At 37.6% G+C, this 142,554-nt stretch overlaps 9 protein-coding genes, 2 long non-coding RNA genes and 1 pseudogene across 33 annotated transcripts in view; 8 read left to right on the top strand and 4 right to left on the bottom strand.

Annotated features, from left to right (window-relative positions):
- The window catches only part of LOC126589129 (60S ribosomal protein L6-3-like), an 8,543-nt pseudogene extending 2,997 nt beyond the window's left edge, over positions 1-5,546 (bottom strand).
- The window catches only part of LOC126589169 (uncharacterized), a 19,899-nt gene extending 6,371 nt beyond the window's left edge, over positions 1-13,528 (top strand). For 2 of the 3 annotated variants that reach the window (XR_007611759.1, XR_007611756.1), the window contains exons 5-6: positions 6,239-6,518; positions 6,602-7,395. This is a non-coding gene — a long non-coding RNA (uncharacterized LOC126589169). Of the gene's footprint in view, positions 1-6,238; positions 6,519-6,601; positions 7,396-12,395 lie in introns of those variants that run through there. The other variant, XR_007611760.1, reaches the window with a different exon arrangement.
- Positions 13,529-48,283: 34,755 nt separating this feature from the next.
- LOC126589045 (polyamine oxidase 1-like) lies at positions 48,284-56,554 on the top strand. 2 transcript variants are annotated; one of them, XM_050254231.1, is made up of 10 exons: positions 48,284-48,417; positions 48,507-48,756; positions 49,021-49,155; positions 49,400-49,461; positions 50,222-50,376; positions 52,556-52,699; positions 54,083-54,232; positions 55,132-55,386; positions 55,798-55,879; positions 55,980-56,554. In XM_050254231.1, the coding sequence occupies exons 1-10, from the start codon at positions 48,366-48,368 to the stop codon at positions 56,195-56,197; spliced, it is 1,503 nt and encodes a 500-aa protein (XP_050110188.1). In that variant the 5' UTR covers positions 48,284-48,365; the 3' UTR covers positions 56,198-56,554. The 2 variants fall into 2 exon arrangements, with proteins under 2 accessions (XP_050110188.1, XP_050110194.1); XM_050254237.1 differs by lacking the exon at positions 54,083-54,232.
- An 18,152-nt stretch (positions 56,555-74,706) lies between these two features.
- On the top strand, positions 74,707-79,166 carry LOC126589027 (bZIP transcription factor 17-like). Its single transcript, XM_050254209.1, has 2 exons — positions 74,707-76,625; positions 78,436-79,166. Exons 1-2 carry the CDS (start codon positions 74,816-74,818, stop codon positions 78,876-78,878), a joined length of 2,253 nt encoding a protein of 750 aa, XP_050110166.1. The 5' UTR covers positions 74,707-74,815; the 3' UTR covers positions 78,879-79,166.
- Positions 79,167-81,042: 1,876 nt separating this feature from the next.
- LOC126589123 (60S ribosomal protein L6-3-like) lies at positions 81,043-83,384 on the top strand. Its single transcript, XM_050254347.1, has 4 exons — positions 81,043-81,386; positions 82,307-82,413; positions 82,846-83,024; positions 83,136-83,384. The coding sequence occupies exons 1-4, from the start codon at positions 81,130-81,132 to the stop codon at positions 83,289-83,291; spliced, it is 699 nt and encodes a 232-aa protein (XP_050110304.1). The 5' UTR covers positions 81,043-81,129; the 3' UTR covers positions 83,292-83,384.
- A 15,933-nt stretch (positions 83,385-99,317) lies between these two features.
- On the bottom strand, positions 99,318-100,143 carry LOC126611315 (uncharacterized). The gene is made up of 2 exons (XR_007618806.1): positions 99,998-100,143; positions 99,318-99,872 (listed from the first exon to the last, which is right to left on the bottom strand). It is a non-coding gene; the product is annotated as an uncharacterized LOC126611315 (long non-coding RNA).
- A 661-nt stretch (positions 100,144-100,804) lies between these two features.
- On the top strand, positions 100,805-104,300 carry LOC126614086 (uncharacterized). Of its 6 annotated transcripts, XM_050281718.1 has the most exons (7): positions 100,805-101,093; positions 101,452-101,531; positions 101,664-101,959; positions 102,413-102,852; positions 102,959-103,289; positions 103,379-103,547; positions 103,653-104,300. In XM_050281718.1, exons 3-7 carry the CDS (start codon positions 101,833-101,835, stop codon positions 103,999-104,001), a joined length of 1,416 nt encoding a protein of 471 aa, XP_050137675.1. In that variant the 5' UTR covers positions 100,805-101,093; positions 101,452-101,531; positions 101,664-101,832; the 3' UTR covers positions 104,002-104,300. The 6 variants fall into 6 exon arrangements, with proteins under 6 accessions (XP_050137675.1, XP_050137674.1, XP_050137672.1 ...); XM_050281717.1 differs by having other exon boundaries at positions 101,452-101,959; XM_050281715.1 differs by having other exon boundaries at positions 101,212-101,959.
- Positions 104,301-106,019: 1,719 nt separating this feature from the next.
- Positions 106,020-118,138, top strand: LOC126591613 (uncharacterized). 5 transcript variants are annotated; one of them, XM_050257401.1, is made up of 3 exons: positions 106,021-106,197; positions 107,275-107,519; positions 117,762-118,138. In XM_050257401.1, the coding sequence occupies exons 1-3, from the start codon at positions 106,071-106,073 to the stop codon at positions 117,930-117,932; spliced, it is 543 nt and encodes a 180-aa protein (XP_050113358.1). In that variant the 5' UTR covers positions 106,021-106,070; the 3' UTR covers positions 117,933-118,138. The 5 variants fall into 5 exon arrangements, with proteins under 5 accessions (XP_050113366.1, XP_050113331.1, XP_050113358.1 ...); XM_050257391.1 differs by having other exon boundaries at positions 107,275-107,560; positions 117,803-118,138; XM_050257409.1 differs by lacking the exon at positions 107,275-107,519 and having other exon boundaries at positions 106,020-106,197; positions 117,517-118,138.
- Positions 109,691-123,618, bottom strand: LOC126591582 (pentatricopeptide repeat-containing protein At3g53170). 10 transcript variants are annotated; one of them, XR_007612434.1, is made up of 5 exons: positions 123,134-123,618; positions 121,858-122,519; positions 111,387-111,820; positions 110,738-110,867; positions 109,691-110,171 (listed from the first exon to the last, which is right to left on the bottom strand). XR_007612434.1 is itself a non-coding variant. In XM_050257360.1 (4 exons), exons 1-4 carry the CDS (start codon positions 123,458-123,460, stop codon positions 110,152-110,154), a joined length of 1,443 nt encoding a protein of 480 aa, XP_050113317.1. In that variant the 5' UTR covers positions 123,461-123,618; the 3' UTR covers positions 109,691-110,151. The 10 variants fall into 10 exon arrangements, 4 of the variants coding, with proteins under 4 accessions (XP_050113317.1, XP_050113322.1, XP_050113288.1 ...); XR_007612432.1 differs by having other exon boundaries at positions 111,387-112,173; positions 122,211-122,519; positions 123,134-123,616; XR_007612435.1 differs by lacking the exons at positions 110,738-110,867; positions 111,387-111,820 and adding exons at positions 119,857-120,210; positions 120,776-120,905 and having other exon boundaries at positions 109,691-109,816; positions 121,424-122,519; positions 123,134-123,615.
- Positions 123,619-124,865: 1,247 nt separating this feature from the next.
- On the top strand, positions 124,866-131,935 carry LOC126597561 (notchless protein homolog). Its single transcript, XM_050264360.1, has 13 exons — positions 124,866-125,115; positions 125,848-125,929; positions 126,044-126,133; positions 126,247-126,372; positions 126,898-127,025; positions 127,619-127,818; positions 128,109-128,172; positions 128,611-128,721; positions 129,409-129,546; positions 129,784-129,926; positions 130,003-130,057; positions 130,706-130,762; positions 131,345-131,935. The coding sequence occupies exons 1-13, from the start codon at positions 124,960-124,962 to the stop codon at positions 131,426-131,428; spliced, it is 1,434 nt and encodes a 477-aa protein (XP_050120317.1). The 5' UTR covers positions 124,866-124,959; the 3' UTR covers positions 131,429-131,935.
- A 335-nt stretch (positions 131,936-132,270) lies between these two features.
- Positions 132,271-136,950, top strand: LOC126597533 (pentatricopeptide repeat-containing protein At3g46790, chloroplastic). Its single transcript, XM_050264329.1, has 7 exons — positions 132,271-132,708; positions 133,484-133,597; positions 133,726-133,863; positions 134,128-134,232; positions 134,318-134,440; positions 134,579-134,674; positions 134,839-136,950. The coding sequence occupies exons 1-7, from the start codon at positions 132,439-132,441 to the stop codon at positions 136,714-136,716; spliced, it is 2,724 nt and encodes a 907-aa protein (XP_050120286.1). The 5' UTR covers positions 132,271-132,438; the 3' UTR covers positions 136,717-136,950.
- A 222-nt stretch (positions 136,951-137,172) lies between these two features.
- LOC126597640 (phenylacetaldehyde reductase-like) lies at positions 137,173-142,116 on the bottom strand. Of its 2 annotated transcripts, XM_050264458.1 has the most exons (7): positions 141,943-142,116; positions 139,474-139,643; positions 138,943-139,134; positions 138,667-138,867; positions 137,840-137,847; positions 137,494-137,637; positions 137,173-137,317 (listed from the first exon to the last, which is right to left on the bottom strand). In XM_050264458.1, the coding sequence occupies exons 1-7, from the start codon at positions 142,049-142,051 to the stop codon at positions 137,173-137,175; spliced, it is 969 nt and encodes a 322-aa protein (XP_050120415.1). In that variant the 5' UTR covers positions 142,052-142,116. The 2 variants fall into 2 exon arrangements, with proteins under 2 accessions (XP_050120415.1, XP_050120406.1); XM_050264449.1 differs by lacking the exon at positions 137,840-137,847 and having other exon boundaries at positions 137,494-137,674; positions 138,705-138,867.
- Between the last annotated feature and the right edge of the window lie 438 nt (positions 142,117-142,554).

Here is a 142,554-nt window from a genome sequence, read left to right as displayed (position 1 = left end):
CAAGTCGCCGAGCTAGGGGGTCTGCTGAAAGAGGTGACAGACAAGGTAAGCAATCAGAGCTCCGACTGATTGTTCACCTTCTCCCCCTCTTGCAGCAGCATGAAGGATAAAGAGAAGAAAAATGAGAAGAGATGATATGAGATACTTTTGCTTTTGAAGAAGTAACTTTCCACATGCTTATTCTTGAACTAAGCTGGAGGGTTTTCTGGTTTCCTCCAGAGTATAAGGCCGACTGAAGAATTTGAGGGTCAAAACAAGTCCATCAAATCTAGAGTACGTTCCACCCTGCTGATATGGGATACTTTTGCTTTTGACAGAGTAATGGATGTATCGGCACGTGTGCTGTTTCGCTTGTCTCCACATGCTTCCTTGTATCCTTCGCACTTGCCCTATCTGTTCCTCAAGCAGATGCGGAATCTTCCCTGGAAACATAAGATGTTGAAGATGAGTACTCGAGAGCAATGCCAGGTAAGTAATCAGGTAAGGGGTTCCAGGCAGTCAGTTCCTGGCTGGAAGCTTGATTCCAAGTGCTGACTGATTGCTCTCTTTCTCCTTGTCTTGCAGGTAAAAACAAGGCCAAAGGAAAAGACAGGGAAAAAGCATGATATGGGATACTCTTGCTTTTAACCCTGATGATATGAGATATTCTTGCTCTAGTATAGCTTGTTTGCAGAGGTATTATCGGGGGGAAAGAAAGCTGAATATTTCGAAAGGCTTCGTTGGGAGTGCCCTCTCAGATATGATGAAGGGTTGAGCATTTTTGCAGGTCTGCCTGTCCGTTGGGGATGAAGGTCGACATATATAGGAGTCTCCCTAACAACAAGTAGTAATGCTATTCCTTTACCCTGCTTGGTCATAGCACGGTAGTGGGAGCTGCCAGTTTCACATGTTTTAACTCTGTCAGAGCACTTTGTAAAAATGGTCTGTGGTATCTGGCTCTCGAGATTCGGAGAACGATGCCTCTTCGATTTTTGAGAAAGCAATCATGCTGGGGGTCTGGCTCTCGAGATTCGGAGAGCAGTGTCTCTTCGATTTTTGAGGAAGTAATCATGTTGGGAGTCTGGCTCTCGAGATTCGGAGGGCGGTGCCTCTTCGATTTTGGAGCAAGCAATCATGTTGGGAGTGTTGTCTCGAATGTGAGTAAAGGTTGGGCATGTTTGCTAGTCTACCTTGCCACGAAGCACAAAGGTTGACACACAGGGACTTTCCAATTATCCAGCAATGGTACTGTTCCTTTACCCTCTCTTCGCTTTTGAGAAAGTAGTCATGTTGGGAGTCTGGCTCTCGAGATTCGGAGGACGGTGCCTCTTCGATTTTGGAGCAAGCAATCTTGTTGGGAGTGTTTTCTCGAATGTGAGTAAATGTTAGGCATGTTTGCTAGTCTACCTTGCCACGAAGCACAGAGGTTGACACACAGGGACTTTCCAATTATCCAGCAGTGGTATTGTTCCTTTACCCTTGTGGGTAATAATATGGTAGCTAGACCTTCAAAATTTATGTGTCTACACTTTGTTAGTGTTGTTTCTTTGCTATTCTTTTACCTTTCTTGGTCAGAGCGATGTAGTAGGAGCTGCAAGCTTCACGTGCTCAACTTTGGCAGAGAACTTTGGCAAAGTTATCTGTGGTACCCATGAGCTATTGTTGCGTGTGGGAAGTGGGTGATTGAACAGTAAGATTCATGTGCTTTCTACTTCACCAGAAGTCTTCGACAAAATGCCCATAATTTCTGCAAAGCTGAGTGTGCGTGTGACAGGTGCTGACAAGGCTAGAAAAGTAGGTGCCTCTTCGATTTCTGAGATCGGCCCTCGTGGTCTCTGAGCAGCCCAGCTTTTGAGAAAGCGAGCGCCTATTCGATTGATTCGGAGAACGATGCCTCATCGATTTTTGAGAAAGCAATCATGCTGGGGGTCTGGCTCTCGAAGATTCGGGGAGCAGTGTCTCTTCGATTTTTGAGAAAGTAATCATGTTGGGAGTCTGGCTCTCGAGATTCAGAGGGCGGTGCCTCTTTGATTTTGGAGCAAGCAATCTTGTTGGGAGTGTTTTCTCGAATGTGAGTAAAGGTTGGGCATGTTTGCTAGTCTACCTTGCCACGAAGCACAGAGGTTGACACACAAGGACTTTCCAATTATCCAGCAATGGTACTGTTCCTTTACCCTCTATTCGATTTTTAAGAAAGTAGTCATGTTGGGAGTCTGGCTCTCGAGATTCGAAGGACGGTGCCTCTTCGATTTTGGAGCAAGCAATCTTATTGGGAGTGTTTTCTCGAATGTGAGTGAGTAAAGGTTGGGCATGTTTGCTAGTCTACCTCGCCACGAAGCACAGAGGTTGACACACAGGGACTTTCCAATTATCCAGCAGTGGTACTGTTCCTTTACCCTTATGGGTAATAATATGGTAGCTAGACCTTCAAAATTTATGGGTTTAAACTTTGTTAGTGCTGTTTCTTTGCTATTCTTTTACCCTTCTTGGTCAGAGCGATGTAGTGGGAGCTGCAAGCTTCACGTGCTCAACTTTGGCAAAGTTATCTGTGGTACCCATGAGCTATTGTTGCGTGTGGGAAGTGGGTGATTGAACAGTAAGATTCATGTGTTTTCTACTTCCCCAGAAGTCTTCGACAGAATGCCCATAATTTCCGCAAAGCTGAGTGTGCGTGTGACAGGTGCTGACAAGGCTGGAAAAGTAGGTGCCTCTTCGATTTCTGAGATCGGCCCTCGTGGTCTCTGGGGAGCCCAGCTTTTGAGAAAGCGAGCGCCTCTTCGATTTCTGAGATCGGCCTTCGTGGTCTTTGAGCAGCCCAACTTTTGAGAAAGCAAACGCCTCTTCGATTTCTGAGATCAACCCTCGTGATCTCTAAGCAGCCCAGCTTTTGAGAAAGCAAACGCCTCTTCGATTTCTGAGCAGGCGCCTCTTCGATTTCTGAAGCTCCGTCGAGTGCAGATTTTTATAGGGGCTGGCATTAAGTTCCAAAGCACACTTGAATCTCCACCAGTAGAAACTTCATTCTTACACTTCTAAGATCTTGATTTGTCCGACCTCTTCTCTCTTCAACACCTTTGAAAATGTCTGGCCCCTCCGACCGTCGTTTTGACTTGAACCTTCTTGAAGAGGCAACCCCGCTTTCTCCAGACAACATATGGCGCCCATCCTTCGTCTCCCCTACTGGTCCTCTTACCGTTGGGGATTCCGTGATGAAGAATGATATGACCGCTGCGGTGGTGGCTAGGAACCTTCTCACTCCCAAAGATAACAGACTACTTTCCAAACGGTCTGATGAGTTAGCTGTTAAGGATTCGCTGGCTCTCAGTCTTCAGTGTGCAGGTTCTGTGTCTAATATGGCCCAACGCCTATTTGCTCGAACCCGCCAAGTTGAATCATTGACGGCTGAAGTGATGAGTCTCAAACAGGAGATTAGAGGGCTCAAGCATGAGAATAAACAGTTGCACCGGCTCGCACATGACTATGCTACAAACATGAAGAGGAAGCTTGACCAGATGAAGGAAACTGATGGTCAGGTTTTACTTGATCATCAGAGATTTGTGGGTTTGTTCCAAAGGCATTTATTGCCTTCGTCTTCTGGGGCTGTACCGCGTAATGAAGCTCCGAATGATCAACCTCTGATGCCTCCTCCTTCTAGGGTTCTGTCCAGTACTGAGGCTCCAAATGATCCCCCTCCGGTGCCTTCTCTTTCTGGGGCTCTACCGACTGCTGAGACTTCTCCTAAGCAACCTTTGTGAAGGCTCCCTCTTGTGTGTTTATTTTGACTCATGTATATGTACATATTTGTAGCTTATCGGGGATATCAATAAATAAGCTTTCCTTCATTTCAACGTATTGTGTTAAATACACCAAAGCCTTCTTCGCTAAGTTCTTTGAATTTTCTTTTGTTGAAGCTTGTATGTTGAAGCTTTCTGAGTGGAGCATGTAGGTTGGGGTAGTGTTCCCTTAATTACCCGAGTGAGGAAAACTTCTCGGTTGGAGACTTGGAAAATCCAAGTCACTGAGTGGGATTGGCTATATGAATCTTAGAACGTCATTGTGCTCGATCCTGTGTCATGTCATTCGTTAGATCCAAGTACTCTAAGTCTTTTCTTAGAGTCTCTTCCAAAGTTTTCCTAGGTCTTCCTCTACCCCTTCGGCCCTGAACCTCTGTCCCATAGTCACATCTTCTAATCGGAGCGTCAGTAGGCCTTCTTTGCACATGTCCAAACCACCGTAACCGATTTTCTCTCATCTTTCCTTCAATTTCGGCTACTCCTACTTTACCCCGGATATCCTCATTCCTAATCTTATCCTTTCTCGTGTGCCCACACATCCAACGAAGCATCCTCATCTCCGCTACACCCATTTTGTGTACGTGTTGATGTTTCACCGCTCAACATTCTGTGCCATACAGCATCGCCGGCCTTATTGCCGTCCTATAAAATTTTCCCTTGAGCTTCAGTGGTATACGACGGTCACACAACACGCCGGATGCACTCTTCCACTTCATCCATCCAGCTTGTATTCTATGGTTGAGATCTCCATCTAATTCTCCGTTCTTTTGCAAGATAGATCCTAGGTAACGAAAACGGTCGCTCTTTGGTATTTCTTGATCTCTGATCCTCACCCCTAACTCGTTTTGGCCTCCATTTGCCTGGAACTTGCACTCCATATACTCTGTCTTTGATCGGCTTAGGCGAAGACCTTTAGATTCCAACACTTCTCTCCAAAGGTTAAGCTTTGCATTTACCCCTTCCTGAGTTTCATCTATCAACACTATATCGTCTGCGAAAAGCATACACCAAGGAATATCATCTTGAATATGTCTTGTTAACTCATCCATTACCAACGCAAAAAGGTAAGGAAATGTTTTTGTGTTTCAAAAGCACTTTTCTAAGATTCCCTGGAATTTTTGTTAACGGTTGGTCCCAAAAACACTTTCACCAAAAGTGTTTTCAGTCATCTAAAAGCATTTCTCAAACAAGCCATTAGATAGATACAACGTCACATAATTCAGACAATAACCACAGGAACAAACATTTTTCTCAGAATCCAAACACATTAAGACAACAATTCAGCACATCTTCTCGTCAATCAACAGCCAGAAAGAAATACAGACATACAGATAATCTATAGATATAAAGATGATTGAGAAAGAGGGAAAGATAGGGACCTGAGCTTTGTGGGCTTGGCCTCGCGCTTGTTGACGAGAGGCTTCTTGAAATCGTCGGCGGGGTAAAACTTGGGGGGCTTGACTGCTGGGGCGTCGGCGTCGGCCTTCATGTCGTGGCGAGGGACAACGCCGCCGTTCTTGGCCTTGATAGCCCAAAGCCCTCGCTTGTGGTACATCTTGGACCTCGAGTATTTTCCAATCCCTCTGATCAGATCTGGGTTTCTGACCACCTTTGAAATCATCGGCTCCGGCGCCATCGATATACTCTCTCTTCTATCAGGCGCTGGCCGTCTACGAAAGACTAGCCACAAAACACACGGGGAAGAAATTTGGGATACTCGCTACGGGGTTAATCACAGTAACACCCTATCACATTATTGTGTTTTACAAAATCCCTCATGAAGCATTACGCTAAACTTTCGGATAACCCCTTCTGGTAGAAAAGTCCTATTAATAAGACAAAATTACCTTTATAATTACTTACCTAACAAAATGAAAAAAAATAACTTTATAAATAAAAGAAAAAAAAATCAAATTGAAAATTACGTAAAACATTAAAACAGAGAAAATTAGATAGAATCTCACTTCTTTCCTTTCTCGGTATCTTTTTCTCCCTCAAATCCAAACATTTAAGACCAGCTTCAACTGAAGGGTTCAGGGGGCCGAAAATAGTCCGAAAATCGTCTCCAACCGAGGGTTAGGCCAGAAGACTCTAGAATTTGGAAGAGCCCCACGAAATCGGAGAGGGCTGAAGGGCTGGCCATTTTTTTTAATGTTTTGTTATTTATGTCGGTTATAACCGACGGGAGTTCTTAAAAAAAAAATTTGAATCCAACGGCTAGCTGGCGCCAGTTACCGTTGGATTCAAATTTTTTTTTTTTGGTTTTTAAGGCCCTGTTTTTTTTTAAATTCTCAACAATTCTATTTTTTTTTCTATAAATACCTAAACCATTCATTCACCATTCCTCACAAAATTTTCACCATTCCTACACCATTTCAATTCTCATATTTTCCTTCCTCTTTCAAAAATCTATCCTTCAATTTTTTCAATAATTTTCAAATGGTCTCGTCTGCAATGAAAGGTAGGGCTTGGATCCGAAAAGAAGATGAAGCTCTTTGCAAGGCTTATAGATGGGTGTCAGAAGATTGTGTGAGGGGGAATTGTCAAACAAATGACGGTGTTTGGACTCATGTGTCCAAAAAATACTTAGAGTTCTATGAAGGCACCACTCCAATGAATATTCGAAGCCACGAGAGTTGTTCTTCAAGATGGAAGAAACATCTTCAGCCAAGTTTGAACAAATGGCATCAAACATTGTTAGCAGTCGCAAGTAGACATGAAAGCGACGCTAATTACTACGATGAAGTAAGTGTTTTCACAATTTATTTTAAATATTTAATTATATTACATTTAATTTCATAAAGTAATTTCCTTTAATTTTTTTCTAGGTACGCCAAGCGGAGGAATTGTATATGGAGAGTATCTCGAAACCTTTCAGTTTCACTGTTGTTGGGAAATTTGTAAAGGGTGGGTGTTATTTGAAGATCCACCACAGAGAGCTCCTACGCCGGTGTTCGGAACTACATCCTCAACTGCAGATATGAATGAAGATGGATCTCCAACCATTCAACAAACAAGGGTATAAAATCTGTCTTCGGGTGAAGGTTCCATGCCTAGGGCTATGGGATGAAACAAGGCGTAAAGGTTGAAGGAAAAAGGCAAGGCAAATGATGATTACGCCGCTCAACATGAAGTGGCGGCCTCATTGCGATTATTGGCGGAGCAAAATGCCCTTGAGGCGGAAGAAAGGAAATGTAGGCATGAAGAATGGGCCAAACAAATACAAGAAGAGATGGATGATAAGAATATGAAAATGAACACTTCGAATTACACTCCAATGAGTAATGCCTATTTTGATAGAAAAAAAAAAAAGAAATTATGAGCCAACGACAGTTATTTACCTTTAACTATACTCCTATGATGGCGGATGATGAAGATGATGTTGATTATAGATATTAAATTTAAGTTATTGTAGTTTTTAAATTTAAGTTAATGTTGTTTTCAAATTTAATTTGTAGTTTTTAAATTTAATTTGTCGTTTTTAAATTGTAGTTGTAGTTTTTAAATATAAGTTGTAGTTTTTAAATTTAAGTTGTTGTTTTTAAATTTAAGTTGTTGTAGTTTTTAAATTTAAATAATAAATTATGTTTGGCCCTATGACCCTCAGTTGGAGACGGAGGCAAATATGGTCATGTACTGTTCATTAAAATATTAATATCTTAGAGAATCTTGGAGGGCCAGAGGTTGGAGATGGCCTAACTTCCCTTAGTTTATTCACTATGGTTACTCACACACACACACACCAGACCCACAATCCCCAAACCACCCTTTCCCCAACTCATTCCCAACAACACTCTCCCGATCTTCATCTCTGTAAAACAAGGACTCGGATTTTCTTTCTCCCTACTTTCCTCTCCTTCCCTTCCCTTCTCTTACACTTGTTTTTGGGTCTTTTTCTCTATTAAGAAGTCAACATAAGTCCGTTGAACAATCTCCAACCCAAAAACCCGAGACTATGCTAATCAAAACTTCCTCGACGATCAAATTAATACGCTATATTGAGACTCAAGTAGTAGGTAAGAGAATGAGTACGTGATAGTTGCTTTACCAAAGATAAACCCTAGAAGGGTATATTTATACCAGTCGAGGAAATGACCTTTTAAGATAGTAGAAACCTTATTAAACTGGAGAATCCCATATGATATCTAGAAAATAGATATTGTATCCTCTTAGGAGTGTGATTACTCGCAACGGATGTTGTTGATACCATATTTAGGGCCTCGTATTTAGACCTCGTATAAATACTCGGGGGACTTAAATGTAATTATGCGATAAAGGAAAGGGCACATATGTAATAAGTGAGGAGTCCTTATTCTATAAAAGGACCCCTCACCCTCACACTCACAATTAGGGAAGGCCATTTCTGGAGCCTTCTCACCCCTCTCACATCTCCTCTCATTACAGAGGTTCTCCCAGAGGTTCTCCCCCTCACCTCTCATATCAATACAATCAGTGTGGACGTAGCCCAAACCTTGGGGTGAACCACGATACATCTTGTGTTATTTACATTTCTTGCAGATTCACGGTCGGATTTATGTTGTTCCAAGACCTCCGGTTTTGTGCATCAACATTTGGCGTCGTCTGTGGGAATCGATACGAAAAGTTATGTCAGTTCTCTTTCATTTTTTCACCTCTGCCGTGATTCTGCACAACCCAATAACCAAACACCTGAGTCACTACAAAATCTATGTCTTCTGTTCCAGCTCCCGGTCACGACAGCAGCGTTAGAAACACGACAAGATACTATAGGCCCGCCAATCATGCGGACGAGATCGGCCAGTTGAATTTCAAGATCGACCCGGTTCCAGCTATAAAGTCTCATTTTGAAAGTTGCTCATCAAGTTTTACATCATCTGGAAGCGAAGCAAATACGCGAGGAAAGAAGTCCTGAAATTATAAGGTTAAATTTGTTCATGATGATGACGATTTTGTAAAGAAAACACTTCTCAAGTCTCAATCAGGCCCCGCGGTTTCCAAGAAACCTCATCGCCAGCCTATCGTAGCAGCCTATACATCACACAATGGGTAAATCATCGTCGATGCCCTTTCACGTCACCTATAAATCAGCCTAACACCTCTTTAGTTTTTAGAAAAACAAAATGACCAATTAAGCAAATCAGCAATCAAAATCCTTAGGGGTTTCATTCTAACCCAGTACCAAATCGATTTGAGATCTCAATTACCTCACTGTCTGGGTCGTCTTCCAGTTGAGGGATCTTGGCTGATCCGGGGTTACAAAGGAAAGAGGAGGGTTGCGAGCTTCAAAAGTATTTCGCATCTCACTTAGATGCTTCGCCTCTTATGCCTCCGAAGTAGACCACCGAGCCCAGTGAGATCGACCTCGAGGCGGGCCCTGGCGAACAAATCCAATGTCGAGTTTACCTTGAAATTACAACGATCTCGTCGGCGCGGAAGCCAGAGAGCTGAGTCCAGGGATGCTCGACGCAGGCGTGGGTGGAGGAGGAGATGGACGAGGTGGGGAGGATCAAGTTCCAGGCAGACGGCGAGTCGGAGATCTCGAAGGGGTTCTGCTCGTACCTGAGTTGGATGCTCGACGACGCAAAGGCGGGTGTGGTTCTGGCAGTGGATACCCAGGACTTGCAGGACGTGAATGTGGGGTGTACGGGAATGTGAATCCGAGAGTGAACACGTGGCACAACGTGCTGCTGGCGACGCAGAGGAAGGCTTAGGCTTTGGTGACAGAGCGAAAGCAGGGGATACGGGGAATAATGAGTAATGAGATTCTTGTGGTGATCTCCTCCTGCAAGTTCACTGATTTTCCTGATCATAATCGCCCGCGGCAACCATTGAAACAGCTCTGCGAAGAACTGCCTTGTGGACTTCCTCGGTGCTGGAGACCAGAAACGAAGCTCACTGTTCTGCACTCACATAGGAACACAGCTGATCTGGGTTAGATATACGAGTTGTCCAGTGAGCTGAGTCTCCACCTTCGAGTCAACTTGGTAGAGTATGATTATTCGGATTACGGACAGTCTCTGCTACCGACCTTCGTGGCCCATCATCTCAAGATGGGGGAAAGCAAAAGAAACAGAAAAAGGAAAAAGGAGGCTCTCATCGGGAGCACATGAGAAACAAAAGCAGAAAAGAGAAAGTAAAAGCCATCTGTAATCTGAAGACTTCACTGATTTTATCAGAAAAAGCAGAAGGGGAAAAGAGACACCCCACATGATTTTCTTGTCTGCAATCTGAAAAAGAGAAAGAGAAAGCAAAAGCAAGAAATAAACACCCCACCAGAGTGATGTAATTTATTTTATCTTTCGAAGACATCTGTATAAACCCCATCAGAGGGTAATATGTATAAACCCCATCATAAGGTAATAATAGTAAAAAAAAAAAAAAAAAAAAAAAAAGGGAAAAGCCCAAAATAAATAGGCTGAAATGTTGTGTGGAGGACGAAGGTCCATAAGCCCAAAATAGCACCAACCAGGTCATCAAAAGTACGCCCAGTACTCCACAAATTATTCGGCAACCAGCCTCTATTACCACCAACCAGGTGATGAGATGTACAACCCGTACTCTAATTTGGCAATTAACCATTCATGTCACTAACCAGGTGATGAAATGTACAACCTGTACTCTCATTCATGCCACCAACCAGGTGATCAAAAGTACGCCTAGTACTCCAAATTATACATGAGCATTACTCATGTCATTCATATATAAACATTCATGAGCATCACTCATGATAATCATACATAAACATTCATGATCATCATTCATGAGCATCACTCATGTTAACATTCATGAGCATCACTCATGACAACATCCATGAGCATCACTCATGACAACATCCATGAGCATCGCTCATGTCAACATCCATGAGCATCACTCATGTCAATCAAACGTTCATGAGCATCATTCATGTCAATCAGCTTCAAAAGCTTCATTTACAAAAGCTCTAGCTTCAAAAGCTTCATTTATAGAGCTACAGCTTCAAAAGCTTCATTTACAAAAGCTCTAGCTTCAAAAGCTTCATTTACAGAGCTCCAGCTTCAAAGCTTCACTTACAAAGCTTCAGTGCAGGGTATACAAATACCGCATCCGAACAACCGTCACTTCGACCCATACATGGATTCAATTTGAAGTCTCCAGCCAACAGACTCTATTAACCGAAGACTTGGGGGACTACATTATGTACCATATATTGGGCCTCAACTAGGCCTCATGAAAATACTTGGGGGACTTAGCCCATCACTTTTGTATTGAGGAGTGATCCCTTATTTTATAAAAGGGACTCCCTCACCTTCGTTAGAGAGCACTGCCGCCAGCTGAGCAACTGCCCTCGCCGAGAGCATCACTCCTAACCCATCACTTATGTATTGAGGAGCGAGCCCTTATTCTATAAAAGGGACTCCCTCACCATCATTAGAGAGCACCGCTGCCTCCTGAGCAACCGCCTCGCCGCGAGCATCACTCCTAACCCATCACTTATGTATTGAGGAACGAGCTCTTATTCTATAAAAGGGACCCCCTCACCACCATTAAAGAGCATCACCGCCTACTGAGCAACCGCCTAGCCGCGAGCATCAACTCTAGCCCATCATTTATGTATTGAGGAACGAGCCCTTATTTTATAAAAGGGACTCCCTCACCATCATTAGAGAGCATCAACTCTAGCCCATCATTTATGTATTGAGGAGCGATCCCTTATTCTATAAAAGGGACTCCCTCACTTTCAAACGCCACAAGCCAAGCCAACCAATGCAACATAAGCCACAAGACGAGCAGCCTCGCAGCGTGTGCCACTTCTAGTTAAGCATAATTTTAGATTAAGCACCACCTCATATCGAGCATCAGTTTAAGACAACATCTAGTTACTTCGGCCCACACATGGACTGAATTTCAAGTCTCCAGCCAAAAGACTTTCTTGACTGAAGACTTGGGGGACTACTGTTTATACCATATTTAGGGCCTTGTATTTAGACCTCGTATAAATACTCAGGGGATTTAAATGTAATTATTTGATAAATGAATGGGTAAATATGTAATAAGTGAGGAGTCCTTATTCTATAAAAGGACCCCTTACCCTCACAATTAAGGAAGGCCATTTCTGGAGCCTTTTCACCTCTCTCACATCTCCTCTCATTACAGAGGTTCTCCCCCTCACCTCTCAGATCAATACAATCAGTGTGGACGTAGCATAAACCTTGGGGTGAACCATGATACATCTTGTGTTATTTACATTTCTTGCAGATTCACGGTCAGATTTACGTTGTTCCAAGACCTCCGATTTTGTGCATCAACAGATGCCAATCTTTAGATTATAAGGACTCCAAGGTTATAGAAAACCTATTGCTTTCTAGCTGGATTAGGTATCTGTATGTGAAACAAGCATGGTCGATCTCAGCGAATTACCAACTGATTCCAAAACATGATGATGTTGGCATCGCTACTCGTTTATTCAACTCCCCAGTAGAGACTATCGGGTCCATGACCGAACTTCTATTGTATGTGTATTTTGATCAGTCTTACTCTTGCCTTTGAACACATTTAGAATTTGATAGGAGCATATTTATGCGACTTAGTTAGCATGCTTTCTTGCATTTACTTAGTTAGTTATTGCTTATAAGAGTGTTTTAAGCTATTTTTGTGTGTTTGTAGGTCCTAATAACAAAGTTGGAAAGAAAGTGCATTTTGGTGCAATTTGGAGCAATTTTGGGCCAAAATGGATTGCATGCATATGGAGCAAGTGGGATGGACGTTTTTGGTGTTTTAAAAAGGGTTTCAACACATGCAAAAATCTGAATAATGAAGTTGAAGTGTGGAAGTGTGCAGATACATACACCTAAGGAACAATTTGAAAGGAAAAGAAGTGAAAGATGCCATTTGTTGGATTGCTTTACAAGATGTATTCACATTTTCAGCAACTACAAACATAATTGCAAGCTGAAATGATGCATAGCATGTGTGTAGAGGTGTAAAGTGGTCAAAAGTTGATGTTTGCAAGTTGAAATGATGCAAAACATGTGTGTGAAAGTTGTCTAACAGCTAATACATGTGGAAAAGGGATGGAATACAAGGCAAATGCATCAGAAATTGATGAATGAAGGCACATGGACAGCTACAAAGGAGTTGAATTAGCAAAAAAGGAATGATTGCCTTTTGTTAAAGGCAAGACACAATGATAAAAGAGCATGTAAACTAGCTGTTTTTGCATCATTTTGGTCTTTGTTTGTATTGTTTATTGAAGCCACTTGAGTGATTCTTTGCTTTGGAGCTTCTATAAATAGGGAGTGAAGGGAAGAACACTACACATTACACTACATCAAAAACACATCAACCACCCCTTCATATTCAGAATTTTTGCCAGAAATCATTCCCTCTCTTTGCCGCAGCCTTCCACCACCATTCTCCCAAATTTCTGCCAAAATTCACCCCTTGCCGCACCCCCCCCATCAATCCTAAACCCTTCCATACCATCCCCTACCCATTCTCCCATACAAATACCACCCAAAAACCTGTCCAAAGTCTCTGTGCCTTAGCAAGGAGGAAGGAGAATTCGTGGATGCACCTGCTGTCCAAATTGGAGTATCTAGGTGTTTTCTTTCTTTGGATTTTAATGTCTAAATTTATGTATCTTTGCTTTGCGAGTATGAGGAACTAAACCCCCCCTTGGCTAGGGGGAAATTTGAAACCATGTTTATGCTTGCTATATGATTTGATTACTTCTAATTGCGTTTCATAAGTTGTGAATTCAATTTACTTATCTACATGAATTAAAACTGATTTGTGTATGTTGGTTGAGAGTGCATGCTTAATTTTCATGCATAAGTTTGATGCTAGGATATAAGGGAGTTTCACCTAATGGTTATGAACTTATATTCACAAGTAGTAAAGGTTGTTGATCACAATCGTGTTAAGTAAATTCTTGGCATAAGTTTCATGCAATTCATAGTAACGAGTGCTTCGCCAATGCTTATGATTTTCATATAACTTAATGATTCTTGCTTGTATCTCTATTATGCAATTCATGTAGGGAACTTGTGGGGAATGCTTTGGGTTGTCGTATGCAATTCATCCAATTCAATAGCTTAAGGAAAATCTGAGGGTTAATTAGTGCAATTCACGATTAATCTGGGGTGTTGGGAATTCATGGTTTATTGAGAAGCAATTGGAAATCGTTTTGTATCCAAGTGTGACATGTGTGGAGAAGAACCCCTTAGCTAGCTTTCCATCCATTCACTTTTATCAAATTCGTTTTAGAATCTGTTCAATTTACAAAGTTTGTTCTTGTTTTCAATTTTCGTCAAAACTCAATCCCCATTTATTTTGAAGTGTTAGATTAGTTAGAAATCAATTTAGTTTGTGTTTTTAAGTGTCTTGAGTCAAGTCATAACCCAATTTCGTCCAATTTAGTGTTAGGTGTTCAAAACTGCCCAGAAAGTGTTTTTAAGGCAGTTTTGAGTGTTTATTTGCTGTTTTGAGTCTTTTGGTTTGTTTTGGTGTTTTATAGTTTAGTTTTGCATTCTTTGAGTCTAGTTTAGTGTTTTAAACTTTGTTTTTACGTTTTCAGTCAGTTTCAAGTGATTTGGCAATCCCTCCTAATCCCCGGCCTAGAACAATCCCTACTTACATACTTTGCTACAATTAATAAAAAGAGGGTTTAATTTGTGTGCTTATATATTTCGCATCAGAATTCCTTCGATAATTCATATAACCATAACTTCAATAGGTTCCTCACAATAACATTTTAAGAGAAGTTGAACCATCGTTCAAAGATAGGTTCCATGATCCTACGTCACTTGCTCCGTAAGATCCAACCACTAGATTTTTTATTAGTAAGTTCCTATGGTCCTTAAATATTATGTACAATAATACTTCAAAGTTTGGTGGCGATCCAACGGTCAGATTGTCGTTTGCCAAAATATTCAAGTGGTAGACCTTAATGAAAATATACTCAAATGACGGAATTTCATTAATCGGACATCCAAAATGGAATCGGGGCATCAAATTTAGCTTAGGATGGTCAAGAGGTGCCTCGGCCCACGCGCCACCGCACGTGGTGGTCGGCCGCCCAGACTCGCCGGAAAATTTCACTTTTTCCAAAAATTCCCAAATTTTACAAGAATAAATATCTCAATGAGTAAAGTAAACTTTATACCTGTGGCCAAGTCCAATTTGGCCGGGAAAGGCTCCAAATTGACTCGCACCCGTCGGAAACCCTAAGGTGGGTGTTCTTCAATTCGACTTCCTCGATGTTCCAATGCCTCTACAATTGATTGGGTCTTGTTCCTGGGTCTAAGGGGAGTTTATCAAGGGTGGTGGTGAGTGGTGAAACTTGCAAAAACCTCCGAGCACCTAGACGGTTTATACGATTTTTGGCTTAAAATTCCTTCAAAATTGTGTGGAGATGGTAGATGGGGGGTAATGGAAGAGGTGGTAGGTATGGGATGGTTGAAGATCACCTGAAAATATGGTAGAAATGGCTGGAATTAGAACCGGTCGAAGGTGTTGTCGTGGTATACGGTCAACGAAAATGGAAGGGAAAAATCCCTATTTTCTTTTCTCCTCTTTTGATTAGCTGCTGCCTAACCGTTTCTAAAATTTGATTGGTCCCTTCCCTCTTTTAACTAATTGGTCCCTTAACCCAAATATCTGATTGGGCCTCTTACCCACAAAGTGAGAGTTTAAAAAACTTAAAACTAGTTTAGTAAAGCAACTTCAAATGTCCGTAATTATACCATTATAATCCGGACTCGCAAACGGCCTTCATCTATGCGTTCATGGTTCCGAGATCTATTTGAAAACACTAGTTGTAACTCGAAAGGTCGACGAATGCTAAAGATTGGTTATGAAACTTCAAATTCGATAACCAAATGATTTAAAATTCCTAAAATAAACGGAACTAAAATTAACTAATAAAAATAACACAATCGCGAAATACGAATTTAAACTACGAGATACGTAAAGAATATTGAAATTTCGGTGATGGGATTTCACAACAAGTCCTCACAATGACTCTTTGTTACTTACAAATAGTCGTCTTGACTCGTCAGCAATGGTTAGACAATCTGAATTTATCCTATACACTTAATATTCATTTCCCCGTCTTAGAGTCTACATGACTTGATCGTCAAAATGTCTACATTGGGAACCACCCTCCCAGTACTCCACTTCACGATCCTTTGTTTGTCTTTTTCTTTGCAAATCCTCTCATCTAATCTTGCATAGAATTGGGTCCAACAATAACTAGAAGACTTCCCAAAAAGAGAAGGATGACGAAGCAGAGAAGGCTATGAAACATCCGACCCTCTATATCAATTGCATCTACTAGGATGAAAACACATCGGCTCGACGAAAAAGGAGCAGAAGATAGCTTGCAAGAAGCCCAAAATGGTCGGCTCTATAAGCAAACCACTCTCCATCGACGACAATATCGTCATGTTCTCAAATAGAGACCTAGAAGAGGTATTGTTGGAACTAAATTTGCACACCATCGTGTATGGAAGAGATGCACACAAACTCGACTACCTACAAAACAAGAAACAAAAGTGAGCAAGTATAAGACCGAAAGGGGGTAAGTGGCCAAAAATTGTCTGACGGTCATGATAGTGAATTGTTGAGACTCAAGCAGTAGGTAAGAGAATTCAAGTATTAAGATTGCGAACCAAAGATGAACCCTCGATATGTGTATTTATACCATTAAGAGAAATGCCTTTTTAGGATAGAATCCTTATTCTAAGCTGGAAGAATCCTAGAGGATATCTAAGAATAGATATTGCACCTTCTTGGGAGTTATGATTACTTGCGACGCACGCCAATTTCTAGATTGTAGGAACTCCAAGACTTATAGGATTTGATTAAGTCCATATTTGGATTAAATCGTGTTCCTTGTGAAACAAGTATGGTCATCCAGCGAAGTTGCTCGGACTTCGCCGATTAGAACAGGGTGATGGTGCCACCGTTTGTTCCGCTGATTCAGCTCCTCTTGGAGCTATTGAGTCCATGACTGGATTTCTGAGGTAACAATTCGAATATGTCTTACTATGGCCCTGGAAAATTATGGTCCCACACCGGCCTAAGCACTGATTAGATTGGCAGATCCGCAAAAAGGATGAGAATGCCTGAAGCCCATGGAGCGCAATTCGACAGACTAGGCTTAAGGCCTATTAAAAATATTACTTGTCTCCCAAGTAAGAAAACCCAATTAAGGTCAAATTAGGATATCTTGGGAATTAAGCAATGTAATTATGATTATAGGAGGATTGGGTATCTTATCTTATATTTCCTTATAGATAGTCTCTCGGTTTGATGAAGATTACTTTCCCTACAAGGACTCTCAAGATCTCTATGCATACTTTAGGTTGGGTATTTATCAAGGGGACATTGATATCTCTCTCTCGAACTTCTACACACATATTCTCTCTATGCCTAGTAAAAGAGGCCGTTTGTTGCCGTCTACACGTTGACACGTCCATGGAGAACTCATCTCCTTAACGCTCTGTCATAAGCTATTCGTTAAGGCTAGTTTACACTATTAGTCCTCCAAACTACACATGTGGTGTGATTCCCCTTCCCGGAGATACGTAGGCAGTCCTATTTAGATTCAACAACACCCTCCAATCAATCTCATTCTCCCTTTGCAAGAAATCATGGGCATGTCCAATTAGATTTTGTCTCCATCTGCGGATGTGCGTGGATTTGGTTCCAACGTTTACAATTTTTTAAACTTTTTGTAGTATAATTGTATGAACAATTTTTTGGGGTTTTAAATGTTATTTTTCCGTTCTTGTAATCATTATTGTTTTTTTTTTTTAAATTTTAGAATTAAATACATTATTTAATTGTTTTATTTTTTTAATTAAAAAAAAAAAATTGGCTCCACGAAGGCATCGTCGTGTAAAAATTGTTTACTCAGTGGCTTTTGCTCGACGGTCGTGCCATCAGGCTAAGCTCACCGCATTATTTAATTATCTCCTAGCAAACTAGGTTGATTTTGTTGGGTAATACGACTTCCGTCGGGTCATTTGGATCAACGCACTCTCGTCCGACTACGGATTTCATCGGGTTAACGCTGGTTTACCTGACATAATAGTTTATCCGCCATTGAAGTCCTTGGGCGATGAGTTTTGCTTGACTATTCTTTGCCGATAGATCTCCGTCGGTTAAAATTTTTGACGAAAAATGTGCTTTCAGCCGACGAAGCTTTTTCGTCTTACAAAGTGTATTTTTTAGTAGTGATAGTTTATTTTCTTTGTACAAATAAAAATAATAATTTGTGACACTTATAAGGTGTCATTGACAATATTGTTGATGTTGTCAAACAAAGGGAGCTGCTATTTGTACTCCAACAAAATAATAATTTGTGACACTTATAAGGTGTCATTGACAATATTGTTGATGTTGTCAAACAAAGGGAGCTGCTATTTGTACTCCAACAAATCATCTTACACTGTTTCAATTTATTTGTTTATTGATTTTTCATTATATTGTTATCATCAAGGAATACATGATGAGTTCTTTTGAAGCGAAAATAACAATTTTGCAAAAAAGAGTTGTTCACTAATGAAAGAGGGTAATAAGTTCCACAGTTCCATTTTTTATTTATGCATTCCACTGTTTTTGTATCCTAATTCTTATATGCTTTACTGGTCTTTAGGGAGAAAAGGAGATCGGAAAACACTTGCCATTTTTCATGAAAGAACTTGGCACAGTTAGATCAACCACCCCGTGGAATTCATGTGAGGGTGGTGTTCAATTCTATAGACGAAGAGGTAACTGTATGATCATCCTCTTTGAAATCGTAGTTCTCTTCCGCCTAGAAATGTAAGTTCTTGCGAATAATGCTGTCCTTGAATTCAATGAACAATGTTTTATCATTGTCAACTGTCGAGAATTAATGATGTAGGAAAACTAAAAACATGCATGCGTGAATGGAATTATACATCAAGTTTCTATGGGAATCAATGAGTTTGAGTCAATATATGAAAATACCTACTCAGTTGTTGTATGAGTCTATAGGAAAATGATTTGCACAAATTTTTTCCGAAAAAATGTTATTAGCACTTCAAAAACTCATTCTACGTTTCTCACAAGTGTATTTTTCTTTTTAATTAGTAATTATAGAAAATTTGGAGTGCGAAATGAGATTTTTGAAGTACCAATAATAATTCATTTTTTTCCCCGCATATCCTATATTTACATATTATGATTCTCTTTAAATTTATTTAATTTAAAGACGGCAAATAAAAACTGGGCAGAAATCAGTTTTTGAGTCCAAACTCAAAACCTTCCCAATAGAGAATGCAACTAAAAATGAACGTTGACCCCCAATCCCAAAGCAAGAAAGAAGCTTCTAATGGAGGAGGTTGTGGAGCCATATCAACAAACTATTAACACTAGATGAGGAATGTGGGACTTGAACTTGTTAAAAGTACATATTCAATATTTGAAGGTTCATAAAGCACCAAGGCCAAAACATCATTGCACATAAGAAAGGCAAACCCTTTGAAGTTCTGACCAATGTAGGGTTTTCAACCCTAATTATTTGTGTGAATGTGACTATAAGTGGGAGGTCACTTTCCATTCAAAAATGGCATATGATGATATGATTACACTTTGAGAGCTCAACCTCATTTCAACCATTTCAATTGCATGTGAAGTTGAACTCATAAGATTCTCGTCTTTGCGGCCAATGATGAAAGTAGCTTTGTGTCCATGTGTGAACAATTCTTTCCTGGAACCGGGTTCTTTCCTCTCCAATTTTTCCTACCCTCCAATAACCTCCTTTCATTGCTAGTCATTCAAAACATTTCCTTGTCGATTCAATGCTAAAGATTATGTCACGTAGGCAACAACAATCCTCATACTTCATTAAACCCAAACGACGATGTTTGTGGACCCCAAAAAAGCATCTTCTCCGTGTTGCCTCCCCCTCTCTCCTCTCTCTCTTTGGAATTATCTTGGACAAAAACTCTTAAACAAGCTTCCCAAAAAAGCCAATTTTATATGCATGTTATGTACGTAATGAGTGTTGTTGAGACAAAATAATATGCAAAAGAGTGTAAAAGAAATAATTAGTCCATTCTCAACTATTAATATAGCATGGCCCTAAGGTCAAGGTGCTACTCATTACTTATGTTGTTCCAACGTTAGCAGAGAAAATGGAACAAGGTATCCTATCTATTCGTATGGAAAAAGTAACCTTGGCCAACATTGAAAAGGCACAATAATTAAATAAGATATCTCTATATATTGATTTAATAATAGGTCAATCATTGAGTCATAATTCGTAGGTACACATCATCGTAATAGATTAAAATTTTCGCTAACGTATAAGAGATTTTTTTAAAATAGAGAATCTTTATGGATTTTTTTTGTCACTTCACAGTTTACCATTAATTTTTATATTAATATTATAAAATATTGTACTAAAAACATAAAGTGGTAGAGAGTTTCACTTTTGAAATATATTGATGAATGTAACTAAATGGGTAGGATCAAAGGACAAATATTTGTTTTGTTTCAAGCCTTTAGATCAATTCACATCTAATGACCTTAAATAAGAGGTATGATGACATTAAAAATTTATTATCTAACGTGGCTATACATAAATAACTTTCAGCTAAGCAATATAATTTGAGAAAATAATATTGCAAAAATGCTATTTTTACCATATTTTCATACTACATTTGTATAATTTGAGAAAGATAGTTCAATATATTGTTATTACCTACATATGTTGGTAGGTCATACTTCTATTAGAGAGGTGGTACAAATGTGATATGAAAGTGCAGTAAGTACAACACATTACCCATAATATTACGGAGACTAATTTTCATTTCAAGAGAATTAGAAGGGGATTTGAATGAATAATTTTTCTTCTTAAGTAATCTATTTCTTAATTTCCTTCAAGTTAGTCACCAATTTTTCGTTTATTCTTTCAACATACATAAAAAAAACAGTGGCTTATTCATTCTAATTCCATGGTCTATACTAAATGAGCCCTCATTGTCAAGAGCTTCAAAATCACTTCACTGGCTAAAATGAATCGTGTATACTAAATGAGCTCATATTGTCTAGTGCTTCATATTCACTTCACTGTCTAAAATGAAAATTGATTGATGTGGAACAAGGGCATGACAAAGACTAGTTTTCTTGGAAATTAATAAGGACATTTGGTACGTAATAACAAATATAGAGCTATCTTTCTTTCTTCTTCTTTTTTTCTCATTTTAACACAGGTAATCTTATCCACACACTAATTTTTACTTTTCACACACCTTCAATTTTCAACTATGAAATCAAATGAATTGAAAAAGATCAATAGCAAAAAATTAGCACATGTGTGTAGAAGGTAAAAACTATGTATGTAAATATCACTTTCTTTTTAACACCACATGGATAATAGAAGGTAAAAACTGTGTATGTAAGTATCACTTTCCTTTTAACTGTAGGATAATATAAATGATTATGATCATAATACACATGAAAATTCAATCAATTAGATAATACCCAAATGCATCAAACACATATATCAATAAATAAAGCAGTAAAAAGGAAAAGGTAAAGAATGATTTGGCCTGTGATATCAAGAGAGGCGTGTTGTCACTGTCCTAAAACTGTAGACGCATCCCTACGTGCCGATTATAACGGCTATCTACAACTCCAAGATACAACCCTTGAATTTCACAGAGTGTCTAATCCATAAGCACGATTACAGTAGACGGGATGCCAAGTAGTGATCAATTGCCCATTGATGATCAAGATGAGTAGGAAGATAATAAGAATTATATATGAGTACTGTAGTAGAGAGAGAAGGAAGACATTTTAATCTATATTAACGTATTTGTTCTGTTTGAGGAGTTCGCTATTTATTAAACTCTACATACCCCTTAATAAAAGACATTACTTCTCTAATGAATATGACTCTTCATATTTTTTATTGAAAATAATAATAAATAAAGTTTTGAATCTTTAAGAAAATAAAATAAATAACCAACAATCCCCCACAAGATTCAAAACTCCATAGAAATGTAGAAGAAGTAAATATATAGATATGAATGGAAGAAATTTGGGCAACTTGTATACCATGCAATAGGTGTAGGTGTCTTTTGGACTTGAACCTACACTTAGTGTTAACAACTTTCATCTGAAGGAATCATAGTGAACTATGTCTTGAATTAGACTCCTTTTGACCAGAATACTAAATGTAACACACATGGTATCGATAAAAAACTTGGCGCGGGTTAGCGCTATTTATGGCCATGCGCTTAATCTTGATTCTCATGAGAGTTATTAGAGAACAACCCAATCCTCACAGTTGCGGCCTCACAACTACTCTCACTTAGGTGAGTTCTCCAAGAGTACATGTGACATGTACCCTGCGGGAGATTGCCCGCCTCAAAACTCATTCAAGGTTAATACCCTTCCTAACGTCACATAAAATTGCAATAATGTCATAGGGATGAGCAGAAAGATATCTCATGGATATCTTCATTATAATATGAGTGCTATAATGAGTCACGCAATATGGATTGTTTCTACCACATTGAACTTCCTTCATGGGATCTCCAATCACATAAGTTGGGTTTCTTCCTTAGGGGACTCCCTTACGGGCTTAAGCACATCCCCCTCGACAATTTTGCATTTAGCCTCCGCGAGGCATGCAGATAAATGACTAACAAGTCATTTTATTAATTATGATTGCCTTCACAAGGCATATATAAGTTTTCTGGTCATATATTTGCTTGTCAGCGCTCTTAAACTTACACGTTATAACTGCAAGCTAAAAAATATTTTAGTCATAATTTCACATATAAGTTGTTTAAGGTGCATAATTAATCATTCATAACTTCACTAGAATAAACATGGGTACGAGCAATGAAACATACCACCACATTATGACACTTATTAGAAAATTAATTTCATGGAAATCTCAAATCAATTTCATTATATATAAGATATCAAAAGTAAGAGTAATTATATGTACATTGAAGAAAAATTCAATATTATTTGTTTGTTCTAGTGAGCATTGACATAAAAGAATTAGGAAATATTGTTAAATAACCAAGAGAGCATCAAACAGTAATCTATATTTCCATAGTATGCTTCATCATTAAGTATAGAATAGTATACACACATAACTATTTTATAATTGACAACAGATTCAATCTCATGATAAATCTCACAGCCACATATATAAATATGAACATCAACTGTAAAGTAACTACACGTACCTGCATAGAAGTTTAACATGTTCGCCATTTTGTCTCATGCTAAAAATCTCAATAATTTCACATGTGTAATCTCTAAGATGAAAACAAAATAACCCATTTTACTTAAAAATGATATACACAGCCCTTTATTTTTTTCGCTTTTCTTCTTGTTTCTTTTCTTCTTCCTTTACTTATTTTATATATATATTGCACAGAATGCATATCAAATCAGACTAATGGAAGTCAAAAGTATGAAGTGGTGAAAATGCAATAATTCAAGAGAGATATGCAGTCCGCAAACTATTGTCAGGCATGGGACTAAAGTACTTACATGAAATAAATAATATGCAAATGCAAGTAATGTAATGTGATAGTCTAGGAATGGAACCATTTCTTTCTTGATTAAGAGAAAAGATCAAATTGAATAATCCCGCTTCTCTTCTAGAGAGAATTATCAATGAACCCAGATCTTAAATAATCAAATAACTCATTAGTTTTCCAGTAAGAAATTCTTATGCAAACACAAAGTCAATATATTATAAGTTAAATCACAAAATGCATAACAACTCATATGCCGACAATCTCATTTGAAATTTTGACAACTACTTAACAATGAAATTCGTTCCCTTTGCCTCAACAACGTTGAGACAACATGCATAAAGTAATTATGCATATACATGATGATGAACCGATATTTCAATTGCCAAATGAAAACAAAATTCAGTTTCTAGGTCAAACTTCATTTACCCTTTTATACATTTGTAAATTATACTCTGCAAGAATATGATAAGGTGCAATCAAACTAAAACAGAACTTTCGGTCAATAGCAAACAGGTCTAGTTTTATACTGCAATTTCAAGAATGAGATATTTAAGTGACATTTTTTTTCAGTTTCTATTTTTTTTTCAAAACACAATGCACATTTAATTTGTTTCAAGACAAAATTATATATGCAGACTCATGCATATTTGGTTTTTATTCGAAGAATAATGAGACTGTGTAAAGACAATGTCTGCAAACACATATAATCGTAACAAGAATTAAAATTGAAAACCTATCTTCAGAAGATCATTGAAAGAAGAAGCAATCACATCAATTGATTATTGTGTGCTATACAGATATATACATTATTTCCTCATAGAATTCAAGCCATACAAATGCAAATTGGAAAATTAAACAGGTAAGGTGTTTATAAAATGCACAGTAAACAAATCCATGCAATTAAAACGTTTTCTGCGTTTGTAGATATGCATATAGGTACCAATTAACAACGCATTCATTCAAAAAATTGTGACTGTAGTGATGAAATTTACGGAAAAAATGCAGAGATTCAAATATGCAATATATGCATATAGGTAAACCAATATGCATATATATAAAACTGCATAGAGCATAACTTTTCCCTTTTGACGATATAGAATCTGAAACCCAAATTAACATGTTTTCGTCCAGAATTTTCAGATTCTAAGTCATTGTTTAACATGATCATAACTCAATCAATTCACAACGAAATTTAGCAAATAATATATGGATTTTATAGTACTAGGAAGGATTTGCAAGACTACATAATTCTTGTTGGTATTTGATGCCTATATTTACCAGGCAAGAAAACTGATGAGTTTAGAAATATTATTATTTTTTCTTCAAATAATTCTAGAGCAAACCCCTAATCTCAATCGTTTAAACCACAATGTTAAGTGAGAGAGAAATAAGATTGCTACAACACTGTAGAAATTAAAACAAGTTTGTCACTCAAAAGTTTTAACAAATATAGGATAAACTATACTACTGTATAATAACCACATATCAATTAATAATGAAAGGTGTTGATGCACAAAATCAGCGAGGACTTTGGTACAACAGAAAATGTTTAGTTTGTAACCTTCGCTAGATTGCTCTGGTCACTAGTGTGGATAAGTAAGTAAATGGATAGGGACAGGGAAGCAAACACAAGATGTACGTGGTTCACCCAGATTGGCTACGTCCACAGAGTAGAGGAGTTCTCATTAATTGTGAAGGGTTTGCACAAGTACATAGGTTCAAGCTCTCCTTTAGTGAGTACTAGTGAATGATTTAGTACAAATGACATTCGAAAATATTGTGAGAGAATGATCTTTATTTATAGAAGAGAGTTTCTAGTTTCATTCTCACATTGACACGTGTCGTGTTGTGATTGGCTTCTGATGTTGACACATGTCGCGCTATGATTGGCTTCTGATGTCGACATGTGTCGCGCTGTGATTGGCCTCCTGGTTGGAGGGAGACTCTTCTGGGTCCTTGATGGTATAACGTTGACCGGTGCTCAGTAGTTTCGGGATTGATCAAGTATGGTACAAATAGTGCTCCCCTAAGTTCCCGAGTAAGGGAAGCTCATCGGTTGGGGACTTACAAGATCCAAACCGCTGAGTAATCATGAAACTTCTAAGTACCGAAGTGTGGTATCGTCTTCACTTGTCTTATCTGTCTCATAGGTAGATGTGGCATTTTCTCTGGAAGTACTATTCCTCCATCTAGGGGTGGTATCTTTAATCGGTGGAGATGCACAAGGTAATGTATCAATTTTACTTGAAGCTTATTTGTAGTTTCAGGCTTGATCAAGCGCGATACAAACCTTGTAGTAGGAGTCCCTCAAGTCGTCGAGCTAAGAGATTTGCCGAATGAGGTAACAAACAAGGTAAGCAATCAGACTTCCAAGCAAGCAACCTGGATTGGAGGTTCGACTTCGGCTTCCGGTTGATTGTTCTCCTTCTTCTTGTGTTGTAAACAGCAACAAGGATAAGGAGAAGCAAATGGAGAAGAGATGATATGACATACTTTTGCTTTTGAAGAAGTAACTTTCCACAAGCTTATTCTTAAACTGGGCTATAGGGTTTTCTGGTTTCCTCCAGAGTATAAGGCCGACTCAAGAATTTGAGGGTCAAAACAAGTCCATCAAATCTAGAGCACGCTCGACCCTGATGATATGGGATACTTTTGCTGTTGACAAAGTAGTGGATGTATCGGCACATGTTCTGTTACACTTGTCTCCATATGTTTCTTTGTATCCTTCTCACTTGCCCTATCTGTTCCTCAGGCAGATATGGTATATTCTCTGGAAGCATAAGATGTTGAAGATGAGTACTCGAGAGCAATGCCAAGTAAGTAATTAGGCAAGGGGTTCTAGACAGTCAGTTCCTGATTGGAAGCTTGATTCCAAGTGTTGACTGATTGTTCTCTTTCTCCTTGTCTTGCAAGTAAGAATAAGACCAAAGGAAAAAACAGGGAAAAAGCATAATATGGGATACTCTTGCTTTTAACCCTGATGATATGAGATACTTTTGCTCTGGTGTGGCTTGTTTGCAGAGGTATTATCAGGAGGAAAAGAAGCTGAGCATTTCGAGAGACTCTGCTGAGAGTGCCCTCTCGGATGTGAAGAAAAGTTGAGCATTTTTTTTATTTGCAGGTTTGCCTGGCTGTGGAGGATGGAGGTCGTCATATATAGGAGTCTCCCTAACAACAAGTAGTAGTGCTATTCATTTACCCTTCTTGGTCATAGCAATGTAGTGGGAGCTGCAAGTTCCACGTGTTTTAACTTTGTCAGAGCATTTTGAAAAAGTGGTCTGTGGTATCTGGAAAGCTGATGTTACGTGTGAAGATTGCAGACAAGCTTTATCCAAGGAAATCTGGCTCTCGAAGTTCAGAGAGCGGTGCCTCTTCGGTTTTCGAACAAGCAATCTTGTCGGGGATTTGGCTCTCGAGATTCAGAGAACGGTGCCTCTTCGATTTTTGAGAAAGCAATTCTGTTGAGAGTCTGACTCTTGAGATTCGAGTAGCAGTGTCTCTTCGATTTTTGAGAAAGTAATCCTGTTGGGAGTCTGGCTCTCGAGATTCGGAGGGCGGTGCCTCTTCGATTTTTGAGCAGGTAATCCTGTTAGTAGTTCGGCTCTCGAGATTCGGAGAGCGGTGCCTCTTGGATTTTTGAGCAAGTAATCTTGTTGGGAGTGTTTTCTCGAATGTGAGTAAAGGTTGGGCATTTTTACCATTCTGCCTTGCCACGGAGCACAGAGGTTGACACACATTGAGACTTTCTAGTTATCAAGCGATGGTGTTGTTCTTTTACCCTTGTGGGTAATAGTAAGGTAGCTAGACCTTCAAAATTTATGTGTCTAAACTTTGTCAGAGATCTTTGGCAAAGTTATATGTGGTACCCGAGGAGCTGATGTTGCATGTGGAAAGCGGTGCCTCTTCCGAATTCAGAGAATGGTGCCTCTTCGATTTTTGCACCAATGACCCTGTTGCCCTTTGTTTTATAAGGGCACTAATCGTGTGCAAGAAGTACATTCAGAGAGTTATTGCTTGTAGGAAGTTTCCCCTTACTTCAGAGATTTATTGCACCTCATTTCTCCTTCATCATTTCTGAGAATGTCTGGCCCATCCGACCGTCGTTTTGACTTGAACTTTGGTGAAGAGGTAGCCATACCTTCTTAAGACAATATATGGCGCCCATCATTCTTATCCCCTACTAATCCTCTTATCATTGGGGACTCTGTGATGAAGAATGATATGACCGCTGCGGTGGTGGTCATGAACCTTTTCACTCCCAAAGATAACAGACTACTTTCCAAACGGTCTGATGAGTTGGCTGTTAAGGATTCTTTGGCTCTTAGTGTTCAGTGTGCAGGTTCTGTGTCTAATATGGCCCAACGCTTATTTGCTCGAACCCGCCAAGTTGAATCATTGGGGGCTGAAATGATAAGTCTCAAACAGGAGATCAGAGGGCTTAAGTATGAGAATAAATAGTTGCACAGGCTCGCACATGACTATGCTACAAACATGAAGAGGAAGCTCGACCAGTTGCAGGAATCTGATGGTCAGATTTTACTTGATCATCAGAGGTTTGTGGGTTTGTTCCGAAGGCATTTATTGCCTTCGTCTTCTGAGGCTGTATAGCGTAATGAAGCTCCAAATGATGAACCTTCGGTGCCTCCTCCTTCTGAGGTTCTGCCTAATACTGAGGCTCCGAATAATCACCCTCTGGTGCCTCATCTTTCTAGGGCTCTGCCAACTGCTGAGACTTCTCCTTAGCAACCTTTGTGAAGGCTCCCTCTTGTTTGTTTATTTTGATTCAGGTATATGTACATAATTGTAACTTATCAGAGATATCAATAAATAAGTTTTGCTTCATTTCAACGTATTGTGTTAAATACACCAAGGTATTCTTCACTAAGTTCTTTGAATTTTTCCTTTTGTTAAAGCTTTGTGAGTGAAGCATGTAGGTTGAGGTAGTGCTCCCTTAATTTCCCGAGTGAGGAAAACTTCTCGTTTGGAGACTTGAAAAATCCAAGTCACTGAGTGGTCGTGAGACTTCCGAGTATCAAGGCATAGTAGCATATGGTAGGAGTCCCTCAAGTCTCCGGTCAAGGGAGTTGATGAATGAAGCATTTCCTTTCTAAGTGGTAGCCCAAAACTCCTTCTTCATATATATTTGTTATGAAAGTTGTTAGGCCCAAGGAAGAGGAGGCATAGGCAATTTTATTTATTTATTTATTTTCGAAATTTTTTTCGATTTTTTGAATTTTTGAATTTTTTAATTTTCGAATTTTCGAATTTTTGAATTTTTGAATTTTTGAAAGAAAAAAAAAAATATATATATATATATATATATTTTAAAGCTTTGTAGGTGAAACTTTGGTGTTGAAGCTTTGTAGGTGAAGCTTTGAGGTTGAAGCTTTGTTGGGCACCATGAATTGATTTTGCTTCACACTATCTTGATCAAGATAGTGTGAAGCTTTTATAGGTGAAGCTTTTGTGTTGAAGCTTTGTAGGTCAAGCTTTTGTGGGTTTGTAGGTTAAGCTTTTGTGGATGAAGCTTTTGTGGATGAAGCTTTTGTGGGTCAAGCTTTTGTGGGTTAAGCTTTTGTGGGTGAAGCTTTTGTGGGTGAAGCTTTTGTGTGTGAAGCTTTTGTAGGTCAAGCTTTTGTGGGTCAAGCTTTTGTAGGTGAAACTTTTGTGGGTGAAGCTTTTGTGGGTGAAGCTTTTGTGTTGAAGCTTTTGTGGGTGAAGCTTTTGTGTTGAAGCTTTTGTGGGTGAAGCTTTAGAGTTGAAACTTTTGTTAGGTACCATGAATTGATTTTGCTTCACACTATCTTGATCAAGATAGTGTGAAGCTTTTGAGAATTTGTAGTTGTCCTCCATTGATGAAGCTTTGTTGAATTTCCCTTTTTTTTTTTTTGGGAAACTAGAAATTTGAAAATGTGGGAAAGACAACATATATAAATTTTGCTTCCACACTGTTAAGCAAGAGATTGTGATGCAAGCCACACCTTGTAGTAGTCAAAGGTTTGGATGAACCATATAAATTGAATTTGCTTCGAATAGTCTTGAATTTGCTTTGAAGGTTTGAGAATTGTAGTTGCCCTCCATTGATGAAGCTTTTGTTGGCATCATAAATTGGTTTTGCTTCACAATGTCTTGATCAAGAGTGTGTGAAGCTTTTGAGAATTGTGGTTGCCCTCAATTGATGAAGCTCTTGTTGGCACCATAAATTGGTTTTGCTTCACACTGTCTTGATCAAGAGTGTGTGAAGCTTTTGAGAATTGTGGTTAAACTCCTTTGATGAAGCTCTTATTGGCACCATAAATTGGTTTTGTTTCACACTGTATTGATCAAGAGTGTGTGAAGCTTTAGAGAATTGTGGTTGCCCTCAATTGATGAAGCTTTTGTTGGCACCATAAATTGGTTTTGCTTCACACTGTCTTGATCAAGAGTGTGAAGCTTTTGAGAATTGTGGTTGAACTCCTTTGATGAAGCTCTTGTTGACACCATAAATTGGTTTTGCTTCACACTGTCTTGATCAAGAGTGTGTGAAGCTTTTGAGAATTGTGATTGCCTTCCATTGATGAAGCTCTTGTTGGCACCATAAATTGGTTTTGCTTCACACTGTCTTGATCAAGAGTATGTGAAGCTTTTGAGAATTATGGTTGCCCTCCATTGATGAAGCTCTTGTTGGCACCATAAATTGGTTTTGCTTTACACTGTCTTGATCAAGAGTGTGTGAAACTTTTGAGAATTGTGGTTGAACTCCTTTGATAAACCTCTTGTTGGCACCATAAATTGGTTTTACTTCACACTGTCTTATTCAAAAGGGCTGAATAGTTTGATCTTCGTATGCCATGCACTGAAGTTATTGTTGGCTTGCAATAAGACTTTGTTGGTGACTATAACTCTTGTTGGGCATAAGTGCTCCCCTAGTTGAGTTGTCAAGCTTGAGGGTTTTTGATTATTTGTGAATGCTAGGAGTTCACATGTACAAGTTGTACCACTCATCTTCTAGTAGGTGGAATGAATGGTGAGTTGCTTTCATCACTTGGTTGGTGGTACGAAGGTGATTTCCTTCATCATATTTCATCACATTTCATCACCTGGTTGGTGGCATGAATGACAAGTTTGCCAAATAATATTAGAGTACGGGTTGTACATTTCATCACCTGGTTGGTGGCATGAAGATGAGTTACTTCTTCACCTGGTTGGTGGCATAAGTGGTAAGTTGCCAAATGATATTAGAGTACGGATTGTACATTTCATCACCTAGTTGGTGGCATGAAGGAGAGTACGGGTTGTACATTTCATCACCTAGTTGATGGCATGAAGATGAGTTCCTTCTTCACCTGGTTGGTGGCATAAGTGGCAACTTGCCAAATGATATTAAAGTACAGGTTGTACATTTCATCACCTGGTTGGTGGCATGAAGGAGAGTACGGGTTGTACATTTCATCACCTAGTTGGTGGCATGAAGGAGAGTACGGGTTGTACATTTCATCACCTGGTTGGTGGCATGAAGATGAGTTCCTTCTTCACCTGGTTGGTGGCATGGGTGGCAAGTTGCCAAATGATATTAGAGTACGGGTTGTACATTTAATCACCTGGTTGGTGGCATGAAGAAGAGTATGGGTTGTACATTTCATCACCTAGTTGGTGGCATGAAGATGAGTTCCTTCTTCACCTGGTTGGTGGCATAGGTGGCAAGTTGCCAAATGATATTAGAGTACGGGTTGTACATTTCATCACCTAGTTGATGGCATGAAGGAGAGTAGGGATTGTACATTTCATCACCTGGTTGGTGGCATGAAGATAAGTTCCTTCTTCACATTTCATCACCTGGTTAGTGAGAATAAGGGCAAGGTGTCTAGGCACATTGTAGCAAGTGTCGAATGACACAAAGTATGTTGAACCCTTTCAAAGCACAGTTGGCTTATGTATGAATGTGTTGGAATGTATGATTGAACGAATATACTGTGAAGCTGTTCGTTTATTTGTATAGTCTTGTTGACATATACTTAGACTTTGTTTCATGTTGGAAGCATTCATGTTGAAGCTTTGAACCCGAGTGTTTCATTGCTAGGAATGTAAGAGGATTAGGACCGAGTTGTCTAAATCACCTCTTTATTGAATTCATGCCAAATAGTTTTCGTTACATAGGATGCCGAACAGCTGAAGCTTAACACTTGTACAATGTGAGTTTACTTGTAATAGTACTTCAAGTTATCAGCGTTCCATGGATGGCCAATGGTCTTGCTATCGGAGTTTCTAAGCTTGTAGAAGCTAGGACAACTGATGCCAACAACTTCAAACGGTCCATCCGAGTTTGGACTAAGTGTTCCTTCACTCGAGACTCTGTCACAGAGTAATCTTTTGTTCAATACCTAGTCCCCCACTTTGAAAGAACGAGATTTGACCTTGGAGTCATAGTAGTTGGAGATGTGCTGCTTGTAGGTGACATTTCTCAAGTGAGCCTGGTTTCTGTGTTCCTCGACTAGATCTAAGTTGAGGGTAAGTACTTGTCATTTTCGCTTTGCACGTAGTTCTGGAGTCGTAACGTTGCTTGCTCAAGCTCAACTGGGACAACTGCCTCTATACCAAAGGCAAGTGAGAATGGGGTTTCTCCTGTTGATGTCCGATACGAAGTGCGGTATGACCAAAGAACTTGAGGTACAAATTCTGGCCAACAACCTTTAGCCTTGTCCAAGCTGGTTTTCAAAGTTCGCTTGATTATTTTGTTGATGGCTTCAACTTGTCCATTAGACTGGGGATGAGCTGGGGAGGCAAAACATAAGTTGATGTTAAACTTAGAGCAGAACATCCTGAACTTATTATTGTCGAACTGTCGCCCGTTATCAGTAACTATCGCATCGGAAGGGGAGTGAGGAATAGTTGCGTAGCGTTGACACTTATCACATGAGCGGGATATTCTGATATCATCTTGGTGGAGCGTTGGCCAATAATATCCTTGGTGAAAAGCCTTGTGTGCTAGGGATCGAGATCCAGCATGATCTCTGTAGACTCCTTCATGTATTTCCCGAATAACAGTTTTCGCCTCTGCAGGCGTAAGGCATCTTAGGTATGGTAGGCTAAACCCCCGTTTGTAGAGTTGGTCATTAATGATCAAGTAACAGGTAACCTTGTATCGAATCTGCTTAGCTTGGACTTTGTCATTTGGAAGGGTGCCATGAGCAAGGAATCTATAAATCGGGGTAATCCAACTATCCCCCTGTTGTAAGTTGCACACTTCCGCAGCCATGGTGCTTGGTGCTGCCAACAATTCGACCTGAATTTTTCCCCCAATCTTGTCTTCCACCGCTGAGGCGAGGCGAGCCAAAGCATCTGCATGACTGTTTGCCGCTCGAGGAATTTGGGTGATCTGGTAGTGGAAGTGCTTTAGCAATAATTGTGTTTGTGCCAGATATGTTGCCATGGAGCTATCCTTAGTGTCAAAGTTGTTGGTGACCTGGTTAACCACCAATTGGGAGTCACTGAAGATATCAATTCATTTAACCGCAAGGTGTTTGGCCAAACGTAAGCCTGCTAGAAGGGCTTCATATTCAGCCTCATTGTTTGACGCCTTGAATTTGAAACGAAGAGCATACTCCATCGCCACTTTGTCAAGGGTCATAAGGACTAGTCCTGCTCCACAACCCTGTTGGTTGGACGAGCCATCAACATATAGACTCCATGCTGGGGCTGTTGGTTCTATTTTCTGAGCTTCCGAGGGTAATGAAACCACTTATTTAGGTGTAAAAACAATGTCAACAATATATGTGAAGTTGGCGATGAAGTCTGCCACTGCTTAGCCCTTCTCAGCTGGCTTTGGTTGATAGGAGATGTCAAACTCACCTAATGCTATCGCCATTTGATCATTCGCCCAGAAGTGTCAGGACTTTGGAGTATCTGTCGAAGAGGATGATTAGTAAGCACGATGATGGAGTGTGCTTGGAAGTAAGGGCGAAGTTTTCAAGCAGACATGGCCAATGCTAGAGCCAATTTCCCAATGTTAGAGTATTGTGTCTCCGCATCTTGTAAGGCCTTGCTAGCGTAGTAGATAGGTCGTTCGACATTACCATCATTTCGAATGAGAACAGAACTTACTGCTGAAGCCAATACCGACAGATAGATAATGAGAGTGTTACCAACCTCAAGTTTGGAGAGCAGATGGGCTTTACTCATGTAGTCTTTGAGATTCTTGAATGCCTCAGCACATTCATCAGTCCATGTAATGTACTTCTTACTTCCCTTAAGTGCTTTAAAAAAAGGAGCACATCTATCTGTGGCCTTAGAGATGAACCTAGTTAAGGCTACCAACTTACCAGTAAGGCTTTAGATGTCTTTTGAAGTTACCGGTTCCTTCATGTCGAGGATTGCTTTGATCTTCTTGGGATTAGCCTCAATGCCTCGTTGGCTTATCATGAAGCCTAAGAATTTACCACAGCCTACGTCGAAGGCACATTTGTTGGGGTTCAACCTCATTCGATACCTCTTCAGAATGGTGAAAGTTTCAGATAAGTTGGTGATGTGTTGGTCAACATGTTTGCTCTTGACTAGCATATCATCAACGTAAACTTCCATGCTCTTCCCAATCTGTTCGGCGAACATTGAATTGACCAGTCTCTGATAAGTTGCTCATGCATTCTTTAGGCTGAAGGGAATGACTTTATAGCAATATAGTTCCCTGTCAGTAGTGAAGGCTGTGTGTTCTTGGTCCGGAGGGTTCATAAGGATTTGGTTGTATCCTGAGTAAGCATCCATAAAGCTTAAAAGTTCACACCCTGCCGTAGAGTCTATAAGTCTGTCTATGAGAGGAAGAGGAAAGCTATCATTCGGGCATCCTTTGTTTAGGTCGGTGTAATTGACACAGATTCTCCACAAGACCTTTTGGAGCAGGAGACTTTCCTTGGTCGGATTCTTCTTAACAAGGACAACATTTGCTACCCACGTTGGATAATTGACTTCGCGGACGAAGCCTATGCCTTTGAGTTTTTCAACTTCTGCCTTTATTGCCTCGTACCGTTCAGCGCCATAAGATTTTCGCTCCTGTCTCACTAGCTTGTTCTTGGGGTCAATACTTAAGCGATGACAAATGATATCGGGAGAGATGCCTAGCATGTTCTCGTATGACCAGGCGAAGACCTCAGTGTTCTCTTGCAAAAAAGAGATCAATGCCAACCGAATGGGTGGTGACAAGGTGGTGCCAATCTTCACCATGCGATCCGAATAATCTTTTGAGATAGATGTTGGAGATATGCCCTGAAAGTTAATCTTTGGAAGAAACCTTTCAGGACAATGTCTATATGTATGGAAAAACTCTAATACATCAAAAGGCAAAGTCACTCATTAGGACTATCTCAATAAACGATATACGTCCTAAATGGTGAATCCATGGACAATGGATCGATGGAAGAAGTAATATAATGATGTTAGACTACAGAGACATTCTTCACATAATCATGATGTCCAAAAAGGTTCCTGGTCATAGGATTGTCAGAGGGACACTGACAATACATAGACCAGTACATACTATGTCCCCTTCAAATGGGAAGGATGGAAAGTCTCATGCCATTCGTGTAGTGACACTAAGACAAGTATGTAGGTGCTCATTATAGGAATGAGTTTACTGAACACAATCAAACGAGAGTACTTGCATGGAGGTCTACTCACATGTCAAGCAAGTAACTCTACTGGTTGGAATAATGTAAGTAATCCTTTGACCTGAGACATCATAGTTGTCTTGGGGATACATTGCTGATCATTTGATAATGAGACGTGACCACATCTCATCTTGGATGTGTTCTATGCATTGTTGGGGTCAGTGATTTATTCTCAGAGGCATGTGAATGATCAACAAGGGATCTCTAATCCTCGTTATGAGAGGATGAATACTCTAAGATATGATTCAGGAATCTTCAATCGAAGTATCGAGCATAATGATGGAAAGCGTTCCTATATGACTCAATAGAATCATATAACTTGATATAATTAGGGGTTTGACATTAAATATCCATACCCTAGTAATGTGATTGTGAGTATTGTATTAGAGAATGATCGAATTACATTGTAATTCCAACTGAATAGGTTCTCCCAACAAATTCTACATTAGCTTGGGTAGCCATGATATATGATTAGATGTCACTCATGGCTTGTGGGTTCTTCTAGATGATTAAATAAGTAGTCATCAAAGAAGAAGGAGAATTAAAAGTAAGTTTTAATTCACTAAGTGATTGGATAAATACTAATCATTTGGATTGGTACCAATCACCTCACTGCCTTGCTAATTAGAACCTAAAACGATTGTACACTGATACACTCTTATGGTGAGACAACTAATGCATGATGGAATTAATTAATTGGATTAATTAAGTGTTATGATTAATTAGAAAGTTTAAAGAAATCACATAAACGATAAAAGATCGTTTAGGACTTAAAGAAAAGTTAGGGTTCATTCGGGCCCATTGGGCCTAAACGAATTGGGTCCTTTTATTCATGCATAGAATGACTTGAGATGATGAAAGCCGAAAGTCCAAACCCACACTAAGGGGCCGGCCAATACAAGTGAAAAGAGAGAGAGGGAGTCAAGTGGTTGACTCACTTCTTTGACATTTAAAAAAGAAGTTTAGTAAAAAAGTTTCATTAGGGTTTTTGTGTGTTCTTTTTCACAAAAGAGAAAAACAAATCTCTCTCTCTACACACAAATAGCCGGCCACCAAAGGGATTTTTAGCTAATCATCTTCTCTCCCTTTGATCATTCCATTATCCATCTCACTACACTAGTGGGTGTGGATCTTTAGAGGTCTTCTACTTTGGAGACTAAAGGAGAAATGAGCTCTAAATCTTTCAAGGTGGAGGAAGCTAGGAGGGAGGCTAGACTCAAGGAGTTCCAAGAACAAAGAGCTTGGAGGTCGTCCATCCTTGGTCTCAAGTATAGATCAAGAGGTATAAAACTATACCTTCACTTTGTTCTTCAATATTTTCTTAGATGCATCATATATGAACCTATGCTTCTTGAAGGGGATTTGCATGACTATAGCTTTGATATTATGTGATAACATGCTTCCGTTGCAAATATATATAAATTTTGAAAAATTGTATATGCATGCTAGTCACTAGAAATCCCACATAAATCTCATTATTTCCCTTCAATAGAGACCTTATCCAACTCTTCAGCGGGTTGTGCTTGCTGGGTGAAAGAGTCATCTCGAGGATCGTCGGGTTAATTGTTACCACCGTGAAGATCCAAGTTGGCTTCGTCTGGGCTGGTCTTTATGACTTGTCATGTATAGAAAGGGTTTCCTTGGGCACAGGTAGGTGTTGTTGCTTGAACGAAGTGTTGTAACATGATCGTGCACTAAGTTGATCTCCTCTGATGTAACCATTGCCATAGGGGGTTGGAAATTTCATCAATAACATATGTGTGGATACCACGGCCTTGAGATCATTGATGCATGTGCATCTGAAGATGACATTTTATGTCGTTAGGTAATCAACCACCAGGAAGTTAGTGGTAATGGTAGATGTGTAAGGGCCTGTACCAATGGTGAAAGGTAAGTGTATGCTCCCCAAAGGTTGCACGATATCACCGGAGAAGCTTATCAGAAGGGAAATCGAGCGATCGAGCAAGTGTTCAGCTACATTAAGTGCCTTGAAAGCTTCAGCAAACATGATATTGACCGAAGCCCCCGTGTCTAATATGATTCGTCGTACTTCAAAGTTGGCTATGTGAGCTTCCACAATCAATGGGTCGTTGTGAGGGTAGATAATACCTCTTTCTTCCTCAGGGTAGAAACATATTGGATCCCTGTTAGGCTTTTGATACTTACCTCCCCTGATGTCTTCCACGTGAAACACTTGGTGGCCAGACCTTAAAGCTCGTTCACTATTTTTCATGGCCCTGTTGGAAGATTTAGATATGGGTGTGCCACCACTTATGGAATATATCATATTCATCTGGCGTTGGTTACGGTTATCCCTTAGAGGGTGAAGGAGGAATTGATCAATTTTTCCTTCACGTGCCAAAGCTTCAATATGATCAAGAAGGGTGATACACTTCTCGCCGTCATAGCCGTTATGCTCATGGTAGCAGCAAAACATGCCCGTGTTCTTCGTGGGCTAGTAATCTGGGTGCCTCGGCTTTGGCTTCGGTATCAGGTGTGCTATGCTGGGGTAAATGGCCACACATGTGGCGTTCAAAGGTGTGTATGCCTCATACCTCGGGGTAGGGGCTGTCCTGACACATGCTTGACCCACTGTGTTAACTGCCTGGGTTCGGGGATTATCATGGCAATACCCTTGGTTATCGCGGTAGTGTCCCTTACTCCTTTAACTAAAATGAGACTGGTGAGGATGTAAATCTTTCCTTTTGCCCTGAGATTGATATGTTTGTTGACTTGGCAAAGTATTAAGTAAGGCATGGGGGAGGCACCGCTGCCGTTTGGAAGGTCGAGGTCTTCTCATTTGGTTGGATCTGGCTTCCACTCCCTACTTGCTGATAAGGGGTGGTTGTGGGGGTTTTCCCTTGATATGTCTTTGCCTCGGTGGAGGCATGGTTGTAAGCTTGTGCCATCACCTCAGAGTAAGTCTTCCAAGTGTTGGCATTGATCATGTACTTGAAGAAACAATCACGTAGGCCTGCCATGAAGGCCTTAAGGGCGATCTTGTCATCTGCCTCAGCGCAGCGAGAATACTCATGGTTGAAATGACCGGCATACTTTCGTAATGACTCGTCCGGCTTCTGGCGAATAGTGTACAAGTCATCTGCAGAATGCAAGCGATCGGTTTGGAAAATGTGTTGAGAGACAAACAGTTTCCTCAGTTCCTCAAATGAATTTACCGTCTCAGGTGGAAGACGGCAATACCAGTTTAGAGCTCCGCCAGAGAGGGTGGAGGGGAAGAGAAGGCGTCGCTCTTCGTTAGTGTGCATCTGATATGCCATGGTGGACTCAAAGAGGTTAAGGTGTTCAATTGGGTCTTCCCTTCAAGTATAGAGTTGTAAACCAAGCTTTTGTTTTGTCTTTGCTTGAAGGGGGTGTCGAGGAACCTCCTTGTTAGAGGGCCAGGCCTGGGTTGGTTCCAGTCAGGTATCTCGGCCTGACGTTCGACCTTCAACTTGTTTACTTCCTCAATGAGCTGTAGGACAAGGGGGTCTTGAGTGGAGTTATGTACCACTGGGATTTTCTTTCGTAAGTCTCCATCGCTTCTTGGAAGTAGGAAAGTTTGAGAAAAGGCGTGTGATTTTTCCCTAGACTCGCCGTACTGACTTCTAAGGCGAGTCTGTCGGAATACCTCAGAGTCCCATGTACCTTCATGTTCCTCTGGGACCTGTTGTTCCTTCCCTAGATTGGCAGCTGGCCTGGGTCGTAGGAGGGGACCGAGTCTTTCAGAAACCCTTGGGTCATTGATCTTCGAGCATATGTGGAGGGGATTCTCTCGACGTTGCTTTAAGAAGTCTCAGCAGTCACGATAAACGGCTTTCGATCCTTCCAACCCTTCTGCAAGGAGGCGTCTTCCTCCACTTCTCCTGCTTCGGGTTGAAGCAGCTGGGTTGAGAGATGTCTCATGTTGATCAATGTTTTGATGATTAGCTCGCTCTTCATTAGGGATACTCATGTCGAAGAAAGGTGACCCTCCGTGTTGGAGGGCACCCAGATGATTGTTGATATCCATAAGGGCAACGAGCTCGCGTGTTTGAGTATGCCTAGTTTCGTGGAGCATCTCAAATAGCTTCTCATACTGCTCCTGAGGGACCTCATTCTTCATTGCTATCTTGTTGTTCTAAGCTTCTAGCTCATCGACTTTAGCTTGAAAAACAACCATATTTCCTTCCTTCTTTCGTTACTTCGCACTAGGTGCAAAAGGGGTGTCATTCTGTGTGCTATGGCTTCCTTCGCTCCCCATGTTGGAGAATGATGTCTGGTCAAAAGAGAGTGTACGAATGGTGGAAACCAGCTTAACAAAGCTGAAGAAAGTGAGAATAAGTGTCGTTCCCACAGACGGCGCCAAATGTTGATGCACAAAATCAGCGAGGACTTTGGTACAACATAAAGTGTTAAGTTTGTAACCTTCGCCAGATTGCTCCGGTCACTAGTGTGGATAAGTAAGTAAATGGATAGGGACAGGGAAGCAAACACAAGATGTACGTGGTTCACCCAAATTGGCTACGTCTACGGAGTAAATGAGTTCTCATTAATTGTGAAGGGTTTACACAAGTACATAGGTTCAAGCTCTCCTTTAGTGAGTACTAGTGAATGATTTAGTACAAATGACATTCGAAAATATTGTGAGAGAATGATCTCTATTTATAGAAGAGAGTTTCTAGTTTCATTCTCACATTGACACGTGTCGTGTTGTGATTGGCTTCTGATGTTGACACATGTTGCACTATGATTGGCTTCTGATGTCGACACGTGTCGCGCTGTGATTGGCCTCCTATTTTGAGGGAAACTCTTCTGGGTCCTTGACGGTATAACTTTGACCAGTGCTCAGTAGTTTCAGGATTGGTCAAGTATGGTACAAACAAAAGGTATGGTTAACCTATGCGTATATAAATGGCTTGGACGGGTCAAAATATCCGAATGGATAAAGATGGGCGCGCACACACAGTTCACGAATTGTATAAAACGTTTTAGATCACACTGGTTTTTTGTGGGTTATAAACTGGTATTTTAAATTGATCAGTCGTGTCCTTTAGAAATTGTATCCAAAAGTGTTTTGGTATTGAATAAAATAAAAATGCATAAAGTCAAAAATAATGAAAGAAGGGCACGGTCATGAACAGAAAGGAAAGGTTAGCCTTCCCAAGCTTTCAGCGACACGACCCAAATAATAAAAAATAAAAATAAAAAGCGCAGAGAGGCAAATTATTAACAGCATAAGTAAAAGGAATATATTGCAGAGAATCAAAGATGCAATCAACGAAGGGTATGGTTGGCCTTTCCCAGAAAATTCAACGGCATGAAAACTACAATTATTTCATAGTGTGATTGACATGGAAATTCAACGGCATGAAAATTTAACACCACATGGATAATTGATGTCATAATGTGATTGACATCGACAACAAAAAGAAAACTAGGGATTCAAATCTTTTTTCATAACTCGTGGGTATTTGGGGTCACTGTCAGGAAGTCGACTTTGCGTGATCTATCTATTTGTGGATTATGGCAAATAATATACATAGCAAGCGCAAAGGAGGATGAATGTATTGAAACAAATTGTAGTCCTTCATGCAATCGTAAGCAAAAGAAGGAATACGATACGGAAAGTTGTTAAACAAGTGATTTTTCCTCTGTTAGGGGAATGAGACTGTAAGAATGTAATGAGTAGGGCTGGATCGGTATGGGATCCCGATCCGAAAATAGGATCCTGAATCCCAAACCGATCCTTTTTGGGATGGAAATCCAAATCCCGATCCCAAACCAAAATTTCGGTATTCCCGAATTTCAGGATTCCCGAAATATTTTCGGGATTTCGGTATGGTTCGGGATTCCAATTCAATAGAAATTTGGCTTCTTGTTAATAGAAGAAGCTGATAAATTCATTTCAAACCTGCAGATTGAGCATGCAAAGCAGAAAAGAAATCGAACATGCAAAAGCAGAAATCGACCATGGAAATCCAGAAATCCAAATCTACCAAATCCACATAAAATTAATCCAGAAATCCCCATAAAATTAATCAAGAAATCCAAATCCAAACAATTAAAAACTCTAAATAGTAAATCCCTAATTTATAAATCCTAATTCAAACCCTAATTCAGAAAAAGCTTCAGAGAGGATAGAGAAGATGGGTCGAGCTTCGAAGATTTGAGAGAGCTTTCGGCAGTAGCTCCTTCCTCTCTCTGCTTCTCAACACGAAGAGCGCTGCTCTCTGTCTCAGGAGTCAAAACCAAACTCAAGAGCTTTCGGCAGAAGCTACTAGCTCCTTCCTCTCTCTTCCCTTCTCTGCTTCTCAACCCCAAGAGAGCTGCTCTCTGCGCCTTCTGTTAGTGGGAGCCAAAAGCCTCTGCTTTTGAGTTGGGAAGTGGGAGAACCGAAAGCCAAAAGCCAATTTTGTGCCTTTTCTTTTTTAATATTATTTTTCTGCCTTCACTTTTTTTTAATATTATTTGTGCCTTCCCTTTTTTTTAATTTTATTTGTGTGCCTGCTGTTAGTGGAAGCCAACCTGCTTTTGAGTTGGGAAGTGTGAATTGAAAGCTAAAGAAACAAAACATTTCGGGATTTCGGGAACACCGAACGTATGGGATTTGGAAACCAATCCCATACCGAATACTTCGGTATTTTTCGGGATGGGAATACCGAATTTCGGGATGATTTTGGTTTGGGATTTTTTGGTTTGGGTTCGGGATTTTTTCGGTTTGATTTGGGAATTTCGGGAATTTTTTCCAGCCCTAGTAATGAGGCCATCTCCAACCGATTCGGTCAGAGGGTCATAGGGTAAAAATAGTCCGAAATAACACGAAAACTACCTTCAACTGAGGGCTAGGCTTAAAGGGCTCGTGGGCTCCACTGGGCCAAAAACACCAAATTAGGCCAACCGTCTGGCCCAAATGAGTGAGTCAGCTAGTCTCGAGCCGACCCATTTTTTGAATCTAACAGCTACCTGGCTTCAGCATGACGCTAGCTAGCAACGCCTGGTGACTGTTGGATTTGAAGATTTTTTTTTTTCCAAACAAATTTAAAAAATAATAATAAAAGATTATCATTTTTTCTTATAAATACGTAAGTCATTCCTACACAATTTCTCACATAATTTTCACAATTCCATACTATTTTACTTTATTTTAATTCTTCACATTCCATTCTCTTACCTCTTCCAATAATATTTCCTTCAATTTTTTCAATAATTTTCAAATGGCCACATCTGCAATGAAATGTAGGGCTTGGACACGAAAAGAAGATGAAGCTCTTTGCAGAGCTTACAGATGGGTCTCGGAAGATAGTGTGAGGGGGAGTTCTCAAACAAATGAAGGTGTTTAAACTCCTACGTCCAAAAAATACTATGAGTTCTACGAAGGCACCACTAAACCGAATATCCGATACCACGAGAGCTGTTCTTTGAGATAAAAGAAACATCTTCATCCAAGTTTGAATAAATGGCATCAAACAGTGTTAAAGGCCGTAAACAGACATGAAAGCGGGGCCAATTACTACAACGAAGTAAGTGTTTTCACAATTTATTTTTAAATATTTAATTATATTACATTTAATTTCATAAATTAATTTCCTTTAATTTTTGTAATTATATTTTCTAGGTACGCCAAGTGGAGGAATTGTATATGGAGGACAACTCGAAACCCTTTAATCATCACGGTTGTTGGGAAATTTGTAAAGGGTGGGTGTTATTTGAGATCCACCTCAACAAAGAGTTGGTCCTATGCCGGTGTTTGGAAATGCATCCTCAACTGCATATGGGGATGAAGATGGATCTCCTACCATTCAAGAAACATGGGTAGAAAATCCATCTCCAGGTGAAGGTTCCATACCTAGGAATACGGGACGAAATAAGGCCCGAAAATTGAAGGAAAATGGCAAGGCAAAGGATGATTACGCCTTTCAACAGGAAATGGCGGCCTTATTTCGATTAATGGCAGAGCAAAATGCCATTGATGTGGAAGAAAGGAACTGTAGGCACGAAGAACGGGCCAAACAAATACAAGAAGAGATGGATGATAGGAATATGCAAAGGAAAAGTTCGGACTACACTCCAATGAGTAAGGCCTATTTTCATAGGAAAAAGAGGGAAATTATGATCAGGAGTTGTTTACATCCAACTATAATCCTACAATGGCGGATGATGATAATGATGATTATAAACTTTAAATTTAAGTTATTGTAGTTTTTAAATTTAAGTTGTGTTGTAGTCTCTAAATTTAAATAATAAATTATGTTTGGCCTATGATCCTTTGATCCCCTCGGTTGGAGATGGTTTTTTGTCACAGTGCTATATTTTTAAATTTAAGTTGTGTTGTAGTCTTTAAATTTAAATAATAAATTATGTTTGGCCTATGGCTCTTTGGTCCCCTTGGTTGGAGATAATTTTTTGTCACAGGGCTATGTTTGGCTATGGCCTGATACTATTCATTAAAATATTAATTTCTTGGAGGGCTATACGGCTAAAAGAAATCCTCTAGCCCTCTAGCCCTCCTTGGAGATGGCCTGAGGATCCTCTCTGGATCCTCATTGTGAGGATCCCGAAAATCCTCAAATCATGTCCGATCATCGTACATTGTGCGGCCATAAATCATTTTAAATATTTTATTTAAAATTAAATATGATAGTACTTGACGAAAACTTACCACACAATGTATGATGAAACAGACACAATTTGAGGATTCTCATTCGTAAGAATGGAGGTTCAGTATGAAAATAAAGCGTTCGTATTCATTCACAAGAGTTGAACTAACTCACTGCATTATAACTTTTTAAATCTGATACTTTCATAATTATTATTATTTTTTTTTTTTTTGCTTAAAATTCTTATAGGTTTGCTCAGATGAATAAATGAGAACAGAAGCCGACTAAATATGTAATCTTATAACTTATATGGAACAAGAAAATATCTCAAAAAAAATTATAAGCGCCAACCAGTGTAAGTGTGTACAACTGGGGGTAATAATGCACTAATTCAAGGGATTTTTTATAGTGTTTTGCAGTATCAGATACTCTAGACTTTTGTTAAATATTTGGTCGAAAGCATAAAAAAATAAATATCTAACAGTTAAAAGATCATGAGTACATACAGGATACTCCAGAACAAGATAAAATTATTGCTAATCTGGTGCTCAAGTTACCATTACAGTGTGAGCAATGTATTAATAGAACGACGTCAAAGTGAGTTCGCACTAAGTCCAGCACTGCACTGATTGAAAAACAGAAAACCTATACGAGACTATACACGAGTTCACACAATCCATCCACATTCAACTTTTTTCCTTCAACTAATTCAAATTCAATTTATTCAACATCTCCCTCAAAAATATAAAATAAAAAAATAAATTATTCAACATCAACAAAAATCTCATAATGATGTGAATGTGATGCATGCATGTTTGCTTTTTGAACCAAATCCCATTACTTCGTTTCTAGAACCCGAGCGACCGAAGACTGAGAAATTCTTAATTGTCCTCGAGACAAATTATAGCTCCTCATTCCATGGGTGGAAAACAACATTTTCTTCCCAGTATTGACTTGTCCCAAAAGGTTTAAAATAAAATTCTTTGATATTTTTAGGTTGTAATTCCACAGTTCACGTTATATAAAGTTACTAATACAAAAACAACTATATAGCTAGTCCTCCTAAGGTTAAATTCTATGCAAAGAAGAGTTCAAAATCAAGTAATTTAGAATTTAAGATTATATATAATATGTAAATGTCAGTTTTTCTGAACATAATTTATAGCCGATTTTGAATTTTTGATGTATATTGTTCACGTCGATATTGTGCTTATGTATAACCAAAGATTTAAATATCCACAAAATTGTTGACATTTTCGTCAAAATAACAGAAAAATAAAGGATCGATATAGAAAGGGGGGATGAAATGAAAATTTTAGCCTATATCACCGAGATATAGAAAAATTAGTAAACATCGACGGTATTACCAAATCCTTGCATAAATTTTATCGGAACCCATTGCAGATTTTTTTGAGAAAATTTCCTCTATTTTCGACTAAATCTGACTGAGTTGATATACCCTCCCCATTGCAAACTTTTATATATTATTTTCATCGAAGGCAACTGATATATATATACCGATATTTCCTAAATTTGTAATCAATATTTCCACCTATATGAATATTTTAAACACTGTGTAGGCTTGAAGACACGAGATGAAATACTCCTAAAAAAACAAATTAGACATTCCAATAACCCTAAAATTGTAGAATTAGAAAGGAAAATATTCCTCATAACTTCATTTTAGCTTTCACTACTACTAGTGGAGATGTACAAACAGCATATCCGGTTTGGAAAATGTCTCTAACAAAATGATATACTTCTTTTATCATGTTGCGTTCTTATCTCTCTAGCTAGGCATTTGACCAAAAATAAAAATCTCTCTCGATCTGCATTTGCTTCGCATTCTACACATAGTATCAAATTCCAAATTCTAAACCAACATTATTGTGCTGGTCCCTTCAAAAAATTAGAAGTAGCTAGAGGATAAATGTTTGTTTTTTATTTTTATTTTGTTGGGTTTGAGTGGTGGCCATAGGCCAATGGACGAACAATTTCCCCATTTGCAATACTGGGAAGAGAGAGAGTTAATAATTAAAGAGCATATACCAAAGTTGAAGGCAACGGTGGCTACGAAAGTTGAAGGTAATAGTGGCAATGGTGGCATATATAACAACCTAGTGGTAAAGAATACAATACCAAAATTCGCATATATAAATGAAACCGAAAGCTGGAGCCAAGTATAGCCTAAGAGTAGATCATGAAATGGTTTTAACCCGAAAATCATAGAGTTGAAAAGCTCCTTATTACCAAAGCAATTCACTACTTGTTGATGTATTTGGTTGAATTGTTTTTTTTTTCTTTTGAAAATTGAAATAACATTACAAAGGGAGATCCCCCCGGCAGTTGTCAAATTAGGATATTGTGCTACTCATTTTTGTTATTATACGGAGTTGGATCGTTGAATTGATTGATTCCCTCCCATATTCAACCAATATTGTTCTACAGTTTTTAGTGGTTAGTGTTGATTCCGTCTGTTTATTTAACTTAATAAGAAGAAATCTTTGTTATACTAACCATATGGGACGAGGACTATCCTTCATGTTAAAATTAACCGTATTCGTAAAGAACCTACTCAACTCAATTGGTTGTTTGAGTTAAAGGGGGAGTAATTTTTTAGTCCTTTATTGTCCACCATTAATCTTTTCATTTTAGCATTGACAAAATCTGTCGAAATCTTAGTCTTAATCAAACTCAAATGGCCATTATAACAAACCTTAATCACTATCTGGATTAGATTTCAGAGTTGATATAGGAAACAAGTAAGGTTAGAGTTTAATTATGAGTAGTCCTTGTGCATCAAGTTACGTGATAATTCCGAATTTAAATTAGTGGAATCAAGAGATTTCTCGTGTTCTTCATGATTTTAATTAATAGCACAAAACCGTGCTCTGATACCTCATGTAAGTCTTATGCCGTTAGAACACAATGAATACGCTAACCTAGAATGATCGACATGATGAAAGAGATGGTGAACTGCAATTAGAATGAACTCAAGATCTTCTACTCACTCATTGCACCCTTGTCACAAGAACTATATGGGGAGTTTCAGGGTTTTGTGATGATTGCAGCGTGAGCAGCGACCTCAAGTATTTACAGGCTTCAATCTAATAGAGTCGTACCCATAAATAGACTCTACTTGAAGCCCTACTAGCCTATGGATGTAATACCAAAGCATACAAGGCTTTCTTAGCACACGAGAATCCTTAATTGCGCTAATTTTCTTTTTGAACAAACGATATTATCTACACTAAGGGGTGAGGGTGTGCTAAGCATCATAATGACCTAGCAATAATGTGGTTCGAATTCGTCTTTGACGAGAATCGAACCTATGACCTCTCACTTACAAGTGAAAAAGAATACCACTAGACCTCTTATTAAATTTACAAGTGAAAAGGAATACCACTAGACCTCTCACTTAATTGCACTAGTTTAAATTTGGGACTACCACTTAACTTGGTACACAAGAAATAATCATAATTAAACTCTAACCTTACTTGTCTCCTAAGTTAATTGTAAACTGAATCCGGATATAAATTAGGGTTTTAATCTAACACTCTATTCTCCACCATTACTATTTTCTTTTGGTATAAATTAAGAGTGCATAAAGGAAAGTAAAGAGTGTAAAAATTATTACCCTTTGAGTTATACTAGTGGTTTAAAAAATGTATAAGGACTGACATTCTCACGCATCCTTGTTAAAAAAATTCCTACTCCCTTACATTATTATAATAATTTCAAACTCTCTCTCACCTCTTAATAAAAGCTATGCATTATCTTAAAATGTCACATTGAAAAAGATTTCTAGCTTAAGATCATTGATTAAACATGCATTTAATAAGTTTGACTGCAAAAGCTAATAGGCATATTAATATTGCTGTGTTTTGAAATAAAACTGCTGTGAGAATAAGCGGCTGTGAAATAAATCAGCAGAGTGTTTGGTAAACTTTTTTGTAAAAGTGCTTTTGGAAAAAAAAAAAACAGTCTGATAGTGAGTCTTTTCATTAAAGGAGCACTGTAACTCGGTGTGCTTTGAAAAAAAGCCAGTTTTCCAAAGTTACAAATAGCAGCTTCAGCTTTTTCCTTTGATTTCAGCTTATTCTCACAGCTGCTTCCAAAAGAAGCCATTTTTTTTCAGTTTACCAAACACCTAAAACCCTTACAGCTTTTTTTCATGGGTGCTTTTTTTTAAGCACCTCACTACCAAACCACCCCTATGACTCGTCTGAAAGTGCTTATAAAATAATTGAAAACGTTTTTAATGAGAGTGTTTTTGAAATTAATCTTCAGTAAAAATACAAGTGAATCATAAAAAAAGATTTCATGTACTTTTGAAACAAAAAAACACTTTAATCAAAATGTTTTCAATCATAAACACTTTCACACGAACCGTTATCAAAACAGCATCCTCTTCAACTGTAAGCTTATATTGTCGTATAAGATTTGAACTGAGTTGTCGACATAATAATAAGCTTTTACTCGATTGAGGATTTTATCGAATTGGTTTCGTCGTCGTAAGTCGTAACGTAGGAACCGTTTATTTAGTTGATCCAGTAAATCTCACAGTTTCCCTTTCACCTTTCAGTTCAACAGTTATGGATCACGTGCCTAGCACGTGGGAGATCACGTAAACCACACATTTACCACGCGTCAAAATGAAAAGACGAAAACAGCCTCACATAGACCTGAATATCGAACCCAAAACGAAAACTCCCGCTACTTTCCCTACGCCACGTCCACGCGTCAAAGGGAAAAGACAAAAACGCCCTCACATTTACCTGAATATCGAACCCAGAACGAAGGGTAAAAACTATATAAACCGACTCCCGCTATTTTCTGCTTCTCTAGCCAACCGATATACACAGCGCCCTTCTCTCTCTCATGGATTCCCCTTCTAGCTCCTCCGTCATCATTGTCGGCGCCGGAGTCTCCGGTGAGTTCCAATCGCCACCGTCGATTTTCCAATTCCTAATTTTAACTCTCGTTTCTCACTTCGTCCGTTTAATTTCTTCTTATTGAAAGGTTTATCGGCGGCGAAGGTATTGATCGAGAACGGCGTGGAGGACGTGGTGATTCTGGAAGCTTCCGACCGTATAGGAGGCAGGATCCGAAAGCAGGATTTCGGCGGTGTATCGGTGGAGCTTGGCGCCGGTTGGATAGTCGGAGTCGGAGGCAGAGAGTTGAACCCGGTCTTGGACCTCGCCCTGAAATCGAATCTCCGCACTATCTTCTCCGATTACAGTAATGCTCGCTACAACATCTACGATCGCAGGTCCATTACGACGCCGTTTCTCTTCGGTTCATTCATTTATTTAGCTAATTTGTTCCCTGCATTTTCGCTTCGCAGCCGTAAATTAGCTTCCACGACTTTTGTGTGCTACTTTGCGCCGTTGGAGAATTAATTGGCCTCCGCATTTTTGTCATACCGTCGCACTTTAGAATTTTCTTTTTTGTGCTGCTAATCTGCGCCGCGGGTGGAGAATATTAATAACCAACTCGCCGAGTTAACTGGGTATTTTACTTTTTTTTTTTTCAGCGGGAAGATATTTCCTAGAGGACTCGTGGAAGAGACGTACAAGAAGGAAGTGGAGTCGGCGGTGCAGAAGCTGCAGAAGCTGAAGAAGCTGGAAGCCGGCGGCGGCGATTTCTCAAATGTCACCGAACCGCCCACGTAATCTCCTTTCTCAATCGTTTTAATGTCTCGTTAGCTTTGGCTTCTAATTATTAACAAATCCAATTTTTTCAAATTATTATTATTTTATATTAGTTTTATTTATTATTATTTGCGTTTTCTGTATTTTGGGGTAATTTCCGCGAAATTTAGCTGAAAGCGTTGATTTTGTACATTATTCACAATTATTTTATTTTAGTCGTGTGGAATTTGATTGTTTGGTTTATGGGTGTGGTTTGTCCAGTACACAGAAAACGCCGATAGAGCTCGCCATTGATTTCACCCTACACGATTTTGAGATGCCAGGTTAGTTTTCACAGCTCATCCTCGGTCAATTTTCTGTTTGGATGCTGAGACAAGAATATGAAATCCCCAATTTTTTATTTTCTAGTTATGCTTTAAGAATTTTTAGTCAAAATAGTTATTGAGATTGTCATAATTTCTCATAAGTCTTTGATATTGAAAGTCGATAAAAATAGTCTTTAAGTTTGTGTTAAATTGTTACGTGAACAATCACGTGATCACGAGTGTTTTTGTTAAACCAGCCTCATCACTTAACGAGAATATTGACAGATTTTTCATAAAAAGATCAAAATGATTTGCGGTGAAGAAAGATTATTTTTATTGATTTTAATTGTCATGCAACAAAGTGACGATTATTCAAATCTTAATAACTATTTTGACTAAAATGTCTTGTTTTAAAAATGCAATTGATTCTTTGGGCGGCACATAAAGGAATTTTGTTTTTTAATTTATATTTTTTTTGTCAAATAATAAATTTGTTGGATTAGATGTTAAAGTAGGGAACGAGATTTGAATCAAGGTAGAAGACAACACTTCTTTCCACTACTATAGTAGAGAGCCATTTGCTTGTAATTTATCTGGAAATCTTGTTCTTTTATTTTGGAGATTGTTAGATGTAAATTAATTAAGGTTGGTAATGTTTTAGAAAATGATTTTTGAAGTACTATATTATAAAATGAAAACGACAAATAATATTTGGAAAAAATTTATTTTGATTATGAATTGTGAATTTGAGAAATGGAGGATTTTGATTGTGGTGCAGAAGTGGAGCCCATATCAACCTTTTTGGATTATGGAGAACGAGAGTTTTTGGTTGCGGATGAGAGAGGGTACGAGCATATGCTGTACAAAATGGCCGAAGATGTTCTCTTTACATCTGAGGGTAAACTGTTGGACAGTCGTCTCAAGTTCAATAAGGTACCAGAATCTCATCCTTCTCGTTTTCCACTTTTTAGCTTATTTGCTTTGCCCAATAATTTCGATTTGCTTAGAGATAAGATGTTATTAAGCAGCCCCGTACTCTTAGTACAAGTTATAACCCATTACTTTTAAGTCTATGATGATATAGACGTTTGAAAGTGCTAATTTTCTTGCTCTTGCCAGTAGTTCAGATCCGCTTAAGCGGTTGAGATGTGCTTAATTTAATTTAATCTTGAGATAATAATGAATTTCTAGTCCATTGACTTATCCTTCGTACAAGGCTTTAATCTTTGCTGCGTTACAAGGTCATGCTGTAAAGCTTTGCAAAATTCGCTTTCTCTACCCAATAATAGGATGAAAACAAAATGGACAGATGTGAGAAAAATACAAATAAAGGAAGAGAAAGTGGGAGGGGAAAACTCTGGATTTCTGCTTTGTTTGTATGCAAACGCAGTCTTCCTTTTCTTCTTTAGATTGACCCAGCTTTGGAGTCTGTAGATAATGACGTTTCTGAGAGCTGTTTTTCTTTTGTTTTATGAAATTATATAATACCTAATTTCTTCGAGGGTCAACTAATTTTTTTGTTTCTTTTTAGCAATTTTTTTTAGACTAAATTTAAAAATTAAATAATATAACACTAATAAGAAATAAATACATTAATTAACATTTAAATAATAATTTAATTATCAACTTCCATATCATTTAGTTTATAAAATTTAATCTATAAATTTAGTCTCTCTAGCATTACTTTATATACGTTAGTAACTTAGTGTGAATTAGTGCTATTCACACACATCATTGTATCTTTCACACATAATTCGATTCGGTGACCGAAAATTAAGAGTGTTTAAAAAGTAAAAATTGGTTTGTGAATAACACAACCCTATATATTATTGTATTTGCACATGTTCACATAATTTTTATTTTAGTTTCCCAAGACAAGATATTTTTTTTGCAGATAATGCTTTACAATAATGTCGAAAAGAAATAATTTCTATACACTTGATTGCGAGTTTGATCCACATCAATCTCTTTTTATTTTTTTAATATGTAACAACTTACACATTATTGTTTGTTAAAACAAATATTTTTCGATTTTTTATTTATTTACCGTAGATAAATCATAAATTTGCCTTTTCTAAGCAATTATCCACCCATGAAACTTTGCATGTACACTTTTTTGTCATTTTTTGAAATCCATTATCTAATAGGTAAGGTCATTCACATACCTATCTTTACTTCTAGCATACTTTGTTAATTTTTGTTTATTGATTTTCTTTAATTTATTAAATTCAACAACCAAAAATTAAAAAAAATTATGTAAAAAGTAAAAATAAATGTGTGAATAACACAATTCCATCCAATAATGATGGTGGTTTTTTTCGTATACATTGTTATATGAAAATTGCGTGGCTTCTTTGACTTCCATTTGCACAATTATTTACCTCCGAGCGGTCCGAAACCTTTTCTTTCTTTTTCTCTTTTGGTTTTAACTCGTACAAACATGAAGAGACGTGATCCTTGAGACCTTTAAAGCTCTTTTGGCTTTTACCACTCACATAAATTTGTAGGCCCCAAGAGCAAGATAATAGGAAGTAGTGTTGTGCTGTCAACTTTTTCTCCAGTTCTTGGGCTGCTGTCTTCCCTTCCTCATTTGTTGAAATAAACAGATTTTATGTCACCTTTCATTGAGCAGTCTGCATGAAACAGACCTCGTGGCGGTTCAATGACAGATTTCAGTGCAATCTGGAGACAAATTTACACGACATGATATTAATAGATTGAAGGGTTACAATGACAGAAAATTCGTTCTACGCAACATTTTTTCTTGTTTCTTTGTAATTTAAAGACTAACATAAATGGGCTAATGATTTGAATTTTGAGCAGATTCCGCTTCAATAAATCTTTTCCCTCTCATCTCCCAATGAATTTTCTCTTATGCATATTTAAGTTACACATCTGAACAAGAACCGTTAAATTTCATTAAGTTAAATAATTTAACAACTCTTTTTAGATGTTTAACTTAAATGTGTATTATAGATACCCTTTATCTTTGAATTTCAGGATCTTATGGGGTGGTTTCCTTGGAACTTCACATGTTATTTTTTATGGTTATATAAATATTTTTACTGTTATCCATTTATGAGAAGATGATTCCAAGCTTGATTTGGGGCAGGTTGTTCGGGAGTTGCAGCACTCAAGAAGCGGCGTTACGGTAATGACGGAGGATGGTTGCGTCTTCCAAGCAAATTACATGATTTTGTCAGTTAGCATTGGTGTTCTCCAAAGCAACCTCATTGCTTTCAATCCACCCTTACCCGTACGTCTCTTTTGTTCATATCATTTCAATGAAATGATTTCATTCGTATCTTTGCCAATTACGTGTTTATATGTTAATTTGCTCACATGACATCAGCCGCCTTCACAACTTCTCTGCATGTATGTCTGTCACTGGACTCAATTGCCACCACAACCTTACCAACATAGTACGTAGGCGTGGCTTTTAGCTATTGGTCATGGATTTTATGCCCCTCTCTTTCTTCATGCTTTTCACACTGATTTTTATTTGCATTAATGGGGAAGAGTCTTCATTCAATTTGCTTTGTCCAACGTATAGATATGGTGGGATCTCAAGGGCTAGGTCCCTAACATATGGGTCCCTTTAGATGGGAGTTTGCTATTTGTTTACTTGGTATTTAATGTGTGGTCCGCATTATTGAATGCAATTTAGCTGAAGAGTCAGAAATTATGGATAGCTGAGCTCATTAAATAAGTCTCCACTGGTTGATGACGAATGAGAAAGATTAGGAATCTGATTTTTTATATGCCAAATTGCCAATGCCATGGATTTAGGATCCACGGAATTTTAACCCATTTGCTTGCCAATAGGTTAACTAAATGTAGGCTGTGCCTTGCTGCTTGGTTCACTAAATGTAGCCTGTAGATGTTGAATGCGTTGGACAAGAAAAAAGAGAAAATTGTATTCTATAGCTTCTGCCTTAGTTTCTTAGGGTAGAATGGATAATCTTTTAGATCTCTTTTACTAATAGCGGGGTTAAATAATCAAGGAAAAAAAAGTGCTTTGTAACATCATTTCATTTGCCTTACTACATTAGGTAGTGCATGCATTCATGACTCTAAACGGTTGGATGTAACAAAGGTGAAGTGGCAGTGGTTGGTGCTACAAAGATAAGATAATATAGAAAGATCTCCGAGTTATGATTGGTTGGGATTGGATTTATTTATTGTTTATTGTTGTTTGATGGTTATTAGGGTTTGTATGTAACTGTTCCCAACTTGTGCCTTTGTTAAGCATTGTCGAATAATCATCTGCATGTTTTGCACCATACATTTTAGCAGCTAATTCTTAGAGGAGTTGGTAGTCCAAATTATATGCTATCTGACCATGCAGTTGTGGCATGATTGCCGTTTGAGCCCATTGCATATGATCTATATCTTTTCTTGCTGTATCCTGGAGTATAAGATCTATACTTATGCATACACTATTGTTTCGTCTGCTTAGGCATATTTAATAACGATGATGCAATTCCTGTTTTAACTTAACGAAACTGGTAGATAATTGGTCATGGTTACATTGGTTGTGACCCTATGACTGAAAGCGCATCTTATTCAAAGTCTCTTTTTGATATTGTTAGTGTACTTTGCTTGAAATCATGCTAACTTGATGAATTAAATAACATAGAGGTGGAAAACAGAGGCTATACAGAAATGTGATGTGATTGTATACACGAAGATCTTTCTGAAGTTCCCTTATAAGTTCTGGCCTTGTGGACCAGGACAAGAGTTCTTCCTCTACGCCCATGAGAGGAGAGGCTACTACACATTTTGGCAGGTTGGTTTAAATATTTGTCATTCTCGACGCCAGCTAACAATATATGAATTTTCATTTCCAGCAGATAAATACATTCCATATGTTGTGTTGTGCACTGAATTTCCAACTAGCCTGTCATATTTTCATGCCACTATTACTTGTTTAATTTAGTAAATAAATGGTCCTCGTCAAGGATCAGAAAATGACAACATTTCAAACGTCCATGCCAAGTGTTGTGATTCATGCACCTTTAGAAAACAACAAAATTTACGATTGCGCACTTACAGGATCTTTAAACACAATCTTCACCTCGTATAATCATGTTTTGGCTGTCTGCTCTATAACCGAGCTGTCATTTTACTTTGAGTTGATAGGATGCTTCCCCAATGTTAGTGCATAAAATTACACATTTCTTCCATTTTAGATAACCCTCAGTAGTTGGTTATGAAACTTGACAGTGACCTTGTCGAGTATGCTGCATGTGTTTTAGCTTTAGTTTGTAAATATCTCCGTCTACAATTAGATAACAATATTGATTCCTGTTGTTCTTGTCGTTATGATTAACAAACTAGTATCTCTCGCACTCGCAGTATTAGTTTGAATGGTTCTTCCTTTAATGAAGCTACGATTAACAAATTTTTATAATGCGTACTTCAATCAAATCTCAAATGTGTATATTATTAAAATCATTTTCTTTGGTTTTATTAGGAAAGAAACTATACATATTATGGAGGCATTGTGCGATGTCACTGTCTTTCATTTTACAATACGACTTATTTGACCGATATATGTGGAAATTTTCTAAACTACTATTACGACAAATAAAATAAAATATGAGAGTGATAACTATAGTATATTTTAACTTTACCACTAACCATATTCTCTCCAAGCTGGCTGCTAATCTGTTGCCATGTCATCAGCACATGGAAAATGCTTATCCTGGATCCAATATGCTGGTCGTGACGTTGACGAATGGGGAATCAAAGCGTGTGGAAGCTCAGTCTGATAAGGAGACGTTGAATGAAGCCATGGCGGCCCTCAAGGACATGTTTGGGCCTGACATTCCGGAAGCTGCTGATATACTTGTACCTCGCTGGTGGAACAATAGATTCCAGCGCGGCAGCTACAGTAACTACCCTATGATCTCTGATAACCAATTCGTTCATGACATCAAGGTTTGCCTTCTCTCTCTCTCTCTCTCTCTCTTAAACGTTTTGTTTCACCATAGATCAATTTCACTTAATGTTTTTCACAGAAGCTTATCTTCTAGTGAAATTTGGAAGCTCCTACTCTATGATACGGTTGCATGTGGTTCGCCACACGTGCCACTAAGATCCACCCGTGCATATTTTGCATGTAGCATGAATTAGTTGTCTAGTCACATGGTGTGCCACATCATGGATTAAGACAATTTCGTACATGAAAAATAAGAGAGAAAAATTAGAAGTGTAGTTATATCATTGCTCACCTAAAGATCATTTGATATCGTTTCGTATTTTTTCCTTGATCGATGAGGTCTCAAGCTTATAAAAAAACTTTGAAATGAATTGACATTACGTACGCTGCTTCTTTTGTATTATGACCAGAACCCAGTAGGCCGCCTCTTCTTCACCGGGGAACACACAAGTGAAAAATTTAGCGGTTATGTCCACGGCGGGCACCTTGCAGGTAATCAATTAATTTAAGGTTCTTTCGGAGATTATAGGCCTCCAATTATAAACATAAGTTGTAACATCTTGTTTGTGTCATGTTGCTTGATGATCAATAGGTATTGAGACTGGCAAAGCGTTGCTGGAAGAAATGGAAAAGGAGAAGGAAAGGACTAGTGAGAGTGAAAACCAAGCGTTTTTGTTAGAACCCTTGCTTGCATTGACTGGTTCATTAAGTTTGACACAAAACGACGCTGTCTCAAGTCTCAAATGCGATATTCCTAAAAGATCATATTTAAGTGGCAAAGTTGGCATCGCGGAGCTATGTTATGACTAGGTGGAGTTATAGGCAAAACACCATGATTGGTGACCGAAAACCAAAAAATAAGCATCGAGAAAGATCACGAGATGGGTTCAAATACAATCTCTATATAATCCTTGATGCCGTTTATAATGTAGAATGATGGGAGGGACAACAAAGCTGGGTTTGTGTGATAGTTGTTTGGTTCGTAATGGTATAGGAAGGGGAGAATCAATGGAGGTGAAAGGGTTTCGGATGCGGGACGAAAATGGTATGGGGGTATACACATGTAATAGTAGGCAATGAAACTAAGGGAAGAACTAGATGGACGTAGGAACCAGGTTCTATTGTACTGGTACTGAATGTTAGTTTCAAAAGAAACAATCTTTCTCATTTTCTCTTAGCATTTGGTATTTAATCAAATTTTCCATCATGTCAAGAAAACAATTGGTTTCCTTTGGAGACATTTTTCTGTGGCTACTATTTTGTGGGTATACAGAAGTCCATGATTCCAGCCCAAGTGTGAGTGGGTTTTAGATTCCGGTCCTCTCCTTGGCCTGATTTTTCAAGTAATTGTATTGATACGACACCCAAAAAAGGCCTCACAATATGAAGTTAAAGGGAGGAAGACTCGGTTTAAGTCACACAATGTGACATTAATTATAAATCGGTATCGAACTCGCTATTTACGAGAATTAAATTTAAGATCTTTGATTTATAAAAGGAGAGAAATATCACTAGATCATAATACTATGTGACATTTAGATAGTTGCACAAAACTAAAAGAAGTTTGGATGCCATTGTGCAATTTTCTTATTCAGGATTTTTTTTAATACAAAGATATATTTATGCTGATGGATGGGAGAATAGATTAATTTTGAACTTTCATTCACGACATTCAAACATAATATATTTCACTTATTTAGAGAAATATCACTAGACCGTATTATTAAGCGATATATGTTTAAAGTAATAAAATCTCAAAAACTACCTAAAGCATCAAAGTATTGTAATGTTTGTTGCATTGAGGACGGTTGGGTCCAAGACCTAAACTAGAAAAGAGTGGTTGAGTCTAAAGTAGATGAAACCGTCGGTTGGGTCTTTGAGACGAGTACGTATTTATTCCATTCAACGTTTGCATTGATGAAAACCCACTCTCACACCTACAAATGACAAGTTGATTTATTCAAATTGATGCTAAGTTTCTGCCTTTTTATTTTTGGTAATTATTGATGATGGCGATTAGACAACTAATTGCAGGAGAAACAGTACACTATTTCACGTCATTAAAAGAAGCGGGCTACATCTAAGTTACTTATGAATTTACATCTAACTCTAAGCAAGGTTCTAAAAAACGCTATGTACTAATCAGACAGCTGGTTGGGCCTTGACGGACTAGGCAGATTTAAATAAATTTATTATACACTGTATAAATAATTGCCTATTTTTACTTTAAAAATACACATAATTATACTGGGATACATAAATTACAAAATAAAATATAAAGTATTAGAACATATTGAAAACATGGGGAACAAGCATATAATGAGTGTTCATCCAAGTATTTAATAAGTTTCTTACATTTTATTGAAAAATTAAAATACAAAATGAAAGTTATCAATTTTCTGTCTAATGATTGCGATATAGGCGTGTGTCTAGATGGTCTAGGCGGACACCTAACTACTTGTCCTCAAACACCTCAACGAAATGGTTGATAAACGGAAGAACAAGTGAAACTGTCCAGGCATCGTTACTTGGTGCTCACGCCCCACGCTTTTCTTGGGATGAGGTTGTTGTGTGTTTGTTGTCTATCTTGTGAACCGGATGCCATCTAAAATGTTGGACTTTTAGACTCCATTACAAGCTCTCACTAGATTTTCTCTTCTACCATCTATCTTGATGTTGCCACCACGTGCTTTTGAGTGTGTTGCATTCATTCATTTTCATAAAAAGCAATGCACCAAACTCGACCCTTGTGCAGTGCATTACGTTTTTATGGGGTATGAAGCTCATCAAAAGAGTTATTGATACTAAAATCCTTCTACCCGACATCATTATGGATGTAACCTATATAGAGTATGAAATGTACTATTCACTCCTCAATCCAACTCTAATCTTTAAAGGGACACAAGAAGTGAAGAGCATTGGACAAATTTTTCGATGAAATGAGATTCGTAGCACGGTCATCACCAGACACGATCGGTCTAATATATGCATGACTCCAAACTTGGATAGAGAACCACTGTCCAGTATGTGTCTGACAATCGATCGATGTTGAAGCTTCTTCCCCCTATCTTCTCCAAATATAGTACCTAGAGATGACCACGCATCTATGAATATTCATGAGGAAAGTTCTACCACTCGTATTAGTATATCAAACAATTCAACTTATCAGTTACCTTACAAGTATAACCGAGGGAAACCACCTAATGGATACTCACATGATGAAGAAAAAAGGTTTAAATATCATATTGCCAACCATGTGTCATCAAAGTAAACTATCACACCAGGCAAGGCATTCATGCAGCAACTATCAACTGACAATGTTCTGTGTTCCATGAAAAAAGCATTATCTGATACTGGATGTGTTTGGGTTAAAACTTGAACTTTGGGCTTAAGAAGGAGTTGACCCAAAAGAAAGAGGTCTAGAAGGAGAAAAGCCCGAAGCCTAACCAAAGCCCAGAAAGAAGGATAGGCCCTTTTCTGACTAGGTGCAGACCATTTGAACCACTTGCTCATCTACTTAGAGGTCAAGTGGTATAGACCAACCAGCTAATCAGCCCAAAAACACTTTACAGTGGCAGTACAAGTAAAAAGATGATGAGTCATTGCCCTTCAAGTTGCATTCGGGCAAGATTACTGCTAAGGAGGCCAAGCCGAAATGTCTATAAAAGAAGAAAGAGAAATCAAAGATACGGACACTCAAACAAACAAATACAAGCACAAACTCTGCTTAAACCAGATTTGCCTTCAATAAAGCTGTAGTCAGCCTAAGCCTTCATCCCTTTCGGGATCAACCCTCACCCAAAGCCTTTGTAATAGCTCTGCTACCTTGTCTAGAACTTGTTGTAGTATCGATTTCCTTTTGTAAACTCATCTCCTTACCCCTCTTTCTAAACTCTCAAACCCCTTGATAAACCACAAAGATAGGAAGTTGCAAGACGACCAGCCTTGCCCAACAAGATGAAACATTGCCCGACCCTCTTTGTTTTTGTCTTTTCATTCAGTAGTCTAGCAATATGTTGTATACTTCTAGTTGTATCCAAGTTATTTCTGGCAAGTTGATGATTAAAAAGGCTCATCAATTCTTGAATCCGATTTAAATATGTCTTCACAGATTAAATCAGATCTAAGTTCTAAGCCCTCGGGCATGTAAGATTGATCATTTAAAAGTCCTTGGTCTCAAGGCATAAAAAAGAACCATATGTGGACTTAACCCATCCACGACAATCTTTGATAAACAAAAAGTCCGAAGTTACTTGGGGCGCAAGTAATCGACCTATCCCTTAGTGTTATTTCTATTATATTATGATTATTGTAGAACGTTTGAGCATAGAAGGAATTCTGATGGGAATCCTCAAGGCCTACACCTAAGGCCCTACAACCTAAGGCCCTACAAAGGCACCTATTTGGATTCTTTCTGCTTTTCAGGCTCAGGTAATCAGAAGTATAATAGTCATAATACCTTTGTAATCAATGAAACAAACATTATATATTCGAGTACTGGGTTAGTTCCTGATTGGAAGCCTCAAGGCCTACACCTAAGGCCCCACAAAGACACATTTCATAACTAAAACAACCTTTTGGTATATATACAACTAAAACTCAACGTCCGTTTTACATCTGCCATGCTGAAGATGGCAGTGGCACGCCTGAGCACTTAAAAGTTAATCTTGATTGGGAACCTCAAGGCCTATACCTAAGGCCCCACAAAGTCACCTTTCAAAGTTAACTCTGTCATTCTTTTTCAGACTTGCCAGACAAGCCTTGTCCGACAAGCTTTGCCCGACAAGCCTGCCAGTGAAGCTGAAGCTCGACAGAAAGCATCGACCGGAGCCAACCTCTCGGGGAGCTGTGTGCTCGTCGGCTAAGAAACATCCCCAATGAAAATTCTAGCCACGAACATAATTTTGGCATGCTCGGTGGGACGTGCTTGATCAAAAGAAATATGTCAAAACTACCAGAAGATTCGCAAACTACCTTGTTGCAAATGTTGCAAAGATTGGAGAACGCCTCCACGGGTTTCAGACGGGAAGCCGACCTGGTTATAAGACAAACTATTCCTATATCTTTACCTCAACTTGGGGAAAAAGATGATAGGGAAAATGAGAGACTTAAAACCAACTAGCCAGAGGAAGCAGTGATGGACAAACCTGCGAATCCCTTCTCAGAGGCCCCAATAAATATGATCAGTATGGCATGGACTGAGAAGGGGAAAGAAAAGGTTACAAGGGAAGAAGAAAGAAGATTGCTTGACAAATCTACAAGAGGGGTGATCAAATTACCCGAACATCCAAGAACAGCCATAATCAAAGAGATGGTTTTGTGTAGTAAATGTCAATGCGAGTGTGAGCTCAAAATACCACCCGCATGAGTCTTCATGGATCATGAACTGATCAGGAGGAATGAAGAAGAAAAAAGAAAAGAGGCCCATGAGAAAGTTAGGCGAACTGCAGGGAGGGATACTTCCCGAAGTGTTTTTCAGCGGTTAGGAGGCGATTCCCAACCTAGAGTTTTATCAGAGATATTTCGCAATCATGAAGTTTCTGAAGAGGCAGAAGATAAAGATGCCAAAAAGCCAAAAGAGAGGGGTGTAGAGCATTCTCAATACGGCCATATGAGAAGAGAAGGTCAAAGAAGAGATTAAGAGGCTAGTAAAAGCTGGATTCATTAGACCAGCCAGATATGTAAAATGGTTAGCCAACATTGTACCCGTTTTAAAGGCCATAACAAAAGCAGTACGATGTTGTGTTGATTACAGAAATATTAATGGCACTACACCAAAATATGAGTATCCCATGCCCATGGCAAATCTATCCATAGATGCAGTAGCAAAACACAAAGTCTTATCTTTTATGGATGGAAATGCAGGGTATAATCAGATAAAGATGGCCCAGGAAGATATACATAAAACAGCTTTTAGGTGTCCCGGGCATGTGGGGGCATATGAATATCTGGTCATGCCATTCGGGCTCAAGAATGCTGGTGCAACCTACCAAAGGGCAATGAATGCCATCTTTCATTATCTGATTGGCCATAACATGGAGGTATATATTGATGACATCGTGGTGAAATCCAAAACAGAAGAGCAGCATCTGATAGACCTCAGGCAAGCATTGACAAGAATGATGATCCACAAATTGAAGATGAATCCAAAGAAATGCGCGTTTGGAGTAAGAGCGGGCAAATTCTTGGGATTCCTGGTTCATCAAAGAGGTGTAAAAGTGGACAAGAACAAATCACGGGCAATAATGGAGTCGCCTTCACCCACCAACAAAGTGCAACTCCAGAGGCTGCTAGGCAAAATTAATTTCTTGAGAAGATTCATTGCTAATTTAGCGGGCAAGATCCAACCGCTGACTCTTTTGCTAAGACTGAAGGATAAAGAGAATTTCGAGTGGGGAACACCACACCAAAGGGCTTTCGACAGTATCAAAGCCTATTTGACTTCTCCACCAGTGTTGGTACCACCTCAAAGGGGAAAACCCTTAAAGCTATATATCTCTGCTTCGGAGAAATCAATCGGGAGTTTGCTAGCTCAAAACAATGAAGGCGGGAAAGAGCAGGCAGTGTACTACCTCAGTAGAATTCTGACCGAGGTAGAAACAAGATATTCTCCAGTGGAAAGATTGTGCCTAGCTTTGTATTTTACTGCCAGTAAGCTGAGGCATTACATGTTACAAGCAATTGCTGACTTCTTAACGGAGCATCAAGAGTCTCCAGATGAGATAGTCGATATCTTGGGAACCCTGGAAGTTACTAGTGTTTGGATCCCGCCAAGCAAAGATATCTCGGGCAAAGAGGAATGGATCCAGCAAGAGATAAGAAGAGTAACTGGCCTCTGGGTTACTCCTTGGAAGCTGTATTTTGATGGTTCCTACACTCAGAAGGCTTCAGGAGTTGGGATTGTAATTATCAACCCTCAAGGGGTTTATCATTATTACTCATTTCTCCTAGATTACCAAGGGAACACCAATAATCGGGCAGAGTATGAAGCCTTAATAATTGGTTTGGAAATCTTGATGGATCTGGGGGCAGTGGAGGTAGAGGTGTTTGGTGATTCAGAGTTGGTAATAAACCAGCTAAATGGGGAGTTCAAGTGCAGACATATCACCATGGCAGGGTATTACTTGGCGGCCACGAAATTGCTGAGTTATTGGGATTCTGAGATATCAGTTAATCATGTTCCCAGAGGATCCAACCTAGCGCCCAACGAGATGGTGCAATTAGCCTCAGGCGTGCCAATACAGGAAAGAAAATATGGGGTAGATGTTAAGATTCAAAGAAGAAACCTTCCTTCTATCCTGGAAAGATGATTTAGTCTGGATGTAATGGTTCTAGAAACGGAGATAGAAGATTGATGCGAAAATTTTCTTAACACACAAATTAAACCCTCTTGTTGTCAAATTGTAGTATAAATGCAAGTAAGGATCGTTCTAAACCGGAGATGATGAGGGCTTGCTAAAACCTCTAAACTGACTTAAAAACATATAAACAAAGTTAAAAACACTAAACTAGACTCAAAGAACTTAAAACAAACTCAAAGGACTCAAAACAAGCTAAAAACGCTCAAATCTGCCTAAAAACACAAACTGGGTAGATTTGGACTCTAACACACTTTTGTGACACCTAAAAACACAAATCAAAACAGATTTTGACTAATAAAACACTTTAAAATAAATGGGGTTTTGGTTTTGACGAATTTGAAAATAAAACAAGTAAATTAAAGAACTAATGAAATCTGCGCGAATTTGAGTAAATTAAATGGATGGAAAGCTAGCTAGGAGGTTCTTCTCCACACATGACATACTTGCACATAAACCAATTTTCAGTTGTTCTTTTGATTAATCATGAAACTCAACACCCCAGGTTAATTAAGTCCGCTTAAATTAACCTTCAAGTTCTCCTTAAGTTATTGAATTAGATGGGAAAACGCATACAACAATTCAAGCATTCTTCAAAAGTTCTTTACGTGAACAGCACAATAAAGATACAATCAAATATCATTAAGCATTATGAAAACTATAAGTATTGACGAGGCACTCGTTACTATGATGAGCATGAAACTCCTGCCAAGAATTTATTTAACGCGATCGTTTATAAGCGACTTCCACTACTTATGAATATAAGTTTCTAACTATTAGGTGAAACTCCCTTATACTCTAGCATCATATTCATGCATGCAAACTAAGTGTGCACTCTTAATAAACATACACGAATAAGTTATCAATCAAGCAGTTAAACAAATTGAATTCACAACTTATGAAATCACAACTGAAGGTAATCAAATCATATTGTAAGCATGAACATGGTTTCGAATTCCCCCATAGCTAAGGGGGGTTTAGTTCCTCATACTCACAAAGCAAAGATAAACAAATTTAGACATGGAAAAAAAAAGAATGAAAACACCTAAAAACGCTCAAACAATCCAACTTGAATGGCAAGCACGTCCAAGGGTCCTCATTCTTCTCTTTGTTGCGGCACAAGGTGTGGTTTGATGGATGAGTGGTAAATTATGGTGGTGGATGGATATAGGTGAGTTATGGTGAAGGGTGGATGGGTGGATTGTGTTCTCCCGGCCAAGGAATGAAAGTGTAAGTGTATAGAGTTGTGAGATATGAATGTAGTGTCTTTTGATGGATCTTTTCTCCTCCCCCTTGTTATGGTGAAGGGTGGATTTATTTATAGGCTAGGGAGAGGATCACCATCTAATTAAGGTGGTAGTGGTGTATGTTATGGTAATGAGTGGATGTAATGGGTGTAGTGGGTGAGTGTTTGGTAATGAGTGGATGTAATGGGTGTAGTGGATGAGTGTTTGGTAATGAGTGGATGTAATTGGTGTAGTGGGTGGATGTTTGGTAATGAGTGGATGTAATGGGTGTAGTGGGTGGATGTTTGGTAATAAGTGGATGTAATGGGTGGATGTAATGGATGTAGTGGATGGATGTATGGTAATGAGTGGATGTAATGGGTGTAGTGGATGGATGTTTGGAGTTGTAGGTCAACAAACTTGCACACACACATGCTGATTTCTAGCCTTCAAATCTTCAAAAACGTCCATCCTCATGTCTCCATGCTTGCACTATCCAATCTTGGCCCAAAAATGCTCAAAATAGCACTTTGTTATTTGAACCTACAAACACACAAAAATAGCTTAAAATACATAATTGACTAAGAAATAACAACATAAATGCACAAGAACAAGCCACCTAAGTCACATAAATATGCTCCTATCAAAGATTAGATGTCGCTCATCATTCATCATTTAAAGGATCCCTTTTCACCCACAAGCAAGAAGAATAGACAGCAAGCAAGCAAGTATTACTTCACCTAATGGGTAGAAGCCTCGGCCGTAAAATCCATAACCTCAGCTACAGTCAAGAATTTTATTAAGACCAAGATTCTGTACAGATTTGGTGTGCCCGAAACCATAGTAACGAATCGTGGGCCATCTTTGATTTCAAAAGAAGTTGAAGAGTTTGCAAGCAAATACAAAATAAAGATGATCCAGTCCAGTCCTTACTACCCACAGTCAAATGGCCAGGCAGAATCCAGCAACAAGATTTTGGTAAACATTATCAAAAGAATGGTGACAAATAGTCAAGAAAAGTGGCATGAAAAGTTGGGAAATACTCTATGGGCATACAGAACTTCTAAGAGGGCAGGAACAGGGACAACTCCTTATGTTTTAACTTTGGGGCAAGATGCGATGCTTCCCATGGAGATCAATGTAAGTTCTGTCAGAATTCAAAATCAGTTTGGGTTACACAGTGAAGAGTACATCGAAGACATGTGTCAAGGGATTGAAGACTTAGATGTAGCCCGAATTGAAGCCTTGAACCAGATTCAGGAAGGAAAGAAAAATGTTGCTCGAGCTCATAACAAAAGGGTAAAGATAAAGTCTTTCAATGAAGGAGATTTAGTGTGGAAGACAGTCTTCGCTCTAGGAGCTCAGCTTAGGGGCTTTGGAAAATGGAGCCCGACATGGGAAGGTCCTTTCATGATTAGTCGAGTATTAGATAAAGGAGGATATTACTTGGCGGACCTCGAAGGAAATTGACAGAAACATCCCATTAATGTTAAATTCTTGAAAAAGTATTGTCCTACATTATGGGATGTTAGGGATTGTTATATTGAAAATGATGCAAGGTAAAGTAGGCTTCGGGATACCAAAGTGCAGTGTATGTTCATCAATCATTCAAGAAGATAAAAAGACACAAAGCTGCTAAAATAATGTTTATTTCATTTCGACAAATTGGTGAAATTTACAACAGATTCAATTCCGATGTGCTACGTTCGATTCCTTCTGGATGCAATGGTGTCTCAGCTGGTTTTCCGATGTCTTCATGGATAGAATCTGATCAGGTGATCGGGTTATGCGGCCAAGATGAGCTTGGTAAAGGATCCTCAGACAGAGTCATCGCCATATATGATGGTGAAGCCTGACTTATCATGGCAACGAGCAGGAAGGCAAGCCTTCATGAGGAAACCACCTGACTAAAGGTGTTGGGGATAGCAGGGTGTTTGACCAAAGGTGTTGGAGATAATAGTTATCTGATGAAAACTCTTTTTCTCACGAAAAGGAAGTTTTAGGAAACCCCACTTGAATCTTGAAGAACTCATTCCACAGTTTTGGGAAGAAAACTAAGGAGGCAGAAACGCTCAAGGTTGATAACAGATAAGGTTGAAGATGATTTGAGCAGGAATTTATAGGAATATCATAAGGTAGTTCAAGAGTCGTGGGAAGATCAAGAGACTCCGGGTTATGTTGATCTTAACCAGAAGATACAAGTTCCAAGAACAAGGGTACATGCGCATGCGGCTATTCAATCAATATTGGCGCCTGGAGTTCCAGTCTGAATATTAATTGAAGGGGGCACTGTTTGGGTTAAAACTTGAACTTTGGGCTTAAGAAGGATTTGGCCCAAAAGAAAGAGGTTTAGAAGGAGAAAAGCCCGAAGCCCAGCCAAAGCCCAGAAAGCAAGAGAGGCCCTTTTCTGACTAGGTGCAGACCATTTGAACCACTTGCTCACCTACTTAGAGGTCAAGTAGTATAGACCAGCCAGCTAATCAGCCCAAAAACACTTTACAAAGGCAGTACAAGTAAAAAGCTGATGAGTCATTGCCCTTAAAGTTGCATTCAGGCAAGATTATTGCTACAGGAGGCCAAGCCGAAATGTCTATAAAAGAAGAAAGAGAAATCAGAGATAAGGACACTCAAACAAACAAACAAATACAAGCACAAACTCTGCTCAAACTAGATTTGCCTTCAACGAAGCTGTAGTCAGCCCAAGCCTTCATCCTTTTTGGGATCAACCCTCACCCAAAGCCTTTGTAATAGTTCTGCTACCTTGTCTAGAACTCGTTGTAGTATCGATTTCCTTTTGTAAACCCATCTTCTTACCCCTCTTTCTAAACTCTCAAACCCCTTGATAAACCACAAAGATAGGAAATTGCAAGACGACCAACCTTGCCCGACCCTCTTTGTTTTTGTCTTTTCATTCAGTAGTCTAGCAATATGTTGTATACTTCTAGTTGTATCCAAGTTATTTCTGGCAAGTTGATGATTAAAAAGGCTCCTCAGTTTTTGAATCCGATTTAAATATGTCTTCACAGATTAAATCAGATCTAAGTTCTAAGCCTTCGGGCATGTAAGATTGATCATTTAAAAGTCCTTGGTCTTAAGGCATAAAAAAGAACCTTATGTGGACTTAACCCATCCACGACAGTCTTTGATAAATAAGAAGTTCGAAGTTACTTGGGGCGCAAGTAATCGACCTATCCCTTAGTGTTATTTCTATTATATTATGATTATTGTAGAACGTTTGAGCATGGAAGGAATTCTGATGGGAAGCCTCAAGGCCTACACCTAAGGCCCTACAAAGGCACCTATTTGGATTCTTTCTGCTTTTCGGGCTCGGGTAATCAGAAGTATAATAGTCATAATACTTCTGTAATCAATGAAACAAATATTATATATTCGAGTATTGGGTTAGTTCCTGATTGGAAGTCTCAAGGTCTACACCTAAAGCCCCACAAAGGCACCTTTCATAACTAAAAACAACCTCTTGGGTATATATACAACTAAAACTCAACATCCGTTTTACATCTGCCATGCTGAAGATGGTAGTGGCACGCCTGAGCACTTAAAAGTTAATCTTGATTGGGAGCCTCAAGGCCTATATCTAAGGCCCCATAAAGGCACCTTTCAAAGTTCACTCTGTCATTCTTTTTCAGCATTGCCTGACAAGCCCGCCAGTGAAGCAGAAACGGGACAGAAAGCATCGACCGGCGCCAACCTCTAGGGGAGCTGTGTGCTCGTCGGCTAAGAAACATCCCCAACGGAAATTCTAGCCACGAACAGGATGCACCAAATAATGAAGAAAGAGATGAGTGCATTTTCAATAAAATAAAATAAAAATGTGGGATTTAGTTCAATTACTATGAATGAAAAAAATAGCGGAGTGTAGGCGAGTATACACAATTAAACATGAAGTTGATGGGTCTTGTTTGGGCCTGAAATGACAATTTGGCCAAGTAAGATCGACTCAAGAGCCACGAACCTTGGCCCAGTAGGCATCCTTTAGGCCAACAGGATTTCAGCCCATAAATAGGATCATTCTGACCGAGTCCTTATGAAGGAAGGACTGTGAAAAGATCAATTGAGGGTGGCTAGGTCCAATTCTATATGAATCGAAATTACTAGAGACCATATTAAGCCTTGGATAAATACGAATTATCCCAATGATCAAAATGCATGCATGGCTAGATTAAGATGAATGAGTCACATAAAGAGATCAAATTCAGAGTTCTAGTTGGAATCAAAGAGGCCGAGATTGGATGTAGATGAAGTTTTGGCCACCAAAGGATAAGGGGAATATTCAAATAGATGTCGAGCAAATACAGCCCCATCAAGACTCTGCCTCGGTAGGCTTGTTTGTCACAATGCCTCTTCTATAAATACAGAAGGCTCTGCAATAGAAGATGCCTCCTCCAACTCAGCAAACAATTCAAAACTCTCTATGCGAAAAACCCTTGCACATCTTTCTCATATCTCTGTACAAAACACTAACTATCCTAACGCTTCCGTCAACACATCTTCAGTTCGGATAAGTGAACCGCACTGTGTTGATAACCGGCCACATTTTCAGTTTGGATTAATAATACTGAAGTCATTGAACCAGGGGATTCAGGAGCACCTTTAGCTCGGATCAGTGAATAGAACTGCAACTGGTTGGCAGGTTATCTAACAGACTAAGAATTCCCAATTCTCTCATCTCAAAAGGTCATCTCATTAACTTCAGCAAAGTGAGGTATTGCCTGGTTACCCCTTGTTCAGCACAACCAAAGACGAGTCTATTATTAAACTTCACATTGATCTGGTAATCTTGTCTTCAAGTTGTAGAACCCAAGGTCGAGACACGTTCCTTCCTAGGCCGTAGTCTCTTTGGTGTAGAAGTCAACATCACATTCGAGACCATCATCACCTCCATTTTACTCGCCCAACCGAGCTTGTTTGCAAGTTGGCACGCTCGACCGAGCTTGGTGTGTAAGTTGAAAAAGGCTTTGTACGTAATAAAGTAATCGTCGCATGTGTGGTTTAGGCAGTTCCAAATGGCCATGAGTTCAGGCAAAGTAATTCAAATCATACACTCTTCTTAAAATGCTGAAGGATTAAGATAACAACTTTAATTATTTATGTGGACGCTATGATTGCTACAGGTGATGACAAGGAAGAAATCTCGAGATTGAAAGGCTTCGTATTAAAAATAAAAGAAAATTCACAGCAATTATCGTTACTTCTATTACTAAAGACCAAAATAGGTTGAATCCCGTGGCAGATAGTAGCTCTTCAGTAGCCCACTCAGAACTTATTTGCTGTTGACAAGGAGAATTTCTATGTTACAGAGAAAGATAAGTGACAAAGCTTCGAGTTACATTCAGTGAGGTCGAAGATAGGATTACGGTAATCATGAAGCCTGCTCCGGTTGGTTTTTGTGTTGTCAAACCACGTTGTCACCTGCGTTCTTGCATTCCATTTATACTGAAAAAGAAAGTAAGTTTACATGCTTTCATAAGGCGAAATCGGGGATGAAATCCTGATGTTTAGCAAGGCAATAGTGTGCAGACAAACCCAGGAGAGAAGACAAGATGGCTCTTTCCCTTTGGATGAACAGAAAACATAAGCCTAAAATAGATAAAGAAGAGCGGGAATAGAAAAATGTGTAGCTTAGCTAACCTCCGTACTCGAATTAAGGTGTTGTTGCATCATGCTGATATGTCTAAACTTGTAAGCTTATTTTAAAAATACGGGTTCTCATACCTAAGCTCTTAAGGACATTCTAAAACTCTAAACTTAAAATGATTAACCCAGGTCCCTGTGTTAACAAATATTCTAAAACTCTAAACCAAAATGAGATTTTTCTTATTTATTTATTTTAACAAACGATATATATTATCTACACTAAGGGGTGTGAAAGTGGGCTATCTCACAATGTGCTAGCAATAATGTAGTTCAAATTCGCCTTTGGCGATAATCGAACATAAGCCCTATCACTTACCAATAAAGAAGAATACCACTAGACCTTATTACTACGTGACTAATGAGATTTTTCTTATGCAACAACAAACAAACAAAAAATTAGCTACGCCACACAATTGTCCGGCACAATTAGATAGTAAGCTCTTATTATTTAAAAGTATCAGATTTGGAGCACAAGTGGAAGAATAACAAATCAATAAAGTGACATATTAACGTATGAGTATAACTCCTATAAAAATAAAATCAAATTGATCTAGAATTGGAATCAAACTCACTTTCACAAAACTCAAATTTTATAATCTATTATTGGAGTTTTATATGAATCAAACTCAATTTTCAGACTTTTGTAGAGGGCTTAAGCTCATGCACATCCATAAACATTTATAATAAGCATTTATATGAATATTTACAGAAAAAATGACCGAGAAAATAAAAGAGTTTATTACACTAGCACTCCCTAAGTTTTATCGAATTTTCACAAAACTTTCTCACGTTTGAAACATTACACAAATTCGTCTTGACGTTTTAATTCACTTTCACATAACTCTTTCAGTCAAAATTTTGCTATTAAATTGACAATTGGCTAAATCGGACTAGTCATACTCCTTTCTCGGCCTTGGGTGCCTTCAGGGCTTTTGCTTTTCCACCTTGCTTGGAAGACATGGCTGCGATCTTAGGCAAAAGGCTTGCTCAATTGGAATGCGAGAGCCATGACAAATCCACAGGACAACCCTATTTACAATAACACGCAAACGACAACAATTTCTGGGAGCCCATATCGGCCGGGAGCTAGAACCGCAACAATCCCGTGGTTGACGTCTTATCTTAGCACTTTATCACCTATCTTTATCAAGGGAGTCCCGTCTTTTGCTAACGAAGAAAGCATCGGACAAGGATTGTCTGCCCTCCTTGGTCCCATGCCCTCCCGTGCCCTTCTATTTTATGTGGTCACGGTTAAGCCACGTCAACATTTTATATTATTTTTTTATAGAGATAATAAGACAAAAATGAATAGTAATATAAAATGTTGACGTGGCTTAACCGTAACCACACAAACAGGAGGGCACACGAACAAGGAGGGCAGACAATCCTTGTTCCGCAGCATCCCTTGTTTACAAGTTTTTAATTTATATTTTTAATGTTTAATTTATTTATTTTAATATTTTCTTTTTCTAATGTTATTATTTATTATTTAATTAATTAGTTATGAGGGTAAAGTTGTCAATTTACTAGCAAAATTTTGAGTCAAGGAGTTAAGTGAAAGTTAATAGAACTTGAAAGGTACTAGTGTAATGTCTCAAATAATAGGAGATTTTGTGAAAATTCGAGAAACCTCATAACTAGTATTGTAATTAATCAAAAAAATAAGTGAACGAACATAACACCACTTGTAGTAAATTGACACTCTTTAGCTAAGAAAGTGTAGCAATTTTCTAAGAGTAAACTGTCGGTTTACCCCCTGAACTTTCACCTCACTTTCGATTTCCCCCCTGAACTTTTCTATAGGAAAATTAAGGACTCAAACTAATTTTTTTAGCCAATTTGCCCCCTACCTTTAGTTTTTCATATATTCCATCCATATTTCCGTTAAGTGAGACCATATGCACAACATGTGATGGTAGTTAAGTCATTTCACTCTTAAAAATGATTAAAAACTGAAAATAAATAATAATAAAAATTTTCCCTCTATTTTTTCCCGCTAATTCCTATCCTCAATTTTATTTTTCCCTCTCATTCATATGCATGAGAAATGACATATGGTGTTATTGTCTTCATAAGTAGCTAAGTTAGTCTTTTTCTTGAAGCATGTACTATCATTTTTATTTTCTCTAACAGATTTATAATTTGACAAATGCTCATGGTGTTATTGTCACCAAAGCAGTGCATTAATATAAGAAACATGTCCATAAAAAAGACTAGGGTTTCTTATATTAATGCACTGCTTTGGAGACAATTGCACCATTAGCATTTGTCAAATTATTAATTTGTTAGAGAAAATAAAAATGGTAGTACATGCTTCAAGAAAAAGACTAACTTAGCTACTTATGAAGACAATAACACCATGTCATTTCTCATACATAGGAATGAGAGTGAAAAATAAAATTGAGGATAAGAATTAGCAGGAAAAAATAGAGGGAAAGTTTTTATTATTATTTATTTTCAGTTTTTTATCCTTTTTAAGAGTGAAATGACTTAACTATCCTCACATGTTGTGCACATGGTCTCACTTAACGGAAATATGGATGGAATATATGAAAAACTAACGGTAGGGGGAAAATTAGCTAAAAAAATTAGTTTGAGTCCTTAATTTTCCAATAGAAAAGTTCAGGGGGGAAATCGAAAATGAGGTGAAAGTTCATGGGGTAAACTGACACACCCCGTCCCGAAGGAGGGCGTGTTGGCCGTCACGTGAGTGTGACGTAACCATTTACACAGTTCGGAAGCTTTAAAAAAAAAATACAATTACTATGATGAAACACCTTAGGGTGAGTCCTACTTTTGTGAATTCTATCAGAACAACGCTGGATTCCTCGTGGCCACCAAAGCTCTGCTAACTAGAACCTGGAGGGGCGCAAAACAAAATTGAGTGGGTCAGTAAAACAAAGTTTTTCGAAAACATTTCATTTAAAACATTTCTAACCCCTCGCTGTAAAACCTGTATACTTTCCCAGAAAAGTAGTACATAAACATATATATATCATCAAAAACTCAAATCATAATCCTTCAACGCTTTTCAGAAAGAATATGTCATGCCATGTCATATGCCAAAATATAGTATGAATGCATCAATATAAATCAGGCGAAATAATAAATCAACCGGAGACCCTACAGTGGTCCTGTACGGCTGATTCTATAGTTCAATATCCCATCCAGCCGGAGTCACCAACTGTGACCTGTACGGCCCTACCGGAGTCACCAACTGTGACCTGTACGGCACTACACTGCACATATCGATAGAATATATAACTTATATAAGACACGTCACTACGTAGTTCGGTCCGGAAGATCTGCAACTCAGATTTTAAATCCATAACTTCTAGAGGTCCACAATATACCTCTAGGACATCATCCTAAAATTTCGTTACCATCCAACGGTCGGATCTCCGTCAATTTCCAAAACCAAGTGTCGGTTAACATTCTATTTTATGAACTTACAACTCCAATTCCGAAAGATCCGTAAATCGGATTCCCGATCCGTAAGTTCCTATAATCCTCAAATATTACGTAATACAACGTATCAAAGTTTGGTGACGATCCAACGGTCGGATCGTCAATTCACATTTTCACCTAACCACGAATCGAAACGAACTTAGGTTCAATTACTCGATTTAAGTCCATCAATTATCAAAACTGAACCTAGAACCTTAAACACATGCTAAGAATGACATTGGCGGACCATTGGCCATGCGCCGCCGCACGGGCCGCCGCCCGGCTCGCCGAAAAATCCAACCATTTCCAAAAATTCTCAAAAAATACAGAATTAAAGATCTCAATGAGTAGAGTAAACTTTATACCTGAGGCCAAGGCCAATTTGGCCTGGAAACACTTCAATTTCACCAAAATCCGTGCGGAACCCTAGTTTTGTGTGTGATTCGATTCGGCCTTCAAACTTGCTCCGACGCTTCCACCACTGCATGGGCTTTGTTCCTGGGTTCTAAGGGAGTATAATGGTGGTGGTAATTGGAAGGAATCATTTCTAAATTCACCGGAGAAAGGAAAAACCCGCCGGAACCACCTTGGGTGTACGGCTTCAATTCGAATAAATTTGACAAGAAATTTGATAATCTATCACCACAAGGATGTTGGGCTCGTTGAGAACGTTCCATAGACACCGAAATCACCTCCAACGGACCTCGGACGAAGGAGATACGACCGGGTCAAGAACCGGGTCGTAATATGGAACCGGGTCGTAGGTCCGGTTAGCTAGTTCTTCTTCTTCCTCCTTTCCCTCCTGCTCTCTTCTCTGGTTGGCCAGCCCTTCCTCTCTCCTCTCCTAATTCGCCAACTCCTTCTTCTTCTCCAATTGGGCAGTTTTGCCCAATCTTTCCTTTTCTCTGTTTTTCCTTTCCTCCCGATGCCTTCCTCATTCTTTTCCCATTTCTAATAACAACTAATAACAATAATAACATGTTCGCCAAAAAAAAAAAAAAAAAAAAAAAATAACAATAATAACACACATACACACACACACACATATATATATATATATATATATTAACCAAAGTAAAAGTACTTCTCAGGTTAGAGTTCCGTAAAATTTTAACTGTAACTCCAAATCACGAACCGTCAGCGCCCACACGTCCGTAGCGACGAGTACTACGATGATATGTTAAGAAAACAAATCTTAGATGGCACGACACAACGATTAACCTCAAATAATGTGCATTCCTCAAAGGGCATTTTTGTAAAATCCTTTTTTAAAAAAACTTTAAAAATTCTTAAAATTAGGAACGAACTGTCACATAAACCGTTTACTCATTTTCTAATTCCGAATTTTTTACAACGCTCAAAAGTATCAAATACTTCAAAATTTTAACAGCTACTTCGTTAATCAAAACAGAAAACTAAAACCTAATAATTGAAATTCAAACCTTCTTATACTCCAACATCTTTACAAAAGGCAAACCAACCCTCCCGCGTGAACGAAGAAAAAGGAAGGGCGAAGTTTCCACACCACGTCCGATACACGTGGCATTTTTTGGATTAAAATCTCTCTTTTTTTTTTTTTTTAATTTGGTAACCAAATCTGACAAATTCTCATTAAATAATAACAACTTAGAAACCGTTGGGTTTTTATTCTAACATGACTCCTCTCCGCCTCGTCAACGTACTCTTTACCTCTCTCTCCATCTCTCTCTAAATTCTCAGACAAACCTCTCTGAAACCCTAACATGGCGCTTCCGGCGGAGCCGCACTCCGTCCCCGATTCGGCTAACCATCCGGATCACACCGATTTCAAATTCAATTCCGAGATGGAGTCCCTCCCGATCCCTCCTCTCGACCCTGAATTCTTCTCATCGGACAACGGCATGGCCTCCGCCGCCGTCCCCTCCGATGAATTCATGTCCGATCTTGGCTTCGGGTTTGGTCCCGATGACAATTGCGACTTCGAGCTCACTTTCGACGACTTGGACAAACTCTACCTGCCGTCGGTGACCGAGGACTTCCTCCTTCCCGACGGCTTAGATCCCGGCGCGGCCGAGTCGAATTCGGGTAGCTCCGCGATTTCGGTTTCCGGCGATGATAAGGGGGGTCTGGACGTCTCCAGGTTTCTGAATTGTCCGGCGTCATCGAATGAGTGTTCGGAGAATTCTGGTGGGCCTGTGTCGTCTCAGGGCTCTGGGATTTCCGAGGCGGTCGACTCGCATTCGGGCAATTCGGGTAATTCCGTTACTGTTTCTTCCAATGCGATTTGCAGTTCAGATGATGAGAAGGTTAAGGTGGAGGATGAAATGGCGAAAAATTACCTTGTGAAGAGGAAGAAAGATAGCGACGAAGGCAACGTGGAGTCAAGAAGTGCCAAGTATCGGAGGTCAGACAATAACAACAATTCTGCTTCTGTGAATGTGGATGCAAATGCGAACGATGAGGAGGAGAAGAGGAAGGCGAGATTGATGAGGAACAGAGAAAGTGCTCAGCTTTCTAGGCAGAGGAAGAAGCATTATGTGGAGGAGCTGGAGGACAAGGTGAGGGCTATGCATTCCACTATTGCTGATTTGAATAATAGGATTTCTTATGTTATGGCCGAGAATACTACTTTGAAGCAGCACTTGAGCAGCGGTGGCGCCATGTGCCCGCCACCGCCACCACATTTAGGGATGCACCCGCATCCTCCCATGCCACCGATGGCTTATCCATGGATGCCATATTCGCCCTATGTGACGAAGCCACAAGGGTCCCAGTCCCTTTTGTTACCAATTCCTAGATTGAAATCCCAGCAGCCAGCGGCTGCACCCAAGTCCATAAAGTCGGAAAGTAAGAAGAGTGAGGGTAGAACTAAGAAGGTTGCTAGTATTAGTTTTCTGGGTCTGTTGTTTTTTATCTTGCTTTTTGGTGGGCTTGTTCCTATGGTGAATGTTAACTTTAGTGGTGTAATGGATAGAGGTTTTGGTGGGTCTTCTTATGTTCGTGATAGGTTCAATGGTCAAAACAGAGGGAAGCTTTTGAATGTTCACGGTCATTTGAACGGATCTGAAGAAATTATATATTCGGGCATATCTGGTGGAAAATTCGATGTCTCTAACAAAATTCTTCATGAGAGGGGTCATCATACAAGAAATATGCTGAAAGAACAAGGGTCACGATCTGTACTGGGTTCTGATGAATTTGCTCGCCTGCACAATACTAGTAGTGAGCCACTCGTGGCTTCTTTGTATGTTCCAAGAAATGATAAGCTTGTCAAGATTGACGGAAACTTGATTATACATTCGGTCCTGGCCAGTGAGAAAGCTATGGCTTCCCATGAGCCTTTTGAAAGGCAGAATAGTAGAGAGACTGGTTTGGCTGTGGCTAAAGATTTGGTTTCAGCATTAGCTATTCCTAAACCGGGAGGGAACAGAGGGATTCATGCTCCCTTATACAGAAATTCTGCTGGACCACACAAGGCTCTTACAAGTGGTTCAACTGATGTTCCAAAGGATTGTATGAAGTCAACTTCAGCTGATGGTAAACTGCAACAGTGGTTCCGTGAAGGTCTTGCAGGTAATAACATTGCACCTGGTTTCTCTTTTGTGTTAGGTTCTGTATATGTGCACTTAGTGGATGCCTGACACGTTTATGGTTGGTTTTATTTTTTGACCATTTGCCATGCATTTTCATTAGATCAACAAGTGAAGTGGAAATTATTTTCATCAGTGTTGTGTTGGTAATAGTTGTGCAGCTAAGTTTGAGGGGACCTATTGGTAGTTCGTAGTAAATATAAGTTTAGTTTAATCATGCTAGTAAGGGAATATCACTTGGGTAGATGGATTGCAAGATGAAGCTCTTGTTTTGAGTTTTCTTTTGGGTAGATAAGTCATGAGCTTTGAATTAGGAAAAATTAGGAAAATTGAGTTTTGTTTGCAGTAGGTATAAAAAAATTGTGAGGCTATGAGCCAGTTTCTATGATCAGTGACATGATTAAGCTTGTACCTGGCTGTTTTGAAAAAGTCGTTATGTGCCTGGACTAGTGTGTTTTGTTGGTACATGTGTGATGAGATCTGGATTCATTTTCCAATTACAGCTACTTGTCAAGTAGTTGGGGTGTTGAGTATATTGTTAGTGTACTTGTCTGGGTTGAAGGTTGACTTTATATACTTAGATTTGAGCTCTAACTATGCTTGAAGGTATGTCTGACAGGTTATTCATCCTTGCATCTCTTGTAAGTCTTAGAAATTGTGGACATCAAATATAGAATAAGCTCAATGTCGATAGTAATAGTAGTGCTTCAGACACATACCTACTTACACTCTCAGATTGGTATCTTACAGATAGGTGATTAGCTCCCCTAGTCATCCTCTGGTAAGTTCCATATATATATATATATATTGGACACAAAACTACCTACAACCCCAAATTGAGATACCACAGATAGATATAAGTTCCCTAGCAGTCACCTGGTAATAAATTTTATTTGCATCATATTGTTTTCTTTTTTGGTTTATGTCATATTAGTGGGACTTGTCAATTCGGTTGAGGTGTGGTAACCTTTTTCCATACAACATGCAAAATTTGTGTTTAGGGACATAAGTTTTTAGTAAACTTAAAGATATCCTCAACTGAATTTAATCTTTCTGTTGGACTTAAATGATTAGTTGTTGTTAGTGGCTGCTTTGGCCATCTCAGCTTTGAAGTGAAGTTGTACAGCACGTCAATTTGATTAATTCCTGTTTGTCTACAAAAGAAGACTTTTTAAATTATTTGTTAAATTCTCCTCAAAAGAAAAAATGTTATATTATTCGTGTTCTACATGTTGGTATGATTATAATAAATCTACAATTTTCTCCAACTATTTCTTTACCTTCTCGTCAATATTTCACTGGCATGTATGCTTGTTTTGGGATTGCATTTTCTCATATGATATTTTACCTCTATGTGGGATGCATGTTCTCGTAAGAATTTTGGACTTGAAAAAGATTTTTATTTTTGGGTCAATGGCTGAGTACAAACAACAACAACAACAACAAAGCCTCCTCCAAGTGAGGTTGGTTGTATGTATCATAGAACGCCATTATGCTCAGTTTTGCACCAAGTCTTCCTTAAGGTACAAGCGGGTAAATGGCTGAGTATAGGAAATATATATTATCTTAGTTTTATAGGTTGGAGTGTGAACTGCATGTTGTTTTACTGATGGTCTGGAAGATTTATATGTTAAACCGCAGGATGCATTCATATATGACATTGCGTCTGTTGCTTTTTCTAGTATCCTACTATGTTTGCTTTAATTCCTTCTGTTCATTGTACTTCCTTTGTCGGTGCTCACATCAAACACTTTGATACAAACTACATAAATGATTTCTTGAATATTCTGCAGGACCAATGCTGAGTTCTGGAATGTGCACTGAAGTGTTTCAGTTCGATGTCTCAGCTGCTACCTCTTCAGGAGGTATAATACCTGCATCTTCAGTTTCGAATGTTTCTGAACACCGTCAGAATACTACAGAGCTGAACAGGGGAAGGAACAGAAGGATCCTCCGTGGTCTCCCAATTCCCCTTGCTGGATCTGGTCATAACGTCACTGAAGAAAATGTGAAGGGAAATCGACAGAACAACACCCTGCCCGGTAATAGATCGGCTTCTCCCATGGTTGTCTCTGTTCTTGTTGATCCTAGAGAGGCTGGTGATATTGACGTGGATGGCATGATCAAGCCGAAGTCACTTTCTCGAATTTTTGTTGTGGTGCTTTTAGACAGCGTGAAATATGTCACATACTCATGCGTGCTCCCTCGATCTGGTCCTCACCTGGTGACTACTTGAACATGGAGAAGCGGCTTTGGAGTTTTGAATGACGACGACAACTATATCTACTAATTCTAGAAGCTCACCCCCAAACACAAAAAAAAAGGCCAGTTTTGTATATAAACAGAAGAAGAATGGATTGCCCGTATAAGAGAGGGCTTTAACTTACTGTGGAAGGTTTGGTTGTATGCCCTTCCTGTGTTAGGAAACATGTTTAAGAATAATTATCATTAGTTTGCGTGTGCACGCATATGTTTCGCACTGTTTTTTGTTATTGATGATGATGAAAAAGTATTTTCGTAGCCATTTGTGAAGGAACACTTGCGGTTCTCAAGTGCGAGGACGGGAGGACGAGGAGGATGAATTACATCGTCGTCTACTGCCTCGTATCGAAGTGGAACTATATAAATTAAGTTGCTGGATGGCACAAACCAACCCTTGAAAATATGTAGGGCTGAGAATTGAGGCGTGAGGGCTAGTTTGGTAGTGCTGCTCTTCAAGAAAAATTGTTTTTGCTGTGAAAATAAAAGAAGTGTAAAATAAATTTGTTTAGTGTTTGGTAAAAAAAATTTCTTGTAAAAGTGTTGTTAAGGTTATGTAAACCCTTTTTTTTTTTTGTGGTAAAAGTGCTTTTAATATAAAAAAAAACAGTATCTAGAGTTTTCAGTAAACTTTTAGGCTTAAATGCCAAAACAATTCCTATGTTATAGTCATATGGCCAATTTAGTTTTTGTATTTTTTATTTGGTTAATTTGGTCATCGTGTTTGTCTCAGTTAGCCAATTAAGGACAATTCATTTGATGATCTCTGTTAAAAAATTCATAAGAAAATTATAAGATATATAATTACCCTTTTTCTTTATAGAAAAAATGCAAATCAATGAGAAATAACACATATAAGATATAAAACTTCCAATCTAAAAAATGATTAAGGTTGTGACAGAAAAGAGAGGGGGTAACGTTAGGGAGGAGGTCGGGGAGTTGGGAGAAGAATAATTTTTTTATAATTTTTTCTTTAATTTCATATTTAAATATTTAAAATCAAATAAATAAGTTTATAGTAATTTATAATTTTTTTTTACAGAAATTAGATCGAAATATTCTTTATTGGCTAACGGAAATAAACTCAATGACCAAATTGATCAAATTGAAAACACATGAACTAAGACCCAATGACTAAAACGCAAAGACCATTCTAACATTTAAGCCAAACTTTTATATAAAATTGATGTGAATATGTTTTTTTTTTTAACAAACGGGGGTAAGGGAGTGGGGTTATCCTTAAACTGGGCTAGCCATAATAATGTGATTCAAATTCACTTTTGGCTAGAATCGAACCTAAGACATCTCATTTACAAGTGAAGAGGAATACCACTAGAATCTAGTACTAAGTGACTTATGTGAATATGTTAAATAACTAAAAATGATGTAGTATTTAATAATAATTGCCAAAGAGAATAATGAAGAAAGCAAAGATTGTCATTTTGTAAAATATGCAGGGGTATACTTGTCATTTGAAAATTTTATTAAATGAGCAATATTCACTATGCTTTGAAGAAAAAAAACTTTTTTAAAAGCATAATAGACCTGCTTCTGCTTTTCTATGTTTTCTACTATCATTTACAACAATTTTTTTATTTTACCAAACATATTTGATGTTTCAGATTTTTAATAAGCTGTTTTTTTTAAAAAAAAAAAAACTCCACAAGCCCAAACCAGCTCCAAATGAGCTAAAACATATCTTGCTTAGTAAGTTTGTTGATTGAAATCAAATAAAGCGTTTTTAGGACACACCTAAAACACCGACTTTAATTAGGCCTGACATTTTTGGCATGATCCATTATCCAAATACAAATGGACATAAAAATAATAGGTTTCGGGTCAACATGTTAACGAGTTTGGTCATTATTGGGTCACTCATTAAGAATCTATTAAAGAGTCAAATTGTTACGTGTCACCCATTAAGAACTCAGTAAAATATCATGTTGCCAGGCCTAAATATTAAGCATGACAATTTATTGCATGATTCTTTAACTTGACACGAAACCACACATCCCGTTAATGAACTGGGTTATTATCCGATCACTTGTTGACTCGTTAAGATAATAGGTTTGACAAAACATAACTCATTAAAATAACGACTATAGTTAAAAACGATACAAACACCACAAAACGATACGTTTTGAATAAGTCTAACTCTAACCCACGACAGTCGGCGGGCGACTGATTAGAAGGGAGAGAATCTTCACCTTCACCTCCGAGTGTTAGCGATGGCCCCGGAGCGGAGGATTTCAAAGGTGGTCAGAAACCCAAATCTGATCAGAGAAATTCGGAAACAATCGAGGTCCAAGATGTACCACAAGCGAGGGCTTTGGGCTATCAAGGCCAAGAACGGCGGCGTTTTCCCCCGTCACGACAAGAAGGCCGAGGCCGACGCCCCGGCAGTCAAGCCCCCCAAGTTTTACCCCGCCGACGATGTTAAGAAGCCTATCGTCAACAAGCGCAATGCCAAGCCCACAAAGCTCAGGTCTCTCTCTTTCCCTGTTTCTCAATCATCTTTATATCTATAGATTATGTGTATGTCTGTATTTCTTTCTGGCTGGTGATTGACGAGAAGATGTGCTGAATTGTTGTCTTAATGTGTTTGGATTCTGAGAAAAATGTGTGCTCCTGTGTGATTATTGTCTGAATTCTGTGACCTTTTATCTCTCTAATGGCTGGTTTGGGAAATGTTTTTTAGATAACCTAAGTGCTTTTGGTGAAAGTGTTTTTAGAACTAATTGTGAGTAAAATTAAGGAATCTTAGAAAAGCACTACAAGTGCTTTTGAAACCCAAAAATATTTCCTTTAAAAGCGTTTGCTGTCATTTAAAAGCACTTCTCATACGAGTTCTAATTTGTATATTTTTCTAAGGAGTACTTTTTTCTATCATGTATGTAGTTTTAGGTAGTGGGGTTTTATTTTTATTCGAGAAAATACCGAAAAATAGGTCGAAAGTGAGAAATAGGTGGGATTTTGCAAGCACAGATGGGGCATATGGGTGGGTACTATTGCTCTGCATTAAAATTGGCACCTGAAATGTGGAAAATGTTGAGATGTGATGTATCAATGTGCATGTATTCTGTTTAACATTGTCGTATTGGGGTTCTGTTTATGATTTTCAATATCCATTTCAATCACGAGGATAAAAAATTGGGAACGTTGAAAGTGGAGATATATAGTGTGGAAGTTACAACATGGAGAGTAAAAAATGGATTACTTTTTTTGCGACCTAACATCCACAAACTGCGAGATGGAATTTTTTTTTTTTTTAAACTTTCATTGTTTACTTTCAATTGGATTGGTTTCTATAGTCTCATAAGTTTTTGAGTTGTGGTAACCTTTCTGTGTTTTCTTCTTGGGATACCTAATAATGTTTAGGTATTTTCTTTCCTTTATATCATGTAGGGCTAGCATTACTCCAGGTACTGTGTTGATCATTCTTGCTGGGAGGTTCATGGGGAAGAGGGTTGTGTTTCTGAAGCAGCTTTCATCTGGCTTGCTTTTGGTCACTGGTGAGTTCTTGTTCTCCTTAAACGTTGTTTCCTCTGTTTCAGTTCTTCATTATCGAATTGGTCTGGTTGTTTTATCAGTCTTATTCTTTTTGTCAATTGTTCTGCTGGTTGATTTCAGTTTACAAGATGATGACTTGGTTTAATCTATATTAGTATTAGATACAAATATCTTACAAAGGAAAACAGGCTGATGAACGTTTAGTTGTAATTTGATGAAGCAGTGGCCATTTATCATTGAAAATGGTCACTATTTACACTGCGATTACAGTGATTAATTTTGTTAGTGTGTTTATGTTCAAGAGAGCCACTTGTCTGTACATGTTGGTGATTGGATTGTTAGTTTGTAAGAGTGTTGTTTTCCCTATATATCCTCCGTGCCTTGTGTCCCTGTATTGGAGTATTTCTGACTGCTGTTGTTTCTTGCTTTTCCAGGACCATTCAAGATTAACGGTGTTCCTCTAAGACGTGTGAACCAGTCTTATGTGATTGGAACTCAGACTAAGATTGACATCTCTAAGGTTAATGCGGTTAAGTTTGATGACAAGTATTTTGCAAAGGAAGTCCAGAAGAAAAAGAGAAAGGGAGAAGGCGAATTCTTTGAAGCGGAGGAGGTTGGGTCTTTTATCTATTGTGTATTTTAAGTGTATACTGTGGATGGTCATTCATTTGACAGTCTTTTTGTTGTTGTCATCTAACCTTTGATTTCTTTCTTCAAATTGTAGGAAGAGAAAGTACTTCCCCAGGAGAAAAAAGATGACCAGAAGGCTGTTGATACACCCTTGATTAGATGCATCAACAGAATTGCCTATATGAAGGAGTATTTAGCTGCAAGGTTTTCTCTCAAGCAAGGCATGAAGCCTCATGAGCTTGTTTTCTAGAGACGTTCCATTTGTGTTTGAACTCGACATTAGTGGTTGTACTCTTTAAGTTTTATTTGTAATTGACGTCTAATCAGATGTTGCTTAAGATCATGTGTTCTTCATATATAGTAGGCTAGCATCCAACACATTAGAAAACAGCACCATCAGCATAATGAAACAGGGCATTTATTCAAACTCAAGAGGATGGAAGGGTTAGACGAACATGAGCTAGTCACAGTTTGCACAGGACTCGTTCACAAGTATTTTCCTCGGTTCGAGCAGGCAGTCTCTCGGCCGTCCTTAATCTTCATTGGAAGAAGCCTTTGGTTTTGATTTACTACTCCAAAATCAAAACCATAACGATCTGCTGCCGTTTGATTATATCTAGTTTTGTTGACTTGAGTTGCGCGAACACAGCACACATCAACAGTTTATCGGGCGCCAACGCAGGTGATGGTAGCAACGGTACATGCTTCCCGAATTCCTCCAATATCACTTGTATTCAAAATAAATATGACCACTGCAATTATCGTTACTTGTGTTACATCATTGCTGGAGATACAACAATGATCCAAGTTCTTAGCATGCAACATGCAAGGGGCTCTTAGAGTAAGGAATAGAACTGATACAGGTTTTGCTACTTTACAGCACAATTGCTTCTCTTTCCTAACGATAAAAACCTATTTTTCTTGAACGAAATACTTTTTTCATACGACATGCTCTGGCAATAGCAAGAGCATCTCCCCTTTTTCTTCACCCGGTAAAGCTCGATACCTGCTTGAAGAAGTCGTCCTTATTGTCCCTCAAGCTTTCGACAGAAGAAAAAAAAAGGTTGAAGCTTCAAGTTACATTCGGGGAGGTTAAAGTTAGGATTACCGTAATCATGAAGCATGCTCTGGTTTGTTTATGTGTTATCAAACCACATTGTCACCTGCGTTTTTGCAGGGCAATCGAGTGCAGCGAAACCCGATACTCAAGTTAAGGTGTTGCATCATGCTGTTGTCTAAACGAACGGTGCAATGTTACAACAAATGTGCCGCAAATTAGAGATGGTTCTTTGTGGAGCAAAACTCCTGTATTTTATCGAGTGTGATGAATGGTTGCATCTGGTTTTGTTTTGAAATGTTAGATAACGTCATTTGTGGTTCAATGGAAAGAAATAATCACCAATTATAGGAATCAGCCTGCTTTACATCCACCGACCATGTCTAGCAAGAGTAATGCATTCTAGTTTCATGGAAAAGTTACACGTTCTTTTGGCTTTATCATCAACCTTAATTAAGTTTAAATTGATATAAAAAGAATCATTGTCTACCATCAATCACAAGTTCATACACATCAATCATTTAAAACTCTACCTCAAACATTTGTTCATGATTCCCAGACAAATGTACGATGAAATATAGCATGGGAACAAAATAGCGTCTACCAACAACGATATCATGATATTGTTAGACGAAGTCGAGATTTGAGGAGTTGTGATCTTCATCAAACTCTTATCCTTTTCTGATACTCCTAGTTTCTAGGGTTTTGTATTTCAAATATTTGTTGTACGCAAAGTTCGGTTTGTAATCTTTAAGCTTCTGTTTGTATTTTTGAAAACTGCTTGTATTTAGGGTTTTCAAACTCCCATTGTAATCCTGAAGTTGTTATAAATACATGCAACCCATTGTTGATTGGGTATGCAACTGAAGTGAAACCCCAAGTGTGTTATAGTTTTACATGGTATTGAGCCTCTTATAGTCTAACGACTTGATCCTTTTTTTTTTTCACGCTTCAATGGCTGAAAACAACGTCAGTTCTTCCAATCCCATCTCCCCCAACCCACCCAACACCCATCCCTTTCATCCGTTTTCCACTGTTGTCATATCAAGCTTGATAGAACCAACTACCCACTGTGGTTGGCTCAAATCCTCCCAATTCTCAAGAGTAGAGATCTCATGGGCTACGTGGATGGTACCTTGGTGTGCCCTCCAAAACACTTGCCTGGTGCTACTACTGTGAACCCTGCGTACAGTGCATGGGTTCAACAAGATCAAATGATCTTGAGTTGGATAAATGGCTCCTTGACTGCATTTGTTCTGTCGACTGTGGCCAGCAAGAGGAGTGCGCGTGCCACTTGGGAAGCTTTAGAGCAACGGTATGCCTCCACTTCTCATAATAGAATTTTGTTTCTGCGGAATGAGTTGCTGCAGACCAAGAAAGGTAATCTTTCTGTTACGGATTACCTTGATCGCATGAATGCGATTGCTAACAATCTTGCCCTCGCCGGGCAACCTGTGAATGATGATGAACTTGTACAGATTGTGTTGAACAATCTAGGACCAGCATTTGAGATGACAGTAAGTGCTGCTCAAGCTCGGGATACTCCCATCATCTATCCCACCCTTGAGGCATTGCTGTTGACTACGGAGAGACGAATGACTGATCAGAATCCTTCATTGGCTGACCCTGCACCAGCCAATGCATTTGTTGCCACTCGAGGCCGTGGCGGTGGACGGTCTCGTGGGAATGGAAGAGGTATGTCCTCATTTACTCGTGGTTCTACGACCAATCAACGGGAAAACAATCCTCGTGACAATACCACCCAGCTCAACCAGCCCCTTAATGGTGAAAGGTCCTCATGTTCTGGTGAGCGCATCATTTGCCAAATATGTGGTAAACCGGGACATCCTGCGCTTGATTGCTATCAACGGATGAATGCTGCTTATGAAGGGAGGATTCCTCCCCAAAGACTCACAGCCATGTCCTCCTCACCTATCACCCTCAACAAGCAATCTAATGGTACCTGGCTGTTAGACACGGGTGCAAATGCACATGTCATTCCTGAACTTCAGAACTTAGTTAATCCCAAAGAATACACTGGTAATGAAACTATTGGCGGTGTAGGTAATGATTCTGGCATCACTATTTCTCATTTTGGTTCCAATCAATTACATACGAAAACTTGTTCATTTGATTTAAATAATGTTCTTCACTGCCCTACTGCCTCTCAAAACATACTATCTGCCCATAGGTTTACCTTAGACAACAATTGCTATCTCCTAATATTTCCATATTTTTTCCTTGTTAAGAACCTCAAGACACGGAAGACGCTTTTCCGAGGGAGATGTGAGAATGGGTTATACCCATTTTCCAGTGGCAGTGGACGGTTCAAGTCTTTATTTTCAGCCTTGGTAGGGGTACGGTGTTTAGTGCAAAAATGGCATGCTCGGCTTGGCCACCCTTCCAATTCAATAATTAAGTTTTTAATTTCCAATAAACTAGTACCTATTCATGGTACTTCTGATATAAGCTTTTGTGAGTCATGTCCCTTAGGAAAGAGTACTAAGTTACCTTTCAATGTCTCTGAGTCTGTTTCTACGTTTCCTTTGCAACTTTTGCATTCTGATGTCTGGTCTTCTCCAGTTGTTTCTAATGAAGGTTTTCGTTACTATGTGTTGTTTGTGGATGACTACTCTCGATATTCTTGGATTTTTCCCATGAAAAACAAAAGTGAAGTTTTTGAAATATTTGTAAAATTTAAAGCCACTATCGAGAACATGTTCAATTTGAAAATTAAAACCCTTCAATGTGATGAATGGGGAATATAAAAGTCGTGCTTTTCCGAATTTTCTAACTGATAGTGGGATTTCACAACGTTTTTCATGCCCTAAACATCCTAAACAAAATGGAGTAGCGGAAAGAAAACATCGTCATATTGTTGAAACAAGTACTGTTATGCTTTCAAAGTCTCATGTCGTAGGTCGTACCCAGTGCACAAGGCTCCCGCTTTACGCAGGGTCTGGGAGAGGTGAATGTCGGCTAGCCTTACCCCCATTTATGGAGAGGCTGCTCCCAAGTCTCGAACCCGAGACCTACCGCTCATGGGCGAAAGCACTTGCCATCGCACCAAGTGTGACCTCTTTTTCAAAGTCTCATGTCCCTAATAAATTTTAGTTTGATGCTTGTTCTACAGCTACGTACTTTGATCAATCGTATGCCAACAAAACTTTTGTCCCACATGTCACCCTATGCGAAATTGTTTAAAAAAATTCCTAAGTATGACATGAAGGTGTTTGGATGTCGCTCTTTTCCGTGGTTAGTTCCCTATACACAAAATAAGTTGCAACCAAAATCAAAATCTTGTGTGTTCCTAGGTTATTCACTGACTCACCAAGGCTACAAATGTATGGATTTGTCCACTAAACGAGTTTACTTGTCTCGCCATGTCCTATTGATGAGGATTTTTACCCTTTTAAGGGACTCACATCTACCTCAGAAAACGTCAACGACTCAGGTACATCTCAATCTCCTGTGATATTATTTAATTTTGACTTGCCTTGCCCTTCTCCTATATCTCACCCACCAAATGTACCCGAGATTTCTCTCCATCCACATTCTGTGTCCACTGACCTCATACCACACACTGAACAGTTTCAACCTCTCCCCACCACTGCACCGTCTCAACTTGCCCCAAACACTGCACAGTATCAACCTGCCCACATTACTTATGTTGTCACCTCAAGCCCTAACCCTACTACACTAGTGTCACCCTCGCTTGTGTCATCAACCATACCTTCACATGAACAAGTTGAAGTATCTACGTCATCAATCCCAGTGGTGTCAGGCTCTACAGGCCATCGTGTTACTACACGTTCCCAGTCTGGTATTCACAAACCAAACCCAAAGTATGCCATGCTTGTGACTGTTGACAATTTTCCTAGTGAGCCAACTTGTTCCAGTCAAGCTGTCAAATCTCAGGAATGGAGGAATGCAATGGTACAAGAATTTATAACGCGTTTACGTAAAGGAAATCAGAATCAAGAAATGAAATTGAATTCTGATTACGGTATACTCCGGTATTTACTAAATCTGAATGAATCAAAATTTAGTGGATCCCACACAAATTTTGGAATCCAATTCTAATATTTGGCTGATTTGGATTCCTAAGATAAAGGAGGTATTTGGATTCCGGATGGCTTGGGGAATCAGAATGCTAACTTTTCTCCCTTTATGCCGTCATTTACTTTCATTATTTTCAAGATTATCTTTTTAACCCTAGACTTATTTTTCTTTTCACTCAACTCATTTCTCTCTCAGCCGTATACCTCTCTCTTCTCTCAACCACAGCTCTCGTCACAATTACTGATAGGTAAATTCCTACTTCTTCTGTGTTTTTATCTCTGTGATCATAGTGCTCGATGAATATCAGCGTTTCGTTGCTCGTTTCTTTCTTCTCCATGATGGATTTTCTTTCCAGGATTTCGTTCAATTTTTTCCCCGATTTTCTTCTCTTTTTTTTTTTTTTGGTGTGCGAAAAACTTGGACTTTGGAGGAGAAAAGCGAAAAAAAATGAATTGAAATTAATGATAATGTTGTGTGGGCATGTTCTCGGACGCCTTGAGTTGACTTCACTTGTTAGAGAGAGAGAGAGAGAGAGAGAATTTCAGTAAAAGTTGGAAACTTTGTTATTGGTTTTTGGATTTGTGAATTGGGTCTGATTTGTTTTGATGTTTTTTGTTTTGTATCTTGTATTGTGGGGAGTGATTGGTTGCTGAGAAAATGTGGGAAAATGGTGGATTGAAGTAGATTGACATCTGTTATTCTGTTGCATATTCTACATTTATGTAATTTACTTGAATTATTTGGTTGTTGGGAACTTATTGAGCTGAATGTTGATTTACAAATATTTATTTGCAGAATGGATCTTTTTTTTTTCATCGTTAGGTGCATAAAGAATCAAAGATGCAAACTTTTCTTTGGCTAATTATATTAACACCTCACAAATTGTTGAATAAACCCCACAAACTTAATACACCCCACATTTGCTTTTTCACTTAAAAATTATCTTAATACACCCCACTTACTTTCCCATAATACCCCCACCCCACATTCTCAATATACATCTTATATTTTGTACATACACCCCACATTTTCTTTACACCCCACATTTCTCAAATCTTATAACACTCATTTTTAATTTTCAGGGATTGAATCTAACCATATGTACATTAAAAGATGAATATGAATATAGAAGTTTAAATAATACAGCAAACGCAAGATTAAATAATTATCAATGTCATCGAAATCACTAAAACAATGAAAACTATAAAGTCTTACCTCATGTGAAGCTCCTAAAACATCGATTTCGTGTTCCATTCGTCAAAAACAATTTTTCTTAATCAACATGTTTGATAGTTGAGAAGATAAATAATACGCTAAAAGTGATTTGAGGTGTATTTATAAATCTTTATTTTTTTTAAAACCTAATAAGGTCAAAATTGTCATTACATAGTAGAGTAAATAAGTCATTTAATATTAAATTTTAATGTGAGGTGCATTCAACATTTTGTGGGATGTTAATATAAAAACCCTTTTCTTTTTATTTGCCGTTTGGATTTGTTTGACCGTACGCTTAGATCAGGGACATTTGGGATTTGTGTGTTTGATGATCTTCTGAATTGGGTTATGCAATTTATTTATCCTATTGGGTTCAAAAAGCTAGGTATTTGAAGAGCATATGATGCAAGGGTAAATTCTAGTTGCATGTCTTAACTTGAAGAAATTAATATGTTAAATTTAGGCATATGTTGAACAAATTGCAAGTATTTTAGTTGCTTTCGGTGGGTTGGTGGGAGTTTGCAAAGGGGCCTTCTACCAGGGAAGTAAAGGGTTGAGAGATTGGATAACTTCCATGCCTTTTTGGAGGTATAGTTGTTACTTTTTGGGATATATACATATGCATATATGTGTATGTGCACGTAAAAAATTAATTGCAAAGTTTTTGTTAGATTTTCTTCATATCAGTTGACATTGAAGTTTCGTTTTTAATGTTGTGCTAGAGGTACATGGTGGTTAATAAGCACCATTCCTTGCATAGTTGCATTTTATATGGCGAACTCGTTTTTACCATACATAACTTGATCTGGAAGGCATTTCTCAGTGCTTTATGGAAAAGGAAAGAAGATTATTGTGTTTTATGTAAGGGGCCTAGTTTCCTAATCAGTATAACATTCCTGGGAAGTGTTTTTGAGATCATCTGATACAAGATTATCATTGTTTGGTATGATTTGACTTGTTAAGAAAAAGATTGATATGCAGGATTGTGTACCTGTGATTTTTGAAATGTTGTATTGTTTAGGAAGAGTACTTTATCCCCAATTCTTTATGCTCACAAATGTTTATTAATCAAATATTCATCATCTTTATGACATTAGGAAGAGTGAGGACAAGGTTGTGGGTTGAGCTCTCTTCAGTGGTTGCAGGTATACTATGATTTATGTTGTTATTTTTCCATTAATTGTGAGACTAGGTATGGAGGAAAAAAAATGTAAATTTTTGTGACTGATTGTGTAGGCAGGTTATGAATATTTTGTTGATAATATGATGCCTAGGCAGGGTATGACTAGTTTGCTTAGGTTGGTTATGATGGTTGGATATATGTACTTTGATGTTATATTAACTTTAATGAAGTTATTTCCTACTCTTTATTTGTTCCTAATGTTTTTTCTTCATTTATTTACTATTATACAAAATCCACCTCGTGAAGATCTCTTTAGTTTAAGGAGAATCAAGTTTTTTGATTTGAAATGGTAAAAGTCATTTATTCTACTCCTCGACATTATGTAACAAAATATATCTTTAAAGAGTTAAGACTGAAAATGCTCCTAACAAATTCTTTCCATGTCATTCTAGCTCATTACGCATAATTCTATGCTCATTCACATTATGCACAACTCCATACATATGCAGAAGAGAAAAAATTACAACTTGAGTGATAAAATTTAGATATTAAAGTCAATACTTAAATTTATAAAAAATAAAAAACAAAATCATTTTAGTATGTCTATAAAATAAAAAAGCATTCTTACTATTATATACTATGTCAAATTTTATTAAAAAAGTATATAAAATATTTGATTTGAGACAAGGGCATTTTAGTAATCATACTGGTTTATATTCCAATTCTACTGCATTAGTAAACAGTTTTATGGAATTGTATTCCAATTCCGGACAGTTTTAGTAAACAACTTCAACAGGAATCTGATTTTGATTCCATCTCATTTCAATTCATCCTCAATACAATTCCTCCTCAATTCAATTCCTCTTAATTTGATTACGGATTAGTAACCGCGCTATTAATGCTTTGCAACAGTGTGGAACTTGGCGTTTGGTCCCGTTTCATCCAAAAATGAATTTACTACCAAACAAATGGGTTTTCAAATTGAACAGACGTTCAGATGGAACAATTGAACGTTACAAGGTGCGGCTTGTAGCCAATGGATTTCATCAAAAGGCTGGTGTGGATTATAATGAGACTTTCAGTCCCGTGGTTAAACATAGTACAATTCGACTTGTTTTAAGTCTTGCAATTACAAAAGGTTGGCATGTGAGGCAGCTTGACGTCCAAAATGCGTTTTTGCATGGTTTCTTGACCGAAACAGTGTACATGCGCCAGCCTCCGGGTTTTGTTGATCAGCAGTTACCTAATCATGTTTGTAAACTTGAACGTAGTATTTATGGCCTCAAACAGGCTCCTCGGGCCTGGTTTCAGCGATTCTCAAATTTTCTGCTTCAACTTGGTTTTCAGGAATCCACTTGTGATTACAGTTTGTTTGTGTTCAATCACAAAGGGGTGTATCTTATTCTTCTCATCTATGTAGATGATATTTTGGTAACTGGGAACAGTCCTCGTCATATGTCCAAGTTAATAACGAAGTTGAGTACTTTGTTCTCCATGAAGGATTTGGGACCGTTGAATTATTTCTTGGGTGTGGAAGTCAAGTACGATGGAACTACCATGCATTTGTGTCAATCTAAGTATGCTCTCGACTTGTTGTCCCGTACCAAATTTACTGAGGCCAAACCAATTTCTACACCAATGTCTTCTGGTCCGAAACGAAGTGCTCATGATGGAGACCCTTTTGATCAACCAGAGTTGTATCGTAGTGTTGTAGGTGCTCTACAATACTTGACAATAACTCGCCCAGACTTATCTTATGCAGTTAACCAAGTATGTCAATTTATGCATGCTCCAACAATGGTTCACTGGATGGCAGTCAAACAAATTTTATGTTACTTGAAGGTTATGCATAGTCATGGTCTTCTCTATAAACCAGGTAGGCCTGGCAATTCCTGACACGACCCGATAACCCGACACGACACGACACGAAATTAACAGGTGTTCGGGTCGACACGATAACGAAACGGGTCGTTATCGGGTAACCCGATAAGCACCTGTTAAGATAACGGGTTTGTTCGGGTATACACGTGGGTAACACGATAAGCAGAATATTAATTTAATAATTTATAACCCTAAAAAATACTATAATAATTATATATATATATTAATTTAACAATTTTATACCCCTAAAAACTATAATAATTATATATATATATTAAATTAACTATAATAATTATAATAATTATATATACTATAATAATTATACCCAAAATATTAACTATAATAATTATATATATATATATATATATATTAAATTTTATACCCCTAAAAACTATAATAATTATACATACAAAATAAATAGATTTAAATCTACTTAATAAATAAATATATATATATATACACACACACCATTGAACTTCAGGGGATACGAATTATACGAAACTAATTTCAACGATCCAACCGTCAAACATGTTTGTATATACTTCGAGATTGCATACGCCAAAAATTGCAAAAAAAAAACATTCAGAGAGCAAGTAACGGGACAAAACTTTTCGACGGTTATAAACGAAAAATCACGATTTAACGGTCATTTTAACTCCGATTTTGATGATTTTTTACAACCACACTCCTTGACCCTATATGAATACAATGATTGAATTCGATCTTCAATTTAAAATATTTACATTAGTGGATACCACAAAATCTTATGTTATACTTAATAAAAGTATGAATAAACTCTTAAGTATTAGTAAATCTATTGTTTTGACGGGATACTCATTCTACAAAATTAGTTTCAATGATCCAACCGTCAAACATGTTTGTATATACTTCGAGATCGCATACGCCAAAAATTGCAAAAAACAAACATTCAGAGATCAAGTAATGGGACAAAAGTTTTCGACGGTTATAAACAAAAAATCACGATTTAGCGGTTATTTTAACTCCGATTTTGATGATTTTTTACAACTACACTCTTTGACCCTATATGAATACAAGTAATGAATTCGATCTTCAATTTAAAATATTTACACTAGTGGATACCACAAAATCTTATGTTATACTTAATAAAAGTATGAATAAACTATTAAGTATTAGTGAATCTATTGTTTTGATGGGATATTCATTCTACGAAACTAGTTTCAAAGATCCAACCGTCAAACATGTTTGTATATACTTCGAGATCGCATACGTCAAAAATTACAAAAAACAAACATTCAGAGATCAATTAACGGGACAAAAAGTTTCGACGGTTATAAAAAGAAAAATCACAATTTAACGGTCATTTTAACTCTGATTTTGATGATTTTTTGCAACTACACTCCTTGACCTTATATGAATACAATGATTGAATTCGATCTTCAATTTAAAATATTTACACTAGTGGATACCACAAAATATTATATTATACTTAATAAAAGTATGAATAAACTATTAAGTATTAGTGAATCTATTGTTTTGATGGGATACTCATTCTACGAAACTAGTTTCAATGATCCAACCGTCAAACATGTTTATATATACTTCGAGATCGCATACGCCAAAAATTGCAAAAAACAAACATTCAGAGATCAAGTAACGGGACAAAACTTTTCGACGGTTATAAACAAAAAATCACGATTTAACGGTCATTTTAACTCCGATTTTGATGATTTTTTACAACTACACTCCTTGACCTTATATGAATACAATGATTGAATTCGATCTTCAATTTAAAATATTTACACTAGTGGAAACTACAAAATCTTATGTTATACTTAATAAAAGTATGAATAAACTCTTAAGTATTAGTGAATCTATTGTTTTGATGGGATACTCATTCTACGAAACTAGTTTCAATGATCCAACCGTCAAACATGTTTGTATATATTTCGAGATCGCATACGCCAAAAATTGCAAAAAACAAACATTCAGAGAGCAAGTAACGGGACAAAACTTTTCGACGGTTATAAACGAAAAATCACGATTTAACGGTTAATTTAACTCCGATTTTGATGATTTTTTACAACTACACTCCTTGACCTTATATGAATACAATGATTGAATTCGATCTTCAATTTAAAATATTTACACTAGTGGATACCACAAAATCTTATGTTATACTTAATAAAAGTATGAATAAACTCTTAAGTATTAGTGAATCTATTGTTTTAATGGGATCCTCATTCTACGAAACTAGTTTCAATGATCCAACCATAAAAAATGTTTGTATATATTTCGAGATTGCATACGCCAAAAATTGCAAAAAACAAACATTCAGAGAGCAAGTAACGGGACAAAACTTTTCGACGGTTATAAACGAAAAATCACGATTTAACGGTTAATTTAACTTCGATTTTGATGATTTTTTACAACTACACTCCTTGATCTTATATGAATACAATGATTGAATTCGATCTTCAATTTAAAATATTTACACTAGTGGATACCACAAAATCTTATGTTATACTTAATAAAAGTATGAATAAACTATTAAGTATTAGTGAATCTATTGTTTTGATGGGATACTCATTCTACGAAACTAGTTTCAAAGATCAAACCGTCAAACATGTTTGTATATACTTCGAGATCGCATACGTCAAAAATTACAAAAAACAAACATTCAGAGATCAATTAACGGGACAAAACTTTTCAACGGTTATAAAAAGAAAAATCACGATTTAACGGTCATTTTAACTCTGATTTTGATGATTTTTTGCAGCTACACTCCTTGACCTTATATGAATACAATGATTGAATTCGATCTTCAATTTAAAATATTTACACTAGTGGAAACCACAAAATCTTATATTATACTTAATAAAAGTATGAATAAACTATTAAGTATTAGTGAATTTATTGTTTTGATGGGATACTCATTATATGAAACTAGTTTCAAAGATCTAACCGTCAAACATGTTTGTATATACTTCAAGATCGTATACGTCAAAAATTACAAAAAACAAACATTCAGAGATCAAGTAACGGGACAAAACATTTCGACGGTTATAAACGAAAAATCACGATTTAACGGTCATTTTAACTCCGATTTTGATGTTTTTTTACAACCACACTCCTTGACCCTATATGAATACAATGATTGAATTCGATCTTCAATTTAAAATATTTACACTAGTGGACACCACAAAATCTTATATTATACTTAATAAAAGTATGAATAAACTATTAAGTATTAGTGAATCTATTGTTTTGATGGGATACTCATTCTACGAAACTAGTTTCAATGATCCAACTGTCAAACATGTTTATATATACTTCGAGATTGCATACGCCAAAAATTGCAAAAAACAAACATTCAGAGATCAAGTAACGGGACAAAACTTTTCGACGGTTATAAACGAAAAATCACGATTTAACGGTCATTTTAACTCCGATTTTGATGATTTTTTACAACTACACTCTTTGACCCTATATGAATACAATGATTGAATTCAATCTTCAATTTAAAATATTTACACTAGTGGAAACCACAAAATCTTATGTTATACTTAATAAAAGTATGAATAAACTCTTAAGTATTAGTGAATCTATTGTTTTGATGGGATACTCATTCTACGAAACTAGTTTCAATGATCCAACCGTCAAACATGTTTGTATATATTTCGAGATCGCATACGCCAAAAATTGCAAAAAACAAACATTCAGAGAGCACGTAACAGGACAAAACTTTTCGACGGTTATAAACGAAAAATCACGATTTAACGGTTAATCTAACTCCGATTTTGATGATTTTTTACAACTACACTCCTTGACCTTATATGAATACAATGATTGAATTCGATCTTCAATTTAAAATATTTACACTAGTGGATATCACAAAATCTTATGTTTATACTTAATAAAAGTATGGTATAGTACTATTGTTTTATTTTTTTTCATAATTATTTTGGTAAACTTCTCATAATTTGAATGATTTTTAATGTTTGGTTTTTCTATGCTTAGTTTATGCAGAAGATAGTTATGACGTGGAAAACCTTACTGAAAACATCATCAATATAACTCTTGAAGGCAATAGATCAAGCCAAAGTTCCAATGCAATTTCATGATGATCGATGTAAATCAAGGATTTTGTAAATTGAGGTTTAAACTTTTGAGAAAGATTTCACAACTTTGAAAACAAAAACTGTTTCATTTTGCATATCCTTGCACATTTAAAATTTGTAATAGATTAGTAGTGTATGTATTATTTTTTTATTAGGCTCTTATTTTCGAGTGTAGATGTAGTACTTAAACGACAAATGTGTTTTAATGTTTTGAAGTAATATTTATGTGGCAATGTGTGGTATGTGCAAATTTAAGAAAAAAAATATATTTTTCTTAACGGGTCATAACGGGTCGGGTCACTTTACCCGTTGGGTAAAGTGACACGACCTGTTAAGGACCCGTTAAGATAACGGGTGTGACACGACACGGCCCGTTAAGATAACAGGTGTTACATGAAAACGACACGAACACGATTGACACAACCCGTTTGCCAGGCCTAAAACCAGGTACTGCTCATCTTTCTGCTTTCTCTGATGCAGACTATGCTGGGAATCCAGACACTCGACATTCTACTGGTGGATTTTGTATTTATCTTGGTTCAAACTTGGTGTCCTGGAGTTCAAAGAAACAGAAAACTGTTTCTCGTTCGAGTTCTGAGGCCGAGTACAAGCAACTCGCCTACACAGCAGCTGAACTTTCATGGTTGCGATCGTTATTCCAAGATCTGCAGTTACATCTTATACGACCTCATATATGGTGTGACAATGTGTCTTCCATAGCTCTTGCTTCGAATCCTGTGTTTCATTCACGAACTAAGCATTTAGAGGTTGATTATCACTATGTCAGGGAGAAAGTGGTTCGTGGTGAACTGTTGGTTAATTACATTTGTTCCCAAGATCAGCTTGCAGATATATTTACCAAAGGTTTGTCTTCGTCTAGATTCAAGCTGTTGGTGTCCAAGCTTCCTGTTGTTCCTCAACCCTTCAGCTTGCGGGGGGGGGGGGGGTGTTAGACGAAGTCAAGATCCAGCGTGCTTGCCGAGATTTGAGGAGTTGTGATCTTCGTCAAACTCTTATCCTTTTCTGATACTCCTAGTTTCTAGGGTTTTGTATTTCAAATATTTGTTGTATTTGTATTTTTGAAAACTGCTTGTATTTAGGGTTTTCAAACTCCCATTGTAATCCTAAAGCTGTTATAAATACATGCAGCCCATTGTTGATTGGGTATGTAACTGAAGTGAAACCCAAGTGTGTTATAGTTTTACAGATATATGGGTAAATGGAATCATGTCAAAAATGAATTAAGGGCATCAAAATTAGTCTTGAGAGACAAAGTCAGGTCTCTGGCTAAGAACGCTGCCACGCGCAACCGCACATGACGGCCAACGGCCAACCCTTCGCTGGAATCCGGCCAACCACGACCGAGACTTATTTTACATCAAAATGAAGCCCGCGACGAGTGGAATAAATTTTACTGAAAATTATATTCTAATCCTTTTCTAAGATTACTTTTTGAATAATACCTTGTTTAAAATTAAAAACTAATTCTAATCTTTGGCATTTAATTGTAATTTTTTAATATTAAATAGGTTGTAGTTATTATTGAGCTTTTTGGTTGTAGGTTATATATTGATTCTCATAAATAATAAAAATGTTATTTATTACTGATAGTTTTTAGTAAGTTCCCATAATAAGAAAAGTCATATATTATCATATATTTTTCATTGTGCGTGAATTTCTTCATATATATGTATGTGTATATTACGTATATATGCATGTTTAGATATTGTAGTTATGTACCAATACATTTGTGCCGATATATTCGTACCGAAATGAAAGTTATGTACCGACACATTTGGACCAAAACTTACATACCAATACTTTTGTACCTATGAGTAAAATAAGGTACCTAAAGTTATTTACTGACACATTCGTATCAAAACTTATGTACCGATACTTTCGTACCTATGAATAAAATAAGGTACCGAAAGTTATGTGTAAATTGTTTTTGTTTTGTTGTTGAATTTTTTTTAAAAAACCATTCGGGTCAAAATCTAAAATAAATCTTATTGAAGCTCTAAAATCCAAAAAGCCTTTAAGTTTTATATCTGCTACGACATTTGGTTCTGTCGGAAATGGCCTGAAAATGCCGAGGGACAGCCGAAATACTTAACACCCTCGAACATCGAATCGCCGTCACTAGAGCTCCAACGGCTCGAAACCTGCTTGGTTTTTGTAGTTGGGGACACAGTGAGTGCAAATGGGGTCACGTGGTAGAAAACATTATTCCTTGTGTGTTGGGGTGTGTCGTTTGTAAACCAAGTTCGAGCTTACGGAGAATTGAGATTACGGAGGGCAGGTGAACTTGTGATGGAGGGTGACCGGATGTATGTGTCGAATAATGAGGAGTTGAAAAAAGGAGTTTTAACGAAAAGTCAACGATACTGTTAACTTTAACGAAAAATTACATTTTTACACTAAAAAGTCAATCCTGGTACTATTCACTTTACCCTTTATTTTTTGGCTCTTTCTTTCACTGGTGCATAATTATAGTTTTACTGCTCCGCATCCTTAATTTTTTTGAAAAAATAATGAAAATGATTTGAAAACTTTGAGTTTTTTACTATAAGAACAAAATAAAGGTTAAATGAATAGTACTAGAATTGATTTTTTAGTGTAAAAATATGATTTTTCATTAAAATAACAGTACCAGAAACTTTTCGTTAAAGTTCTCTAATTTTTTTCCTTTTATTTTGTTTTAATTTCCACTTAACTAAAACTCTAGGGTAAATCTCTGTACTATCCTTAAGTTTTGTGGTTTTCAACATTTAGTACATCAAGTTTTTTTTGTCCTAGAGTCATACCTAAAGTGTAAATTTTGGGACAGTCTCATACATCCGTTAGTCAAACTGTTAATTCTCTCGTTAAGTGATGACGTGGCATCCATGTGAACAATGATTGGCGCCACGTCATTAAGTGGTCCACATGGATTTTTTTTCTTTTTTTTTTCTTTCTTCTCTTCAGGGACGTGGAATTTTCCTTGCACACATGGTTGCTTGCTTTTTTTTCTCTTCTTCTTTCTTTCTTTCATCTTATTCTTCTCTTCAAAGGGGCACCCACCCATTCCCCCTCCCTCCTCCTTTCTCCCTTCTTTTCCCTGCACCCATCCGCCGCGCACACCCACCCATTCCCCTCCTTCTCACTCCCTTCTCTCATTTGCACGCCATGTCAAGATTCAGATCTCCAAAGCTGCCTTTCTCCTTGAGGTATTGGCAAAGCATGCTGCATGTCTGAGTGAAGTTTGACGGCTTCTCCGCCGTCCTCATCCCTCTCTGGCCTGAAACCTCCTCAGTCTCCGACGAACTCGACATTTCTCCCCCGACCCAATACACAATCCCACAATCCAAACATAACCCACAACTCAAAATCCAATCTTTTCCCACAAATCCAATTCTAAATCAAAGAAACCAAACACAACCCACAATTCAAAAGGTACACAAATAGAATCAACACATTGAAAGAAAACATAGCAGATTAAAGGGGGTAAAGATTAGGGTTTGAAGAACGTATATGCGAACCTTGGTAGCAAGTTGCTTCGCCTTGCCTCCGGTGGACCGAGCAGTTTGCTTGGTACGGGCCATCTGCAACCACAAATTAAACCCCAACAATCAAAACCCAATTTGATTTTACAAAATCCCAATCTGAACGCAACCCAAGAACCCTAATTCCCAATCGTAGAAGCAATAGTGATAAATTGGTAAGTGCAAAGGAGAGAATGGAGTGAGAATGAGGGGAATGGGTGGGTGTGCGGGGACGATGGGTGCAGGGAAGAGAAGGGAGGGAAAATGAGGGAGGGGGAATGGGTGGGTGCCCATAATTTTTTTTTTTTAAATTTTTAATTTTTTTTAATATTCACGTGGGCTCCATATTGATACGTCGCGCCCATTCATTGTCCACATGGGCGTCACGTCATCACTTACCGGGAGAATTAATAGTTTAACTAACAGATGTATGAAACTGTTCCAAAATTTACACTTTTGATATGACTTTAGGACAAAAAAAACTTGATATACTAAATGTTGAAAACCACATACCGTAAAAAGTAATAAAGTGATTCATCCAAAACTCTATTAGAAAAAGACGAGAGATAAAATTAAAAATGGTATAATTTCTCTGAAATATTACTAAAAGAAGAGTTTCACGCGGAGAAGTAAATCTAAACTAAATTGGATTCCACCGCACGCGGGGCCCAATAGCACGAACAGCCGTTAGATTATTTGTCTTTAACGGTTGAGATACGACGACGCTTAGGTTAAGTTTGAAAGTCGTACATGCGGCTATAAAACCAAAGCCATAGGGTTCAGTTGGAGTCAGAGGCTCAGAGCCAAAGTACATAGCCATTTCCCCTTACAGCAAAAACCGCCGCATAGAATTATTAGAGCAGTCCAGAAGATTTTCATGTTCAATTTTTGGGTTTGCTTTCAGATCTGTTTTGATTCAAATTTCCTCATGAAAAATATTACCGAATTCTATTAGTTCCTGCAATTCTTATTGTCGAATACCCCCAAATCATGATGTGATATGAAATGAGGAGATCTGGGAAAATTCAGATCTCCTCACTTCATATTACCTTATGATTTAGGTATGGCCAATTCAATCTAATCCCACCACCAGGTATGATTTCGTTGTTTGAACCTCTTCTTTTTGTGTTTTTGAAAAATATAAATTACTTTCTGAAAATTTTATCTGAACAGTTCACTTGAATTTGTTTTTTCTTTTTTTTATTGATCAGATATATGTTATGGTCACCATGGGCGCTATTTGGCCTGGCCCAATGCTCAATTTCAATGTTACGGCCTCGAGATTAATTTCTTTGATTCAATCTCTTTACAAACAAAATATATATATATATATATTTTTTTTTAAATCAATTCATTTTTGTTCTGTGGTTTTATCTTAAGTTTTCACTTGAATTTCTCTCCCGTAAAAAAAATTGAATTTTTCTGATTTGTTGATGATGAAATATGGTAAGGTAAGGTGGCTAATGACACTGTTTGGGCCGGCTCAATACCCATTTTTACATCATTTCCGGCCACCTTAACAATTTATCAGGTATATTGTTTTTTATTCAATCTCCATTTTTTTTTGAAAAAAATTAAATAAATAGAAATTTTTTTTCTGAAATATTTTCGTACCAGTTCAGTTGAATTTCATTATCTTAATGTCATTTGTTTTTGTTGTTAGGCAAAAAATCTGGTAATGTGGTTATTTAAGGCGGCCCACTGGGTTCTGGCCCTTTAATAAAAAAACTTATATTGAACCCCTATGCATTCTCCCCCGTTCTTTATAATTGTTTCGACTCAATAATCTTGAGCGGAAAAACTAGGGCACGACTACTCTTCCTTCCAAAACCATGGAATCTGGTAAGGGAAATTTCAATCTCTTAATGGAGAATGCTGGTCCTGAATCAGTAGATAGTGGATTACTCATGGAAAATGTTGATGCTGGTTCTGAAGACACTTTGTCTACAGTGAAGTCTGGTAATCGTGAATTTTATCTTTTGAATTTTGTTTGATTTATATACATTATCTGTGTAACATTTGGGTATTTTTCAGTTTGTTATTTTACATTGTTATAATACTTGTGGAATCTGTTCATTCTAATTTTGATTCGTAGTTCACTTTTGTTGTTTCCATTCTGAGGCCTTTTTTTATGATGAAAATTTGTGATGCTATTATAATTACCAATTATCGTTATAGAAATGTTTTTAGTTGACTGAATCTTCTTCTTTTTATTAGTATGTAAAGTCTTTTCCTTAGTATTCTTTCAAAACAGAGGCAATTATATTATCCGATTCACTTTGTTATTAAGGAGTCTGTTTTTTTTTGTAAGAAGTTGTGAATATGAATTGCCAGAATACCTTTTTTAAATGAATAAAAATGAATTTGGTTATATTGATTATTTCATGATTTTTTAATTTGCTTACTTTTCAGGTTGTAGTAAAGTTTCTGAGATGACTGTTGAGTGCGTTGGCACTGGCACAGTCTTGTGTGCAATTGTGTTGCCCAAAGGTGTTCTAATGGCATCAGATGCACGGATTACTAATTTGGAATCTACAAAGAGTAATTGCTATCATTTTTTTTTCTTTTTGTTTATTTGCTTATTTCAACAATTTCTGTTTATTCTTATTTGTCTCTTTTTTGTTTTAGTTTTGTATCCTGAAAAAAAGCTTTGGGAGATACGTGAAGAACCTCCTATTTACAGCTCATGGTGCCACTACAATCAGGGTGGTGTTGCCTTTATGCAATACTTAAAAAGGGAAGCAGTCAATCGTAACCTTGCTGATCTTGTTGAAGTGTCCGTAGATCATCTTAAACATGAAATTACTGAGAATTTCAATTTGCAGTGTTACATTTGCTCTGTTGAGCAAGAGGTATCTTAGTTTTTTAATTTTTATTGCCTAGTGTTATCTTTGTTTTATATACTCTGTATGTTGGACTTTTGATTAAATTTTATTATTTATATGTTGTTATTTGTAGGTTCCAAAGGCTTATGTAATATCTAGGTTTTGTGACATTGTTCACGTTAAAAACTGTAAAGCTGACAGCTGCACATGTTCAGAGTTTCAGATTGACTGCTGGCCTAGAGAATTGTACTATGGTGTTTATTGTATGGGAAGTGGAGGTCAAGTTGCGTGTAAGTCTTTGAAGTATTCGTTTAAAGGGAATTTTGAAAGTGATGCACATCAATGGAGTATAGAGCTGTTAAAGATTAACCAAAGTGCTAAATTTGAAGAAGCTGATGTTGATGTGCTGCTTGCACTGTTATCTTCCTCCTTCACAAAGGTTTCTTGTGGAGCTCCCTTTTTGAGTATGTTACTACCACATATTTGGTATAATTTAGTCTTTGTTGAACTTTTTATTTTAAAATTTTTTGATATATTTTTGTTTGTCTTTTAGTTTCAAGGATTCCTTGCGTAGGGAAAAGCCAGTCATATACTCATGATTTTCTTCCTAGTCTGAAGAGGTGTTTCAGTTTATTGGGTCGTATGCTGGATAACTCTGTATTTCTGATTTATCGTCAAGCCCTTGAAGGTTCCGATTTTGGAGAAGTTGTGGTTGAAAATATGTATGTATCTTTGTCTTGTTTCAGATTAATAATGCATGTGTTTCAAACTTCTTTCATGTAGTATGAATTTCTTTTGTTTTGTTTTTTTTTAATCTTATTTTGTAGGATCGGTGGATCTAATGCTCGGAATAATGGCATTGCTGTGGCTGTAATGGAGGGTAACTATGTTCTCCATTTCTTGAAGTTGAGGGATGGTAATTGCAGGAAGTATGTTCTTTCTCTGTTTGGTCCGGTAACTGCTGATGAAGATGTGCCAAATGTTGATCAGTTCTGTAGGAGTCCCACGTCTTTAATGTTTGGTAAACTGGATATGCTGATGATTGCGGATAAAGTAGAGACTCATGGGTTAGATGTTGCTGAAATCAATGACATGGAGTATGTTTTCCTTGGATTGCCGACTATCGACTTCATAGACAGTTTGGTAGAAGTAGGATCTGCAACGTTGCTTCCGTAGCTGTTATAGATGTTTTGGTTTTGCCGACTATTGACGTCTTTAGACAGTTTGATAGAAGTGGGAGCCGCAATGTTGCTTCAGTAGCTGTTATAGTTGTTTTGTAATGGTCTATCTCTTTAAAGGCAGGAAGGAGAGTATTTTGGATATCATTTTGTTTTGGATTATATCCTATTGGGATAACACTATATGTTTTGATCAATCTTATTGGGTATGCATAATTTGGGCTGCATTGTATGTTGTCGTGTTTAATCTGTTTGGTTGATGTTTGTTTTAATATTATCTTGTTTTTGCTGGTTTTATGCTTGTGTACTGATTGTTCCTGAATGTGGTTTTGGTTGTGTTTGGAAAACGTTACTGTGAATGTTGGTTGCATTTGTTGAGGTGATATTCAATGTATTTTGAGATGATTATTATTTGGTAAATGGAATGGTGGGGAGGGTGCGAGGGAAGAATCTGGAGCTTGGATGTAGATTTTGGGCAACTTGTTTATTTTATTTTATTTTATTTTTTGTTTTTTTGGCTGCTTCCCTTTGTTTCCTGTTTAATTGAGAGGTTGGGTGTTTTTTGGTTGAGGAGATGGTCTTTGGTCAACAGGCAGTGGGTTTTTGGGATATTTTCTAAACAAACCACCGAAACAGGAGAGAAGAAAACAGTCTCTGGTTGTCTCACGAAAACAGCACACAACAATGACAGTTTTGTTGGGTGCCACCGCAGCTGGTGGTGGCAACGGTGGTTGTTAGTTCTTAATAGCACTCCAGATTATATCGCTTGTATGACTGCTCGGAGATGTAACATTTGTAACATGACTGCTCGGAGAAATGGTGTTCATCTATGTCAAAGAGGCTTCGAAACAATGTGCGCCCCAATCTGAACCCAATGGTTCTGGTTATTCCAAGTGCAATTAATTAAATCAAATTCAACAATACTGTAAATGAATTTCGACTGCTAGCTGAGCACCACCCTTGGTCTCTTACATGGGGCAGTGATCCCGAATTTGGTATGGATGCTAGCTGAGCACCACTAGTCTTGTCCCAAGAAACACGAGCACCGTACCATGTAAGAGACCAAGGGAATTTCAACTGCTGTGGTGCCTTTAAATCAAATTAATTAAAATACCAGTGGAGGCCAGAAGCAATTTCGACTGCTGTGGTTCCTTTAATCCTCTAATTGCTATGATTTAAAATGTTTAAAATGTTCTAAGATCAAAAGTTCCCTTCTTACAAGTTATGCAACAAAACTGAAGGCCTTATTTATTTTTTATAGGCTGAAACTTTACATGCAAGTGGAACTTTTTAAGATAACGATGGGTAGATATTAGGCTGAGTATCTTAATGGAAAATTTGAACAAGGGATATCGTAGATGAATGTTCTAAAAATTTATTCCTTATTAGTGACATGTCAATTAGTTTGTAAATTTAGTCTACTTAGCATTACTCTTAAACTATATTTTGTAAACTACATGATGCGACAAGACATGCTTGGATTTCTTCTCCAAATCATTAAAGAAAGAATCTAATCGTCAATTGCCGTATCATGTGATCTACAAAATATGGTCTCTATATCATTTTTCCAAAAAATAAAAAATAAATAAATGTTTGGTGTTTTGTTCAATGTACTCTTGTAAATGAAGCTTATGTGTCTGTCACAGTAAAATAAATGTATGGTACGACCATGTCGAAAATAACCCAATAAAGTATAAGAAACAACATGAACGATGATCTTCGTATTGAGTATCAATATCATATTAACAACGTTATATTTATGTATTGGTTAAAAACTCTAAACCCAAGCCCTACACTTTGCTCTCAAAATGATCAACCCCATTTTTGACGGACATTCTAAATTTCAAAACTCAAAACGATGAACCAATTTCGAGGTTTGAGATTTAGCATGTCCTTAAAAAAAAAAAAAAAAAAACTTAACCCCGAGCTCTAACGCGCACCATCTAAATCCTAAAAGAAATAGGCTTGATGACGTAATCACCTTACTTTGATTTAGTATATAAACCACCTTACTGGCGCCTTTCCCCGCAGAAGCCCCAAATTCTCTCGCTCTTACAAAACAAAACCATGAACCCCCGATCCAGGGCGATAGCCAAGGCTAAGGCCAAGGCTAAGGCCAAGTCCAAATCCCTAGCCGGACCAGGATCCGGATCCGGGCAGGAGAAGATTCCAGGCCAACCGACGAAGCTCCGAGGTGAGATCCGGACTCCTCCCTCTTCTCTTGGTGTGCTTTTTTGCATGTTTGTTATGGTTTTAGGGTTTGAGAGGAGGAAGAAGATTTGCATGTTTGTTATGGTTTTAGGGTTTGTGAGGAGGAAGAGATTATCTCTAATTTTGAATTTGCAATTTAATTAACTCGATGTATATATGTTTTTAGGGTTACCGTGCTTGAACTTAATTAGGGTACTTGATGATGCCTAATTTTTCGTCTTCATAAAAATTCCCTGGCTATGCTGAAAATGTGTATTGTGTTTCCTTTCCATGCCTCATTACATAATACGAACTGAGCATAACTTTCTGTAGGATCTATCAAGTATCGTCCCAAATCTGTTTGATTTGGCCCTCCCGCGGTTACTCTACTTGTGTAGAATTAATTCTCAACAAATTTCATGCGTAGGGGACTATCTATTATTCTCAGTTAGCTATTTATACATATAATTCCATTGAGGATACCAGCCTTCGAACCCACGACATTGAGGATTTGTGCTTGCACCCTTAAACCTCAATGGTAGGAAGAAGGCCGGGAGCTATTTACACACACACACATGCACGAACCCACAACATTGAGGACTTGTGCTTCCACGCTTAACCACAATGGTAGGAAGAAGGCCGGTAGTTATTTACACACGAACCCACAACATCGAGGACTTGTGCTTGCACACTTAACCACAATGGTAGAAAGAAGGCCGGTAACAATTTACACACACACACACACACACGCGCAGGTGGCAATGGCATGCATATGGCTGGCTTTGTTACCTTCCTAACAAATTAACCCAGAGACAGAGTAGAACGTAATTGAGCATGAAGCACTAGTGGTAGGTATTTGATGATTCAGTGAGATATCCTCCTAACAAATGAACCCAAACAGAGTAGAACTTAATTGATCATGAATCAGTAGTAGTAATTATTTGATGATTCAATGAGATCGAGAATACAAAGTAATTAAGGGCCTGACCGGAATTCAGATGGCTTGCTTACTTAGCTTATATATGCACTGTGCAATTTGTATTATTAATTCATGTATCTCCACATTTCCTCAAACACACAGATGGCCCCTCCTCTCAACTCAAAAATGAAAAGGCTGTTGAAGAGAATTTGGCTAAAGTCCAACTTGACGAGGAGAATACTACTACTCCAAAATCAAAACCAGAAGAGAAGAAAATGAGCAGGGCGTTCACAGCTGAGAAACCTTTCAGATTCCAATTCAAACACCCTTGCGAAGTTTGCAATGTGTTTGGCCACTGGAGTGATAAATGCCCCTACCTGAAACGTATACCAGACAATGTAACTGAGGTTGGCAAGGGCTACAGAATATTGGATGGCCGTGGGCTGAGGTATGCTGATATGATGTGTTGTCTTCTTTGTGGCAAATTTTGTGACCACGAGGACGAGGACTGCCCGGATTTAAGCAAATTCATTGCAGAAGGCCACCCCCTTCTCAACCGAGTTCCTCGCAGCCCGTAATCTTGCTGATGGCGAGGATGCTGTTGGATTGTCTAGTCTTGGGATTTTCTTCGAGTTTCAGCAGTCTGTAGTCTGTATATATGTCTTTGAGTAAGCTCACCTGCCCCGTCCGTAGTGACTGATGGCTGGCGGATGGATACTGTATTTAGGTTTGGTTTGCTTGTGCTGGTCTTAGAATATTAATACTTGATTGTTCTTATTTCTAAGTGGGAAGCCCTTTGCTTGTGCTGGCCTTGGATGCAAAAGTTATTCAAAACACAGCTAACTTGCACGTTAATGAAACAAAAACAAACTTTTAGATCCCGTTTGACCAATTGATCCAACTGTGTTTTTTGTTTCATTGTTCACCAAAGAAAGCCCCGTCTTGGATGCGTGTTACCAAGGTTTGGGCGGCGGGTAGGGGCCCAACGCCTAGGCGTCTAAGTAGTGCCTAGGTGGCGGCCTTGGCCTTTCTTTTTTAATTTTAATTTATTTATTATATAATATATCCTTGTGTGTATATATGTATGTAAATATCTATTTATACATAACAAAATACATCAACATCATTGTATAGGATACATAAATTGCCAAATAGAATAACGTATGGATTATAAAATATTAGAACATATTGAAACACGAGGAACAAACATATAATGAGTGTTCATCCAAGTTTTTAACAAGTTTTTTACAATTTATTGAAAAAAAATAAAATGCAAAATGAAAGTTATCTATTTTTTGCTTAAGTGAGAGTCGCGACTTAGGCAAGTGCCTAGGCGAGGTAGGCGGGCGCCTAGGTAGGTCTAGGCGATCTTTCTTAATTTTTAAACACTTAAAGATTAATCGGGCCAGTGGTCAGTCGCCTAGCTCCTAGGCGGGCCTAGATGGCCCTAGGCAGGCATTTTAGAACAATGTTGTACCTGGTTGGATTGATGCTTTGCTTTGGTATGCTATTTGATCTCTTTCTTTCTTTTTTTCTTTAAGAAAAATAAGAGTTTACTATTGTTAAGGGGAGGGGAAGAGTTCGAAACTAGTACAATATTTAGGGGAACGAAGAGTTTTGAACCTAGGATGGGATGCATGAATAGAAGCCCAGTACCCTATCCATTAGGATATTGGACAACGTGCCTCTCTTTTGGCATGTGCTTGCTTTAGTTTGCTTGTATGGTGTTGGATTCGGGGTGTTGTTTTTAGTTCACTTGATCTCCAACACAATCCTGCACCACATTATATAAGAAATATTTTCCTTGTAAGCAGCAACAGTGACTTGATCACAGATTCTGTCGATCCATGGATTCCGTTGGATAATAAGCCGAACCAAACATTCACAATTAAACCAAACCAACCACTTGAAAACCTTTCAATGAGATCAAAATTTTGCTCCAATTTTGTGACTAACATGGATCCATAAAAAGTGCAATTTTTCAAGACATGTAAGATGTTCGACTCCACGAGGCAGTTGCTTCAACTCCAAGCATTCATCTCAATGACCACCGCACCCAGTCAGTCGAGAGGAATGGTTTAGAGTTAACTTGCAAGCTCTGTCTCTTTCTAATTTATTCACTTTGACTATTTCATTTGGCAATTCACAACTGGGAAAGCTTTATTAACATCTAAGATCCATTAGTAACACGATTCGATGATCGATGATCTTTTGAAACATGAGGAACAAACATATAATGATTTGATGAAAAAGGAGCAGCCATGGTAGAAGCATATTGTTTAACTGCTTCTTCCCCATTGTGTTTTTAACACAATTTCTCAGCTATCCAAATTGAAAGGGCAAGTTCGAGTACAAGGTCATGCATCTTGAACGCTTTAACCCTTCCGTGGGCTTCTCTCTTAACAGCTTTTTGTATGCCATTGGCAAGTGAGTCTGTTGTGTAGCTTTGAGCTATCTTTTTAGCTCAGCCCCTCCGAACGACATGCCACATTCCCATTTGCTATCCACAAACCTCTTGTAGTTTAGACTAGTTTAGAATACCGCCACGTAAAAAAAGAATTGGTTTCCCGATGACAGATTTACTTCTCAAATTAAAATACTTCATTCTCATAGCGATCACATACTTTTCAATTTGCCTGATATGAATAATTTTCATTGGCAAAGCAAGTCCCCTTGAGTTTGGCTCACATACAAATACAACCACCTAACAACTACGAATTTCAAAACACTGTCCAAAAGAATGTCAACTAAAAATGCAAAACAACTAATCAGCGTGTATAAGAAAATATTGTACATTTCTGATGATAATTAAGCCCACAACGATGCCCCAAAGCGAACTCTATCGCATAATCCCTCCACTTCCCCACCCCTATACAGTTTTCATAACCCTTTTGTTTTGTAACATTCGTATTACTCATACAATAGTCATTACACAACTCTTCCACGTTCCTTGTCCTCTTTTCCCACATCACATTAGAGCTTCCAAAAACAGTTTGTACCAAAGCGTTGAGAGTGGTAGGCGAACGAAGAAACCAAAGTCTATACTCTCACCTCCCATTCTGCACACAATGCACCAATATAGAGATAGACTTTCATTAATCTTTCCTTCTTCAGCAATGTTACAAGTATTAACTCTACCATGAGCCAAAATCTATCCAAAAATCTGTGCCTCATATGGTTCTTTTGCTTTCCAAATCATCCGAAGAGGATAAAAAAGGGGAGGAGATGATCCATTAATTAATCTGCTGAAGAATGACTCGCACAAAAATACATGGGATGACTCAAATCTTCCAATAAGTTCTATTCGATATAGTCAATCAATAGTAAAGACACATTTTCATGTAAATGATGTAAAGAAGAAAGCACCATAACCTCCAAATCTTTCTAAAACCTAATCTCTACCCCCAATCCCTACCGCTAAACAAAGATAGGATTGAAAGGATTATCATGTGATATTCCTTCCCAAGGACATTGACTCAAGCCCTTAACCACAATATCACCCATTAACATTTATTTAACATTTTCTTTCAATGCGAATATTCAGCAGTGATTACCAATAAAGTAGATGCAACATGAATGTGAATTTACAGATATTAAGATCGAGCAGGAGTACATGTTACGTCACCTGCTACGTAGGTGGACACAGGCTATCATTACTTTGTCCGAGTTTTGACCATCCTCCAAGTTCAAATTGTTTATATTTGAAGATAGCTCTTCATTAAGATGAGCGTACTAGCATCCAATCAACCTTGTGCCTGCAAAACACAATGGTTTACAAAGTGCATTTTGTAATTAATATAGGAAATTATTTCATTAAACTAAGCTATAGTAAAACGCTAAAAGCTGAGATAAATTTAGTCCTTTCAGAAGAAAACTAGCGAGCACAGTGGTCATGTCTCTGGGCATCATTCGAAGATCTGGAATAGTATCCCACATTAGTTAAGGTTAGGGGGTTTTTATGGGATGAAAGAGAGTTGCTCATTGTCAAGCACATAGGTCAATTAAAGTCAGGTTGCTAAGTTCTAATTAAACCAAAGTATATAAAATCCCCAAGAAACCCAACAAATGAGTCGAGGTTGAGTCAACACCACTCAAATTTCAACGGAAAACCCTTCAAACTCCCTCACCTCTCTAAATAGATTTCTTTATTATTTTAACATGTAACTCATGTGATGATTGACTAGAAACAGAGTAACTTCATCCGTAGCTCAGCACAAAATTAGAAAGGCAAAGCAGAAAAAAGTCATAGAGAAGGGGAAGTGATTTTAATGTACCTGAATTTTCCTTGGTGGTAATCATCCTATTTTTCAAGTCTTGAGCAGCCTCATTCATGCCTCGTTCATTGTAGGCTTGGATCATGGTAACAAATGTGATAAGATCAGGCACACATTTTTTCTCTTTCATTGCTAAAAACAGTTCGCTCACCTTTCTTAGGTCACCAGCCCGACAATAAGCACTAACAATACAGTTGAAAAAAGGTGTATCTAACATGACATCCGAATTCTCTACTTGCCTCAAAATGGAATCAACTTTACTTATACTCCCAGCTTTGCTATACGCACTAACAAGAGAACAATAGGTGATAGAGTTGGGCTTCATTCCTTGATGCTTCATTCTTCGGAAGTATTCGTCCATCTTCTCAATATTTCCAGCTTTACCGAATACCTCAATTACAATATTATAAGTAACAATAGTTGGGGTGAAAAACCTTTTCTTCATAAATTCCATAACAGATCTCATCTTTTCGTACATTCTTGCCTTCCCGTATGATTTAATCAGGATATTGAATGTCTTAGGGTCTGGCCTTATTCCCATTAGCTGAAATTCATCATACCACTTCTCCATCTTCTCTATCTGCCCACAATTCCCATAAGCACTGAGAAAAGAATTGAAAGTGAAAACATCAGGAAGGCAGCTGCCACTTTCAATCATATTTGTCAACGTTTCCTCCATCAGTTCAAACATTTCAGCCTTACCATATCCATCAATTAGGGTATTGTATATGACTGTGTTGCATCTAATCCCCAGGTACGACATCTCAGCAAGAACGCGGTCAATCAGGTCAGGACGATTGAACTTGGTGCAGGAATTAATAAGAATAGAATATGTATATACGTCTGGTTTGCAGTCAGAAACTGACTTCATACATCAACCGTAGAGAATGCCTCGTCAAGGAGGCCACTTTTGCCATAAACACTAACAAGAGCTGTGTAGACATCAACAGTAGGTTTGAGCCCATCACTCAACATGAGCTCAAAAAGCAAGCTGGCCTGCTCAGGTTGCCTGCACTTGCCAAGCATCATCAGCACCTTGGTGTACGTTTGGCATCTCGGCTCATACCAGTGCTGCTTACGAAGTAGACCAAAAATCTAAAGAAATGAACCATTGGTTTTGGATTAAAAACAACTCAAAAGTTGAACAAAAGGGAGAAACAAAGACTCAAATTAATCCAGTGTATTTAAGATTGCAAACCAAGATGCTATAACTAGAACTGAAAATTCTTGTGCAGAAGTATTTAGTTTTAGATGTCCAGAGGAGTTTGGAATTGAACCGTTTGCTCATATAACTAATGAAAATGAACAAAATTGCAGCTATAAGCTTACTTCTCATCAAGTTTCACTTATTTACTAACAGAATTGAGAAAACAGAACATCTAACAGACCCAGAAGCCTCAATTGACAAAACAATAAAATCCTACAAAACCAAAGATCACTACTTTCTTCTGAGGCAACAAGTAATCCTATCCCCACTCACTCAACTAAGGCCCGTTTGGGAATGAGGTGATTTTAAAAAAAACCACTGTGAAAAAAAGCTGAGGGTCATTTTTGTGTTTGGTAAACTGAAAAAAAATGGCTTATTTTGGAAGCTGCTGTGAGAATAAGCTGAAAATCAAAGGAAAAGCTGAAGCTGCTATTTGCTGCTTTTAAAAAAAGCCAGTTTTTTCAAAGCACACGGAGCTACAGTGCTCCTTTAATGAAAAGACACACTATCATCCTGATTTTTTTTCCAAAAGCACTTTCACAAAAAAGTTTACCAAACACTCTACTGGCTTTATTTCACAGCCGCTTATTCTCACAGCACAGCCGCTTATTCTCACAGCAGCTTTTTTTCAAAGCACAGCAATACCAAACCAGCCCTAAAGCTGTCAGCTTTTCATTTCATAATTAAAGTTCAATAGTTTCAAACTTACAATATCATTATTTTTAAAACAAAACAAACAACCCAAAATCCAAAATTCTCAGAAAAAAAAAACCCCCCAATTCCGAAATTCTTAGAAACAAAAAAACCCACTTCCGAAATTCTCAGAAACCAAAAAAAATAAAAAACAGGAGAGAAAGTTCCAACAGACCTTGAGAGCAGTTTCCCAGAGATTGGCTGCAATAGCCTCGTCCAGAGCCTCCAAAACGGCCTTGGGCCAAAGGTTGTTGTACTTCTTGGAGTTGGCTTTCCTCTCAATGTTTCTCACGGCGGCGTCCGTTCGGAGGAGTTGAGACAGATTCTTCTGCTCCTAGACGGGTCGGAACTCCGTTTCGATAAACGGAGGCAGCGGATTGTTGGGTTTGGTTTGTGGGTGTGTTCAGAGTAGAACGTCGTCCAATATGTGGCGCCGGTTAAGGAGGTTGAGGTCGAGACGCGCAGGTTAGTGGGATAAAGGAGTTGACGCTCCATTGCGCCGGGGCAAGTGATTGTCTCTTGACTGTTACGCGGGTAATGGGAGTGACGCTGGGTGGTCGGGGCTTTAAAGAAGAAGATCAGAAGTATCAGAGTGCCTAGGATAGGATGCGCTGGCAGGGGGAATTTGGAAAAGTAACCCTCTAGGATTATATAGTACTATTTAAAGATTATGGTAATAGTAGTGAATTAGTGACACATAAGAAAATATGTAAAAATATAAACTGTATTGAAAATCATGTACCTAACTATATGATACTACTAGTAGTGTACCGAAATGTTGGTACCTAAATATATTATACTAAACTAGTGTACCAAAATATTCGTACCTAAACATATTATACTAACCCAGTATACATAAATGTTCGTACCTAAAATATATTGTAATGAATTAGTAGCAGATAAAGAAATATGCAAAAACATAAGTGTACTGAAAAATCTCTACGAAAATATTTTCTTATATAAGATGCTTACCATAATAAGAATTAAAATTTATAATATTCTCATAAAATTTGAATTCATAAATTATAAATATATATATATATATATAAATTTAATCTTATTTAGGAATTAAAATCTAGTTTTCTATAAACTAAATGTACGGTACGACCATGTCGAAAATAATCCGATAAAGTATAAGAAACAACATGAACGACGATATTCGTATGGGATAGGATTAAAGGATAAATATTTTTTCAAATATTTTTACACTCTTTTTAAGCCTTTTGATTACATGACATCCAATAATTCTTATTTATTTATTAAATAACATAGATGCTTATGTGGATTTTAATTAATATTAAAGATTAAATAAAACTAAAAAAATAACATAAAATATGGAAAATTAAAATTAAAATTAAAAAAAGGAAGAAACTTTAACTGAAATTGGTTCTCCCATTCCCATTTCGATCAAGACTTGGATTTAGACTTTGAACCCTAATAAAAAAATCATTAACTAATGTTTTTTTTTTCAGACTTGGATTCAAACTTCATCTTTTATGTATTCGGGCTCTTAGCAAATATTTTCTTCGTTCTGTTGGTAATTTTAAAAGAACAAATTGAATGGGAATACACAATATTATAGAGGTGATATTGGTATCACATAACATAAGAAAAAATACATCTTACATCTTTGTGTTTTAAGACGAGAGATTCCATATTCTGTGATTTTTTTTAAAACTCCGTTAGTAGTTCCCAGATGCAGTAATTTTAAAGAACCGAATTCAATTTTCTCAAATTATCAAAAGCAAGCACACAACAAGGTTTGGAATTAGGTCAAATGAAATAACATGAACAAGGGTAATATATTCAACTTCATGTAATTGCCATACAAGTCATGAAGTTGCAAAAGCATATCAGCAAAGGGGGAGAACTGCGAACAACTAGGGTTTCTTTCTTTTTTTAATTTTAGTTTTAATTTTTCAAATTTTACGTTTCTTTTTCAGTTTTATTTGATCTTTAATATTAGTTAAAATCCACATAAGCATTCATGTCATTTAATAAATAAATAAGAATTATTGGATGTCATGTAGGGCCGGTCCAGAGATTTTTGAGGCCCGGGGCGACGTCAAAAAAAAATGCCTAACTTCATGTAAGAAAATTATTTATTTTCACACATAAGACATCGAAAAAATTATACTTAGAAAAACATTTCAAACTCAATAATTTAGAAACACAGAAATACTAATTTATTTTGTATTGAGAGAGGGAAACAAAAAAACTTCGGGCTTACAAGTAGATAGATGATGAGTTTTGTTTTCCATCTGAACTTTGAATATGTTTTTGAATAAATCGTGAGATGTTTTTTTTTCTTTTTTACTAACCTTGTCAATATTGGACTAAAAAATAATGATGTTTTCGAGTCTTTAATTGATATGTATTATTAATGAATGGACACTAAATTAAACATTTTGATGACACGTCATATAATTTGCAAATTTGGTCTACATATTATTCTTTGTTGAAGATTAGACTTGAATTAAAACGAACATTTAAAAATAACAACCCACATAGCTACTAGATAGTAACTAAAAATAAATTAACAACCAAACAAAAAATTGTAAAAATTGAAAAAAATAAACATGCAAATAGCATTTCGAACTTAGGACCTCTTGTTAATTTTAAATAACAAAAATCATTGTTTCTAATTAAACTTCTTGACCCTTTAACCAAAATTTATAAATTTATACTCTTATAAAAAGAAATTTGTAAAAAATAAAAAGTAAATACGCACACATGGTGTTTTGAACCCAAGACCTCCTCATTATTTTAAAATGACAAACCACCACTTCTAGTTAAATTTATGTGTCTTTGAACCAAATTTTATAAATATATACTCTTATAAAAACATATATAAATATATCACCCTAATAATTTTGGTGCCCCTAATTTTTTGGGGCCCTGGACGGTCGCCCTGCCTGCACTGGGCCTGGGCCGACCCTGATGTCGTGTAATCAAAAGGCTTAAAAAGAGTGTGAAAGTATTTGTTCCTTGATCCTATCCCTATTCGTGTTGAGTATCAATATCATATTAACAACTTTATATTCATGTATTGGTTAAAAACTCTAAACCCAAGCCCTACACTCAAAGCTCTAAGCTATTCCAAAGAACACTCTAAAACTCATAACTCAAAATGATCCACCCCATTTTTTACGGACATTCTAAATTTCAAAACTCAAAACGATATTTCGAGTTTTGAGATTTAGAATGTCCTCCTTTAAGAAGAAGAAGAAAAGAAAAAAAAAAAAAAAAAAAAAACCTTAACCCCGAGCTCTAGCGTGCACCATCTAAATCCTAAAAGAAATAGGCTTGATGACGTAATCACCTTACTTTGATTTAGTATATAAACCACCTTTCTAGCGCCTTCCCATGCAGAAGCCCCAAATTCTCTCGTCGCTTACAAAACAAAACCATGAACCCCCGATCAAGGGCGATAGCCAAGGCTAAGGCCAAGTCCAAGTCCCTAGCCGGACCAGGATCCGGATCCGGGCAGGAGAAGATTCAAGGCCAACGGACGAAGCTCGGAGGTGAGATCCGGACTCCTCCCTCTTCTCTTGGTGTGCTATGGTTTTAGGGTTTGTGAGGAGGAAGAAGATTTGCATGTTTGTTATGGTCTTAGGGTTTGTGAGGAGAAAGAGATTATCTCTAATTTCGAATTTGCAGCTTAATTAACTCGATGTATGTATGTTTTTAGGGTTACCGTGCTTGAACTTAATTAGGGTACTTGATGATGCCCAATTTTTCGTCTTCATAAAAATTCCCTGGCTATACTGAAAATGTGTATTTTGTTTCCTTTCCATGCCTCATTACATAATACGAACTGAGCATAACTTTCTATCAAGTATCGTCCCAAATCTGTTTGATTTGGCCCTCCCGCAGTTACTCTACTTGTGTAGAATTAATTCTCAACAAATTTCATGCGTAGGGGACTATCTATATTATTCTCAGTTAGCTATTTATACATATAATTTCATGCGTAATTGAGCATGAAGCACTGGTGGTAGGCTTTTGATGATTCAATGAGATATCCTCCTAACAAATGAACCCAAACAGAGTAGAACTTAATTGATCATGAATCAGTAGTAGTAATTATTTGATGATTCAATGAGATCGAGAATCCAAAGTAATTAAGGGCCCGACCGGAATTCAGATGGCTTGCTTACTTAGCTTATATATGCACTGTGCAATTTGTATTATTAATTAATGTATCTCCACATTTCCTCAAACACACAGATGGCCCTCCCTCTCAACTCAAAAATGAAAAGGCTGTTGAAGAGAATCTGGCTAAAGTCCAACTTGACGAGGAGAATACTACTACTCCAAAATCAAAACCAGAAGAGAAGAAAATGAGCAGGGCATTCACAGCTGAGAAACCTTTCAGATTCCAATTCAAACACCCTTGCGTAGTTTGCAATGTGTTTGGCCACTGGAGTGATAAATGCCCCTACCTGAAACGTATACCGGAGAATGTAACTGAGGTTGGCAAGGGCTACAGAATATTGGATGGTCGTGGGCTGAGGTATGCTGATATGATGTGCTGTCTTCTTTGTGGCAAATTTCGTGACCACGAGGATGAGGACTGCCCGGATTTAAGCAAATTCATTGCAGAAGGCCACCCCCTTCTCAACCGAGTTCCTCGCAGCCCGTAATCTTGCTGATGGCGAGGATGCTGTTGGATTGTCTAGTCTTGGGATTTTCTTCGAGTTTCAGCACTCTGTAGTCTGTATATATGTCTTTGAGTAAGCTCACCTGCCCCGTCCGTAGTGACTGATGGCTGGCGGATGGATACTGTATTTAGGTTTGGTTTGCTTGTGCTGGTCTTAGAATATTAATACTTGATTGTTCTTATTTCTAAGTGGGAAGCCCTTTGCTTGTGCTGGCCTTGGATGCAAAAGTTATTCAAAACACAGCTAACTTGCACGTTAATGAAACAAAAACTTTTAGATCCCGTTTGACCAATTGATCCAACTGTGTTTTTTGTTTCATTGTTCACCAAAGAAAGCCCCGTCTTGGATGCGTGTTTACAAGGTTTGGGCGGCTGGTAGGGGCCCAACGCCTAGGCGTCTAAGTAGTGCCTAGGTGGCGGCCTTGGCCTTTCTTTTTTAATTTTAATTTATTTATTATATAATATATCCTTGTGTGTATATATGTATGTAAATATCTATTTATACATAACAAAATACATCAACATCATTGTATAGGATACATAAATTGCCAAATAGAATAACGTATGGATTATAAAATATTAGAATATATTGAAACACGAGGAACAAACATATAATGAGTGTTCATCCAAGTTTTTTACAATTTATTGAAAAAAATAAAATACAAAATGAAAGCTATTTATTTTCTGCTTAAGTGAGAGTCGCGACTTAGGCAAGTGCCTAGGCGAGGTAGGCGGGAGCCTAGGTAGGTCTAGGCGATCTTTCTTAATTTTTAAACACTTAAGGATTAATTGGGCCGGTGATCAACTGCCTAGCTCCTAGGTGGGCCTAGACGGCCCTAGGCAGGCATTTTAGAATAATGTTGTACCTGGTTGGATTGATGCTTTGCTTTGGTATGCAGTTTGATCTCTTTCTTTTTTTTTTCTTTAAGAAAAAGAAGAGTTTACTATTGTTAAGGGGAGGGGAAGAGTTCGAAACTAGTACAATATTTAGGGGAACGAAGAGTTTCGAACATGGAATGCATGAATAGAAGCCCAATACCCTATCCATTAGGATATTGGACAACGTGCCTCTCTTTTGGCCTGTGCTTGCTTTAGTTTGCTTGTATGGTGTTGGCTTCGGGGTGTTGTTTTTAGTTCACTTGATCTCCAACACAATCCTGAACCACATTATATAAGAAATATTTTCCTTGTAAGCAGCAGCATCAGCGACTTGATCACTTATTCTGTCGATCCATGGATTCCGTTGGATAATAAGCCGAACCAAACATTCACAATTAAACCAAACCAAGCACTTGAAAACCTTTCAATGAGATCAAAATTTTGCTCCAATTTTGTGACTAACATGGATCCATAAAAAAGTGCAATTTTTCAAGACATGTAAGATGTTCGACTTCACGAGGCAGTTGCTTCAACTCCAAGCATTCATCTCTATGACCACCGCACCCAGTCAGTCGAGAGGAATGGTTTAGAGTTAACTTGCAAGCTCTGTCTCTTTCTAATTTATTCACTTTGACTATTTCATTTGGCAATTCACAATTGGGAAAGCTTTATTAACATCTAAGATCCATTAGCAACACGATTCAATGATCGATGATCTTTTGAAACATGAGGCACAAACATATAATGATTTGATGAAAAAGGAGCAGCCATGGTAGAAGCATATTGTTTAACTGCTTCTTCCCCATTGTGTTTTTAACACAATTTCTCAGCTTTCCAAATTGAAAGGGCAAGTTCGAGTACAAGGTCATGCATCTTGAACGCTTTAACCCTTCCGTGGGCTTCTCTCTTAACAGCTTTTTGTATGCCATCGGCACGTGAGTTCTGCTGTGTAGCTTTGAGCTATCTTTTTTAGCTCATCCCCTCGGAACGACATGCCACATTCCCATTTGCTATTCACATACAACCACCTAACAACTATGAATTTCAAAACACTGTCCAAAAGAATGTCAACTAAAAATGCAAAACAACTAATCAACGTGTATAAGAAATATTGTACATTTCTGATGATAATTAAGCCCACAACGATGCCCCAAAGCGAACTCTATCACATAATCCCTCCACTTCCCCACCCCTATACAGTTTTCATAACCCTTTTGTTTTGTAACATTCGTATTACTCATACAATAGTCATTACACAACTCTTCCACGTTCCTTGTCCTCTTTTCCCACATCACATTAGAGCTTCCAAAAACAGTTTGTACCAAAGCGTTGAGAGTGGTAGGCGAACGAAGAAACCAAAGTCTATACTCTCACCTCCCATTCTGCACACAATGCACCAATATAGAGATAGACTTTCATTAATCTTTCCTTCTTCAGCAATGTTACAAGTATTAACTCTACCATGAGCCAAAATCTATCCAAAAATCTGTGCCTCATATGGTTCTTTTGCTTTCCAAATCATCCGAAGAGGATAAAAAAGGGGAGGAGTTGATTCATTAATTAATCTGCTGAAGAATGACTCGCACAAAATACATGGGATGACTCAAATCTTCCAATAAGTTCTATTCGATATAGTCAATCAATAGTAAAGACACATTTTCATGTAAATGATGTAAAGAAGAAAGCACCATAACCTCCAAATCTTTCTAAAACCTAATCTCTACCCCCAATCCCTACCGCTAAACAAAGATAGGATTGAAAGGATTATCATGTGATATGCCTTCCCAAGGACATTGACTCAAGCCCTTAACCACAATATCACCCATTAACATTTATTTAACATTTTCTTTCAATGCGAATATTCAGCAGTGATTACCAATAAAGTAGATGCAACATGAATGTGAATTTACAAATATTAAGATTGAGCAGGAGTATATGTTACGTCACCTGCTAGGTAGGTGGACACAGGCTATCATTACTTTGTCCGAGTTTTGACCATCATCCAAGTTCAAATTGTTTATATTTGAAGATAGCTCTTCATTAAGATGAGTGTACTAGCATCCAATCAACCTTGTGCCTGCAAAACACAATGGTTTACGTAGTGCATTTTGTAATTAATATAGGAAATTATTTCATTAAACTAAGCTATAGTAAAACGCTAAAAGCAGAGATAAATTTAGTCCTTTCAGAAGAAAACTAGCGAGCACAGTGGTCATGTCTCTGGGCATCATACGAGATCTGGAATAGTATCCCACATTAGTTGAGGTTAGGGAGTTTTTATGGGATGAAAGAGAGTTGCTCATTGTCAAGCACATAGGTAAATTAAAGTCAGGTTGCTAAGTTCTAATTAAACCTAAGTATATAAAATCCCCAAGAAACCCAACAAATGAGTCGAGGTTGAGTCAACACCACTCAAATTTCAACGGAAAACCCTTCAAACTCCCTCACCTCTGTAAATAGATTTCTTTATTATTTTAACATGTAACTCATGTGATGATTGACTAGAAACAGAGTAACTTCATCCGTAGCTCAGCACAAAATTAGAAAGGCAAAGCAGAAAAAAGTCATAGAGAAGGGGAAGTGATTTTAATGTACCTGAATTTTCCTTGGTGGTAATCATCCTATTTTTCAAGTCTTGAGCAGCCTCATTCATGCCTCGTTCATTGTAGGCTTGGATCATGGTAGCATATGTGATATGATCAGGCACACATTTTTTCTCTTTCATTGCTAAAAACAGTTCGCTCACCTTTCTTAGGTCACCAGCCCGACAATAAGCACTAATAATACAGTTGAAAAAAGGTGTATCTAACATGACATCCGAATTCTCTACTTGCCTCAAAATGGAATCAACTTTACTTATACTCCCAGCTTTGCTATACGCACTAACAAGAGAACAATAGGTGATAGAGTTGGGCTTCATTCCTTGATGCTTCATTCTTCGGAAGTATTCGTCCATCTTCTCACTATTTCCAGCTTTACCGAATACCTCAATTACAATATTATAAGTAACAATAGTTGGGGTGAAAAACCTTTTCTTCATAAATTCCATAACAGATCTCATCTTTTCGTACATTCTTGCCTTCCCGTATGATTTAATCAGGATATTGAATGTCTTAGGGTCTGGCCTTATTCCCATCAGCTGAAATTCATCATACCACTTCTCCATGTTCTCTATCTGCCCACAATTCCCATAAGCACTGAGAAACGAATTGAAAGTGAAAACATCAGGAAGGCAGCTGCCACTTTCAATCATATTTGTCAACGTTTCCTCCATCAGTTCAAACATTTCAGCCTTACCATATCCATCAATTAGGGTATTGTATATGACTGTGTTGCATCCAATCCCCAGGTACGACATCTCAGCAAGAACTTGTTCAATCAGGTCAGGACGATTGAACTTGGTGCAGGAATTAATAAGAATAGAATATGTATATACGTCTGGTTTGCAGTCAGAAACTGACTTCATATCATCGACGGTAGAGAATGCCTTGTCAAGGAGGCCACTTTTGCCATAAACACTAACAAGAGCTGTGTAGACATCAACAGTAGGTTTGAGCCCATCACTCAACATGAGCTCAAAAAGCAAGCTGGCCTGCTCAGGTTGCCTGCACTTGCCAAGCATCATCAGCACCTTGGTGTACGTTTGGCATCTCGGCTCATACCAGTGCTGCTTACGAAGTAGACCAAAAATCTAAAGAAATGAACCGTTGGTTTTGGATTAAAAACAACTCAAAAGTTGAACAAAAGGGAGAAACGAAGACTCAAAGTAATCCAGTGTATTTAAGATTGCAAACCAAGATGCTATAACTAGAACTGAAAATTCTTGTGCAGAAGTATTTAGTTTTAGACGTCCAGAGGAGTTTAGAATTGAACCGTTTGCTCATATAACTAATGAAAATGAGCAAAATTGCAGCTATAAGCTTACTTCTCATCAAGTTTCACTTATTTACTAACAGAATCGAGAAAACAGAACATCTAACAGACCCAGAAGCCTCAATTGACAAAACAATAAATTCCCACAAAACCAAAGATCACTACTTTCTTCTGAGGCAACAAGTAATCCTATCCCCACTCAACTAAAGCTGTCAGCTTTTCATTTCATAATTAAAGTTCAATAGTTTCAAACTTACAATATCATTATTTTTAGAACAAAACAAACAACCCAAAATCCAAAATTCTCAGGAAAAAAAAAACAAAAAAAACAAAACCCCAATTCCAAAATTCTTAGAAACAAAAAAACCCATTTCCGAAATTCTCAGAAACCAAAAATAAATAAAAAAAACAGGAGAGAAAGTTCCAACAGACCTTGAGAGCAGTTTCCCAGAGATTGGCTGCAATAGCCTCGTCCAGAGCCTCCAAAACGGCCTTGGGCCAAAGGTTGTTGTACTTCTTGGAGTTGGCTTTCCTCTCAATGTTTCTCACGGCGGCGTCCGTTCGGAGGAGTTGAGACAGATTCTTCTGCTCCTTCGTCAGAGACGGGTCGGAGCTCCGTTTCGATAAACGGAGGCAGCGGATTGTTGGGTTTGGTTTGTGGGTGTGTTCAGAGTAGAACGTCGTCCAATATGTGGCGCCGGTTAAGGAGGTTGAGGTCGAGACGCGCAGGTTAGTGGGATAAAGGAGTTGACGCTCCATTGCTTGGGGCCAGTGATTGTCTCTTGACTGTTACGCGGGTAATGGGAGTGACGCTTGGTGGTCGGGGTTTTAAAGAAGAAGATCAGAAGTATCAGAGTGTGCCTAGGATAAGATGCGCTGGCAGGCCAGGTTACAGGGAGAATTTCAAAGTAACTGGTATTTAATCTCGATATTTCATGTGTCATAAAATAATTAGATGGACACATAAGTGTATATTATTTTTTTAATCATATTTTTATATGTTAAGTATCGCTTGAGTACTTAATACTTGAAAGAAATCTCTCCAATATAGTACAATAGATATCCACAGCAAGATAATCTAAAACTCAACTTGAATATCAAGAACAAAATTGCATCTTATAAAAGATACACTACCCGAAAAGTATCACGAAAAAAAAAAAGTGACCATAAAAAAAAAACCCTTTTCAAAAAAATTATGCCAGATAATATTTCAAGTAAGCTTAATACCATCGCACATGACACAAACTAAAGACAATGCACGACTTAACTTACTCTCAGCATCATACAATAATAATTAAGTTTTATCTCATTAAATGGGACCGACTGTATAAATCATACACACCACTGTGCCCTATTTGCACTCTTCAGTTAGCTTCAAGTACTTTATATCTTTTTTTAAAGGGAACTTTAACGAAAATCTTCCAGTACTGTTCACTTTAACGAAAAACTACATTTTTACACTAAAAAGTCAATCCTGGTACTATTCACTTTACCTTTTATTTTATCTTTATCGTTAAAACTCAAAGTTTTCAAGTCTTTTTCCATTAATGTTCATTTTTTTTTAAGTCTCTTCCAAGTTTTCCTAAATCTTTTTCTCTCCCTTTTGAGTTGAGCTTCTTGATCGTTTTGCTTCTTTCTTCTTTTTTGACAAACAAAAGAAAACCATCTTTTGTCAAAAAAGAGAAAACTTGGCTATTCAAGGATTGAGAAAGAACTCTTTAAAATACTTCGTGGCCTATTCACGTAACTTAATGCTTATAATCGATATGGTTGATAAAATTTAGTTAAAAACAAGATCGTTTGATCATCACAAATAGATGAATGTATAATGTAAAAAAGCATTTCGACTTTATTTATTTACTACAATTGATTGATAAAACGATCTTAACTTCACCAAATAGTTAATAATATAAATTGTTCTAATTATAAACGCAAAGTTTTGATGATGAATCCACTGCCCGTACAATTCTGGTAAAAAACATGCCAAACCAAAAGTGAAGAGGTGAGAGAGAGCAGATGATGCTTGGTAGCCTTTATAAATAAAAAAGAAGTTTATTCGTGGCCGCCCGATCAGTTTTGAACGGCCGATGTTGATTGGTGAGGAAGAGTTCGGAGAGAATCTGCATCCCGCGCAGTAAAACCCTGAGGCCATAAACCCTAATTCCTAAACCCCTCGGCCACCAATTTTGAAACTCCCACCCATAGCTATACATAGTCCCCAAAAATCTCAATTTTACAGAACAATTTGGACTTCAGCAATGACAATGGAAGTGGAAGGAGGAGAGGGGCAGGGGAAGACTATGTTGTGCCTTCTGACGGACCCAGATGGAAATCCATTAGGAACTCCGGTCAACTTTCCTCTAAACACTGAACCGCAACACCTTCAACAAATCGTCAATCAGCTTCGTCAAAATGTATAATCATTTCTACTTCTTCTCTGTGAAATTCTCCATCTTACTGTTGCGTTTCATAATTCGCCTGTTTAAAGATATAGAATTTCGATTGGTAATATAAAATGTGTGAGAAAAATTGAAGAAGAATGTTTCTTGAACTGATGGGATTGTTGCAATTTGCTTTTTGATTGGAGAGAAATTTGCTTTTGAAGAAAATGGGATATGGGCACATGCGGGTGGGTGCGAACTTCTGAATTTCACAAACCATTTTCGTGCGCATTGTATAGCGTGCTCTCGAATCTCAGTTTTAGACTTGATTCTTAAGTTTTCCTTTATCTATTTCTGCTTGAAATGATTTAACTTTTTTTGAAATTTGTAAACATTTAAAAAAAATTGAATTGAAAGAAATATCAGCTTTGTCATTGATTGTGTTGAAAAATGTATAAGTACTTCAATTAGATGCTTCATATGTATACAATGTAAGTAATTGTTCTACGTATTTTCAGGATTCTGAACAAAATCAGTAGTTTCTGTTTCGATGATTTTAGAATTTTTTTTAGTTGTCAATCATTATTAGATTTCTAGCACGTAATTTGGTACAGTCTGTATCATCAAGTTAGTTAATTGAAAACATATCCTCGTATATGAATCTTGCATGCAATAATTTGTGACATTTTTTGTGGAACCTGCTTCATGTGTTGTGGTCTTCCATGGTCATATGAGTAATGAGGTACACGTTTTGGGTTTGTTCAGGAGGAGAGGCTACCGTATGCTTTCTATATAGCAGATAAGGAACTTGTTGAGTCACTTGGAAAGTTTGCAGAGAAGAACAAAAGTGAGTTAGATAATGGCAGCATTTCAGCTGCCATGATTGTATTTATCTTAAAAATTAATGATTTTAGGTCCATCTTTTCATGTGATACTCTTTTCTGGTGAAAAACCATGGCAGTTTCTGTGGAGAAGGTGCTTCATATAGTTTATCAACCACAAGCTGTTTTCCGAATTCGGCCTGTTCATCGTTGCTCAGCAACAATTGCTGGTAAATCTTGTGATCAACCTTTCTCGGGATTGGCTCACTAGATGACATTTTTGTTACTGGTATGACATATATAATGTAATGATTGAATCAAACCTATTGTTCTGTCACTACAGGTCACACAGAAGCTGTACTTTCAGTTGCTTTTAGTCCTGATGGCCAACAGTTGGCAAGTGGTTCTGGTGATACCACTGTCCGACTATGGGACCTTAATACTCAGACGCCGCTGTTCACATGTACAGGTTTGGAGTCTCAGTTTAATACCACATTCCTAGCCCTTATACCTTTTAAACATTACACAATGCTTGTACACTATGAAAAGTTATATAAAATGGAAGATAAAATTGTGGAGTGAAAAAGAGAGAAGGAATTACAGATAATTTGGATATCTGAGAGTATATTTTCCCGGATTACTGTAGTGATTAGAGATTCGATAGTATATGTATTATTAGTTTAAGGCTTTGTCACGGAGACTATAATTCGTATGGGGAATGTCACATCCTTTGGTTTTTTAGTGTAAGAGCACACTTATGCTTCCTGTTGTTTGCTGCATACCTAGTGAAAATAAAGTTCCTTCATTTCTTCCTTTTAACAATTTTTTTTTGTTTGATGGCTCACGTTAAATTGTAGTCTATTACATTTTATAAGTCCCTCATAAATTTTGAACTTTTTTCCCATGAAATAATAATATATGTTAAGCAGATAGTCACTCTTCACCGACTTGTCGTTCTACTATTTGCACTAACTGTGGACCTTGTTTTATTCAGGACATAAGAATTGGGTCCTTGCTATTGCATGGTCACCTGATGGTAAGTATCTTGTTAGTGGCAGCAAGGCTGGAGAACTTCAATGTTGGGATCCACGAACAGGGAAGCCATCAGGCAATCCACTTATTGTAAAGTCTCTATGCTTCAGTCGCTCATCATTATGAACTTCTTTATTGTTTGTTACATATTGCACTCTGTCGCTTGTGACACATATAGGGAGAAACTCTTCTACAATTAGGATCTTGCGATAACATTACGCTCAAAAGCACTAGAAGGAACATGTTCATTCGCTCTTTCTCTGTGCATGTTTTTAAGTAATGAGTTCCCATTCCCATAAACATTAAAGCAATGAGCGCCAATATACTTTTTTAAATATGTAATAAGTACCTTATAACATATGTTAATTAATGGTATTATGTGCCATGAATTTTAACACCTTTATAAGATGAAAGTAGGTTCCCCTTGTATTTGGATGTTGAAATTTACCGTTTGAAATTTTGAATAAATCCACATGTTAGGCTGTCTGCAATTAGGTAACCTTCTGGATTAAGTGTAATGCCCCATGTAGACTTTCTCAAGATGGTGGTAGTTATGTGTGATCAAAATAAAGGAAGAGGGTTCCTAAAAGTAGCCTTTTACTTGATAATCCCTACTGCCTTGCTGGAACATGTGACTTCTTTGTTATTTGTTTGATGAAAATATTATTCCATTCATTTGTTAGGGCCACAAGAAATGGATTACTGGAATCTCTTGGGAACCAGTCCACCTAAGTGCTCCATGTCGACGCTTTGTAAGTGCCGGCAAAGATGGTGATGCACGTATATGGGATGTTACGTTGAGGAAATCTGTTATATGTCTTAGTGGCCACACACTTGCAGTAACATGTGTAAAATGGGGTGGAGATGGTTTCATATATACAGGGTATATTTTTTTTCCTAATTCTTTCGATAATAAGAAACATATCTTTCTAATGAAAAGTAAAATGAAATATTTGTTATTTATGTTTTGACATAATTCTGTATTATTAAAATAAAATAAAAAAACTCTGCGGATGATCATAATGCTCATTAATTTAAATGGTCCACTTATCCTGACATTAATTTACACCTTATTCCCCTGTGCTGTAAAAAGAAAAATTATTGGATTCTTGGCCAAGACTTTTGGGATGACAATACGATTTATAACAAATATCTCTATCTTAACTGTCTCAGCTCCCAGGATTGTACTATCAAAGTCTGGGAGACCACACAAGGAAAACTAATTCGTGAACTGAAGGTAAGTAAGATCATGATATTTGCAGCATGCCATAGATCTGTTTTAAAATTTTGTGCATTGTCCATACCCTATAACGTATTTATCTATGCTTTATTCTGATCTGTAGATGTGTTGATTCATTGTTTATTAAATATTGATACTGTATATAGAATTGTTCAAATTTGTGATTTTATACTTAAATGGTTTTCTGGATTTCTTATTTATGGAACTTTCATCAGAGTGTGTAGCTAGTGTCTGTCTCTTTTATTAATAATTTGAATTTCTAATTCTAGATTATATGATTTCGCAATTCAATTGTTCTGTTGTTTTTCATTCCTTTTAAGTCACTTATGGTTAGTAATATGCTTATTCGTCTAATTTCATATGCCTTGTCCACGGAATGGTACTTGTTGATATTCCATTGTTGATGCTCATGGATCTCAATATGTGTATTTTAAGGGTCATGGTCATTGGGTTAACTCTCTTACATTGAGTACTGAATATGTTCTTCGTACGGGAGCCTTTGATCACACTGGCAAGCAATATTCATCACCAGAGGAAATGAAGCAGGTGATTGTTATCTTCTGCTTTTATACTTGCATTAGTCCCTGTTTGGTTTGATATTGTTCATTGTCTTCAGGTCTCATGTTGTTTCATTTTAAATGAGTAGTGTGGTTCGATTTTTCATAGTGATATTTTAGTATCAAAAGAGAAAAAAATTTGGTGCCGTTTCACCAGTTTTAAGGGGCCTTCCACTCATTCATTTGTTTAATTGTTCCTGATGGTGCTAATTTTACCCTCCTTTTAATAAGTCACCCTTGTATGGAAGAAGTACAAAACAAATTAAAAGACGAGGAAAATGGTCACTTTTTTTTAACTTTGTATTAATCTTTTTCTTTGACATTGATGTTGAGGAGGACAAGAACGATTTTCTTAATATTCCCTTTGAATCTCTGCTTTTGAGTTCCTTTTCAATTGGGAACTGCAAACTCTTGACCTTTGATTGACAATTCCTAAGCTGGAATACCTGTATTGAAGAATTGTGTTATCAAAATTATTGATGCTGATTATTTCAGAACTCACTAAGCTTGAGGGTAGATTTTTTGAAGCTTTTATTTTGTGCGCTTCTATTACATAGGTTGCCACATCTCAGTGTTGTGATTAAATTACAGTTTTCTGACTAAAGTAAACCTCTCCTGATATATACTTTCTTCCTTATCCAAGGAACTGATTGTATTTTATTTTACTAACATATAGGCAGCTTTGGAAAGATATAACAAAATGAAAGGCGATTCCCCTGAAAGATTGGTTTCTGGATCTGATGATTTCACAATGTTTTTATGGGAACCTTTTCTCAAGAAACAACCTAAAACTCGCATGACGGGTCACCAACAGGTAAAATAATTGAATGCTATGTCCAGTTGTTAATCTTTATTTTATTTTTTTTGCTTAAACCAAGTTTCTTATTATTGTTTATTTGGAGTGCAATACTACCTTAGTTTTGCAGTTTGTGTCTGTATCAGTGCTTGTGATTATGACTTAAATGACATGATCTTATTCCTCAGCTGACATGGTAACAGCCATATATATAAATCTTAATAATGGAAGTATGAACATGTTTCTTGGTAACAGCCTATAAACCACGTCTGCTTTTCACCTGATGGGCAATGGATAGCAAGTGCCTCATTTGATAGGTCTGTCAAGTTATGGAACGGTACTACCGGAAAATTTGTTGCAGCTTTCCGGGGCCATGTTGGCCCTGTCTACCAGATCAGGTCTGAATTGATTTCAATGGTTTCTGTTTTTTGAATGGTTATGCTGTATGGCTAATTATTACCTATTGCCTCACAGCTGGTCAGCAGACAGCCGGCTACTTGTTAGTGGCAGCAAAGATTCCACTCTTAAGGTAAACCACTTACTGGTACTGAACTTTCTTTTTGTGGTGATAAGGATTCTTGACAAAGGAGTGAGATTTTAAAATTTCACGTTGCGTTTGAAGAACATCAGGAAACATAATGTGGTGTAAGTGGAGAAAGTAATTGACAGGCGATTTCTTCACATTTTGATAACTATTTATGTCACGACGATAAGAGTCATCTCATATCTTACTAGTGGTATCAATATCAGTTCATATGTAAGCTGGATTTCGGTTTCCATTGAAATGACATCAAATTGATTTGAGTTTGTATATCAAACCTAATATTGTTTTCACACATCCGAGAAATAACGTGTTGTCTTTTAATTTCCATTAATGATTTTGCCAGTATAAGGCATATTTCTTAGTTTTGACCAGATATTTTGTGGTTATGTACATGGGTATGGTCATGGCATAAGCAATCATGGAAACCTGGATTTTTATTTTCAGCTTCCTGATCATTGTCTATTTTCATCACATATGAACTCTTCAAACTATTGAGCTACTAAATTCAGATGCCTTACACTTGTTTTGTTATACTATGTACCTTGGTTGGGGTGCTATGCTCTTGTTGCTATTAGTGGAAGTATCTTGGGGTTACATTCGTGACTTATGGATGAATTTATTTTAATCATGTAGGTTTGGGATATCAAAGCACGGGCGCTAAAACTAGATCTTCCTGGCCATGCAGATGAGGTGTGTTTTCCCTTCACCTTAAAGACACAGATATACTGTTTCATTTATTGAAGCATGCTTGGAGGAGGATTTCATAGGACAGAGACCAATTGAAAACTGCAGGAAGACATCAACTAAATCAATTGACCCTCACGTAAAGCAATGCATAAGGACTTGTCCACGTCTTCTAATTCTACTCAAGTGCTTTTAGATATTGCATGAATTAAGCTACCCCATCCATATGCGAGAAGGCAGCACATGTAAACCAAGTTTTCTTCACCCATCTTGAATCTTTACAAAAACAAGTTGGGCTACTTTGAGGGAACCCAAGTCCTCCGGATTGTCTGGTGGCGCTTTATCTTCATTCTACATGTTATATGAGGAGTACATAGCAGTTAGTGCCACAAAAGAAGACAAACAAAATATGTCATATCTATACTGTAGACTCTTTACTGAATCGATAGACCTTCATTTTAGGCAACCTAGAACAATTTTTCAATTTTCCATTTTATGCATGCACCGGTAAGAAACTTTAAACGCATGTCCTCTTTATATTGACATATGGTTTAACCCATTTTCGAATTTTCAACTTCTTTTTGAAAGGTTTTTGCTGTCGATTGGAGTCCAGATGGTCAGAAGGTTGCTTCTGGTGGTAAAGATAGAGTTCTGAAGTTATGGATGGGCTAGACCAACGGTAGGCCAAAGTGCGGGCAGCTGGATAATTGAAATACATGATGGTGGTAAATGAGCACTGTAGTATTTGGTACGGTATACATAAAGTATACTGTACAAGTACAGTATACGAACAAGGATTGGGAATCTAATAATCCGTCACAAGAGAGGTTGAAAGGAAAAGCTCCTAAATCAGCATTAAAGTTTTTGATCCATTGGGGGGAAGCCAATTCATGAATCTGGGTGTAACTTTAGGTTGCGTTGGATGGAAACGAACCTTGAACTAAAATTTTGTTTGTTATTGTCGGAAATGTATGGTGCCAATGTATGAATATCACATTTCGTAGCTCTGAACAATACGATTCATGATTGTCATTCTGGATTTGATGGGTTGAAACATACTGATTTGGGGCTGTTGAGCAAGTTGATGAACCATGAAGTTGGTTTTACTAAAGACCCAATTGTTATTTTTTAGTTCGAACAAATGGACATCATTGTTATATGTGGAACTCACTTACATGAGAGAGTATGTCAACGCATTTTTTTTTGAATAAGAGATTAGCAACTTGTATGTTAACATATTAATGAGTTTTTTATACGATGCTCAGAGTGTGCGATACTCCAAATGTTTAAACTGTTATATTAACGTAAAATTTTGGAGTTTAATTAGCATTACTCAAAGTAATCAAATGTTATCAACAAGCAATTTAGTTTGATTTTACCAAAAAAAAATATTGGAAGAGGAAAATCCCAATCCTATCAAAGAAAGAGAAAGGTCCCCAACTCCCAAACAAAACAAAAGCCAAGGTTTGATTAAAAAAAAATAAAAAAATAAAAAAAATAAAAAAATGCCAAAGGGGTTTTAAACCTAATCCGAATTCCAAGGGTTTTAGAAACTGCCAACGGTATCTTCTTCGTTACCCTAAAACCCTAGCCATTTGAATGTAGTCTCTGAAATCCCCAATTCCACTTCCAATTCAAATGCTTCTTCTTCTTCACCAGTAAAGAGGAAAGGGAAAAGGGTCATGGCTGCACTGGCTCACGCCCTGCTCAGCGTTCCATCCCGTTGTGGTCTTTGCCGCGCCGTTAATCCCAAGGACAATTACAAGCTCTGCGTTTGGGGGTTTTCCAGAGCAATTGCTCGCTATGGAATCTCCATTTCTAGTGTTTCCACGAGGAAGACAGATGGTGGTAATCTCACCGGCCCTTGGGCACTGAATGCAGCTGACGCCCTCATCGTCGTCCACAATGCTACAGCTCGCACCACTGTCGAAATCCCCGTTACCTGTTATCAGGTCACTGCTTCATTCCACTTATAAATTTATTATCTTTAATCTTTCTCTGTTTAGTGATAATTTGGTGAATTGGGTACTGATTTAGCTGTAATTTGTGGACTTTCTGTTGTTCAATCCTAAGTTTTACATGTAACACGTGTGACGAAAAGCGTGCTTGTACTTTTGTTTATGCTCTAGTATGAACTGTGTTTTGAATTTCAACCTGTCCATATAGGCCACTGTCATATATTTGTTCATCTGCCAGAAAGTTAATATATGCAAAAAGGGATACATGTTACCAGATGTTATGTTTGTGATTGTACATTCTAATAGGCAAATGAACGGCGTTAGCTAAAATAATGAGCTTTGATTTTCTTTTTCGTTTTTTTTCAATCGTGTCATTGGATTTACAGATTGGATGTCTGTTATTATGCTGCCAATGATGAAATTATTTAGAGTTTTGAGATTCAGTATGCTCCTGTTATTTCACTTCTCTACCCGTTTTGTAAATGAATGTTTTGTCTGGCTGCACTTCTAACTCTGTTCATTCTTTTCCTCCCATTTCCCATATTGGTTCCGTATCTATAGTTTTCTATTCAGAAGAAAGAGAGCTTGAACAGTTAAAAATGCTCTGTCTTTCTAATAGTAGTTGTCAGAGTTCGTATACTATATGAAATTTGTGTATTGTTTACCTTTGTGAAGATGATTGAGAAATACATTCCTTGCGCTAGCATATCCATATTTTCTGAAATTTCTTATCACTCTGCATTTAGCTTAATCCCAAATCAACTTGCAGCTTATTGGTGTTCCTGAACAAGCTGAAAAAGATGTGGTTGTTGAAGCAGTAATTGATTTGAAGAGTGCTAAAATTGATGAAGGTTACACCATGCATGCTATTAAATCTCGCAAGGTAGGGAGTAGGGAGTAGGGACTTGACAATGTTAATGTGTTGTTCGTCCAATCTTAAGAATTCATTTTTATTCCTTATAGCATGTGATAAAAGCCTTCTTCTTAGTTGTCTTTTTGGTTCCTTTACAGGACCTTCTAATGAACGTGAGAGAGAAGCTTATCTTTGAACCAGAATATGCTGGTAGTAAAAAGGAAAATATCCCGCCTAAATCCTCTCTTCATATCCCTTGGGCATGGCTGCCAGCTGCTCTTTGCCTCCTTCAAGAGGTTTGGCTTTTTTTTATACAATATACTTGGTTTAGTGTAGGCTTAGCTTTCACTTTTCAGCTTTCAGCTCTTTTTATTTTCTTTTTAATATATTGTTAAACTCTCATTTTTTTTTCTTTCTGATATTTATCATTATACTGGCACCCTGGTTTTTGTGTATGGCCCATCATTTGTTACAATTATTAAGTTTGATGTTCTCCCCCTTCCCCTACCTAAATCAAAAAGGTTTTGAAAGATGGATACTATTGGATTTCTGTAATCCAGGTTGGGGAAGTAAAGCTTGTGCAAGATATTGGTCAGGCAGCTGTTCAACATCCAGATGCTAAGCCGTATACTCACGATCTTCTTCTTTCTATGGCACTAGCTGAGGTAAGGAAGGTCAGAAAATAGGTTAATATCTTGTACCATCTGTTTTGTTGTATGTCCTTTGCTTACCTTAAGTGTTTTATTGAAGTGTGCAACTGCAAAGATTGGTTTTGAGAAGACCAAGGTGTCCCAAGGATTTGAAGCTCTTGCTCGTGCTCAGTGTCTTCTAAGGAGTAAAAAATCTCTTGAGAAAATATCATTGTTATCTCAGGTAATGCTCACATCTTCTATAAGGCATTTCTCTGTTCAGTCTAATTTATCCAACTAATAAATTTCCCTAAAAGGAATAAAAGAGAGTATTTGCATGTTCTGTTTGGTCAACATCATCACTGGTAATACTGTTGTGTAGATCGACAAAGCTAAAGCTATATGTGAGTGTCTGATTGCATCAAAAGGTTCTGATCTGAAACTTGAGGAAGCTTTTTCTCTGTTCCTTCTTGGTCAGGTTTGTGCTTCTTTTTCCTCCCAATAAAATATTTTGCATTGTTTCGTAAGATATTTCTGGTATCATGCATAAGCTGTGAATTTTGGTTTCCTATTCAATGTGTTTTTTTTAAGTTCCCTCTCGTGTTTTCTCAATTCAATACTTGATAATTTATTGGTTGCCAGGGTAGTGAGGCTGCAATTGTTGAGAAGCTTCAGAAGCTTGAAGTGGACAAAAATAAGTTAATACAATCTCTATGTAAACAAGGCAACCTCAAACAAGCCCTGCAGTTCCTTCCACACGAGCCTAACCCCTTCCAACAGACCTATGAGCTCTTACTACTCTCTTGCACTCACCATAAGTCTCTCTCTGATGGGCTTGAGGTGCATCGTCACATTGTTGATGGTGGGTGGGACCAAGACCCTTTCCTGGCCACCAAACTCATAGAGATGTACTCAGCATTGGACTCTATTGATAATGCACGTGAAGTGTTTGATAAAACTCGTAAAAGAACTATTTATATGTGGAATGCACTCTTCAGAGCTCTTACATTGGCAGGTCATGGAACTGAGGTGCTAGATTTGTATCGACAAATGAATACAGTTGGGATTTCGTCAGATCGGTTTACATATACATATGTACTCAAAGCTTGTGTTGTTTCTGAGTGTTTGAGTTCACTCCTACAGAAGGGGAAGGAGATTCATGGACATATTTTGAAGAACGGATATGGGGCACATGTTCATGTTATGACCACTTTGTTGGATATGTATGCGAGGTTTGGGTGTGTTTTTTATGCTAGTAGTGTATTTGATCAGATGCAGATTAGAAATGTGGTTTCATGGAGTGCTATGATTGCATGCTATGCAAAGAATGGGAGGCCTTATGAAGCCTTGGAACTGTTTCGGGAAATGATACTTGATGCCCAAGATTTGTTTCCCAATCCTGTCACAATGGTTAGTGTGCTTCAAGCTTGTGCAGCTCTGACTGCTTTGGAGCAGGGGAGGTTCATTCATGGATATATCCTCAGAAGGGGTCTTGATTCAATCCTTCCAGTTATGAGTGCTCTTATCACAATGTATGCGAGATGCGGTAAGCTTGACTTGGGGGAACGAGTTTTCAGTTTGATGAATAAGAAGGATGTTGTTTCATGGAATTCCTTGATTTCTAGTTATGGCATTCATGGAAACGGAAAAAAGGCAATTCAAATTTTTGAAGACATGATCAATCATGGAGTTTCACCAAGTCGCATTTCATTCGTTAGTGTCTTGGGGGCTTGTAGTCACGCAGGTCTTGTTGAAGAGGGGAAGATATTATTTAATTCTATGGTTAAGGAACATGGATTATATCCCAGTGTTGAGCACTATGCTTGTATGGTGGATCTTCTCGGTCGTGCCAATCGGTTAGATGAAGCAGCTAAAGTAATAGATAATATGCGGATTGAGCCAGGAGCTAAAGTTTGGGGTGCTCTTCTTGGATCATGTAGAATACATTGTAACGTTGAGCTGGCAGAGAGAGCAAGCAGAAGGCTATTTGAGCTTGAGCCTAGGAATGCTGGGAACTATGTACTTCTAGCTGATATTTATGCTGAAGCCAAGTTGTGGGACGATGTAAAAAGAGTGAAGAAGCATTTAGAAGCTCGAGAACTCCAAAAGATCCCAGGTCGGAGTTGGATTGAAGTTAAAAGGAAGATATATTCATTCATTTCCGTTGATGAGTTTAACCCACAGATGGAGCAGCTCCATGCATTGTTGGCTGAATTGTCAGCAGAGATGAAGGATCAAGGATATAAGCCGCAGACCAAAGTTGTCCTCTATGATCTCGATGAGGAAGAGAAGGAACGAATAGTGTTAGGCCATAGTGAAAAGTTAGCGGTTGCATTTGGACTCATAAATACCAAAAGAGGGGAAACTATTAGGATTTCCAAGAACTTAAGGTTATGTGAAGATTGTCACTCTGTTACGAAGTTCATTTCCAAATTCGCCAATAGAGAGATTCTGGTTCGAGATGTGAATCGGTTTCACCATTTTCGTGACGGGGTTTGTTCATGTGGAGATTATTGGTAGTTGCAGGCAGATTTATTTTTCCTAATATCAAAAGGGGAGAATTTTGATGTTTATAGAGTTCTTAAGGATGTATAGTGTATGCTAGGAAACACTTTTACACATTCTTTCAATAAACACTTTTTCTGTTTTCTTATTCATGTCGGTTTGAAACTCTCTACTTTGTATTCATATTTGTACGCAACTGGATTGGCATTCATAAATTAAAAAAAAATGCTACTCTTACCTTTTTTTTCACTTTTGTTAGGTCCAAAGTTCGATAATTCATTCCCCCAATATCGCTTGTATAAAGTAAAAAAAAACTTCACATAATTAAACAACCTTTCTTAAATCGAGCCATCAGGAGTTGAAACAACGTTTGAACATTCATGCGCCTTTGCGGATAAATTTAGAAAATCCGAACATGAACAATATAATGTCCAACGTTTCCTGAGAGAGTGCAGAAACAAACACTTGAATTCAAAGCTGGAGGAAGCCCTTCTCTTTGAGGCTTTCAATAGTGTCCCTAAGACTTACTTCCAATGGAAGAAAATCAACTCCTAAACTTTTTGCTTTTTGCTTTGATATTTGAAAGCCTGGTTCACAAGGTTTGTCATCCTCACATCTGCCGAACAATGAAAGAAACAGATATTTTCCTTAGAAATTTACCTCATTCGGCCACCTTTGATCAATGACGTACTTAAGGAATATAAAAACTGGGAATTTGATCGAAAGCAATAATTTGAAGATCAAACCGCATAAACTTGAAGAAACAAAATACAAATTTGTATGAAAACTTACTTTGGGAAAAAAGTGGGATGGAGTTCATGTAAAATATTCAGAACCTTGGACACGGGTGTAACATGACCAACGAAACAATATCTGCCACTAGCCGAAGGGACTTCAAATGCTTGAACATGAGCAAAGGCAACATCTCTAACATCACTAGATATATAATTTGAACTGATTACATCGTGGATATCTGCATTGAAACGAAACAATTAAAACTTAATTGCTAGAAACACTAAATACTTGCATCACATGAATCATCTAATTTGCTAGGAAACGGCCTGTGAGCAACAATCATGATCTGCCCTAACTAGGGATGGGCAATGGTTATGCGGTTGGGTAACCGCGGTTAATTTACCCATAACCCTTTATGCTCTTACCCGCATAACCGTTTACCCGTTGGGTAATTGCCTAAAGGGTTATACCCATACCCATAATCGTTTATAAACGGTTAACCATACTCATAACCGCATACTCATTTAACCGTAACCGTTGAATACCCGTTTACCCATTTATCCTTTTTAACCCGTTTATCTTTTTTTTTTTACCATTACCCTTTTTTCACCCGTCTACATGTTTTTTAACAACTTGAAAATTTAAAAAAAATTGTCATAATTTTTTTTTGACAATTAAACACCGTTATAGGTACATTCATCATACATTTCCATATTTTAAATTTTTAAGTCCTTATACCATTCCAACAATTGAAATAATAGTTTACGGACGATATTTTTAAATGTTACCAATGAAGGTAAATATAATATTTGCTAAGTATTATTGGGTTACAAAAATTGTTTAGAAGACATTTCTGTCAAAACATTTCTGTCAATTTCACGGTTACCCACAAGAAATTTAAATTAATTTGGCCAATTCCTTGATGATGAGAATCATCATTCCTGTAGTAGTGTTATTGAGAGAAAGACCGATGAATTCCTTGCTAATTTATTGGGTGCTAAGTATTATTGGATCGAGAACATGGTTTGTGTTAGTTTTACATATATAAAATAAATGGGTAAACGGTTACCCGTTTATAACCGTGGTTAATACCCATAACCGCCTATTTAAATTTCGTGGGTAAACAGTTATACCCATAACCGTTTATTTATCTAAACGGTTATTCATAACCGTAACCGTTTAATTTAAATGCCCATAACCAATGGGTATTTGTCCATCCCCAGCCCTAACCAAGAAAGAGAGAAAAAAATCCGGTTGTGGAAGTGTACCATTTTTGAGATTTAGAATCATCTTCACAGTGAGATTAAGAGTTGGCTGTAGGAGCGGACCAATCACATATGATGGGTTTATTGTAACCAAGTTAATCCCATTTTCTTTGGAAAATTTCCAAGCAGCCTCCTCAGCTATAGTTTTTGAAAGAAAATACCATTCCTGCACATAATTAAACAATGAGAGGTAAAAACTTGGAGGAAAATAACACGTATGTATGGGAACACACAAACGTACCTTCAACTGCGCACAAACAGCTTGATCCGAATACCATGTTTCGTCAACTACCACATCAGGGTTCAAAGGTCTTCCATTCACTATGACTGCAGCCATAGAAGATGTTAAAACCACTCTCTTGACAGTAGTAAACTTTACGCACGATTTTAGAACATTGAGTGTTCCCTTCACTGCAGGGTCAATTAGTTCTGCCTGAGACGCAGAACGAAAGAATCGTTTCAGTGTTTACATACAGAATAAGTATACTGAAGAGAGAGAGAGAGAGAGAGAGAGAGAGTCCGTATCACTGCGTAACCTAGAAACTTAATAAAGAATTTTATGGCCAAAACACACTTATAGTCCTCCTAATTTGCTAGGGTTTCCAATTTGATCACATGCTAACACTTACCATCCATTTGTACCATCATTGTATCATCTCTCTAATAGAGGTAGAATCCATCAACACATATGGGTCTCATCTATAATATAGAGATAATACAAAGAGATAATAAGAATATCATTTTCGTATATGAACGTAAAAGGATGAAGTACCTGCGGATCAGTGGCTGAAAATTGTACAGGTGATGCTGTATGAAAAACACCTTCACATCCATCGACTGCAGCGTCGAAAGATCCTTCTTCTAATAAATTTGCTTTGAACAATTGAAGCCTTTCTTTTGCTCCATCAAGTGAGAGCAGGTGTTCTGTTTTCTTTGAATCATCTGCATGCATACACAAAACATTCCAAAATATGTCCTTCAAATAACCAATTGCCATTCAGCACTTATAAAAATATTATATTCCTAAAAATACTATTCCTTAATGTAAATAATATTGTTTATTCAAAAAAAAAATATTCATCTAATAATTTGTGATTCAGACAAAAAAAAAAAAAAAAAAGAAAAGAAAGGAACGTGTTTTGTGCCCTACCCATAGCATACTTTTTACCCCTTCCTTGCTAACTCCGCTTTTACACAAGGAAAATGATTTTCACATATTTTTTTTTTATATTTTGCATATTCAAATTTATTTCTCTCCTTAATTCCCTTTTGATATATTTAATCTAAAAATTAAAAATAAATAAGTGTACGAGATGAGAAAAAGGTGTGCAAGAGTCATTTTTCAACTTACAAAATTACCTTCTACTTTCTAGGGTATACTCTACAATGTGGTTTTACGACTTCGAAATACTTTATTTCTCAAAGTTTTTTGAAAGATCGTCCATGCAGAAGATTCAGTAAAATTGGAAATCGACGCGTCAAGTGTAATCGAATAAATAGGTGAGCACATCATTTTCATTTAAAAAAACTCTTAAATGATTATGACAAAGGCTGAATAAAATAATGAATCACTAAATCATTTTATATGAAACCTTAGGCTATCTCCAATTGGGCCATAGGGCCATAGGATAACCCTTTTTGACACAAAATTAATCTCCAATAGAGGTCTGGGCTAAAAAACCTTGGGACCCATCGGGCCAAAATCCAGCCATATGACCAGCAGGCTAGCCATTCTTAGCTAGCCAACCCATTCAGTTGGGCCCAGCTGATTTTTTTTTTAAGATGAAATCTGAAAAAAAAAAATTAAAATTCTAATTTTTTTCCTATAAATACCTAAGACATTTCTACACAATTTCTCACATTATTTTCACCATTCCATACTATTTTACCTCATTTTATTTCAATTCTTCACATTCTATTCACCTCAAACACTTTTTTCATACACACCCCTCTTTTACATCTTCCAATAATTTTTCCTTTAATTTTTTCACTAATTTTCAAATGGTCACATCTTCAAGTGGCACTCAAAATATGTTCGAAAACCTTATTAATATGGTAATTTAATTCAATTAACTAATAAAATTAAAGAATAAACCTAAAATAATAAATTATTGAGGGGCTATTTGTATAGCCCCTTCATTTAAAGATGGTATATAAATATGGTTTGATACTGTTCATTAAAAAATAATTTCTTGCGAGGCTATAATCTGGACCGGGGGGGGGGGGGGCTAAACATAGCCCCTTTGGTTGGAGATGGCCTTAGGTCTTTCACACTAGGCCGAAAAAAAATGTTTGATACTAATATATTGAGTTTATATAAGAATTACATTTTTACAATGAGCCAGAAAATGTGAATGTGATACTTATATTGAACGCATAAGTTTAATATTTTAAACTCATGAATGAGATACTTATAAACTAGTAAGTTCTAAAATATGACTCTTACAATTATTGAACTCACACTAGTATTATAAATATCAAACTTAAATTATCTAATTCTTATGTTTTTCTTTTTTTTAACAAAAATAACTAATCCTCAGTCAAACTATTGTATAAAGCATTTTTTAGAATAAACAAACCCAACTTGCATTTCATGGCACTATGGGTGCATAAATTTTTTATTATGCCCGGAATACGGATGGTACAACACTATATTGACACATGATATACTACCGGTGTTCCATACACATTAAAAATCTGTTGAAAGGATGACTGGGTCGGTCTAAAAGACATTATATTAAATATTGTATATTGGTACTGCCATAATTCTAGGACACTTCCCAAATTCAATCCATGTCTAGCTTTCTTCGGAATTCAAAATTTCTTATATACGTACGGCATGTCCGAAACTCAAAAAATGGGGATCGATTTTCAGTTGAAACTTGAAAATACAAGTCTACAGTTCAACTTCAAGTCAAGAGTAAAATGATAATACAAGTTCATTGTTGTGACTTGTAAGTTTGTAACAAACATATATTTTACCACGCTGAATAGTACGTCCAAATTTTGTAAAAAAAATTTGAATTTTCCTTAGAAAAGCATTGATAAGTGTCACAGGTGCACTCTTGATCTGTTGGAATCACTTTAGGCCATAAATTTGTCAATAAAAAAAACCCCAGAATTTAAAGGATGAAACTTATTGAAACAACTGATGTGTGTGTATATATATAATATGAGTAATTTTATTAAGAAAGAAACTAAGAAAATGGTAGGGAGTGAGATATATATACAGTATACTGACTTGGTTCACGCACAGTGGCTTTGACAATATAACCTCGTTCCAGTAAGAGCTTCACCAGCCATGCTGCTATGTAACCAGAGGCTCCTGTTACACACACCACCTTCCTCATCCCTCTCTCTTGATCTCTCTCTCTCTCTTCTCTGTGAAAGCTCAGAAAAAAGCTTTATATTTAGAGTTGCCAGAGTTGGTGTTTTCATGGTGAGGTGAGGTGAGCGATCAGAACGGTCAATAAAGGAAATGTCAGCTAAACACAATGATATTATTGGTCATGTTTATCGTGTTACTTTGTTATGAAAAAGATTCTACTTCGTGACCGGCCACATAGGGCCCCCAGTGGGGCCCTTTAAAAAAAAAAACTACATATAAATTTATTACAAATTTTGTGTCTGTTTAAATAAGAAGTTTAAAAACTTTGTCTTTGTCAAAATATAATAATCCATTGCCGCACAAAACAAGTTTTTCAAAATTAAAGTTGATCAAATCTTATCTTCGATGAATTATATAACAAGAAAAAATGAATGGCTTTAGCTGTTTTATAATTGAAAAAGAAGTGGTTGAAAAATTAGATTATGTAAAATATAATTAGTACATTTGCGTCTAAAAATGCAAAAT

The sequence above is a fragment of the Malus sylvestris genome, chromosome 2 (genome assembly GCF_916048215.2).
Source record: "Malus sylvestris chromosome 2, drMalSylv7.2, whole genome shotgun sequence".
Classification (NCBI taxonomy): Eukaryota; Viridiplantae; Streptophyta; class Magnoliopsida; order Rosales; family Rosaceae; genus Malus; species Malus sylvestris.
Note: the sequence above shows the minus strand (reverse complement) of the source record. Positions and strands in the feature narration are given on the sequence as shown.

What these genes read in the sequence shown, in the direction of transcription:
- LOC126589123 (XM_050254347.1), top strand. Translation starts at nt 81,130, where the DNA reads ATGGCCCCGGAGCGGAGGATTTCAAAGGTGGTCAGAAACCCAAATCTG. An exon ending in GCCAAGCCCACAAAGCTCAG is followed by an intron (nt 81,387 to 82,306) that starts GTCTCTCTCTTT and finishes TATATCATGTAG; the next exon opens with GGCTAGCATTACTCCAGGTA. An exon ending in TGGCTTGCTTTTGGTCACTG is followed by an intron (nt 82,414 to 82,845) that starts GTGAGTTCTTGT and finishes TTGCTTTTCCAG; the next exon opens with GACCATTCAAGATTAACGGT.
- LOC126589045 (XM_050254231.1), top strand. Translation starts at nt 48,366, where the DNA reads ATGGATTCCCCTTCTAGCTCCTCCGTCATCATTGTCGGCGCCGGAGTC. An exon ending in TACAACATCTACGATCGCAG is followed by an intron (nt 48,757 to 49,020) that starts GTCCATTACGAC and finishes TTTTTTTTTCAG; the next exon opens with CGGGAAGATATTTCCTAGAG. An exon ending in GCTACTACACATTTTGGCAG is followed by an intron (nt 54,233 to 55,131) that starts GTTGGTTTAAAT and finishes CCATGTCATCAG; the next exon opens with CACATGGAAAATGCTTATCC.
- LOC126597561 (XM_050264360.1), top strand. Translation starts at nt 124,960, where the DNA reads ATGACAATGGAAGTGGAAGGAGGAGAGGGGCAGGGGAAGACTATGTTG. An exon ending in CATCAGGCAATCCACTTATT is followed by an intron (nt 127,026 to 127,618) that starts GTAAAGTCTCTA and finishes TTCATTTGTTAG; the next exon opens with GGCCACAAGAAATGGATTAC. An exon ending in GATGGTTTCATATATACAGG is followed by an intron (nt 127,819 to 128,108) that starts GTATATTTTTTT and finishes TAACTGTCTCAG; the next exon opens with CTCCCAGGATTGTACTATCA.
- LOC126597640 (XM_050264458.1), bottom strand. Translation starts at nt 142,051, where the DNA reads ATGAGGAAGGTGGTGTGTGTAACAGGAGCCTCTGGTTACATAGCAGCA. An exon ending in AGCCACTGTGCGTGAACCAA is followed by an intron (nt 139,644 to 141,942) that starts GTCAGTATACTG and finishes GTATGCATGCAG; the next exon opens with ATGATTCAAAGAAAACAGAA. An exon ending in TTTCAGCCACTGATCCGCAG is followed by an intron (nt 139,135 to 139,473) that starts GTACTTCATCCT and finishes TCTGCGTCTCAG; the next exon opens with GCAGAACTAATTGACCCTGC.
- LOC126591582 (XM_050257331.1), bottom strand. Translation starts at nt 123,460, where the DNA reads ATGGAGCGTCAACTCCTTTATCCCACTAACCTGCGCGTCTCGACCTCA. An exon ending in TCTGGGAAACTGCTCTCAAG is followed by an intron (nt 122,520 to 123,133) that starts GTCTGTTGGAAC and finishes TCATTTCTTTAG; the next exon opens with ATTTTTGGTCTACTTCGTAA. An exon ending in TACCACCAAGGAAAATTCAG is followed by an intron (nt 110,868 to 111,386) that starts GTACATTAAAAT and finishes TGTGTTTTGCAG; the next exon opens with GCACAAGGTTGATTGGATGC.
- LOC126591613 (XM_050257374.1), top strand. Translation starts at nt 106,071, where the DNA reads ATGAACCCCCGATCCAGGGCGATAGCCAAGGCTAAGGCCAAGGCTAAG. An exon ending in GACTCCTCCCTCTTCTCTTG is followed by an intron (nt 106,228 to 117,516) that starts GTGTGCTTTTTT and finishes TCAAACACACAG; the next exon opens with ATGGCCCTCCCTCTCAACTC.
- LOC126614086 (XM_050281718.1), top strand. Translation starts at nt 101,833, where the DNA reads ATGGAATCTGGTAAGGGAAATTTCAATCTCTTAATGGAGAATGCTGGT. An exon ending in TTGTGGAGCTCCCTTTTTGA is followed by an intron (nt 103,290 to 103,378) that starts GTATGTTACTAC and finishes TTTGTCTTTTAG; the next exon opens with TTTCAAGGATTCCTTGCGTA. An exon ending in GAAGTTGTGGTTGAAAATAT is followed by an intron (nt 103,548 to 103,652) that starts GTATGTATCTTT and finishes CTTATTTTGTAG; the next exon opens with GATCGGTGGATCTAATGCTC.
- LOC126589027 (XM_050254209.1), top strand. Translation starts at nt 74,816, where the DNA reads ATGGCGCTTCCGGCGGAGCCGCACTCCGTCCCCGATTCGGCTAACCAT. An exon ending in GTTCCGTGAAGGTCTTGCAG is followed by an intron (nt 76,626 to 78,435) that starts GTAATAACATTG and finishes AATATTCTGCAG; the next exon opens with GACCAATGCTGAGTTCTGGA.
- LOC126597533 (XM_050264329.1), top strand. Translation starts at nt 132,439, where the DNA reads ATGGCTGCACTGGCTCACGCCCTGCTCAGCGTTCCATCCCGTTGTGGT. An exon ending in CTCTTTGCCTCCTTCAAGAG is followed by an intron (nt 133,864 to 134,127) that starts GTTTGGCTTTTT and finishes TCTGTAATCCAG; the next exon opens with GTTGGGGAAGTAAAGCTTGT. An exon ending in CTCTGTTCCTTCTTGGTCAG is followed by an intron (nt 134,675 to 134,838) that starts GTTTGTGCTTCT and finishes ATTGGTTGCCAG; the next exon opens with GGTAGTGAGGCTGCAATTGT.